Source organism: Euleptes europaea, chromosome 3 (genome assembly GCF_029931775.1).
Source record: "Euleptes europaea isolate rEulEur1 chromosome 3, rEulEur1.hap1, whole genome shotgun sequence".
Lineage (NCBI taxonomy): Eukaryota > Metazoa > Chordata > Lepidosauria > Squamata > Sphaerodactylidae > Euleptes > Euleptes europaea.
Genome location: NC_079314.1, coordinates 92,166,908 through 92,311,086, shown reverse-complemented (window position 1 = coordinate 92,311,086; position 144,179 = coordinate 92,166,908). Strand labels below are relative to the sequence as shown.

General features: G+C 45.9%; 2 protein-coding genes across 2 annotated transcripts; both read right to left on the bottom strand.

The window, feature by feature from the left end:
• Positions 1 to 30,373: 30,373 nt before the first annotated feature.
• Positions 30,374 to 50,719, bottom strand: MFNG (MFNG O-fucosylpeptide 3-beta-N-acetylglucosaminyltransferase). The gene is made up of 8 exons (XM_056846561.1): positions 50,333 to 50,719; positions 44,282 to 44,330; positions 40,865 to 40,967; positions 39,416 to 39,569; positions 37,692 to 37,777; positions 33,291 to 33,456; positions 30,919 to 31,004; positions 30,374 to 30,453 (listed from the first exon to the last, which is right to left on the bottom strand). The coding sequence occupies exons 1-8, from the start codon at positions 50,717 to 50,719 to the stop codon at positions 30,387 to 30,389; spliced, it is 1,098 nt and encodes a 365-aa protein (XP_056702539.1). The 3' UTR covers positions 30,374 to 30,386.
• Positions 50,720 to 67,612: 16,893 nt separating this feature from the next.
• On the bottom strand, positions 67,613 to 116,573 carry CARD10 (caspase recruitment domain family member 10). Its single transcript, XM_056846560.1, has 21 exons — positions 116,567 to 116,573; positions 110,813 to 111,031; positions 109,250 to 109,387; positions 106,803 to 107,128; positions 101,848 to 102,030; positions 94,800 to 94,955; positions 93,661 to 93,786; positions 91,780 to 91,977; positions 87,552 to 87,698; positions 85,627 to 85,742; positions 84,838 to 84,878; positions 83,581 to 83,701; positions 80,480 to 80,660; positions 78,895 to 79,018; positions 77,736 to 77,976; positions 75,913 to 75,982; positions 73,801 to 73,891; positions 72,753 to 72,905; positions 71,439 to 71,545; positions 70,000 to 70,115; positions 67,613 to 67,820 (listed from the first exon to the last, which is right to left on the bottom strand). Exons 1-21 carry the CDS (start codon positions 116,571 to 116,573, stop codon positions 67,613 to 67,615), a joined length of 3,069 nt encoding a protein of 1,022 aa, XP_056702538.1.
• Between the last annotated feature and the right edge of the window lie 27,606 nt (positions 116,574 to 144,179).

Genomic DNA, 144,179 nt, shown 5'->3' with positions numbered 1-144,179 from the left:
TGGAGCCTTTGGTTGTAATTCTGATTTCAGGGCAATTGAAGAATTATTTCTGTTTATATCTCATAAGACTTGGCAACACTAAAGTAGGGTGATGAAGCAAACGTAATGTCTAGGGCTCTGGGTATGGAACCAATAATCTCATGGCCCAAGGCTGGGATCTGGCCTAGTGATTTCCCTGGAACTGCAGCTGCTGACAGCCCTCTTTGACTAGACTTAAGGGTCTCCCACCTCAGCCCGGCAGTTGGGCAGGGTGTATGAAGCTTCTGGATTGGCCAGGCGGCCTAGGATAACTACCAGAAGCTCTGACATTTTGCCCTTGTTTGGTCAACATAACAGTTCCTTCTGCCGTGCCTCAGCACCAACAACTGACCTGTGTCAAGGGGTCATCTAGGGTTGCAAGCCAACAGGTGGTAGCTGGAGATCTCCTGCAATTACAACTGATCTCCAGCCGACAGAGATCAGTTCACCTGGAGAAAATGGCTGCTTTGGAAGGTGGACTCTATGGCATTGAAGTCCCTCCCCTCTCTCCCCTGCCCTCTTCAGGCTCCACCCCCAAAATCTCCAGGCATTTCCCAACCCAGAGCTGGCAACCCTGGGGTCATCCTACTCCCCAGTTATGGAATCAGACTTGGTACAAGGCTGGCCCTGGTAAGCAGTTGTGTTTCCCTTAATCTGTTCTGAGAAGATTGCCAAAAAGCTGGTCTGAAGCATCCAACCAGGGAGCTGATTAGTGCACCAGTACATGCTCAAAGAAAGGCATCAGTAAAAAGATGTTAGGGGCTATTGTTAGGGATGCCAACCTCCAGGTGGTGGCTGGAGATCTCCTATTATTACAACTGATCTCCAGCCAAGAGAGATCAGTTCACCTGGAGAAAATGGCTGCTTCGGCAACTGGACATTATGGCATTGACGTCCCCCCACCACTCCAAACCCTGCCCTCCTCAGGCTCCACCTCCAAAATCTCCAGGTATTTCCCAACCCGCCGTTGTAGGTCACTTTGAGTCCACAACATGGTGCCATGGCACAAACGGCCATTTCAGTTTTCGTTGTGTTACCAAAAGTGTCATTTTCAAGATTTAAGACACATCAGACCACTCTGTTAAGCCCTGCTAAGACTTCTTAATATTGTGTTTACTTTTTTTTAACATCACTGTGTTGCAGGAGGATATTGCCAAGCTGGAAATAATGTAGGATTCAGAAGACTGATTTATATAAGGAATGCAGGGAGGAATTGTTTTTAGTCTAGGGAAAAGAAGAGTGGAGGGGGTGGGGGGAAATAAGTTTGAAATGTTAAAAGAATGCCAGAAAAAGAGGGAAGAAGCTATTCATTCTGTCCAGCAAGAATAAAACCAGAAACATTGCCCTTGGCTACAGAAAGGTAGATGTAGGTGAATCATTTGAAACTATTTCATCATTATAAGATCATTTGAAGAGTGGAATAGTTTACCTTGGGAGACTATGGAATCTCCTTTGTTGGAGATTTTCAAGAGACTCTGGGACATCTGCCAGGGCTGTTTCAGATGGAGTATATCCTGTCTTAGAACAGGTGTTCGGTGCCTAGCGAGAGGGTGGCCTTCCTAGCTCCCAGACTGTTTTATTTCCAAAGCGGCTTATGTGATTGCAATGACGGTCTGAAGTTATCTGTTACAGCCGTGTAGCCCCAAATCCACATTTTCCTCATGGGCAACAGGCAGCTGCTGCAAGCAATTGGTCTGCACACGGCAAGTCACATTGCTTCTCAGCTGGCAGCTAGGGCTATAGCTTCTCCCTATAAGCCCCACAAAAGGACTGCAGTGAGAGAGAATCAAGCAAATCAGCGTGGGTCACAGAGCGGCGCTGTGCTTTGCAGCGTGTTGTTCAGCTGGCAACACACTATGCGCAAGCTATGCCTAAAGAGAGTTGTCAGTGTTGTTTGCATTTCTGTTGGTCACACTGTGATGTGCCGTGGCTCACATTTTACTGCCTCGTTGTGCTAAACACCTCCTTACTCCAGGAATAGCCATGTAAACATTAGTGGACTTATTCAACATTAGTTAGATCTTGAAAGAGCTTTGAATTTCCCTGTCCTTCAGATAATAAAAACAAAGAACACATACACAAGACCCCAGTATTTTACGCGTTTCTTAGATGAGCTGTGTTCTTGAACTTCCTTCCCGTTAGTCAGTCCTACCTGCCGCCTCCTTTCACTCACAAAGAAGCACACGAAGCTGCTTTAAACTGGACCGGACCATTGGTCTGCCAAGGCCAGTAAGAATATTGTCTATTCTAACTGGCACCGGCTCTGCAGCTTTTCAGACAGAGATCTTACGCATCCCCTGATCCTTTTAACTGGTGATTAAAGGGACTAGGGGAGGGGCTATAGCTCAGTGGGAGAGCGCCTGTTCAGCCTGCAGAAGGTCCCAGACTCAATCGCTGGCATCTCCAGTTGAAAAGGTAAGGTAGAACGTGGTGTGAAAGATCCTGGAAAGCCACTGTCAGTCTGAGTAGACAGTACTGACCTGGATAGGCCAAAGGTCTGACTCAATATGAGGCAATTTCATGTGTTCCTGTGAGATTCTAGGATTGAACCTGCAGCCTTCTGTGTGCAAAGCAAAGCGCTGTACCACTTCCCCTTTCCTGTTTGCCTTTTTTGTTTCTCTGGCACTGTTCTTCCATTAGATCTCACCCTCTTGCTGCCATTGGCTGATCCTCTGTGGTGTTACATTAATCCCGGGTGGGCAAAGGATGAATGGTCCCTGTAGACAGCATTGGCTCGGATGTTCTGATGTCACAGAAAAATTTGCCAGCCTAACTCAGGCAGCTTGGTGCTCCGAGGATAGTTTGGAATTAAGATTTGTGCCGCTATGATGTTACTGAATGGGACTTTGAATGATTCCATGTACATACAGGTCAACTATGCTGTCTTGGAGCCTTTTGCTAGAAAGCAACAGAAGCTTTTTATGGTGCAATAACACTGCTGTACCGTTACTACAGGATTAATTTAGAGCTAAAAGAGGCCGAGATGCCATAAAAACATGACACATTCCCTTCCCAGGGGTGCCAATGTTTTAACTAAGATGGATAGGGTAAAGGTGAAAGAACACAAAGTCTGATAAAGGAGTAGTCAAGCTGGCGCAATGAAAGGTAAGGAGGAAGAGGTGATATGAGAACCATCTTCTAGTACTTGAAGAGCTGTCATACAGACGAGGATGCCGAGTTGTTTTCTGTTGCCCCAGAAGGTCAGACCAGAACCAACGGATTGAAATTAAATCAAAAGAGTTTCCATCTAGACATTAGGAAGAATTTTCTAACAGTTAGAGCGGTTCCTCAGTGGAACAGGCTTCCTCAGGAGGTGGTAAGCTCTCCTTCCTTGGAGGTTTTTAAGCAGAGACCATCTGTCAGCAATGCTGATTCTATTGACTTAGGCAGATCATGAGAGGGAGGGCATCTTGGCCATCTTGTGGGCATGGAGTAGGGGTCCCTGGGGGTGTGGGGGGAGGTAGTTGTGAATTTCCCGCATTGTGCAGGGGGTTGGACTAGATGACCCTGGTGGTCTCTTCCAACTCTATGATTCTATTATTCCATTCTATGATTCTAAGCTGTAACATTATGGCGGTCCACTCTTATGGAAGAAATGGGCTTTAGGGTTTTGAAGAAGAAAGGAAAGTGGTTGATGAATAGAGAAGATAGGCTGATCCAGTGCCTTAGCAGAACACTTACAGATGGGAGCAGGAGAATTAAGATGGCCAACAGCATTGGAGCTTGCAAAGACTGAAGAAAGGAAAAGAAAACTAGAAAAAGAATAGATGGGATGACAGTGATTGCCTTTGACAGAATTAACTCATCATTTTGCCACCTTCCTTGTTGCTAGTGGGGACAAGATTCTCTTATCAACGCCTATGTTTGTATTGAAACAGTGGGAGAACTGTATCCATTTATCACTCTTTTAACCCCCAAAAGGTTGCTTAAGTGAGTGTTATGCCCATGAAAATTGATGTTGAGTTCGTGTTCTTAAAACAATTTCCAGGAGGGAGATACCTGGTATGTCAGCCCGGTAATGAAGGCCAATTGTGTATCTCATTCCACAATCCTCCTAAGCTATCCAAATCCCCATACTGGTGTTAGATTTGATCTTGTAGCTGAGTAGGAAAAAACTGTCTATTGTGTTCTTGGGATTCATATTTACTGTCTCTGTCATGAAAGCATGTTTAATATATATTTCTGAGTGTGAACCTGTGTGTGTGCATGTGAGAGAGAGATGAGACAGCTTGACTTTCCCTGCCAGCGAAGTACGGGTGAATATTTACAAGAAATCTGACAGGGTGTTGCTAAGTGTCTACTCCTCTTTGCTTATACATGTCTCACAATGAGCTCCTGTTAATTGTCACTTCATCTTACTGGAGTTTTGAACCAAACATCCATTCTTGTAGGGTTTCCAAGTTGAAATTTCAAACAGAAGGGGCACAGTACTTAATGTTATAAAGCATCGTATTCTTCACACAATGCATAGTTAAAGTGTGGGACTCCCTGCCCCAGGATGTGGTGATGGCTGCCAACTCGAAAGGCTTTAAGAGGAGAGTTGACATGTTCATGGAGACGAGGGCTATTCATGGCTACTAGTAAAAATGGATACTACTCATGATGCATACCTATTCTTTCCAGGATCAGAGGAGGCATGCCTATTATAGGTGCTGTGGAACCCAGGCAGGATGGTGCTGCTGCAGTCGTCTTGTTTGTGTGCTTCTTAGAGGCACCTGGTTGGCCACTGTGTGAAAAGACTGCTGGTCTTGATGGGCCTTGGTCTGATCTAGCATAGCTCTTCTTATGTTCTTATGAAACCAGAGATCCCCCTTCTGCCCCCACAACCATTATTGTGTTCAGGAAGGTCATAATATTTTGGGTCATAGTCAGTTCCTTATTTCAAGGTATAGACTTCTGTTTTTGAATTAAAATATTTGCTAGAAGCAATGCAAAACCTTTTTATTCAGACCAATCTTAGGAAGCCCATCTTGAACCCATATCTTTCTCTCTGTTTGGGGAAAATAATACACAAACATCCCATCCTCGAATGGTTCTAGTAGTCAGAATGATTAGCACCAACCTAGATATGATGCTGGAAGATACGTGAAAAAAAATCTTCCCAGTATTATTTAAATGCTAGGAAATGTTAAATAGGAGCTGTGTAGCAGTTGCCTTTGAACCAGGACTGCAATGGCAGGGTGAGAGGGGAAGCTTAAGGTTTTGACTTCAACCAATCAAAACCAACCACTTATGGGTATTCCTTCCCTTCCAGGCCCTCTAACAGTTTGGGGGAGGGGGTTGGTTTCAATCAGAAATTCTGTACTAAGAGGGAGAGTTAAACTCCCTCACCCCTCCCACTGTGGCCCCAATTTGCATTGGAGAGCTACACAGCTGCTTTTTCCCTTTTTTTAAAAAAAAGGAACACCAGGATAGGGTTGCCAGCCTCCAGGTAATAGCTGGAGATCTCCTGCTATTACAACTGATCTCCAGCCAATACAGATCAGTTCCCCTGGAGAAAAGGGCTGCTTTGGCAATTGGACTCTATGGCATTGAAGTCCCTCCCCTTCCTAAGCCCTGCCCTCCGCCCCAAAAACCTCCCACCGGTGGCGAAGAGGAATCTGGCAACCCTACACCAGGAAGATAAATTTCTGGATCTTCCAGCATCACAAGTATCCAACCTCAGATCTTAGCAGAACACACACGGAAGGATCCAAACCATTTTAACATCTCCATGAAGGGGCCCCTCATTCACTGATGTCCAACTGGCCTTTGATATATATATTTTACCTATGCTGCCCTGAGAATGTTTTGTGGTACGTGGGAGAACTTTAGCAGCAGGACATGTACATAAATAAATAAGTGCTGTAGTTCTTGTGAGCAATGCTAGTTCCTTCTCTAAAAGCAGGATAAACCAAGATAAATAAATGGTTTAAAAAATCACATATCCTTTAACCAACACCTATAGATGCCTCTCCCGAGAAATGCAAAGAAAACACGCCAAGTTGGCAAGGGAGGGGGGTATCTCCAGGGCTTCCAGCTGAGCCCGGGGGTGAGCAATGGTGTAGGACTGCCCCCTGCCGTTGCTGGAGCTCAGCTGCCATATCCTTTGCCTGCAAACTTTACATCCTCTCTCTCTTTCCTGCACAGTGAGTAACGTGATAGCTCTCACCCCCCTCAGCAGTTCTCTTGCAAAAGCGTCACTCCTCCTGAGCATCTTCTCCACTGAACCGGTTCAGGCTGCTGCCTGATTATTTATGCAAAGGGGCCCATCAGTGGCCTGGAAACCGGTCAGCGTAGTCATATAGAGGCTGACCCAGAGAAAATGCAATAGGGAATCCTTTGAGAGATGCAAATCAGTGAGCTAATCTACATGTGCCTCTGTGTGCATGAGAGAGAGAGAGGTCTAATTGCCCACCACTGAGGTGCCACAAGGCCTCCCTCCCTCCGGAAGGCTGTTTGCAGTCTTTTCCAGTCTTCCCTTCAGTTCCAAGAATTACTGAAACTGCCAGCGATTCAGGGCAGGGGAACTATGAAGACTCTCCTGACACAGCCCCTTAAATTCTGGTACGGTTAAGATCAGGAAATGACCTCAAACCATCATCTTGGACTCACGGTTTAAAAGATGGTAGAAAGGGACTAGGGTTGCCAAGTCTCTCTTTGCCACCAGCGGGAGGTTTTGGGGGCAGAGCCTGAGGAGGGTGGGGTTTGGGGAGGGACTTCAATGCCATAGAGTCCAATTGCTAGGGTTGCCAGGTGCCCGCTGGTGGTGGGCAAACTCCCGGTAAAGTGCCCCTGGTCAGCGGGCAATCGTGCATGCGCAGTCCCGCGCGCGCCAGCAGGAATCCTCCCCTCACCCTCCCCGGGGCGAGCGGGCTGCAACAGAAACCTCCCGCCAAAGGTAAGTGGGGACCTGGCAACCCTACCAATGGCCAAAGCGGCCATTTTCTCCAGGTGAACTGATCTCTATCGGCTGGAGATCAGTTGTAATAGCAGGAGATCTTCAGCTACTACCTGGAGGCTGGCAACCCTAAAAGCGACCCTTCTCCAACTTATTCCCATTCACACTTTACTTAAGCATGCGCTGGTGATTCTAATCAATGAGGGTAGTTTTGGGACAAAATGGGGGATGGGCTAATTTTTTAAAAAGAGAGCGAACACGTGGAATTCAAGTGTGTTATGAATGAACTTGTGTTTCCATGGCTTTGCATAAAATATCTCTTCAGACAACACTTTCGAAGTCCAGCCATTGAGGTATCAGCACAATGAATGGGCACCTTTTCAGTTTCGTCTCAGACAGCATGCTTTGCCCCTCCCCCCCCACAGTCTTGCTAATTAGAGGCTTTCATAGTGCCCCATAGAACTTAATGGGAACCAGTGCAAATCCGACTCTTTTTCTTCATAGCCCTCTTCCTCTGTCTGTACAGCACCACTCCAGGATCTGTTTCTTCGTCATGGTAGGGTGAAAACCCAAACATACAACCATTCCACCATCACAAATCCTACATACGTAAGTGTGGTCAAGTCACAACAGACATATAGCGACCCCAGCAAGGGGCTGTCAAGACAAGTGAGAAGCAGAGATGGGTTTCCATTGCTTTCCTCTGCAAAGATCTTGTTGGTCTCCCATCCGAGTGCTGACCCTGTTTAGCTTCTGAGATCTGATGAGACCAGGTTGTACCGTGCCACCTTCCTTCCCCCACACTGGTTTTATGACATAAGTGCATCTAATGTGCGGTGAAGCTCTACTTACCACCTAGCTGGATGATACAGAATGGTGAGTTACCCTGCAGTAGACAGTTTGGTCAATGGTGTGGGCTCTGTGATACAGAGTAAAGCAAAGCCCAGGAAATGACTTTTACATAGAATCATAGAGTTGGAAGGGACCACCAGGGTCATCAAGTCCAACCCCCTGCACAATGCAGGAAATTCACAACTACCTCCCCCCCACACCTAGCCGATATTGATCATCCACATGTCCTGATCGGGTTTGGCACTCCTGTATGCTAAGTATTATAGAAACCCACAGAGATATCTTCTGGCCGGAAGAGGGGATATTTAGAGAGGAATGGGCACATGGCAGGTAACCCAGAGATTGTCACTTATTTATGAATATATACACTGCCTGTCAACAAATGTAAGTTTGTGATCAGAAGTGTTCTGACTGCATTTCTAATTAGAAGATTGTTCTAAGAAACAGTCTTACCGGAACAGCTGGGAAAGCAAATCACCTAATTGGTGCTAAAACAGAGAGGCATTTGATGAGTTTTAATCTGATTCTTCTGCTGTAGTTTATGGAGGCTGATAATGAATTCCTTCTCCCCAAGTCATGTACCAGCACCATATGACATGGGGTGGGGGGAGGGAAAAGGATGGCATCAATATCTCACTGTGTTAAATGGGGTGATACTTAGGAAACTAGGAGGGGATGAAGATCAGCAGTGTTGCCATGTTCATAATAAGTGGATCTGGGTAGCAAATAAAAGATTAGGGGCCCATCCAACAGACATTAATTGTGGCTCAATCTGGGCCTTAGTATATGTGTGTGTGTTATGTGCCATCAAGTTGCCTCCGACTCATGGTGACCCTATGAATGAAAGTCCTCCAAAATGTCCTATCTTTGACAGCCTTGCTCAGATCTTGCAAATTGAAGGCTGTGGCTTCCTTTATTGAGTCAATCCATCTCCTGTTGGGTCTTCCTCTTTTCCTGCTGCCCTCAACTTTTCCTAGCATGACTGTCTTTTCCAGTGACTCTTGTCGTCTCATGACGTGACCAAAATACGATAGCCCTAGTATAGCCATGCCATATTTACTTCATTTATAGTCTGCCTTTCTCCCCAACGAGGACCCAAGGCTGCTTACATTGCTCTGCTGTGCTCCATTTTATCCTCAGAACAACCCTGTTAAGAAGTAGTCAAAAAGGACAAGAGTCCAGTAGCACCTTAAAGACTAACAAAAATATTTTCTGGTAGGGTATGAGCTTTCGTGAGCCATGAAAGCTCATACCCTACCAGAAAATATTTTTGTTAGTCTTTAAGGTGCTACTGGACTCTTGCCCTTTTTGACTACTGCAAACAGACTAACACGGCTACCCCCTGTTAAGAAGGTTAGACTGAGAATATGTGACTGGCCCAAGGTCACCCAGTGATAGGGTTGCCAACCTCCAGGCACTAGCTGGAGATCTCCTACTATTACAACTGATCTCCAGCCGATAGAGATCAGTTCACCTGGAGAAAATGGCCGCTTTGGCAATTGGATTCTATGGCATTGAAGTCCCTCCCCTCTCCAAACCCTGCCCTCCTCAGGCTTTGCCCCAAAAACCTCCCGCTGGTGGCAAAGAAGGACCTGGCAACCCTACCCAGTGAGTTCCATGGTAGAGTGGGCTCTACACCTGGCTCTCCCAGATTGTCGGCAGACACTCCGACCACTACACCACACTGGCTATGTACACACATGTGGCAGGACCCTATGCAAGTGTACTCAAAATGAAGTCCCACTGAGTTTCACTGGGAAGGGTGCATAGGGTTGCAACCTAATTTTAGGGGAAAGTTGAGGCTGCAGAAGCAGCCATTGTAAAGTAACTGTGGGTTTTTTTCAGGCAGGGACTTATTTCCTCACTTTAATTAGAGCAGCTAAATGTTCTGATTTAATCAGGGACTGAGCCCCAGCACTTCCCATTTTATAATTTGTGAATAAGGTTCTGGCCCCACTGCTTCCCCACCCCCCACACACACACACACAGAGGAACGAATGCATTGAAACAGAAAGGAGCAGCTGCTCGTTCTCCTGAGCTTCACACTGGGCGTTTCTCACCTTCAAAGTGTCTGGAAGGTACAGAGACTCAGAAATGGATCGTCTTATTTTATTTGTATTTACTTAGTCCATTCACAGCCTGCCTTTCTCCCCGGGGATTCAATGCAGATTATTAGGCTTCCAGTGGGATTGAAGTGGGGTGGAAAGACAGTCCCCCCTCAGGCAATTTTTTTTAATCATCAGGTTCATTTTAATCCCAGAACTTTGTAAGCAGAAGATAATCAGCAGGAATATTTTCAAGGCTTTAAAGTCAGTAAAGAAAACCTATCTTCCCAGAGAAAGGTTGTGGGGGGGGGGGGGGAGTACTTCCTAGCAACCTTTGGGGCAGCCATAACAAAACGGCTTTCTGCTAGTTCAGGTGAACCAGAAAATGACATTGACAAGCCGCTAACTGGAAAAAGGAGCGAAACTGACCCAGCTTTGTACCTTGCCCTCCACCTGCCCAGTAGAGAGAAAAAAAGAGAAAGCGAAATTGGATTCATTTTACTTTGAACAAGAGATAAGCCCGGCCAAAATCAAATATGGAGCACCCAAGAGTCTCTGGCTACATTTCGAACTTTCCTGTTGCCTCTGCTTTTATTGGCCTACGTTACAAACAACACGGGCTATAAAACATTTGGTAAAAAAGCAGGTGAGTGTTAACTTTACAGTGCCTCATAAAGGACATCTCTCGCCAGGGATACTCGGTTTCAACAAGATCCCACATGCTTTCCTCAAGTGTTGTTTGGGTCTTGCTAACAATGCGTTTTGACTCTTTGATACAGTGCCATTAAAAAAGTGTTTTAGCGCTAGGATATTCCTACCTTCCTTAATTTGAATAGAAACCCCTAATGCTGATCAACAATGCAGGAAGCATTTTTTTTTTTTAAGCTATCATCACAGACCTCACTGGGGAAGGAATTGCTAAAATAATGCTCTGGGTTAAGCACCGATGTCTGCCTTGCGCACTCTGGCCACGACGCGGCCAAAACTAAGCACATTCAATCCTAAACAGAGTTATCCCCTTTTCTACATCCACTGAAATCAATGATGCAACTCTACTGAGGATTGGACCATAAATCTATTGAAGTTAATGGGCTGCAGTCAAGGGCACAACTCTTGCTGGTTTAAATGAAAGGGAGCTAATTACACCCTGATCTCTTGCACTGGAATGAATGGGCCTTAAACATGCACAACTTCTGCTGTGTCATGCTTTTAATAGGTGGATGTCTTGCGCTCATTAAAAGTGTAGCATTATATTCCAAAATGTGGCTGAAAACTTGTGCGATATCTCTTGCATTGGACTCAGTGGGAATTAAATACACACTACTTCAGCTGCATTGTGTTTTTAATAGGCACATATTTTTGCACACATTAAAAATGTAACATTCTATTCTAAACTAAGCTGTTATTTAAAACATGCAAAGCATGGGTACAGATTGCAGGGAAGTCTCTGTTGGCCAAGGCTCCCTGCAGTGCAGTTTTGAAACGGTACACAGTTGCTTCACTAAAGTGAAATCAATGGACTTTGGAAGACCTCGTTCTGCATATTATCAAGCTGTAAGAGTACTGTTGAGAAACCAGCTAACAAGCCTGGTTATAAAACTGCACACAGGGGAGAGAATCAGGCTTCAAGGCTCAAACACTTAAAGTTAGAGCAAAACTCTGGGGGCTGGTTATCGAGGAAACTAGTCTTAGCTACAGAAAAATTGCCTTTGCCTCTGATGATACTACTGAGAAATCTGGGGGCATATGCTGCAGACTTGCAAAGCTCTCCAGCCTCTGGAGGGGAATGCTTGTACTGGAAGCAACCATCAACAGGTTATGGAGAGATTCCCCCTGGTGGGCACAAGATAATTTCTGTATCTGAGGCTAGAATTATATTGGAGAATGTTTACTAAATACTTGGCCAGTCCCCTTCCATACAGCATCTTTCTCCGTGACAAATGCTGTCTCTTTGTGCAAATGTCCTAAAGCTGCAGATTAGTGCAGAGTCCCATAAAATAAAGTCCGATGATCTGTCTGTGGATTTCCTATGGTGCCTTCCATTATGATATATTCAAAACCCTGCTGTCTAAGAATGATGAACCAGCATCCTTCTTTAAAGGTGACATTCAGCTGATAGAGGTGCAAGAGGCTGGCCTGGAAAAAATGGTTAATGCTTCTGCAAACTCTTCCAAGCTCCATCAGTTGTATAAATGTCATGGCAAATGAGAAGAGTCCCTACTGGGAATAATGTGCCTGATCTCCATGTGCAATATTCTAGGCCCTAGAGTCTAGGGCAAAGATGCAGTGCCCCCCCCCCTCTCTCTCTCTCTCTCTCTCTCTCTGTGGGTGTGGGTGTGGGTGTCTGTCTCATATAATTTCACATATCTTTAGAGATGGCCAAATGAGACGATTGGTGGATAGGGAAAAAATTAGGAGAAAGGAAAATTATTGGGGAGAGTGGGGAGCAGAGGGACTGTAGGAGGCATAGGTGTTGAGGAAATAAATATGGGTGAGTGAGCGATTGATAGACCAGCAAAATAGACTAGGGGAAACAGAGATGGAGGCGAAATCCGGGGAGAGGAAAACAGATGAGGGCAGAGGAAAAATAGCAAGAGGAGGAGGGAGATGAAAAAAATCCGAGACAGAAAAAGGGAAAGATACAAGACGAAGGAAAGGGGAGGGCTGTGGAGCATTTGTCTGGCGTCGAATCTAATAGAAAAAAGGATTTATCTGCAAAAAAAAAAAACCCAACAAATTTCAGCTGCAGCTTGAGAGCTGCTAGATTTAGGTTCATAAAGGGTGTGGAATGTTTGTTCTTAAGAAGAAAGGGGGGTCGGGAGGACCATAAAATAAAGCCTGATTTGAGGGGAAACAAACAGATCTGAAAACAGAAACTGAAAAGTGTGCGACTCTAGAATGATTTCATGCCAAGTTAAAGCAAAGACAAGGAGGTTGACAGAACCTGGAGATCTTATACATGGTGTTGAATGAAACGGGTCCTTACATAACTCCTGTGAAGTAAACTTGGAACATACCAAGATGCTAGTGTGGGATTCTAATCTTCATCCATTACTAGGGTTGCCAGCCTCCAGGTGGTGGCTGGAGATCTCCAGCTATTATAACTGATCTCCAGGCGACGGAGATCAGTTCATCTGGAGAAAATGGCCACTTTGGAAGATGAACTCTATGGCATTATGCCCCACTGAAGTCTCTCCACTCTCCAAACCCCACCCTCCTCAGGCTCCACCCCCAAAATCTCCAGGTATTTCCCAATCCAGAGCTGGCAACCCTATTCATTACCCCTGCATTCCTTAGGGGCAGACTTGCCAAGGGTTTGGTGCTTGGTGCCTGGTTCTTCTAGGGCAGGAGGGCTGGGTGAGGACAGTAGGGCTGGTTAGAAAGAGTCGGTATCTTGTGTCTTGTAGGTGTCTTGTATTCAGGCTGGCCAATGAGGTGGCTAACAAAACTAGAACTCTATTAATAAACAGCTTTAAAGGTAAACTGGCTTCCCAAACTTCATTTCCTTACTATAAAAGGAATTTGGGCAAGGTGGAGGAGTAAGAGATGGGGAAAATGCCAATGCGTCGACTTCCCGATATTTGGCACTGGCCTGTCTCCTGACAAACTCCTTCCTCAACAAGGTCGTGACTCTTACCAGCTCCTTGCAAGTAAGACTTTTTGAAATTCACTCTCACTCTCTCAGTCAATCAACACACAGTACCTTGCCCCTGTAGACACAAAACATAACAGTTTTATGAAGAGGCAACACAAGGGAAAAAATCATAATTCATCTGACCAACCCTGAACTCTGATGCTAGCATGAAGACAACACTGGCATTGGTACAGGCCATAGCTCAGAGAACAGAGCTATGAGAGCACTTTGAGTGCAGACGGGAATCCCTGTGAGGTTTGGATGTTGTTTTCATTTTGTTTTTAAAGGATTCGGGATGTCAGTTCTTGGAAAACAGCTGTTAGTTGGATGAGACTAGACTATATGGACTAATAAACGGACTCAATATAAGGCAGCTTCCAGTATATTGTCGAAGGCTTTCATGGTCAGAGTTCATTGGTTCGTGTAGGTTATCCGGACTGTGTGACCGTGGTCTTGGTATTTTCTTTCCTGACGTTTCGCCAGCAGCTGTGGCAGGCATCTTCAGAGGAGTAACACTGAAGGACAGTGTCTCTCAGTGTCAAGTGTGTAGGAAGAGTAATATATAGTCAGAAAGGGGTTGGGTTTGAGCTGAATCATTGTCCTACAAAAAGTATCAAAGGTAATGTGCTAATCATTGTCCTGTAAGTATCAAGATAATGTGCTAATGAGGGTGCTAATCTGCATGGCTATTGTGGACTGTAGTCTTTGTTCTGGAGGTCTTATTCCAAGACCCTGAAAGACTGGACAATTCTACCAACTATTTTGTCAGATTACACAGAGAAGCCATTGAAATTCATAAACATCAGCACAACTTTAACAGAAAAGAAGAGAGTTTAAGAATGAATAAGGCTTGGCTTCCTGTCTTGAAAACCTCCAGACTAACAAAGACTACAGTCCACAACAGCCATGCAGATTAGTTTTGGATTTCACACATTAACAGATCACTTCAGGATACAATGGTTCCATATTAACATACCACACCCTCATTAGCACATTATCTTGATACTTACAGGACAATGATTGGCACATTACCTTGGATACTTTTTGCAGGACAATGATTCAGCTCAAACCCAACCCCTTTCTGACTATATATTACTCTTCCTACACACTTGACACTGAGACACACTGTCCTTCAGTGTTACTCCTCTGAAGATGCTGGCCACAGCTCAAACCCAACCCCCTTCTGACTATATATATTACTCTTCCAACACACCTTGACACTGTCCTTCAGTGTTACTCCTCTGAAGATGCCTGAACGTCAGGAAAGAAAATACCAAGACCACGGTCACACAGCCAGGATAACCTAAGCAGCTTCCAGTGTTCCTATGAAAATATTATGGGGACTCCTACAAATCTGATTCTGGCAGCTAGAAATTTGACCAATATTGCCAGTCCTGAAGTACTGGTAATAACCTCAGGACACTACTTCTCCTAGTGGTAGGGTTGCCAACCTCCAGGTACTAGCTGGAGATCTGCTATTACAACTGATCTCCAGCTGCTAGAGATCAGTTCACCCGGAGAAAATGGCCGCTTTGGCAATTGGACTCTATGGCACTGAAGTCCCTCCTCTCCCCAAATCCTGCCCTCCTCAGGCTTCACCTGAGGGGACCTGGCAACCCTACCTAGTTGTGAATTTTCTACCTCAATATCACTTCCACACAATTATTGACATATCTGATAAACGTGCACCTTTCACCACAGGCTGATGTGGTAAAATAGACATGTGCAAGTATTTATGGTGAAGCCTGCATGAAGTTTCCCACCGGAACATTACATATGTGTAAGGAAATGCTTTGCATGTGAAACAGCCCTCAGCCTGCCCTAGGATGCAGAAAATTGACTTTCGGGGAGTGGATAGCAAGCAGTCATTTCTTAGTAGCTGGACTATGGAAATATCTCCTGAGCCACGTGAAAAATGATGGCTTTGGGACAATTTTAAAATTAGATCTGGAGACAAACACCACAGCTGTGAAAAACCCTGTATATTGACTCCCTGACCCAGAGGAGTGTTTTTTTCCCATCTCCACTCACTGTGATTCGCCTCTGATGGATAGCTGGCTGCAGAATGGACTCCCTGTCGCATTGGCAGCCGTTCCCCTCCAGTGAGTGAGGGGCACGTGGCTATTCTTGAAAGCTGTTTTTCTCCGCCTAAGAAATTGGATTAAGGGTCAGAGGATCCTGGCGGTTATTTACCGTTTGATTAAAACCGGCCGGCCTCCCCCTTGAGAAAGAGAGGACAGAGCTCCTTGTTATTGACTTGGCTGCCCAGCCTAGAGTTCGGTTCCTGGCCTGCACTATCCAGCGCCAGCCAGACACAGGGAGGCAGAGAGGGGAAGAGGGAGCAGGGGGCCTAGGCCAGTCTTTGTCCCCTGATTGTTTGCTTCCCAGTCAGGTTCCAACTTTAGTGATCTGGCCAACAATGCCTGCTTTGCAGGACATGGCCCTGAGGTTTTAGGCAGGCCCAGGAGATCATCTCTTCTTAAATACTGTTGGCATTGTGGGGGTCTCAGAATTATGTCCTCAAAATACATATTCAGACCTCTATTTAAGGGGTGATGCCCTGAAGGATAAATGATCACATGCCTGTAGGGGGAAGAGGCCCAGGGAAAGAGTTGGTTAAAACAAAAACTCTGCAAAGCCTTATTTCAAGCTTCTAACACAAGCCTCCATACCGTTGGATTCACCCAGCCGAATGCAGCCACCCAGCCAGATGAACACACACATGAACACATGCAGTATTGTCTACTCAGACTGGCAGTGGCTGTCCAGGATCGCAGGTAGATATCTTTCACATCACCTGCCATCTGATCCTTTTAGCTGGAGATGCTGGAGATTGTACCTGAGACTTTCTGCATGCAAAGCAGATGCTTGACCACTGACTCACAGCCCTTCCCAGATATGAAAGCTTATTAGGGTTGCCAGCCCTTAGTGCTTTGCGGGGCAGAGACACAGTAAACTGATGTCAGGCGATGCTGCAGGGTCACTTCCTAGTACATACCTAGGTATGTACTAGGGTTGCCAGGTCCCTCTTCACTATCGGCGGGAGGTTTTGGGGACAGAGCCTGAGGAGGGTTTGGGGAGGGGAATTGCCCAATTGCCAAAGCAGCCATTTTCTCCAGGTGAACTGATCTCTATCAGCTGGAGATCAGTTGTAATAGCAGGAGATCTCCAGCTGGTAACTGACATTATGTTCAGCTGATAACAACTTGTTGGTGGTCCACCCTGCCCTAGAAGTCCTCGATGGGTCCTTGAAGAGGGCCAGGGCCTTCTCAGCCCTGGATCCAGCCTGGTGGACCTCCCTCCCCAGTAAAATCAGGGCCCTGCAGAACCTTAAAGAGTTCCACTGGGCCTGTTAGACTGAGCTTTTCCACTAGGACTATAACTGAGGGCAGCTGCGGATGTCATCTGCTGGCCTCCCTACCCCCTTCTTTTGGCCCTGCCTGATTATGCATCTTGAGGGGAGGGATTCTGCATGACTGCCAAGCGCGCAGCAACTGGTATGTTCCTAACTGAGTGCCATCTATTGTTTTAATAATGCAAGTAAGATTGTTGAATCAAGTGTATTACGTTTATAGTTATAATTTTATTGTTGTTACCCACCCTGAGCCTGGCTTGGCTAGGGAGGGTGGTAGGGTTGCCAAGTGCCAGGTGGTGGTGGCAGGCAAACCCCAGCCAATCCACCTGGCTGCCGGTCGACCAGCTGAGGGTCGGCGGGCAATGCGTGCAAGCGCACCTGCCCACCGCGCCATGTCACTTCCAGTTTACACCCCAGTTTGAGTGGTAAAAGGCCCCTTAAGATGAGGCACTTCTGGGTGTAAATGCATCGCAAGGGGCCTTTTACCACTCAAACTCCCAGTTTGAGTGGTAAAAGGCCCCTTGTGATACGTAGGGTTGCCAACCTCCAGGTGGTGGCTGGAGATCTCCCACTATTACAATTGATCTCCAGGCAACAGAGATCAGTTCCCCTGGAGAAAATGGCCGCTTTGGCCATTGGTCTCTATGGCATTGAAGTCCCTCCCCTCCCCAAACCCCGCCCTCCTCAGGCTCCACCCCAAAAACCTCCCACCGATGGCGAAGAGGGACCTCGCAACCCTAGTGATGCGGCACTTCTGGGTGTAAACCGGAAGTGACGCAATTGCATTGGCGTTGCCATGCGCATGATATTTGCCTCACCTCCACCCAAAAAACCTCCCATAGGAGGAGAGGGGGGCAACCTGGCAACCCCAGAGAGTGGGATAGAAATTTAAATAATAAAATAAAAATAAAATAAGCCACAGTCCCATCCAAAAGAGTGACTGACAAGCATTTAGCAAGCCATCATACATCGTTGATAGTTTGCATTTTACTTGATGGGTTTACAAGATGTGTTGGCCTCCATAACTGTGTTATAAAATGCATTTTCTATCCATATGGTTTTAAATACACATTTGCAAGCTGTCTCGAATCATTTAAGAAAATTAGGAAGGGAAGAAATATTGCCAGGCAATCAATTAATCATCAGTAGTACTTAAAAACTCTCAGCTCCTTGATATATGACCTTGCATACACTGTTGGCCTTTCTGAGAATTATTTGGAGACTACTCACTTGAAAAACAGTTTGAGGAAGGCAAGGGTCAAGTTGGGGCTCACCTAAGACATTTTGGTGCCTGAGGAAGAAAATCCAAACTACACCCTTTTAATTAATTAGTGGGAGAATAACTCACTAAGGAGATCTTCTGCAAAAGCCCCACTGAATTAGTAAAAGCTATTACCCAACTCCTATCCATTTAAGCACCCTGACCTGGATGGCCTAGGCTAGTTTGATCTCGTCAGATCTCAGAAGCTAAGCAGGGTCTGCCCAGGTTAGTACGTGGATGGGAGATGACCAAGGAATACCAGGGTCACAATGCAGAGGAAGGCCATGGCAAACCACCTCTGAATGTCTCTCACTGAACTCTGAATGTCTCTCTGAACTTTTCTCTCACTACAGCCCATTACAAAGCAGCATTTCAAGGGGCAGGGATTCAGATCCTGATTTGAGCTTAGAGACTGTTGGAGCATAGACTCCCAACAGGAAAGTGTGGGTCCAACGAGCAACAAACCTCAGGTAAAACTCCCATGCACAAACAACCAAAGAAGACAATTAGATCAGGGGAAAGATCCCCCCCCCTCAATTGCAGCACTGTGGCCCTGATCTAATTTCCCCTGCTATAGTTGCCACTCACTTCTAACACATCCATGTGGAATCCAATCCCAGATCTTACAGATCTCTCAATGACTTCCCTACCACAGCCTTAGATACTGGATTTTCTCCTCCATGCTGATAGAACAGACAAGATCTCCAGCAGATACCCCACCACCACAAAATGCTCTGAGCTCGTTTTCTCCCCCCCCCCAATCTATTCCAAGCACTTTTAGTTCCTGCTTTCCTTTCCTTCTCATTTTGTCTGTCCCTCTTCTCGAACATCGTTCCTTATTCCTTTTTAATAAAATAGTTTCCCCCAATTTTTTTTGTTTCCTTTCCTCTATCGCTTCTCTTCTTCCTCCTTTCTCTCCTCCCCCCTCCTCTTTATGCACTCTCACTTCCTCGTTCCCCTCCTCCCCCAGCTGCTACTCCAGGACAATAGAGCAGATGGCGAGCGGCTTGTTTAATATGTCCCTCCAGAAAGTCAGTTCAGCTCTCGAATCTGCCACTGTTTCTAAAAACAGACACTATCTAATGCTAAACTGAGCATTAAGACCATCAGGAGATTTTAGCTCCCCTATCACCACCTGCACAGACCTGGAAGTTTTCTCCCCTTCCCTCTCTCTTTCCTGATCAATTCTCCCTTCCCACTTCTAAAGGCCCTGAAGACTGGGGGACGGTCCCAGTCACAGGCGAAACAAGTTGAGCCAGTCTCTGGTGCAATGGATGGGAGAATGAGTTCCCAGCAATCTCTCTCCCTTGATTACCAGATACCCAGGGGATCAGTGCTAAAACCAAATCAAACATAACAGATTAACTCCAAATGTAGTTGGTTTTTATACCCCACTTTTCTCTACCTTTAAGGAGTCTCAAAGTAGCTTACAATCACCTTCCCTTTCCCCCTCCCCAACAGCAGACACCTTGTGAGGTAGGTGGGGCTGAGAAGAGTTCGGAGAGAACTGTGACTAGTCCAAGGTCACCCAGCTGGCTTCATGTGAAGGAGTGGGGAAACCAACCCGGCTCACCAGATTAGAGTCTGGTGCTCATGGGGAGGAGTGGGGAATCAAACCCGTTTTCCACAGATTAGAGTCCCCCGCTCTTAACCACTACACCGCTCTTTGAATCACAGGTCAAATGTGGCGGGCTGTGTTTACTTTTGATGCAATGGTGTGTCATGTATGTCATCATTGCCCCCATGGCAAAACTGATTTGGTCACCAAAATCTAAGTAAGAACAAGGCAGAAAGAAATCCCAAACTTTTGAAACTGTTCACTTGATACTTCCAGGTTTGGGAATCTAAACTGCAGGGAATTCTCTTTCAGTTGTGCCAAGCACTAGGTTCTGCAGAAAGTCCATTTTGTGTTCCCTGCCCAAAGCATGCCAGGTGAAAAGGATGGTCCCACTCTGTTCTGGGGCTCAAACTGGACAGTCTAGAAGCAATAGGTAACTTTTGGTAACACGGGCTGTCCATTGATACACATGCCCTCAGAAAAAGAGGCTAGGCTTGAAGGAAGATGCTGACCTACGTCACAGGGATGCTGTACAGGTAGATCAGGACATTCAGTACACTTGACATGCTTTGAAATGGGATGGGGGTTAATTTTTGGTCAAGGAAATCAAGTGGAAAACAGATCATTTAAACGGGAGGAGGGATAGGATTGATGGACCTTCAAGGCATAATAGGTGATGGTTCCCAAGCGTCTTCGATGGCCTGATCCCCTAAATCCCTTCCTGGGATGGGGAGCTGAATCTTCAGGATTTAAGCTTTTTCTTTGCACAGCTTGCTGTGGGATTGGCCAATCCATCTTTGTGCATGGTGGTTATGGCTCTCCTCACGGGAGCTGCGGCAATAACTGAGCTAAGCTGATGGGTGTCGATACAGCGGCAAGGCGTACGTGCTTTATTGAGCACAGCCGTTCCTTCCCTGCTGTGAGATGCACAGCCATTGCTGAGAAAGGGAATGTAAATAACGACAGCTCCAGCACGGGCAATTGCTCCCCAGAGCTAGAGGAGCACCTCATAAATCAGGCAAAGCACAGGCACGTGTGAGGAACCCAATCCAAGAAACCAGGGATTCAAACTAGATGTGCCAAGTGAGGGTGGAACCATCTTCCCATTCCCTTCTGTGTCTGGCAGGGCCTCTGGCTTCTTGGCACCCTCTTTTCTTATGGAAGAAATAGACCTGCCTTTGCATGACAATGATGGGAGAAGCCATTGCTGGCGGAATTTTCCATTCAATGCTCACTGTGAAGGTGTCTGAGTCTTAAGAACATAAGAAAGGCCATGCTGGATCAGACCAAGGTCCATCAAGTCCAGCAGTCTGTTCACAAAGTGGCCAACCAGGTGCCTCTAGGAAGCCTACAAACAAGACAACTGCAGCAGCATTATCCTGCCTGTGTTCCACAGCACCTAATATAATAGGCATGCTTATCTGATCCTGGAGAGCATAGGGATGCATCATGACTAGTCTCCATTTGTACTAGTAGCCATGATGAATAGCCCTCTCCTCCATGAACATGTCCACTCCCCTCTTAAAGCTTTCCAAGTTGGCAGCCATCACCACCTCCTGGGGCAGGGAGTTCCACAATTTAACTGTGTGTTGTGTGAAGAATACTTCCTTTTATCAGTTTTGAAGTCTGAAGCTGGCAGCCTCGTCCTACTGAACCCTCACCTCTTCTGCTAGGTGCACGCAAGGCTGGTTTCACCACTTAGTGACCTGGAGGGATAGAAGAGGCAGCTCTTTGTAGAAAGCAGCACCTTGGCCTATGTGGCTGGCAGCAGTAGCTTACTGAGACCTGTGGTCCAAAGCCCAATTGCCAGTTGCATCAGGGGCTGGGCTAGTCAAGGGACTTCTGAAATAAAGCTAGTGGTGGAAGCTACATCAGGGCTTAACAAACTCCAGAGTTAAGCAAGACAGCTGGGGGGAAAGGCTGCCCAGCTCAGAAGCAGAAGCAGATATGAGGAGTATATAATCCTCATTCACACCATGGAAGCTTGCTGGGTGACCCTGGGCCAGTCACACACTCTCAGCCCTGACCCGGGCTAGTATTTGGATGGAATACCAAGGAATACCAGGGTCATGACATGAAGGCAGGCAATGGCAAACCACCTCCAAACCTATCTTGCCTTGAAAACCCTACGGGGTCACCGTAAGTCAGCTGCAACTTGACAGAAAGATAAAAGAAATGTGAAGATTGGATATATTTACAGGGTCTATGGCAGAAGTGTACACTATTTCCTCTTAGCCCACAGAGATGTCTTGGTGCCAGTAGAAATAGAGGCAACTTGGACGGAGTCATGAACAAGACTTTCAACATAATTTGTCCAGAGAGAGCGCTAAATAACAAGCATCTAGCTGAAGAGGCACAAAATTATGTTTTACCACATTCATTCTAAATATTTGACTAACTGGCTTGACCTTGTTAAATCCCGGAAAGCAATTTAAACATCAGAGATCAGCAAATCAACAGATCTCGGGTCAGTAATTAATAACACCGAATTTCAAACACTGAAATAAATTAGTTTTTTGGTGGAGGTCTCCCCTCCCCCTTTTATGTCAAGGTTCCACTGTATGGAGAGGGGAAGAGAGAGAGAGAGAAGGACTGTAACAAGAACTTTAAAGGACCCTGTCTATTTATAATGTTCTAGTCTTGATAATATAAATTTGACTTAAAGGGACTACAGCTAGAAGTACAGCATGCACAAATGAAGGAAGGTTGAGCTGAGAAAAGGCTGGTGCCAGACCCAAGGAAGGCTAGCTTGCAGCCCAGAACCTCCAACCCACACTCCAGATCAATAATTCTGGCATGACCCCTCACCCAGCCTGTCCATTAATCACCTACTCTTGTGGATAATAGACTGCCTGGAAGCAATGTTATACCCAGGGAAATGGCACCAGGTAGGGAAACTCCTGGAGATTTGGGGATAGAGCCTGGGGAGGACAGGGGCCTCAGTGAGGTACGATGCCATAGAGTCCACCTTCCAAAGCATCCATTTTCCCCAGAGGAACTGATCTCTGTAGTCTGAAGATGAGCTGTAATTCTGGGGGATCCCCGGGTCCCACCTGAAAACTGGAATCCCTATAAGAGACCTACACCTGAAACCTGCTGCCTGTCAAAGTAGATCATATAGACCTTAATAGACCAGGGGTCTGAATCATTAGAATAAGGCTTCATGTGTTCAAGTGAAAAGTCTAAGATTGTTCTTTTCTCCTGCTCTTCAGGTGGAGTTGAAGAGGGGGAGAGATTGTACTTGATTTCCATTGTACGACACTGCCTCAACAAGGAGACAGTGGTACAACCTGCCTTCCCCTTTCCATTCTGCACTGAAATCAACAAAGTTCTGTGTAATCTGGGTCAGGATCGGCACCACTATCCTTAGGTATGAACACAGTTGCACAGCACATGGCCATCTTGCTGAGTTAAACATTTGCAAAAGTGTTTGCAGGATCTTCTTTATTTTAGATAAAGAAGCCCTTAAGATCTTGCACAGTGGTTCCCAAACTGTGCTCCACAGAGCACGTGGTGCTCCGCGAAACATCTTCTAGTGCTCCGTGAAGAGATTGGAAAGAAAAATACTACTGTCATTCGGTTTAGTATATAGGTACTAGGTGAAAATTAGTGTTCCGTGACAAATTTCTCTCCCGAAAAATGCTCCATGACTCAAAAAGTTTGGGAACCGCTGATCTAAAACATGGAGCGACAGACATGTTCAGTCAGCCAGTGTCAGTGTCCCAGGCTTCTATGAATGGACCCTTGGCTTCATTCAGTTGTGTTGGGCTAATCCCATGATCAGGTTTGGGTTTTTTTTTTTTTAATAAATATTTTTATTGGTTTTTAATAGAAAATGGGATACAGAAGGAAAAAGGGGCCGGGGAATAAAATTTTAAAAAAGAAAAGATATATATATAGAAAGAAGATAAATACGTGTATTAATGTTATACAACGTTGGTATATCTAATACCGTCCCCTGATAGGTTGTAATAATACATTAACTTGTTGATAGGTTATATTCGATCTCCATTATGAATCTGCTGTGTCTTATAAGGTTTTGTTATCAAGGTTTGGTTTTGTTTTTAAATCATACTAATTGGAAGTAAGACACAGGAGGCAGAACCTGCAATTGCTGGTGAGGGGAAATTTAAATGAAAATATCTTTGTCAGCCAGTCCAACCCCAGAGGGCAAGACAGAGTCTTTGTAGACAGGGCAGAACTCCCTGGTGACAAATTGGAAGCAACAGGCAAGGCTGACTTGAAGCCAGTGATCCAAGCCCATGCTATATCCCAAGGATCCCCAACCTTTTTGAGCCTGAAGGAATTTTGACACTGCATGGTGGGCACAGCCACAAAATGGCTGCTGTAGGAAACGGAGCCAGCCACCCAATGGCTGCTGCAGCTTACCTTCAGATTATCATGCTGTGGTTGCAGCTGCTGCCAAAGCAACATTTTAAGCAGAAGCCTTGGTGGGCAAAAACTCCACCTGGCCCCACCCACTTCTAAAAACACCTGGCAGGCACCAAGGAAGGTGTTGGCAGGTGCCATGAGACCCACAGGCACAACATTGGGGACCCCTGATATATTCAGTGGACATCAGACAGGTAAAGCAGTCAGCAAGGCAGAGAGTCAGCCAGACACAAGAGATGTAGGACTGTGGACAGCTCCCAGGCTCTGAACAACCTCCAGAGCAAAACCGTGATACAATATACGATGGAGCAAGTCCCAAAGGTTGCCCCAAACTCCACCCGTTCAACATGAGGTGATCTCTTGTAAGAACCTGACCTGGAACCAGAGTTTCTTTTGCATTTATTCTCTCCTCTTGGAAAACTGTAGGTTCACACCCTAGGTGAGAAACATTATTTATTTGTTTGTTTAGGTTTTTAACCCGCCTTCAATCCCCGGCCGAGGCCAGGCTCAGGGTGGCTAACAGCAATTTAGTTTGAGCACTCATCAGTATGGCTCCTCAGAGGGCTCAGGCTGCCTGTTTGAGTGATCTACCCTTCCTCTCTCAGGGAAGCAAACATTTCCATGTTACCTTCTAAAAGACCCTGAGAATGACTGGCCCAAGTCACCGAGTGAGCTTCATGGCTAAATGAGGATTCAAACCCAGCTCTCTCCAGCCCAAGTCCAATATTGAAACCATTAAACCAGGGGTGGGGAACGTCAGGCCCAGGGGCCGTTTAAGGCCCACGAAATCATTTGGTCTGGCCCTTCTTGGGGCCTGACAGATCTCTAGCTCAGAAGGATCTAAGACTGGCCATCTGCCCCCTCGAGTGGACAGGAGTAGCCTCTATTCAAGGCAGATGTGAGTTTGTTTTGCCAAGAAAAGGAACCTTTTTTCCCCCTTGCAGAAGAGTCATTAGCTATGGAGCTGGTAGGACAGCCCAAGAAACTGTGTTAACCCTTTCCCACCCGGGCCATGGAGAAACTTATTGGTCGGCTAATTTTTAATTTGATAATTTTGTATGGCTCGCGAATTATGTTATAAATATCAAAATGGCCCTTGGGTGAAAAAAGGTTCCCCACCCCTGCATTAAACCTTTTATGAACAGGGTCACTGATACTTGGTTTTCCATCTGACAAGGAGGCTCATTCTACATGTTCCTCCTCCAAAGGGGCTTCAGATCTCCTGTGATCACATTTAGTTCTTTAGAATATTTTATATACCTGCCTTACTCCCAAGAATCTAAGGATCCAGGGCAATTCCTTGCTGTCTAGCATCACATCTTTCCAGCCAGTGTATGTTTTTAAAGCCCTTAACAGTCTGGTACCCTCATACCTATGGGACTGCCTCTCCTGTTACAACCCCCCACCCCAACGCTCCCTTCAGTCATCCTCTAGGGGCCTCTTGAAGGTACCTGGCCTCAGAATGGCTCGATTAGGTGTCACCAGGAGAAGGGCCTTCTCAGTTGTGGCCTCTACACTGTGGAATGCACTCTCAGGTGACAGCTGTGCATTGCCGAACTTGTTTAGTTTCCATAGGGCATGCAAGGCTGAATTGTTTGCATGCAAGGCCTTTGGAGTGTAATCCACAAGTCTGGAGTGTTTTATTAGAGGGATGGCGCAAGCTACATATTTTCATAGCTTAATATTTTAATGTTAATATTTTATATTTATTAGCTGTTTTTATGTTGTTTTCAATTCATTTATACTATTTTAATGTTGTAAGTCACCACAAGCGCCTTTGGGTGAGCGGCAACTAAAAAAAAAATCTAATCAATCAATCAATAAGTTATTTGCCAGGTCCAGAGACATAATCACACCTCCCTCTGAGCGTGGTATAGTGGTTAAGAGCGGTGATTTGGAGCGGTGGAGTCTGATCTGGAGACCGGGTTCGATTCCCCACTCCTCCACAGGAGCAGCGGAGGCTAATCTGGTGAACTGGATTTGTTTCCCCACTCCTACACACAAAGCCAGCTGGGTGATCATGGGCAAGTCACCGCTCTGTTAGAGCTCTCTCAGCTCCACCTACCTCACAGGGTGTCTGTTGTGGGGAGAGGAAGGTGATTGTAAGCCGGTTTGAGTCTTCCTTAAGTGGTAGAGAAAGTTGGCATATAAACACCAACTCCTCCTCCTCCTCCTCCTTCTTCTCCTTCCCTGGTCACTAGTTGGGCCAATGACAAACTATTTTGGCATATCTGTTTCAAACACATTCCCTGCCCCTTCCTCTTATGCACTGGCATATATTTCTGGTGCATCAACATTTAATTCCCTGTTTGGCTGGAGGATTATTTCAGCTCATATATTATATTAATGGAAAGGTTCTGAGCAGAGCGCCATAATGTGCTCAGGATTGTGTCGGCACGGAATCGGAGCTAAGAAGCCGTCTGGTCTATGGGACTGCGACTTAAAACTAATTTGATCTTATCCATCCAGTGTTCTACATCATCTTTATAGCAACGCTTTAAGAACCTGAAAAATGCTAGATCCCCATTTAATTTTCTTTCTTGCCAGCCAAGTAATTTTCTAGGCCCAGATTTTTCAGCTGCACTTCATACATTACTTGCATTTTCTACCCTCTTTGGAGGCCCTGCTGGAATCCAACAGAACCGTTTGTTACTGTTACTTCCTCTGTTTTGGATGTTCCGGTTCCTGTTAAATCATTCCGAAATGGCTTCGGTCTTTTCCCCTGCAACAATGCATTTTTAAATAGTATTCGGCTTATGATCTCCGTTATTCCTACATTCTTTCTGACAGAACTATGCTAAGCCATTTTCCTCCATTTCAGGTTTCTGAGTGGTTGATCACGTTGTGGTATACTTTGAGTCCTTCATTTTAAGGGGAAGATATATGATTCTATTTTCAGGGGGACTTTTTTTAGTAGCGTTTAGGATGTCTTGGACGACGTGTGTACCTTCTGCACTCCATCTTCTGACAAGAAATGGGCTTCTTAAAATTCAAGAGCTGCAGACCTTTGACGTACAAAAGACAAGAACACTATCCAAAGAGAAAGCCTCTCTCAGACTGTAAATTATTCTACGGAAGACCATGGTTCTGCTCTGCCCCCCCCCTCCAAAAAGGAAAGAAAGACAGAAAAACAAGGAGTTCCTCACAATCCATTGACTCCGAAATTTTCACTTTACACCAAGGACTTCAAGCATACATTGTTTCAGACTTCACTAGAGCAGGATATTTGTTTTCCAAGGCTTTGATCAACATACCAATTCACATATCTCTGCACTTAGAACAACACTTGGAGGGAAAGACAGCAGTAAGTCGCCAGGCCATGATCCTGATCAGAAAGACTTTGAGATGAAAGAATGGGTTTCCTAAGGATAGGATGTCAGTTTTAGGGCCGCTTAGGATGTCAGAGAAAGGGCAGCTGTAAAATCCCACTTCTTTAGAAACTGGAAGAAAATGCCAAGTTTCAGAGCTTTATAAAGCTGTTTTAGACAATCAGTATTTTTTTCCAGTTTGCAAAAAGGCAGCACTTGCCCAATTTAATGCCGCAAGCAGAAACCCCTCCCCAAATGGTACCCTCTTCCCAACAACGCCAATGGGATATAATCCACCAAGATGTTCTCTTGCATAAACTTAATCACTTAGTATGTTAAACCAAATGTCATATATTACCAGCTACTAAAAGGAATGAACAGGAGCTGTGCCAGAACATGACTTGGCCTGGGCCCAACTCTTATTCTTACCAATGCAACTAGCACACCAGAACTGAATGATAACCCAAAATTCATCACCTGCAATGGCTGCCTCACCTTGCCCTGTGGCAGGACCATTTCAGCAAGGAGGCAATGCTCTCATGGAAAAGATACCAGATGAGCACTTAGTTCATTTTGTTTGAATTTCTAGCCCCACTACATACTAAGGATATGGGGTAAGTTATGATACTCAGAACCAGAGGCAATGTTTTTATACTGCCTTCATTCTACTAAAACCTCCCAAATTAGCCTCACCTGACAAAATATGGCTTTAGTGCATCTCCAGGGCAAGGATGTTCCACAGCTGTGGGGTAACTACATGGATCCAACTTACAGTCAAATCCGGCACACTTAAGCTATTTTCAAGAACTATACCTGGCGGATCCTAGAAATTGTAAAGCAATTAGTGCTGCCACCCTCCACGTGGAACCTGGGGATCCCCTGGAATTACAGCACATCTCCAGAGATGAGACTACAGAAATCAGTTCCCCTGGAGAAAACAGATGTGTTGGAGGGTAGACTCTATGGCATGGTACCCCACTGAGGTCCCTGTCCTCCCCAGGCTCCATCCCACTATCTCCAGGACTTTCCCAGTCTGGATCTGGCAACCCAATCCCCTGCTGTTGGCCAGGGGGGGACCTGGCAACCCTAAATGCAATGCTGGGATGACAGATCCAAACCACAAAGCAAGTTGTAGGTCAAGGCTAGAACCTCAAATTGCGACATTCAGAAGGTTTGTAGAGTCCAGTGCTGTGAACGCTGCCTTGACTAGAAAAGATATGAAAATCCTTCTCACCATGATTCATTATTGTACGGATATTAACAGGTACAACTAAAAGCACTATTTCACTTTTGGGTCCCTGATCAGATCCTCCCCTCATTTTAAAAAATACACAAACACAGGCCACCATCCAGTTTCAAAGATTTAAACCAACTACCCTCTCAGAGGGAAAAAGACAGACAAAAGACAGTCCCGCCTTTCCCCCCCTCCCCACTGAGAGCTAAAAACAGAACAGGAAGAGTTTAGTTCACATGGGTAAAAATAACGACATGGAGGAGGAAGAGTTGCACCCTCTTCACCCATTCCAAATAGTGCTATTGCATGGATTCTGTTAGCATTTTTAAAAAAAAAATAATGAGAGAATCCACTCATGGCTCTCTCCACATCTTGTCTGTTTCCACCCATAATCACTCCTCATGCATAAGCCGGAAATATAGGTGCTCTTGAGGAATGATCACATGCTGCCTGAAGCCCTCTTTCTATGGCACCCTGAGGTAAAACGGTATTATCCAGATTTTTTTTCAAAGCGTTGTTTCCAAGAGTGACAGCTCTTCAGGGAAGATGAAAGAAAAACTTATTCCATATAACTCTTATCTGCAAAGCACCTCTCCCATTAGAGAAATGCTTTAGGTCGGTGTCATTTGAAATAGGGTGAAAACCCATACTGGGAGGGGCTCCATTGTACTTTGGGGGGTATATTTCAAGGCAAAGGCAAATGCTGAAAACTTAGGCTCATTCCCCAAGTTACTTTACAAGATATAGATGTGTACACCCCCACACAGACACCATTAACACGTGATTGTTACCCTGAGAAGCATAACCCACCTCCGTGACTAGTGGATCTAAGAGTTAGGCGCAGAATGTGATTTGAAGGGGATGCCTGATGCAGGAGAGAAGCTCATTTTCCTGCTGGAACACCACCCCCATCCCCAAGCTGCTTTTGGCCCTGCTTTCTCCAGGGAGGCAAATCAGCTGGAAGGTTTCAAATAGGGAAATGGGCAAAGATTTGTGTGAAGGACACCAGCAGCCAATGGCCAAACACTGTCTTTGCTTGTTAGAAACAGAATCAAAGACTCGAAAGAGTCTAATTTAGCTAAAACAGGCAGTGAGGAAGAGGGGAAACAACTGAAGGCCTTACCAACTGGAGAGTAAGGAAGGAAATGAAACGAGAACCCCTGCCACAAAAGACAGAACAACACCACCCCACTAACACATCTGGTTCTATTAATCTGCATCACAGCAACAGATAATCTATTTTCCTTCCATCCACAAATTGTGAAGTCGCCACTCTACTGGTTACAAAGAATGAGGTGACAGATTGAGGTGACAGAATCCTGGACTGTACTCCTTCAAGCAGCAAGTGATGAGTTGCAGTTTTTTAATGGGCTCCCACGTGACAAATCCCCACATGTAGAAAACTGCTCCACTTGGGAAGAAAAGTCTAATATAGCCCTCTCCCTGATGTGCTCTTCATGCAAAGAGGGTTTGTTTGTTTGTGTTTGTTTGTTTGTTTGTTTATCTGGGGGAGCACTCACAAATATGACTCCTCCACTCAGTCCTGCATTCTACCACCTTCTTTTACATCATCCTGAAGAGCTCTCCCTGAAACAGGCCAGATTTCTTGCAATCTCCCAGCCTGGATATGGGAAGCGAGACCACAGGTGGCATCCGAGTACCACAGAGGATCCATCCATCCTCTTGCCCCCAAACATGGCTACTCCTCTCTTGCTGTAGCCCTTTCCTAGTCATCAAGAAAGTCCTCAGTAGCACACAGCCGCCATGTTCTCTGTTGGACAGAGAGTTGGGCGAGTCCCGAGTTCCTCTGGCTATCCACCAAGTCACGGTGATGATTTCTGACCAGATGTCATTGGGCGACTGGTTGCGGGCACCAGGAAGTGTCAGGATAGAGGAGGCAGTGAAGCGATCGGAACCTGGAAGAGAGACAGCAAAGGCGATGGGAAAGAGAGCTCTTACTGCAGAGGGGAGGGAAAGGGCTGTGTAGGAGGACCGCATGCTCCCCGGTGCCCCATTGGACACCAGATGCTCTCTCACTCTGCACTGCAGTGGAATCGAGATAGATGCTTCTGGATCCTGAATCCTGTTTAGATTTAAATGCCAAAGTACACCCTGCCCAGCCCCCTGGGTGTGAACAACCTTGAATTGTTTGGCTGCGGTTCCACACTTTGCAACATCGGCTTAGCATAAAGGGATGGATAAAAGATAGCCAGCCCACAAGTAGGAGAAATGAAGCTAAACAGCGCTGGCCATTCAGGTTTCCTAACTGCAGGCCTCGACGCCTCATTTGCATTATACCCACATAAAACTCTGCCAGAGTTGCCATTCATCTTCCCTCTTCTCCCTGCCTTTCATCCCTGAATGATCTGCTAAGGACCCACCTGGAAGGGTCATCATGCTGGGAGAATGGGCCGGCTAGCTTGATAGCATTGAGCTTCTTCTCAAAAATGCCGTAGCTGAGTGTGACCTGCAAATGCAAGCAGAGAGAAAGGAGGAACAAATATGTTCTGGGATATGCTTCTTTATGCATCACAGTCAGAGGCATTGCTCCTTCTGAATAATATTTATCTTGTATCTACCCAAGACTTCTCATCATGGTTTAGCCTGAGGGAAACTCCTGTGTGCTTTGTGTTATCTCTCAAATTGAAACACAGGACAAGGGGACATACGTGGCCTAACCTCTATTATGTCCAAGTCTCTAGACCACTTGAGTTGCAAACAATTAAGTCGTATGCCACATCCCCAGGTCCTCCATGTTTCCTCTTCTTTCTCTAAATAATTGTCCTGCAAGACATGAGACTCAAAAACTGAGTTACACACAGCTAGCAGAATCACATGGTGCAGCATTTGGTGGAGGGTACCACTTCAGACTGCAGGTGGGATGAGTATTTGCATTCTTGCACTGTTCTCTATTTAACAAAAAAAAAAACCCTCCCCACTTAGCAATCTAGTATATCAAGGATAAACATTCATGCCCAGCATTCTCCCTCGCTGTTTTGTTTTTTTTAAGTGCAAGAAGATACTTCAGTGAGGGAACATTCCCAAATATGCATTCCACGACCCACATTCTGAAATGGGACAGTCTAAAAAGAGCCACACCACATGGTTTTGATGATTGTGTAGCTCTGCTCTTGGGAGACAGGTGGGCAATTTATGGGCAGTTGCATTTGTGTTACAGAGAGGAGGAAGAGGAGGAGGAAGGGGAGGAGGACCTCTCCTTGCGCTTTTGACTGGCAGGAATTTTATTGGCTAGTTAATTGCCTTTTCATCCCCTTGCCTGTTCTTGCAGAGAGAAGTGTCTGGGGAAGCATTTGTCAGGAAAGACTCGTCTAAATAATGCATGATTGATTCAATCAGTGTCACAATTACTGAGGAGATGATGTGAACGGCTGCCTGCTCCACTCTCCTTCTCCTGACCCTCCTTCTCTCTCTCTCTCTCTCTCTCATACATGCAGCCTCAGCCACATATTGAGAGTCCTGGAAGGGTAACAGGAAGATACTTGGTCACCCAAGGGATGAGGGGGGATGGAATGTTGCAAAAAAAATTGCAGAACTTGCAACCAGGGTAACTGGAACAGGCTGGTGTTGCTTTTTCTGTTGGTGCTGCGGTTTCTAATATAGCACAGTTGCAACTGGCCTTCCACACAGGTTTCCCTGGTAGTTTTTAAATCTGCAATTTTATAGTATTGTATCAATAGACCATTATAGCAAATGCATCAGGTTCTCTGAGTTCTCAGCTTTCTTTCTTTCTTTCTTTCTTTCTTTCTTTCTTTCTTTCTTTCTTTCTTTCTTTCTTTCTTTCTTTCTTTCTTTCAAACTTAAGTCTGTAGCCAGTTTTGTTGCAGAGATATGCTTTCTGCTGCATATTGCTGCAAGGGCTAGAGATTTACTTGTTTAAAAATGAAAATCTGGAAATCAGAGAACCAGATGCATATTTGGGTATAACAATATGTTAGTATTAGACCAGTGGTTCCCAACCTTTTTTTGACCAGGGACCACTAGGACTTTTTTGTTCGGTGCAGGGACCCCAAGGTTCAAAATAAAAATTCAGAGAATTAGAAAATAAACTTTAATCATAACTGTTAGTTAAACATTAACTTAGAATAATGTTTGAATATATTTTTAATAGAGAACTTTTAATTGAAAATATTAATTTATTATGGGTTTATAACTTTGTTTTGAGGACCTTAATTTAGTTCTTGCGGACCCCCGGTTGGGAACCAGTGTATTAGACTATTAAACAGCAGATTTAAAAAAGAGAAAATCCTTCTGTGGTAGGGAGAGGAAATGGCTTGGGGTGGGGGGGAATGGCTGTTATATGAGTGGGACCAGGAATATCTGAACTTTTCTACCCATACGGCAGCTACCAAGGCTTTTGCTGTGACCTTTCCCAAAACTTTGAAGCAAAGTAGGTTTGAGAGAGATTGGAGAAAAGATGGAGAAATCCCAGTTAGTGCATGAATGCCCTATGATGCTATGGGGAAACGGGGGGAAAACCATTTCCCAGGAGCAACCAACTTAAGGCAAATAAACCTGTGCAAAAATACCCAAACTCATCTGGAAAACTACTTCAGGGTACAAGACATAGCACATCCCAATTGCATTAGGAAGATGCTGCACCACTGTGAGAGAAGTACAGTCTTAAGGGAAGGTCACTGAAGTCTGAACCAGGAATTACTGAACGACTGTGCATTTCTTCTGACAAAACTCACATGTTTGGGGAAATTCCCCAATCACTCTAGCATTCTGGTACCTGCTTGGCTAGTTGGTCTCTCTGCATTAGCTGCAGATTCTCCAGGTGAGAATGGAAGAGGTTACTAGCAACCAGGCGGCCTCCTAACTTGCATTCAATGATGTATCCTACGGTGCAGTCGTCTGGAAGTCGGATGAGCTCTGACGTGATCAGGAAGTTGCTGCCACTGAAAAAAACAAAAACCAACAACCAACAACGTGTTGGGGAATACAAAGACTACTTTGTGGCCCAGAGAACAATGGGGCCACAGCGCAGTAGCAGAGCACATGCTTTCCTTGCAGAAGGTCTCAGTTTCAATCCTGGACGTCCCCGGTTAAAGATGTGGGGGTGGGGGAGAGGGAAACTTTACCTGTAATCCTAAAGAGCCAGTGCTGGACAGAAGAGGCTCTAGTGAGCAAAACAGACAAACGGCCTCAGCGCAAAGTAGCTTTGTTGCTTCACTGGGGTTCTCATTGACCAAAGGTGTTGTACGGGCACCCCCACCCACATACTGGGTTCTGCAATATTTATGTTTGGATGTCATAACAAAACAAAATTGTGCCTGCGTGGTTCTTCTGGTTGCTGAGATACCCTTAGAATATTGACCTAAGCTAAAAGCATGAAATAACCTGAATGAGCACGCATGCTTGCAGAATATCAAACAACAGTGCTAGGAGATACACTGGCCATTCCATTTTCAGGCCCCAGAGTCTTTGATGCCTGAAAAAGCAAAGGCCTTGGCAGCCTAGTGGGAAACTGCTGGATATCAAAATCACAGGAGGCAGGCGCACCTGTTTCTGAAAGATAAGCTGAATATGAACATCCTCTAGGTCCATCTTTGGTTGATAAGGTGGAGTTTGGAACAGTCTCTAAATATATAGCTTGTTACTGCCTGAACCTGAACCAACGAGATCAAGGGCCGCATTCAGTTGGGAACAGGTTTTTTTTTAAACTCTTCTGAAATCAATTAAACTAGCATGCCATGTAGCACCGGCCAAATGAATGTTCTCAACCCATTACTACATCAAATCCATGATGCTGCTTTTGGCTACAGTCTCTTTTACCTGGGTTTCTGGTGAAGTTGTCATTGCAGTCCCAAAAATATGGAGCTAATTTCCCCCAGGCAGCAGGAGAAGAGGAAGCAAAGCTTCTCCTGCAAATTCCCTTTCACATCCTGTACCATCCAGCTCCCACCTCTACCTCTTGGACAACGCACCTGGAGTCTGGCTCATGACAGCAAGCAGACAACAGGGCTAAGGGAAGAAAGGGAAGGAGCAGCCATAGTATACGTTTTGCTCAATTTAAAGCTACACCAACTTTCATGTATACTGTATTCATTTTTTATTCAGCCCACATTAAAAGAACCAGCATTGACTCGCTAGACTCAGAACCGTTGTCGTATAGGGGTTAGAATATCCTTAGGGTTGCCAACTTCCAGGTGGTGGCTGGAAATCTCCTGCTATTACAACTGATCTCCAGCTGATAGAGATCAGTTCCCCTGGAGAAAATAGCCGCTTTGGCAATTGGACTCTATGACCTTGAAGTCCCGCCCCTCCCCAAACCCCGCCCTCCTCAGGCTCCACCCCAAAAACCTCCCGCCCCTGGTGAAGAGGCACCTGGCAACACTAAGTATCATAGTGGGACCTGGGAGACCCTGGTTCGAATCTCCACTCTGCCATGGAAGCTCACTGGGTGATCTTGAATCAATCACTTCCTTTCAGCCTGACCAACCACACAGGGTTGTTATTGCTGAGAGGCTAAAATGGAGGAGAGGAAAATGACATTTTAAGCTGTTTTGGGTCCCCACTGGAGAAAAGAGTGTGGGTATAAGTAAATAATAACAGTAGGAAGTACATTGAAACAATTCCCAGTACCGCCTTGAAGCACCTGTTCTGCCTTCATGACAGCATCTGAATCGGTATTTTGTAAAGAGAAGACCAAGTGTGTTAAGCTCCTCAACAGACCACTTTGTGTTTCTGGCTCGCTTCATTTGCAATAAGAAAATTAATGAGATCATTCTTCAGCTGAAACATTGAAAGGAAGCTGCTGGGTTATTTTTATTTCTGCAAGAACAAGGTGTCTAGATACATTAAGTTGGGGAAAAAAATTCAGCTTATCAAACTTTTTTAAAAAGCAAAAGTGGTAACTATAACCGTTATGAAAATGATATTTGGCAAATTGATTTTAAAGATTCTCTTCTAGCATGAAAACAGACTGCTTTTTAAATAAAAGGGTTCTGTAGGTCGAACAAAACTTCACCTCGGAATGGCATTAAGGCTCTAATCATGTACAGATTTTTTTTCTTGGGATATTCCAGTTCCTGTATAAGCTGAGGTAAGGGAAAGGTGATTTTAGGAACAAAGTGGAGTGGAGTGATACAGCCTAATTTGAATAAACTACAAGGGGCACATTTTTGATTGCTGTGGATTTCTATTCATCAGAAGCTTTTAAAAACTTCCTGTTGTAAGAATATATTGTTTTCCATTGACCTGAGACTACACTTTCGATTCCTTTTCTGAATGACTCATTCACATATTGATGACTGTTGTTACAGAGGGAATTCTATCCCAAATAATGGAGGTAAAGACTCTGCCTTAAGTTTATGCATATCATACACCCGATAGTAATATAAAGGAGGGTTGGTCCTCCCACTCGGTTTCAATCCTGGAGATCAAATACTCCAAAATTACTGCATTAAGAATAATATATGGCTAGATTTCTTTTTTTGATAATAGACTAAACTTCACGCTGAGGATGGATCAAAGACATCTCGGATGCAGGGAAAGCACTGGTGACATGGCACTTTATTACACTTTCATCTTATTTAAATTTTAAAAAATCAGGAAGAAGAAGATATTTTGAAGAAACAAGAGACCTAGAAAAATTGCATAAACAGACAATTTAAGAAGGAAAGAAGAAACTCACCCCCTTGAGAACACAATATATCATTACAAATCTTCATAATGTGAGAAGGGCTTTGAATTTCTTGAAATGAAAGAGAATTTGAGAAAGCAAATAGGTGCCCAAATATTATTAAAAATTAGCAAAGGGAAAAAGGGGGGACATCAATCCAACCCCATTAAAGGCAGAGTGAGGTTTTGCATCAACCTTCTCCAAACCATTAAACTGGTTTGTTCATACTGGCACACATCTGTCAGGCTGTTATCTCGGTTTAGATGTTTCCTTTCGTTTCTTTGCTGAACCGTCCAGACTTCAAGGACGGCTTCACATACCAAAGCCTGGGAACGCCACTCCTGGGAAATAATGCTCTGTTTATGCTTTGTAATCTCCCGCCGTTTCTCTGCCTTATATTTCCAACTAACGGGCAAGACAACTCATAGCTGTCATAATGTGAGCTCTTGACCCATCAAACCAGAAATCACCACAGAGACAATCAGATTCCAAGCAGATGGCTTTACTCTATCAGCTGGAGATGATGCCATAATCATAAATCCATATAAAATATACTTAAAGCATAATATAGATTGGGCGGATACAATAAAATTCCATATAAACTAAGATATTATAAAATATACTAATTAAAAGCAGTTTTAATCTTAAGCACTTCTGCGAGATATTGGGCCACTGTCTTAGTTATTTCAGGGATCGAATCGGTATCTTTTTAATCTGTTAGCCACCTTGGTGACCCTGATGAGGGCAGAAAGGCATGGTTTACTTTTTGTAAATAAATATAAAAATAATTTATACTTCATCAACATAAACCAAACCCAGATATTTCACCGTTAGCATCTATTCAGTATTGTCTGGAGACCCTGCACACTCCTTTTGTGTCCTTTTGAATAATTTTAATAAGAGGTATTGTAGAACCTTTTCTTTTTGGTCTAGTACAAGTTGACTGCATGATTTGGTCCTTTGTCTTGCTAGTGAATGTTACAGGCTTTACCAAAAACTATTTTGCATCTGACTAGCATGTTGGGTCTCTGAAATATGACAGGCCCCCTCCGACAGTCACCATGTAATTTAATGCACCATGTATTACTCAGAAATACTGTGTCAACTGTGAAAATAAAGTCTCCATATATATTCATTTATAAAATTTATTAACTGCCTTTCTTTTGAAAAGAAACAAAATCACTCAAGGTAATTTACAGCTCCATAAAATTAAATACCTCTAACAATAAACCACAGTATCAATTAAAAAAACAGAATACAGAAATCTACTGCTGGATCCAACCCAATATCTGAACAAGCACCCAGGCTGTGGATGTGGTGCTTGACAAATGGAAAACAGATTCAGACTTAGCATATTAGCACAACTGCATGGAGCCCCAGCTGTATGGAAGTGATTCTGGGCTGCAAGCCCTGCACCTTACAAACATGCAAGATCATCCCTCAGATACACTCACGAATGGTCTCCTGCTGACCTGAGAAGGTCCGATATTCACCAACGTCAACACTCACCTTGCCCAAGGGGCCATCTTGGTGGCCAGCTTTCGGCTGATGCAGAATCCAGCACCCCCAGTGGCAAACCAAAAATTCACCGACTTCTGAAGGGGAGGGAGGAAAGGCATGGGCTAAGCACAAGGTACGTTGGCCATGAACTGCGCAAGAGAACAGCCCGTGTCACTATGCAAAGAACTCTAATTATTTAACTGACAGCCCAACTATGATGGTCAGATATAGAGTTCTTACACTTTTTAAAATCGCATAGAAGGGAGAATTCCAACAGGTACAGCTTCTCCTGTCACTGCAGCACAGTAATGGGAAACTGTTACACTTGGTAGAAGCTCCTCTTCTAGGTAACTGCCCTGTTAGGCCTTCTGAAGCACAAACTGCCTCAGCCCAATTGCCACAGGACTAATTTCTGCTCCCTTTTTACAATGGCTAATTTAAATATCAGAGATCTGATGGATGTAATGAATTAGAATATTTTTTTGGAAAATGACTTCATATTATAACAAGGCAATATAAAACATCACTATTCCTCTGATTCCATCATTCTGCATTTTAGTACACGTCTGCATTGTAGTAAAGTCCAAAAGTGGTTCTCAGAAGAGGGGGGGACGATCGTTTCAATTCTTCTTCAGCCCCTTTTCAGTTTGATTCAATAGTATTCACTTAGAAAAACATTTTCCTTTCTCCCGTCCGGGATACAAAGTGGGAACGGTTAGCAGCATCTGAGCAACCACGTACTCGGAAAAAAAATATACCCTTGTTGGGAATTTTGTAATTAAATTATACGTGGTAGCACTTTTATCCCGGACAGGAAAAAGGGAAATGTTTTTCTAAGTGAATACTATTGAATCAAACTGAAAAGAGGCTGAAGAAGAATTGAAACGATCGTCCCCCCTCACTATTCTTCTGTGAACCACTTTTGGACTTTACCCTTATGGGACTTTTGAAATCTGAATTTCAACCTACTATTGAGAAGACGACTCTAGATAGGATTGTGGAAATTATTACCTTGTAGGATCATAAGCATAGGATTGTAAATAGTATTATATGTTGTATTATATGTCTTTCACTGCACTAAGCACTGGTTTGCGATAAATTTTGCATACCCGAGACTGTATTGTAATTGTGATTGACTTCAATTGAATTAGCCGTATCCATACTTATTTCCTGACTATGAGTAGTGGTGTGGTGGTGTATATTTTGGTTGCTTAACCTCCAGGTACTAGCTGGAGATCTCCTGCTATTACAACTGATCTCCAGCCGATAGAGATCGGTTCACCTGGAGAAAATGGCTGCTTTGACAATTGGACTCTATGGCATTGAAGTCCCCCCCCCCCCAAACCCTGCACTTTTCAGGCTCTGCCCCAAAAACCTCCCGTCGGTGGCAAAGAGGGACCTGGCAACCCTACCAATAGGCCCAGTTTCCCAGGATAAGGTGTGTGTTACATTACATTGCAAAGCAGAAATGGAAGCAAGATCCAATCAACAAGATAAATGATCCATTTTCAACTCTTGATGAATTGGCAAAGTAAAATGAATCTGAATAGTGTACATAAAGCGGTAAGGAGGAACAATTAATTTTTGTAATGTGCTAATCATCCAAAGTCCCGATTTAGTCCAAGCCTACTCATATCAAATCAGTGATCAATCAGATATCCTAAACAACTGCCTTCTGAATTTTCAGCCAGCCAGCCTGCAGCTTGGTCTTAGGTACAGAGGTGAGGACTTACTGTCTGGTTGTTAGGCAAGGTTTCCGAGGCATGAATTGGCCTGTTCAAACTGGGCTTCCCAATATAAACATCTTGGTCTGGAGAGTAAGCGGACAAGAGTTTCAGCAGAGCTTGCGGGTTCAGGTAGTTGTCATCGTCAAGGTGGAGAAACCAACTAGAGGAGAAGAAAAGATACACAACAGGTTGATGCCTGAGGGGACGTCATTGTAGGTCGGCATTCTGAGATATGCTATCAGCTGTTGTTGAGAGGTCTGGTTGTCAGCTCACGAATGAGGCAGGGGTGTACAACTTAGGCAGGCCTAGGGATGCCAGCCTTTACGTGGGACCTGGGGATCATCCAGAATTACAGCTCATCTCCAGACTAAAGAAATCAGTTTCCCTGGAGAAAATGGATGCTTTGGAGGGTGGACTCTATGGCATTGTACCCCACAGAGGTCCCTGTCCTCCCCAGGCTCCACCCCCAAATCTCCAGGAATTTCCCAACCTGGATCTGGCAACCCTACCCCCCATCCTCCACTGGGGGCCAGGGTGACCTGGCCTTCCTAGGCAGGGCTCTGCACACAATGGGGGGGGAGAAGAAGAAGAAGAAGAAGAAGTAGTTTTTATATGCCGACTTTCTCTACCACTTAAGGAAGAATCAAACTGTCTTACAATCGCCTTCCCCTCCCCACAACAGACGCCCTGTGAGGTGGGGGGGGGGTGATAGCTGCTAGCTTAGATGGCTTGAAAGAGGAATTAGACAAATTCTGTCATTGATTCTGTCTTCCTTGAATTTGTCTAATTCCCCTTTCAAGCCATCTAGGCTATTAGCTAGAGTGACCAAATGGAACCTCTCTGCTCAGAAGCAGTATATCTCTAAATGCTGGTTGTTTGGAGGGGGCAGCAGCAAGTTGGAGGCTTGATCTCTGTGCCCATGCTGTGGGCCTTCTGGAGCATATCGTAAATCATGATGCAAAACAGGATGTCAGGACCTGGCAGGACTGTTCCTGTGACCCCAAAAACCACAGGTGTGAATGTTTGCATTTCTTGAGTGAAGGGGCGTGTAGCCCTATTTAGTGGCTCCCTCCTCTACCATTCAAATAATAGCTTGTAATGTGTCCATGGGAAGCTGATGGTAGAGCAGAATGCCTCACTAGGGTTGCCAGGTCCTTCTTCCCTACCAGCGGGAGGTTTGGGGGGGCGGAGCCTGAGGAGGGCAGGATTTGGGGGGAGGGACTTCAATGCCATAGAGTCCAATTGCCAAAGCAGCCATTTTCTCCAGGTGAACTGATCTGTTATCGGCTGGAGATCAGTTGTAATGGCAGGAGATCTCCTGCTAGTACCTGGAGGTTGGTGACCCTTTCCCTCACACCACATTCATGCTGTCGTAAATATTCTCCAATTCCATGTAAGCTTTGGTGAAAAATTCACCCCCTTGTCATATTTGCCATCTCCACTAATTTTGCTTACCTCAGGCCACTAGCCAAAAAGGCATCGAACTCAGCAGCCATTTTGCAAGAGAGCGCCAGGTGGCTGTGCTCAGCAGAGCAGTTGGTGAACACCATATGATCACCTATTGGAGAAAGAAGACAGCTCTGTATAAGCAACCCACATTGATCAAAGGGGTCTTTAACACAAAGTCAGTTTACTCTCTCAACCAAAGAAGGAAGAGGGAAGTTTAAGGGTCTCCTCAATGATTGACCAATTCAGATCCACAGCAAAATGTAATGCAATACAACCCCAGGGCCTCCACAAGAAGACACCATGGTTCAGAGATAGAATATACGCTTGGCACGCAGAAAGTCCCAGGGCACCCTCAGCTAAAGGATCTCTGGTAGTAGATCTTGGGAAAGTCTTTTCTTGGCCTAAAATCTTGGAGAACTATTGAACTAGATAGAACATGGTCCAGCTCCATAGACGGCAGCTGATGCATATGCCTAACATCTGGATTACACATTTGGTGGTGGTAGAAAGTACCGTCAAGTCACAGCTGACTTATGGCGACCCCGTAGGGTTTTTAAGGCAAGAGACGCTGGGGGGTGGGTTGCCATTGCCTGCCTCTGCGTGGGCTGGGAGAGTTCTGAGAGAACTGTGACTGGCCTAAGGTCACCCAGCAGGCTTCACGCAGAGGATTAGGGACTCAAACCCAGTTCTCCAGATTAGAGTCTGTTGCTCTTAACCACTACACCACTCTGGCTCTCATTTAGGGGAATGGGAAAAGTCTGGAACCATACTGCTATTTGTAGCTGTAAAACACTGTGGAGCTATGATCTATTCCCACCCCACCCCTACCCCCAATCGCACCGAAGGGTATGGGGAAGCCTCCAGGGTAGAGACACGGGAGCTAGGAAGACCTGATTTTCCAGATAGCAGAGGGCAGGTGACAGACACTCATAGACAGCTGGTAAATGGATCCTGCGGTCCGAGCCTTGACTGCCAAAAATACATTGTTCTGGGCCCCCATTTGAGGTCACAGACAGTGAGCTTCAGCTGGCAGGACAAAGATGAACTGCAAAAGTGCTTCCAGCAGAGGGTGACGTAGTTTCAGGGGATCGCTGTCACCAAGAAACTGCCTCTCTGATCTATTCTTTGGGACAATGAAGGAGACTGCAGAGTCGCTGGAGCAAGCAGAAGGAAACGTCAGCTGCCTCGATAGGGCAAATCTGCTAATTCTAAAGAGTTGCCGTGTTGATGTGGGTAGCTGAGAAAGCAGCTGTTTTAAGCAGTTTAGAGAGAGTCAATGTTCTATAGCAAAGTATCAGATTGGGATCTGGGTGGCCTCGGTTCAAATCCCTACCCTGTTATGGAATTTGCTGCATGATCTTGGGTTAATCACTGGCCGTTTATGCTTGGTAATTAGCAGCGCGTTCCAGGCTGAAGTGCCCCGTTTATTTATTTTTTATTTCTTCACGCTGAACCGCCATTCCAGATGTCACTGTGAAGCCAGCGCATACCTGCTTCACATTTCTTAAGAGCCCCTTTAACGCGACCTTTTGTATGTGCTCCGCCCCCGCATCGAAGCATTCACTGAAGGAAGCATGCAGAATCCCAGCCGCAGCTTAGCTATGCAAATGACTATTGCTAATGGCTATGTCAACGAAGGAACGAAAGAGCAGGCAAGTGGGGGGTGGAATTTGTTTGACTTTCTCCTCTTGCATCGGGACCGTGAACAGTCATTTTAAAGGTCGGATTTTAAAAAATCAGCATTGAGAGAGGAGCAGAATCGACCCTGCATAAATGGCCACTGCCTCTCAGCCTAACTTACCTCACAGAGTTGTTGTGGTGAGGATAACATGGAGGAAAGGAGAACCATGGTGTAAGCCACTTTGGGTGCCCATGGGTGAGAAAAGTGGGATATAACAAACAAACAGATACTGGAAGAACCAGGACTATAATAAGGGGAGGGGGGAAATCTGTTGTGGTCATTTTTCTTACTGCAGTATTCACAAACTGGGGAGAACTGAGAGTTCAGGCTTATATTCCAATGTTTACAATGTACAAACCTGCATTGATTTAAAAAAAACAACAACCAAAGAATGTTGGAAATTCAATAAAATTACTGATAACAAAAAGAGACAGGGGAGCGCTCACCCAGCAAAGAACTTTTAAAAAGAATAGTTCATATAATGGGATGCGTGGGTGGGAAGTCATGTCGCCGGCCATCCTTCACCTCCTGGAGCTACTCAGGGGCTGCTGGTGACACAGAGACAGTCACCTTGTGTACAGTAATCACATTAGCACCAGCTATGGAGGGGGGGGGGATCTCATTTTCTCATCAACAAGAGAGTGAGGCTCAGAGCACTGTAAAAAATGAGATATGGCCTCGACAGAAACACCACCAGGAAGGGAAAATTCCCACAACCAACGAGTAACAACCAGGGGGAGGGCTGGGAAGTTCTCACAAGGTTAGGTTCAATAATCGATCTTAAACCACTAACCTTACAATCAAGCACATGTGGGTAGATTTGCAAGTATGATTTATTCAGTCCTTGCTCGTAATTAGGAAACAGGAGGAGCCAGGCAGCCAATATAATGGTCAGAATGTCAGACTTGGATCTAGGAGACCCAGGTTCGAATCCCTACTCTGCCATGGAAGCTTGCTGGGTGACCTTGAGCCAGTCACACACTCTCAGCCTGACCTATCTCACAGGGCTGTTGTGAGGATAAAACAGAAGAGAGCAGAATGACGTCAACTTCTTTGGATCCCCTTTGGAGAGGATGCCATTTTTGCATGGTAATTAGCAGTGTGTTCCAGGCTCAATTGCCCCGCATATTTTTTTGAATTTTTCACACTGAACCGTCATTCCAGAAGTAACTGCGAAACCGGCACATACCTGCTTACTAAAGAGCCCATTTAACGTGACCTTTGGTGTTTGCCACGAAGAATCCCCCTGAAGGATCCACGCAAAATAACAGTGGCGGGTTAGCTATGCACATGCTAATAGCTATGCAAACAGGAACAAAGGAGCAGGCGAGTGGGGCGGTGAAATTTCTCCTTTTACATCGGGACCGTGAAGAGGCATGTTTAAAGTCATATTTTTAAAAAGTGCTTTGAGCGAGCATCAAAATTGACCCTGCATAAATGACCTTAGTGTCCCCTTCCCTGGCTCACCTGCGGAGTTTTCGCCAAGCATTGTTTGCCCACGTCCATCATGCTTCACAGCCTTAAGGGCCGGTTACTTGTTTTTTTAAAAAAGAGAACGAAATAATGAGTTCACTGCCCAGTATCGCTTGTACAGAAAGGCAGGCTTGGTCTCAAACCCACTCTGCCTGGCAGGTTAAAGAGGGTCCTTTGTCAAACACGTAAGGCTGTTGTCTGAGGATCCCTGACACACTAGCTACACAAGTCAGGTAGCAGATGCCGCAGAACACTAGAGGCTCGATTACCCAGTTTTCCTTGAAGTTCATCATCTTCTTCATCTGTGAAGACGTATGTCTGAGGGGGGGAAAAGAGAGGAGATTACTCCAAGGTCTACATTTGCCCTGCTGTGCACGTAATACTCGCAGCTATGAGTATGCATTATCTGAGTTTATTACTGAGGCGGTGGCTACGAAGTGGCTTGAACACTCCAAAAACGTTTTCATCCATACAAAATGGGATTCTAATGCTTATCTCCTCTATCTTTTCCTCAGCAGGGATAAGTGCAGCTTGGGGAAGGGCAATGTTCAATGAGATTCAATGTGAGATTCAATGTGAGCAAGTGTAAAGTGATGCATATTGGGGCAAAAAATCCCGACGTATACACTGATGGGATCTGTGCTGGCAGCGACAAAGAAAGGGATCTTGGGGTGGTAGCGGATAGCTTGATGAAGATGTCAACCCAGTATGCGGCTGCTGTGAATTATGATGGCCATAATCAGACAAGGAATAGAGAATAAAACTGCTGCTATCATACTGCTCTTGTACAAATCTATGGTGAGACCACACTTGGAATACTGTGTACAGTTCTGGTCACCACACCTAAAGATGGATATTGCAGAGCTTGAGAAGGTGCAGAAAAGAGCAACCAAAATGATCATGGGGCTAGAGCAACTGCCCTATGAGGAGTGGTTAAAACGCTTAGGGCTGTTTAGCTTGGAAAGAAGGCGGTTAAGGGGAGACATGATAGAGGTCTATAAAGTTATGCATGGTACGGAGAGAGTGGACAGGGACAAGCTTTTCTCCCTCTCTCATAATACTAGAATGCGGGGTCATCTACTGAAGCTGGAGAGTGAGAGATTCCAAACTGATAAAAGGAAGCATTTCTTCACACAACGCATAGTTAAATTGTGGAACTCCCTGCCCCAGTATGTGATGATAGTTGCCAACCTGGAAGGCTTTAAGAGGGGAGGGGATAGGTTCATGGAGGAGAGGGGTATACATGGCTACTAGTCAAAATGGCTACTAGTCATGATGCATACCTATTCTCTCCAGGATCAGAGGAGCATGCCTATTATATTAGGTGCTGTGGAACACAGGCAGGATGGTGCTGCTGCAGTCGTCTTGTTTGTAGGCTTCCTAGAGGCACCTGGTTGGCCACTGTGTGACTGTGTGACTGCTGGACTTGATGGACCTTGGTCTGATCCAGCATGGCCTTTCTTATGTTATGGTCTTATGTTCAGTGGGAAATTATAAAAGGGAAACTGAGCCCACTGGTCTTCCCCTTCGAATCACAGCCTCAGCCACTACTATACATGTTTTTAAAAGTCTCGTTAAAAGATGCTGTGAAATCATAGTTGCAGCAATTCTGGGATATTTGTATGTAAAGGCAATATAAATGATTATTGGTAACAAGTACCTGGTCCAGTTTGTTAGCAGTGAGATGAAGTCATTCATATTGATTCAGAGATTAGCCCATAATTTCTAAACCCTGGTCCTCCATTTCACATTAGTAACTGAGCCACTTTGCAAATTTACTCTGTTCTGAAACAGATGCACCGGTGTCATTTATTTATGTCATTTTCAGCCCGCATTTCTTGCCAAGATTCAAGATGGATTACAACCACAAACAATGCAATAACAACAGTATTATCAATAGAGTTGCCAGGTCCCTCTTCACTACCGGCAGGAGGTTTTGGGGGTGCAGCCTGAGGAGGGCGGGGTTTGGGGAGGGGGAGACTTCAATGTCATAGAGTACAATTGCCAAAGCAGCCATTTTTTTCCAGGGGAACTGATCTCTATTGGTTGGAGATCAGTTGTAATAGTGGGAGATCTCCAACTAGTACCTGGAGGTTGGCAACCCTAATAATCAAAATTAGAGAACGTTGCACTAAACACACACTACAGTACAGTCAAGCAAAGCAGGCATTACAAGATGAGTTTGCAGCAAGAAGGGCAATGATCCTTCTTGGCAACTGACACCTAGTGCCTTCATAAAGCCACAAGCCCTCAGGGCCTGTTTTTTGGGGGAGTCTCCACAATTAAATAGGTTTGAAACTGGTTTAAAACAGAAGTGTAGATATGGGTGACTTACAGAACAGACCCTTGATAAAACAATATAGCTCAAGGACCCATTCTGCTAATTTAATGCTGTTCTTTTCCAGCTCACGTTGATGTGCCTGAGGGCTGAAGAATTTGGTCTGATCCTCCTCCCCTAAATAACTTAGAGGCATGACTACTGAACAGAAAAGCTTGCCCCCAAGAGTTCTGCTTAGCCATTGGTAAGATATCAAACGGCAGAGGAAACAGAAGCTCTGCAAGTGAAAGGAAACTGGAGTTCAGAAAAGAACATCTGTTTGTGTGCAAAAGACCTATAAGCTGCCCGCTGCTTGCCATGCCAACCCTCCTCCTCTTCCCCCCCAGTCCCTCTCGACAACATTATGTGGCATGTTCTCCCATCCCAAGGGCAAAGTGGGGATCACGTCCAGCAAAGAATAGCTCCTCTCAAGCGGAAAATGGGCTTTCAAGACGCCAAAGGGACTGAAAGGGAGAGACACAAGCCTTAAACAATCTCCCCACCAGCTGCCTGCAGGCTGGTTAAACACTGTGCTTGCGTTCTGTACGGAAGGAAGGGCAAAGTCGTTCAGACAGTCGCCAAGGAGCATGGGCCGGCCCTAGGGCCATGGCCGAGGTGAGGCCTTCTCAGAAATCTAGCCTGGATATGATTGTACGCCCCTTACTTCCAGAAGAATGAAGGAATACAGGGCTGAAACCGGAGGCCAAAAAACCAACAAATGGAATGAAAGAGAAAGAAAACCCACATGGGCAGGGTATACAACAGGACTGAAAGAATATGGTGAATTAAATCAGTGACTGGAAAGGCACATAATCATATATTAGTCAGAACTGTCTCCCTCTGAAAGAGCATTCATTAGTGCCAGTGTCCTTGCAAACTTTGTGTGGGTAGTAGAAAAGAGCAAGAGTCCAGTAGCACCTTAAAGATGAACACAATTTCTGGTAGCATTGCTGACAGATGGCCATCTAACCTCTTCTTTAAAACCTCCAGGAAGGAGCGCTTACCACCTCCCGAGGAAGCCTGTTCCACTGAGGAACCGCTCTGTTAGAAAATCCTTCCTAATGACTGGACGGAAACTCTTTTGATTTAATTTCAACCCGTTGGTTCTGGTCCGACCTTCTGGGGCAACAGAAAACAACTCAGCACCTTCCTCTATATGACAGCCCTTCAAGTACTTGAAGATGGTTATCATATCCCCTCAGTCTTCTCCTCTTCAGGCTAAACATACCCAGCTTCTTCAACCTTTCCTCATAGGGCTTGGTCTCCAGACCCCTCACCATCTTTGCATCCGGATAAAATAATTTGTTTTAAATGAAAGGAATAGCAACAAGCACTTTGGTGCACATAGGTGCGCACTAGGGTTGCCAATTGCCCAGTGGTGGTGGTAAAATCCCGCCAAACTACCGGGCTGCCCACCAACCAGCTGAGGGCCGGTGGGCAACACGTGCGCGCATGTGCGCACGCTGCACACACGTCACTTCCGGGTAAATGCGGACGCTCTGGCAACCTCAGCTAAAACTCTATGGAAACCATAGCGTTTTGGCCGAGATCGCTAAAGTGTCTGCGTCGCTTCTGGGTAAACCTGGAAGCCATGTAGGCGCATTGCGTGGGGTGCATGCATGTGCCGCGCATCGTGTGCCGCAGCCACACCCCGGGAAAGCTCCCGCCGGTGGAGCTACGGGGCCTGGCAAGCCTAGTGTGCACACACAGAGACCGTATGGACAGAGTCTATCACACCTTTAGCCTGTCCTTTTGCCAAGGCACTCAGGGTGGCGCAAAAGATTCTCCTTCCCTCCACGTCATCCTCACCCCTCCCATGAGATAAGCTAGGCTGGGAAAGAATGGCTGGCCCAGGGTCACCCAGTGAGCTCCATGCCTGTAATGTCCTGGCCTCAAATAAAGGGATCGAAGATATTCACAAAAATAGTCAGGCGTCCCATAAAGAAAAGAACTTCCTTTATTGGCATCTCTGGAAGCCTCAACACAGAAGGCTACCAAAGGGAATCAGCCAGCAAAAGACGACAACAGCTGAGTGCCGAGAAAACATTGATAATAAATAGATGGCCTCTAATTAAAGAGACATATCACAATGGCTGAGCGGGAATTTGAACCCAGGTCTTCCCAGTTCTAGTCCAGCAATCTAACTGATACGCCCACACCCCCACCCCCGTATCCCTCATGTGTTTGTCATTTTGAGATGCACGGATTGAAAAACCTAACGTGAAGAGGGCCATAAAGGATAAGAGTCTTGGAAAGCCTCTTCTCCTTCCAAGAGCTCATAAACAGCCATCTGGGGCCTTTGCAGCTGACACTTGTTTTCAGGCCAGGTTCTGGCTCAGTCAAAGCAGATCCCAGTTGTCCATCCAAGCAGATCAGACTCCACTGCTCTTAACCACTACACCACGCTGGCTCAAAAAACAACAACATAAAAATAAATAAAATATTAAATATTAACTTTAAATTATGTGGCTAGCACCATTTAACTAACAGAACCCCCCAAACATGCAGATCACACTCCAAAGGCCAACCTAAACAATTCAACTATGCATGCCCTGCAGAAACTAAACAAGTCCGGCAGGGCATGGGTGTCATCTGAGAGCGCATTCCACAGGGCAGGGGCCACAACCAAGAAGGCTTCGTTCCTATTCCATAGACAATGGCAGCAAAAGTGATTTACCGCCCGCCAACAGTGGCCCACTTAGGGGTGATGAGGCTCTACCACAGTACTTCCTAGCAGTACTGCTTCTCAGTTCTGGAGCAGTATCAGATATTGCTAGGGCACTGTGTACAAAAAGTTAACATTACAGAGTGGAATTTGGAATTTCCTTAAAGAGGAAAACTCTTCAGGCAAACTTTTTAGCCACACCTTAATTGAAAACTGGGAAGGGAAGAGGCCAGGTAAAATTGTTTCAGCAGCAGATTCAGTCTTCCACCCATCTGTTAGCCACACCTGTTCCTTTCAAAGTGTATGTATATGAGAAGCAAACACACACATGTTCTTCATGGTCCTCTTGGTGGTTCTTTAGACTTGCACCGGTGGAATCTTCCCAGTTTCTCTTCCTGGAAGAGGAGTTAGTTGCAAGGCTTCACTCTAGAGCCTGTCAGAGCCTTCAAACATCTCCATTTGTGAGTTTCCAAAAGGACTGATTCTTAAAGCATAGGACACCAGGAAAAGAGACAGGGGGGTCAGGCAGTTCCCTTGCCTCTTTCCCTCGCTCCCCCCCAAAAGCATTCTCCCAAGGTGTACCTGCATGAAAACATGGGGAGGGGCTGTGGCTCAGTGGTAGTGCATCTGCTTGGCATGCAGAAGGTTCCAGGTTCAATCCCAGTATCTCCAGTTAAAGGGACTAGGCAAGAAGGTGATGTGAAAGACCTCTGCCTGAGACCCTGGAGAGCCACTGCTGGTCAGAGTAGACAGTACTGAGTTTGATGGACCAAGGGTGTGATTCAATAGAAGGCAGCTTCATGTGTGTTCATGTGTGTGTTCACATTCCTAGTTCACTGGTATAAAGTTTCTGATGCTGTCACTGAACACAGGAAACTGCCTTCTTCAGAGTTAGACCATCTTTCTATGAAGGTCAGTTCTCTGACCAGTGGTGGTTCTCCAGGGTCTCAGGCAGGATTGTTCACATCCCCACCTACTTCATCCTTTTAAATGGAGATGGCTGGAATTGAACCTGGGACCTTCGATATGATGTTCTACCACTGAGCCATAGCGCACCTTCCCATCTGAGGACTATGCCATCTGTGCCAAGCCAGGGCTCCCAATCAATGTCTGCCACATTGAACAGAACAGGATCATGATAGGCTGAATACAAATGCCATATATCTTGGGGATATCCTATTCATTTAACAGGAGCACCCACCCCTCCACACAAAAATGCCTTTAAGAAAAGGTGTTTTTCAGACTTTACTCCTCTACACAGAAATTACATTGCTCCAAACTTCCTTGGCCTCTTACATCCATGGTCCACGCAAACCTCACTGTCATCCTCGTACCAACCTGTTCCTTGACCTGAGATATCCAGGTAAGTAGCAGTAATCCCATTCTGGACTGGTGGAACTTCTTTGTTGTCTTTATAGCAATGAAAAGTTCTCCAAGCACCAGGCCCTTTCCAACTGTCGAAGGTGGTACGTGAGCCTCGAGATTTTCATCCCCGCTGATGCGGTCCATTACATCCACCGACATAGTTTCGGGCAGTTCCAAGACACCAGATGTCCCTTCTCCAGATCTTTGGCTGTTGACTGCCACTGGAATGCCACAACGCCGCACGGAAAGGAGCACCATGCTGACAAGAAGGAGAACAACTCCCCAAATGGTACGGATGAGACGCCTCTGCCGGCGCATGACTCCCTGCTTCCGATCCCACAGCAAGGAGACCAACAACATGATTTAAAAACCACGTCTTATTTGAACGCCCGCTGCGCAGATCTTGTTCTGTTGCGTGCCGCTTCCTCCAAAAGGGAACACGAGCGAGCAGGCGGGAAGAGGCCTGGTGAAAAAGTACTCATGGAATGCAAGAGGTGGGGACCCGAGTGGGACTTCAGGACTCGAAAACACAGATCTCCAAAGAGATCCCACCCTACCCCCACTCGCACCGAAGGGTATGGGGAAGCCTCCAGGGTAGAGACACGGGAGCTAGGAAGACCTGATTTTCCAGATAGCAGAGGGCAGGTGACAGACACTCATAGACAGCTGGTAAATGGATCCCGCGGTCCGAGCCTCGACTGCCAAAAATACATTGTTCTGGGCCCCCATTTGAGGTCACAGACAGTGAGCTTCAGCTGGCAGGACAAAGATGAACTGCAAAGGTGCTTCCAGCAGAGGGTGACGTGGTTTCAGGGGATCGCTGTCACCAAGAAACTGCCTCTCTGTCCCAGGTGGATCGCCTGACGCAAAATGCAAGGCCTGCCTTAAAGCGGCACCCCGGCTCGAGGCTATAGCAGACACAGGAGAGAGCCACGGCTGAAGAGAGACCCGCTTTTCCCCATTCCCACCAGCTGTCTGCTAGCCCCTTGCTTGGTCTGCTCTGGCTGCAGACGCCAGACTCCGCCCAGCCCTTTTTATGGGTAGGGGGCTGGGCCAGTCCTTTCGGCCTTCGGGGAAATTTCCCACCTAACAGGCCCCTCTCTGCCTGCAATCTCAGCTGCTGCCCTCCGGCCAGCCTTGATGCTTTTGTTAGTCAGCAGGAAGTACCCAGTTCAATTTCTCTCTAAAATCAAGTAGCAGGGATATAGCAAACATCGATTTCAAGGGAGGGTTGTTCATAAATAAGGGTGCCTAACTGAAAACCATCAAGAGCAAATTAGTTTTCCTGAACACCCGATTACCACAATTGTGTACAGGCAATTAAGAAAGCAAAGGGGTTAGGTTTCCCCACCTCTTTCAGTCGCACGCAGAGTTAAACTGAGCTGGAATCTGTGAAAACAGAGCCAGCATATGGCCGTTTATCGGGAATAATGTCTGCTTCACATACATGGCAGGAATCCTGGGTATGATGCGGCCATTCCCAGCTCTCAGAAGAGCAGACAACAACTGGCTCCATCTCATGCTGCCAGCAGATCCCAGGGAGGCAGTGGAAACTGTGAACAGGTTCCTGGAGGCATTTTTGGAATGGATGAGGGCCAACAAGCTGAAACTTTGGGGGTCACCGCATTATGTATTCCCAGCGATGTATTAAGAGTCTGAAACTGTTATAAGAAACATCGCTTTAAAAGGGTTTTTGGATGCCACGGCTAAAAAATGGTTGGAAGACGTCTTCACAGCTGAAGGGGCCAAACAAAGTGCGAACAGTGTTTTTTATAACAGTTTCAAACTCTTGATACATCGCTGGGAATACCTAGTGCGGTAATAGCCTTAATCCCAACAAAATTGAGGTGTTTTTTTTGGGGTGGGGAGGTCAACCCAGGAAATGGGTTATCTCCTGTTCTTAATGGGGTTGCTCTCCTCCTAAAGGAGCAGGTTAATAGCTTGGGGTGGCTCCTGGACCCACACCTCCTGTTGGGCAGAGGACAGCAGTGACCAGGGGTGCCTTTCGCCAGCTTTGGCTGGTAAGCTAGCTACAGCCCTTTCTGGGCAGGAAAGATCTTGCCACTGTGGAGCATGCCCTGATAACACCTTGATTAGATTACTGCAATGTGCTCTTTGTGGGGCTCCCCTTGAAGACTGTCCAGAAGCTTCAGTTGGTACAGAATGTGTCTCTGTGCTTTTACTAAGGTTTTAGAGACCTAGCAGAGGGATCTAAGAGAAGATTTGGGGATTCGAACCCAAGTCTCCCTGGAACTCTAGCAGATGTGCAACTTGGACAACAAAAGGCAATCCTAGTAGGTGAACAGAGGTGTAGCTTAATGGCTCGCAGACTGATCTAGCAGGAATTCCCTGGTTCCAGCTGTGCTTCTGCCAGGAACTGTCCAGGTGGCCTTTGGAAACCACTCACTTTCTCCCAACTTCATCCTGCCTTATTTGTAATATAATAATGATGACCTAACTCAAAGAGTCGTTGTAGGGTTACCAAGTCCCCATGGCTCCCAGCGGGGGATGGGGGTAGGAATGTCAGATCCAGGTTGATAAATACCTGGAGATTTGGGGGTGGAGCCTGGGGAGGACAGGGGCGTCCATGGGGTACAATGCCATAGAGTCCACCCTCCAGAGCATCCATTTTCTCCAGTGGAACTGGTCTCTGCAGTCTGGAGCTGAGCTGTAATTCCAGGGGATCCCAAGGTCCCACCTGGAGGCTGGCATCCCTCAACTGTTGTAAGAATTATCACAAACTGTTATACATGATGCCCTTGGCACATTTGGAAGTGCAATACAAATGCTAAGTCTTGTTCTTATCCGCTGCAAAGGCGGAACAGAAATAGCCCCCCCCCAAAAAAAAGAAAACCCTGAAAATGCCCCAGATAAAACAGGGGCTCCTGAAGCATCCAAGCATCCTGCAGTCCAAGCTCTGCTCATGACCTGAGTTCGATCCCAATGGAAGTCAGTTTCAGGTAGCAGGCTCAAGGTTGACTCAGCCTCCCGTCCTTCCTAGGTCGGTGAAATGAGTACCCAGCTTGCTGGGGGTAAAGGGAAGATGACTGGGGAAGGCACTGGCAAACCACCCAGCAAACAAAGTCTGCCTTGGAAACATTGGGATGTGACGTCACCCCATGGGTCAGGAATGACCCGGTGCTTGCACAGGGGACCTTTACCTTAAGCATCCAATTACCCCAAATGTCCTCTGTGATGATGCAAGAGATTGAGGGGTGCTCCTCTTGGACAGCACTCTGCTCCATGCATACCTCTAATTATATTTCCTCCACTGAAATCACTTGCATTGCTAATGCGCTTGGGATAGACCCACAACACACACAGCTTCGTTAACCCCTTCCAGTGTGACTGTGCACAGCGAAGAGGCAGAATGTTTAAGCGGGGGGCGCATTGGGAGGGATGCCAGATCGGACTCCGCCGCAAAACCAGACGGCTCTTTAGCTGTTACCGCACTAGGTATTCCCAGCGATGTATCAAGAGTTTGGAAATGTTATAAAAAATTCTGTTCGCGCTTTCAATGTATTCCTACCAATGTATCAAGAGTTTGAAAATGTTATAAAAAACTTTGCTTTAAAAGGGGCTATCGTATTGGTATTTCCACTGATGTATTAAGAGTTTGAAACTGTTATAAAAAATACTGTTCGCACTTTGTTTGGCCCCTTTAGCTGTGAAGACGTCTTCCAACCATTTTTTAGCCATGGTATCCAAAAACCCTTTTAAAGCGATGTTTTTAATAACATTTTCAAACTCTTAATACATCGTTGGGAATACAAAGTGCGGTAACCCCCAGGGTTTTTGGATGCCATGGCTAAAAAATGGTTGGAAAACGTCTTCGCAGCTAAAGGGGCCAAACAAAGTGCGAACAGTATTTTTTATAACAGTTTCAAACTCTTAATACATCGGTGGGAATACATTGAAAGTGCGAACAGAATTTTTTATAACATTTCCAAACTCTTGATACATCGCTGGGAATACCTAGTGCGGTAACAGCCGAGACGCCTTCCCGCTGGAGAGCTCCCCTCCACACCCCTCACAGGACCCCCAACCAGCAGCTGAAGAGGCTCCGGATTCTCTTTGCGGCAGGCTGCCAGGTCAGCGTTTCCAAAAGGAAGGGCCCTGAGATGCGCTCGAGGGAGTTGGGAGGGTTTTGAAAGAGCGCTGCGGGAGCATCCTCCCGCTTGTGTTTCCCAGCGCTGAGATGTTCTGCAATAAGGGGGCTGTCCTTTGAAAGACGAGACGTGGAGCGACCCGGGGTTGGTGAGCGAGGGAAGACCGTGCAAATACTAACTAGGCTATCCTTAGTAGTGCAGCACACTAAATCAGTGCTTTGGTTTTGTGATGGAGCTATAAGACAGGCCAAAAAACTGTTGAGTTTTTCTTCTTCTTAAGAACCTATCAACTTCCAGCTGTCTTGCCACAGAACATTTCCCATCTTCTGTCCAGAGTCTCCCAGGAAATTAGTGGCCAGATAAATAAGGGATTTCCCAGTTTTCCGTACCCAAATGGTATTTCTAACACAGTAGTAGTAGTAGAAGTAGAAGAAGAGTTGGTTTTTATATGCTAACTTTCTCTACCACTTAAGTAAGAATCAAACCGGCTTACAATCCCCTTCCCCTCCAATAGGCCCGCTCTTCCTCTTTCACATCAGCATCCCTCACGGACTGGTTGCCGCAAGCTGTTCTCCTCCCCTACTTCTGAGAAGTGAAACCAGCTCTCTCTTCCCCTTCTTCCCCTGTTCTTACAGACCTTCCCATAAGGAACAGTCCTTCCTTCCAAGTAGACTGCAGTGCTGTGAGCTTTATGTGCATTCCCCACACACACACACTTTCTTGCATGCTTTGATGAGCAGTGACCTAATTAAAAGCATTGCCTTGTAGAATATCACCAATAGCATCTGAAGGGGGGAAACATGCATTTTTGTCTTTTGACCCAGATTTTGAGACTCTTTTCAGTTTGAAATTCCCTTTCGGCTTCCCCTGCTGCGATAGTACCCAACCGTGCGGTCTTGCCCATCCATCAAATCTGGTCTGTAGCAGCTCCATGACTTATCACTTGTTGCTTCTCTGTCTGAGCTCACAGCCTCCAGGAATTTTGCTTTGGCTTTGTCCACAGGCCTGCCGACTGCTCCCTTCCTACTATGCCAAACCAAAAAGCAGCCTCTGGAAAGGAGAAGGAATGAACACCACCACTCCACTGCCCCTCATCCTGAAATTGCTACATGAAGGAAACCAACTTGGCAGGGGACCTCTGAGCCACATGGGGGCATATGGGCAGTTAACAAATAACTCTCATAAGTATTTATTTAGTCCCCCCCCCCCGCCCGCTTTTCTCCCAAACAGGGACTCAAAGCAGCTTACAACATGGTTCTTCTCCACTTTATTCTCACAACATCCACCCTGTGAGGATGAGAGATGAAGCGATCAGCCCAAGGCCACCGAGAGCGCTTCCAGGGATTCGAACCTGGGTCTTTCGATCCTAGTCTGACATTCTAACCACTACCTCACCTCAGAAGAAGAAAAAGAAGAAGAGATAGTTTTTATATCCCGATTTTCTCTATCTTTAAGGAGCCTCAAACTGGCTTACGATCACCTTCCCTTCCTCTCCCCACAGCAGACACCTTGTGGGGCTGAGAGAGTTCGGAGAAAACTGACTTGCCCAAGGTCACCCTGCAAGCTTCATGTATAGGAGTGAGGAAACCAACTCGGTTCACCAGATTAGAGTCTGCCGCTCATGTGGAAGAGTGGGGAATCAAACTTGGTTCTCCAGATTAGAGTCCACCGCTCCTGACCACTACACCACGCTGGCTTTCAGAGTGAGGGAGCCTTGTCCATGTGATAATATAAGCTGGGCAAACAATTTGCACCTTTTTGCAACCCTCTCTTTAATAATATAACCCTCTAACTTCACCATCTGTCAAAGGCGGGTATTTTAGTTCACCACTATTTACATTCCCCTGAGATTCACCTCCTGCCTGAGCTCAGCAGTCAACATCTGGCTAACCACGAGTACACCATGCCGCCACCCCCAAGCTTGATTATGCACCTGATTCTACTAGGATCCCCCTTCCAAATACCAGGAGAGTCAGTGTGTGTGTGTGTATGGGGGTGGCTTGGTCTGTGTGCTACAATTCCAAAGTGGTATTGGGGTGCATAATTCAAACTGTTGAAAAGCTTTTACAGAGCACATTTCTATTTCTTATTGCCTACAAATAGATATTGAAGAGCCTGAATATCTTCTGCTGATATCTCGGAAGCCAGAGGGGTGGCTGAATAAGAGTACCAGCAGCTGCAGAGGATGCTTCAGAGCCCTGTACATTTCCTTGCCCCACCACATAACTAGTTCCAGAAGAGAGAGATAAATTATGCAAAAGTGTAAAAGTGGCAGCATAAATTATGCAAAACGACAGCTATTATGCACATTTGCTCTATTTGCCTAACATATATAGGTTGCAGAAATAAGCGCTTCTTGGTGCAGAATTGGAGGTATCTTTAACACAAGATTCACACAGCTCTATCCCTATTCCCCCCCCCAATGTCTGCAATTTACCCAGCAAAAACCCTCGCAACCTTCCATTCTAGCCTTGTCTGAACCCTCTTCAGAAGGCAAGGCATTCTATCCGCCCCAGATCTTTCCAAAGTACTGAGAACTCCAGGCAGCTTCCTGTCTCTTCTCAAGCGTTCCCCTGATATTTATTTTTTTTATTTTTTTTATTTTTAGATTCCCTTTGAACAGTCGCATGTTCTTGCGTTGACTGATTGGGAGCACTGGTGCCAAATTTGCCCTATGCCCAGGGATGCTAACATGACAGGTACGTTAGCCCTCCCTTGGCCCTGATAAGCCCCCGAGCTGAAGCGCTGAATTAACGAAGCTAGCAACTGATCCTTAGGCATGCTCTGCAGGAGCAAAGGAGCTGGAAAGCGGGCAACAGCGGCTCTCTCTGCAGCTTCCCGGGGAGAAAGGGGACTCCCTGAATGACACGGAACCAAGCTGTGTTTAAATGACACCCTCTCAGCCTTGCCAGAAGTGTCCTGGGAAGCCAAGCACATGGCTGGGGTGTCCTTTCCTCCAGCAGTGTTTGCCACTGGGTGATGCTGAGGACCTGGCTCCAGGCCAGCAGTCTGCTCTAGACAGCTATCAGTGCTGCTAATTGAGCACTTCTGCCCTCCGTTTGATTTACAGACTGTAAAGCCTGTGGAGCTGGGCATTTGTTTTACGGCTCATTATTGATTGTACAACACCTGGCTGTTCGGGTGCTACGTGAATTATGTTTAGTACGCCCCGGTATCAAAATTAGCGGGACTCATCCTTCGCCCTGCCTCAGCTATCGGCCCAGCCTGCCTGCTACTTAGGGTTGCCAACCTCCAGGTACTAGCTGGAGATCTCCTGATATTACAACTGAAGCTGATAGAGATCACTTCTCCTGGAGAAAATGGCCACTTTGGCAATTGGACTCTATGGCATTGAAGTCCCTCCCCTCCCCAAACCCCACCTTCCTCAGGCTTCATCCCCAAAACCTCCAGCCGGTAGCAAAGAGGAACCTGCCAACCCTACGGCTGCTGTCACGTCTTTGCAAGCTTCTGCAAGGCTCACTCCATGGGGCAACCCTTAGAAGTGCCAACTGATACAGCCGGCTACCACTCACTTCGTTGCAGGGTGGAAGAAGAAGAATAGGTTTTTTAATAATGTGACTTGCTCTACCTTTTAAGGAGAATTAAATTGTCTTACAATCTCCTTCCCTTCCTCTCCCCACAACAGGCACCTTGTGAGGTAGGTGGGGCTGAGAGAGTTCGGAGAGAACAGTGACTGGCCCAAGGACCCCCAGCTGGCTTCATGTGTAGAAGTGGGGAAACTGACCCGGTTCACCAGATTAGAGTCCACCATCCCTAACCACACTGGAAAGATAAGGGGAGCATCTTCAGCTGGAGCTGAATCTGCTGCACAGGTTACTTATTAGTATCTGAGAACAATTCAAATGGCTGGGTTTTTTTGACCTACACTACCTCTCTCTACTGATCAACGTGAATTATTAAAATTTGTCTGTCCCACCTTCCACCTATTCTAGGCCTCCAAGACTGTAATACAGTTGTCTAAAGAGAGTATTCCAAGCCTAGGGTTGCCAGGTCCCTCTTCGCCACCGGCAAGAAGTTTTTGAGGCGGAGCCTGAGGAGGGTGGGGTTTGGGGAGGGACTTCAATGCCATGGAGTCCAATTGCCAAAGCGGCCATTTTCTCCAGGTGAACTGATCTCTTTCGGCTGGAGGTCATTTGTAATAGCAGGAGATCTCCAGCTAGTACCTGGAGGTTGGCAACCCTAGTCCCACCACAGAAAAGGCCCTGGTTCCAGTACCTATCCATCTAATTTCTGAATGCCTCTGCAAGAGGGCTTAAGACACAGTCAAGTTACTATGGAATACACGTTAATAGAGAAACCGCTGGTTTTTCAAGGTATATGAGCCTCCTAGCCTCCTAAATGCTGCTGAGTAGCTGCTTGGAATCCCATTGATGCAGGAGCTGGAAGGAGCCAGGCCTTTGCAGCCATATCCCTGCTCTCCTGGTGCCAGTCTGCTAGAGTCCACCCCTGCAAGCTTTTAAGAGAGACATGAAGTAATTCCTTTCTCACTAGGCTTTCAACAGGCTCATTTAGTGCTTCCCTTGATGGTGTGGTCTAGTCAACGCTGAGATATTTTGACTGCTTTGGGGGTTTCTACTACTATTTCTTAGCCATCTATGGTGACGGAGAAGGGAAGGGATACACATTTTTAAATAAATGAATAAAAATTAAGTGCTATTTCTGCTCTGCCAACTGAGGCGTTGAGAATAAAGCATTCAAGGACAGCCAAGGGCATCTGTAGCGAAGGCTAACACCAGGCACGCATGTGTCTGTCCTCGCCAAAAGCACTACTGCCTCCCAATTGGGAGCCCTGGCCAGAGGGAAATTGGCCACTCTGTGCCTCAGGACAGTGCAAGTTGTACTATAATCCAAGATAATAAACTCTTAAAGACAAAATTAAGTCTTCATTGGGAGGAATGCCTGTGCCTTTTTGTAGCCTGGTGTTAAATGTGGAATTCATAGAAATTGTAATCATTGGTAGGGTCATGACAAAGAATTACAATTCAGCTGTAAGGAAGGTTCAGCTAGAATTGCATCCTACTAAGATGTTGCCAGAGATTTAGGCATTTTCACACAGCCCAAATAATGCACTTTCAATAGGGTTGCCAACCTCTAGGTACTAGCTGGTGATCTCTCGCTATTACAACTGATCTCCAGCTGATAGAGATCACCTGGAGAAAATGGCGGCTTTGGCAATTGGACTCTATGGCATTGAAGTCCCTCCCCTCCCAAACCCCACCCTCCTCAGGCTCCGCCCCAAAAACCTCCGGCTGGTGGCGAAGAGAGACATGGCAAGTGCAACTTTTAGTGCACCTTAACGATCATTTGCAAGTGGATTTTGCCAGTTCACACAGTAAAATCCACCTTCAAATTGCATTGAAAGTGCATAATTGGGGCTGTGTGAAAGTGCCCTGAGAGAATAACATGTCACAAACAAATAGGGTTGCCAACCTCCAGGCAGTTGCTGGAGATCTCCTGCTAATACAACTGATGATCTCCAGCCAATAGCGATCAGTTCACCTGGAGAAGTGGTTGCTTTGGCAATTGGGCTCTATGGCATTGAAGTCCTTCCCCTCCCCAAACCCCGCCCTCCTCAAGCCCCACCCCAAAAACCTCCCACCCGTGGTGAAGAGGGACCTGGCTATCCTACAAACAAAAAATCCAGCCTCACAGTGCAAGGGCAGTCTTAGTGATTCTAGGGCTCTGGGCCAGAGTCCAGGAAGGGGCCTAGGGTTGCCAGCACAAGGCTAACAATCAGTGGGAGGCTCACCCGTACACTTCTGGTTGCTGTTGGAAATGATGGCAGTGCATCACCAGGGATGCTCTGGCATTAGCCAAAACTCTATGGTTTAACGTTAAGAGTTTTGCCTAATTGCTAGAATGTCACCAGCAACACATTGATGCTACTTCCTGTTGTCCTGGATGCTGGTGTCCACCCCATTTCCCCTTTATTTTCTCCTGCTGCCCAGCAGGAGGAAGGGCCTGCTGGAAGCAGGAGTTCTCCTGGCACACGGAAACCCTAATGGGGTGCCAGAATCACTGCCACCCCCCACCGGGACTAGGGTTGTCAGGTCCCTTTCACCATCTGTGATTTTGGGGGTGGAGCCTGAGGAGGGCGGGGTTTGGGGTTCAATGCCATAGAGTCCAATTGCCAAAGCAGCCATTTCCTCCAGGCGAGCTGACCTCTATTTGCTGGAGATCAGTTGTAAAAGCAGATCTTCTGCTATTACCTGGAGGTTAAAAAATGGATTTGTGTGCTGAATAACCACAGTTAAGACGATAAACAGCACCAGCTCTGAGAAATAATTCAAAACCAGCACTTTCACACTTTCAAGATAAGTAATGCACAGAACGCTCTCTAATAGATAGAACCCAAAAGGCAACAAAAATGAAAATACAGAGGTTACATCACCCAGTATCCCAACATCAAACTCAAAAGGGTACAAGCACCCAGGTCTAATGTGTGTGTGTAAACTGCCATCGCTTCAAAAACAAAAATCATCAAAGGTCCAAAGTCCAATGTTCCAATAGTTCAATAATCCAATAGGCCAATAGTCCACGTTGTAATGTCTGTTTCAGGAACTGTTCATTCAAGTGTTAAAATTCAACAAACTCAAAATTCAAAACACCACCTCCGGATTTGTGTACGTTTCGCCAACAATGCTTCTTCAGTTGATTCTCTTTGGGTCCATAGACCTCTGAAAAATAAATTTACACACCAAATACCTGAAACTTAATAATCATATAAATCACATAATTGATTCCATACCTACCGACGACCAGCTGACCAAACGGTTCTAACTCTCTGAGGGCTGGTGCCTGCTACAATATGTCCGGGGATAAAATATTTTGAATTTGTTGAATTTGAACACTTGAATGAAGAGTTCCTGAAACAGACATTACAACGTGGATTATTGGCCTATTGGATTATTGAACTATTGGCACATTGGACTTTGGACCTTTGATGATTTTTGTTTTTGAAGTGCAATTTTTGGGTCAGGATTAGACCTGGGTGCTTGTACCCTTTTGAGTTTGATGTTGGGATACTGGGTGATGTAACCTCTGTATTTTCATTTTTGTTGACTTTTGGGTTCTATCTATTATAGAGCGTTCTGTGCATTACTTATCTTGAAAGTGTGAAATTGCTGGTTTTGAATTATTTCTCAGAGCTGGTGCTGGTTATCGTATTACCTGGAGGTTGGCAACCCTAACCGGGACCAAGCAAGGTGTGGCTCTCATCCCCTGCGAGGCAGGCTGGAGCTGTCAGGGGAAGCTGGCTGCCCAAACCCCAAACAGGCAGGCACCAGCAGCCAAGCCAGATGCCCAAGCCCAGGATGGGGCCGATGCAAGTGGAGACATTGGAATCTTGCTCTTTTTGTCCCCCCCACCCCCTCTGTATCAACTGTGAGCAGTCAGAACCCCACTCAGCCTGGGGCCCAGGGCAGCCGCCCCATTGCCTATTGGCTAAGAACCCCCTGACACAGTGTTTGATGTTTGTGGAGAAGCATGTGCTACCATAGTGCAAACTTGCCCAGCAAACTGTTGGGGCGGGGGGACTATGTGTGCAATTTAAAAAAAAAATGGTTGACATTTTTACATATCAAGATCTTGTTCCAGGTGGCAGAAAACGCTTTATGCGCTCAGAACGGAAGTATGGGTTGCTGTTTTGAGATTGTGCCTTTTTACTCTGAGATTGGAAGAAGACTGGAGCTGCATCTGAGACTCCTTCCCCCTGACATGGTTTGGTAAGCGCTTCACGGGACAACTTGTATTCCAGGACAGAGACTGCATTTGTAGTGTGCATACACGTACTATGAAATGGGAACGTAAACAGGACTGTCACATGGAGATCTGCTCCTTTACAAGACACCCACGCAGAGAGGTGAGCGGTGGTGCCGTCCCACTGAATGAATTTCGCAAGAAATTGGGATATTGGCCTCCCAGACACTGCTATATTGACAAACCAAAATGCCCAGAGCAGAATTCAGGCCTCTTCCCTTGTCAGGCAGCTTCCCGCTATCTTGTTCCCCGACTTTTTCTTAGCCAGCATCTCACCCAGGGGGCTGCCTCTTAGGCAGGACATCAGATTCTATACCCAAGCATACAGCCTCTGCCCAGGTGAGGGAAGACGTACCCTGTGCAAATCTATTACATTTTTATCCCCACCCTTCCTCCAAGAAGGAAAAGAGGGTGTAGCCATGAATTCTCCTACCCCAACATCGTTCACCCCTCTTCCATTTTATCCTTAAAACAACCCTATGAGGTAGGTTGGGCACAGTGTGACTGGTCCATGTTCTGGGAGGATTCGAACCTGGGTCTTCCAGACCCTAGTCTGACACTTGAACCCCTATAACCATATTACAAACAGGTGCCAGAATTCTTATATACAACAGTTGCAGCTCTGTTCCCTAGCAAAGATATGGCTGGTGGAGGAGGTTGAAAATCCCCCTCCAGAAGCTGCACCCAGCCTTTACACTCCCTTTCTCCACGTGCACCCTGAGGGCAAGTCCTTTAAATTGTCCTTTACATGGCATGTACAAGGTATTTACTGCCAGTAATAGGTGCTTACAGATGTAAATAGCATTCTTCCTGCCAACCCACCTATGACTGCCCTTGCCCCCAGCAGGCTGAAGGGTCCAGAGGGTTAATATTTTACCCAAGCTTCCTTCCCCCTCCATTGCCACAGCTGACTCAACAGGAACTGGGCAACCAGGAAAGCAGAAGCAGCCATTGTGGCCCCTGAAAAACATTGCGGGCAGCCAAAATAGGTACTGAAACAGACTTTGGTGAGAATAGTAGCACAGACCCTTACAGTGAGAAACTGAAGACCAGCATTCCTGGGTTCCTTGTACCGAAATCTCCCCACACACACACACACACAGCCTTCTCTAAATGTATCACTGCCGTCTGCCTCAGTCATCCACCCACCCCAGCTGTAAAATGGACCTCAATCAGATTCCGATCAGGTCAAGCCTTTGCAGCAGGATGACTTTTTACACCTGACCCCTAGAACTTGTTTTTAGAAAATCTCAGTGCCAAGGCTCAACAACTGTATTATTCTTTAGAAAATGTGTATATGCCAACCCTCCAAGAGACCTGCTTGAGGCGACTCGCAATAAAATTGTAAGATCAACATAAAACCGTGATGCCTCAGCACAAATGGATACATGCAAATGAACCCAAATGGAATGCAAGCACAATTTCCAAGCCTGAAGGACTGAGCCCTTACATGAACACATGAAGCTGCCTTATACTGATTCAGACCCTTGGTCCATCGAAGTCACTATTTACTCAGACTGGCAGTGGCTCTCCAGGGCCTGAGGCTGAGGTCTTTCACATCACCTACTTGCCTAGTACCTTTAACTGAAGATGCCAGGGACTAAACCTGGGATCCTCTGCATGCAAAGCAGATGCTCTGCCACTGAGCCATGGGCCCCTCCCCAAGGAAGAGTAGGCCCTTCCAACAAGGAAGCATGCCAAGATTAATTTCCCAGTCTGGATCCAAAGTTCCAGCATGGCCACAAGCCCATCATCTCCACCATCCTCTCCAGTTCTGCCTGGCAAGCCATGCTCCCGAGCTGCTTGGATTTTCATGGGAGGGTTGCCCTGATCAACAACCCGGAAAACTGTTCTGGCCTGTCAACAGCCCCCCAGGGCCGCATTCTCCCACCCAAGTGCCCCCAGCTGTCTCATCCCCCTTCTCCCATCCCATTAAAGAGTTCCAAACTGGGCTGGTTTCCCACAGTACGCTGCGGGGGAGGGGGGAGGGGGGGAGGGGGGGAGGGGGGGAGGGGGGGAGGGGGGGAGGGGGGAAGGCTAAGTAATAAAAAGAGGTGTGGAACTGAATAACCTGCAGGGGCTTCATTTGGAGCGGCAGGGCTATTCAGAGAAACAGGCCATTTCTAAGGGCTGCAGCATTGTATTATTTTTCATGGAATCCCTTTGCGGCTGGAGCAGGGACACTGTGGCCGCTGGAGAAAAGGAATGCGAGAATTTTTTTTTTTAATCACTTTGTTTGAAAACCTCGCTAAAAGTGCAAAGCCAGTTTTCTCAAAAGCACAAGCTGCCTTCCCTCTCCAAGAAAAAAATAGAAATCTGGGGAAAGTCCCTGCAGGCTTGCAGAATCCCAGCAGAAATATTCCTTCTTACACAGGCCTTCAGCAATGGATAATATTTTAATGTCATGGCTTGTTTGTTCGTGATTCCTTTTGAGGAATGTTGGTAGAAAATGACACACTAAGGCCATGCCAGGAATTGCAGGGTGTGGGATGATTTGGAAATCTCATTCACTCACAATCTGCCCCTTTAGCATTCCATAAACTGTCAAGCACCTGAGTTTGCTAATCCCCACTTGGATGGACAGGGAGAATTCTGTACCTCTCAGTATTCCATGTCTCCTGGAACATAATCCAGTCCTAATCAGTCCATGGGTTCTTTTTTTGAGGGGGGGGCCGGGGGTTTCCAACATTTACAAAATTTATTTTGACATTCCCAGTGAGGCCCCCTGCTTAATTTGTGGGCGACATGTCTTTGCTGTTTTCATTATGATGAGAGCTAGCCACTTTACTACTTTATTGGAGGGGGGGTAAAGAATCACAGGAAGAAGTTTGCAAGTTTCCCCTCTCCTTACACTTTGATTAATCCCCTCCAGGATTCTATACTCACAAGGGTGTGAGCAGTCTAATTTCCCCCCTGCCCCTTCACCTTTAACTTACTCCCAAAGGCATTCAGTTCTCCATGCTTCCTGGATATCCTCTTTTTTGCTGCAAAGTCACAGCTGACTTATGGTGACCCCATGGGGAGAGACTGTGGCTCAGGGGTAGAGCATCTGCTTGGCACGCAGAAGGTCCCAGGTTCAATCCCCGGCATCTCCAGTTACAGGGACTAGGCAGGTAGGTGATGTGAAAGACCTCTGTCGGAGACCCTGGAGAGCCACTGCTGGCCTGAATGGAGAATACTGCCTTTGATAGACCAAGGGTCTGATTTAGTATAAGGCAGCTTGATGTGTTCATGTGTTTAGAGGTAGTTTGCCATTGCCTGCCTCTGCATCAGGACCCTGGTATTCCTTGGAGGTCTCCCATCCAAATACTTCCCAGGGTTGAGTCTGAGAGTGTTTGACTGGCCCAAGGTCACCCAGCAAGTTTCTATGGCAGAGTGGGGATTCGAACCTGGGTTTTCCCCAATCCCAGTTCGACACCTTAACCACAACACCACACTGGCTCTCATTCCTCCATTCTTAGCAGGCCAGTTTGAGGGTTTAGTTCTTTTGGTCAATTTAAAAAGTCCAGCTATTTTCCATACCTGGGAAGGCCCCTAATTAGAAACTCCTGACACATCTGTGGACTGAAGCGCCACCTCTTCCTGTTCCCCCACTTCCTGAAAAAGAGCGCCAAGAGGATGGGAGCAAAGTGTCTGGCTCCTATTCATTTGCTCCAAATCACACCCTGCGGGGCCTGAGCCTTGGACCACATCAAAAGCCGCCAAAAAAATTTCTAAGAGGGAGCAGCAGAAGAGCTCACACTTGTCAGCCGCTTAACCAACACACCATGGAGGCCTGGCATAGGACTCCTGTTTAAAGTGGTTTTCAGATACTGGCTCATTTTAGGGTCAACACCAACTTGGCTTACTACCACCACAGTTGGCAGGAAGGCTTGGGTGCCAAGGGAGAATGTATTCCAATTCCTATTGGCATATCCCACTTTTATGAAATGACATTAATATAAGTGAACTACCCATGGCTCTCAAGCCCATGACTGTTTCCTTTGCCAAGAGCATTCAGCAGCCGACGAGAGGCATCAGGCCCCTATAATCAACAGAAGGTGAACTTCATGAGCCAACTGCCTCTGAGGCTTATACCGGTTACAGAGGGCTACGCAGAAGGCAAGCCAAAACCCCAGCTGTGCCACAAACCAGCTTGGATGTTTGCTTTCCATGGGCCACTCCATCTCCTTCCCATGGTCCAAGAGGAAGAGGCAAGATACAGACTAAAAGACTGAATTCCTTCATCTGTAGAGGCTGCACAAAGAGTCGCTCTGTTGAGTGGAAAACCTGATAGCTAGCTTTCAGGCGGCTGTTCCAGGTGCAGCCTCTCTTACGGTTTCTTAGAGAACAGCACAGCTGATCACCTGTCTTACAGCCAGGGAAGGCAGCAGGAACAAGCAGCTCTTACTAGGAAAGGAATGCTAGCCACGTACAGGAAGGGGTTGTGGCTCAGTGGAAGAGCCTCTGCTTGGCATACAGAAGGTGCCAGGTTCAATCCCTGGCAGCTCCAGTTAAAGGGACTAGGCAAGTAGGTGATGTGGAAGACCACTGTCTGAGACCCTGGAGAGCCGCTGCTGGTCAGAGTAGAGAATACTGACTTTGATGGACCAATGGTCTGATTCAGTACAAGGCAGCTTCATGTGTTCTCACAATGGTTCCCAACATGGTTTACACTTCGGCAGCCTATGCTTTTGCTAGGATAAGACACAGAAAGGGGCATCAGAGAGGTGTAAAGCTAGGCAGGAGACTGGACTGGAAGATACTCCCTGCCCCCCTCCAATGCTAGAAGCAGCAGCCTGTCGTTGTTCCTTTCCATTATAAATGCTATTTAATTCTCTTTTATATGCAGGCCTTCTATTGGGAAAAAAACCCATTCATTAATAATTTACACACACAATAAAGCTCGGGACAAGGATGTCTCCCAAGCCCACTTAAAGTATCTTTGGCTGAAGGGACTGTGCATGTCCACGTGTGTGTATGCATGTGAACACATCTGTCCCCTCTGCCACCGGGACATGAATGGAGGTAGAGACAAGAGACCAGGGAGAGTGAGGGGGAGGAAGGCAGTCCTAGGAGCCTAGGATGGAGGCTGAGGAATTAATCAATTGGCTGAGAAAGACAAGGAGACAACAACACAGAGGGCTTTACAGGGGTTTCTCCTGTTGTTCAAGCTGAGGGAAGGAACAACTAGACCATGTAGACACCCCACAAGTTGAGAGCACAGGATGTGTGGGATGAATCGTAGGCGTGGAAGAACTCCAGTGGGCCACAGAGTCCAAGCCCCTGCCCCAGAGTCCAAACCCCTGCCCTGTAGAGGCGGTATGCAAATCTCCTGGTTGAGGATGCCTCAAAGAGGACACTGGTTTCTCCACAGTAGCGCCAGTCACATTTCATGGTCTTCAGCCCATACGATCCTGGTCTGTTCCTGGAAAATGCGGGCCTTTACCACCTTTACCAACTCCCCTGCACTACTCCAGGACTGAGAATCCACCCAGGCCCACAAGCAAGGTAAGGTGTGGAGGTTCTGCTCGGCTCTCCCACATTGCTTCAGCACCTCAGAATCACGCAGCCCTGTCTTCCCCAGCAAGCTCCTGGAGAGAAGCAAAGAAGAAAAAGGCACCATAAGTATATCCTTCTTGGTTCTATGAATAATGCATCGGCAGAGATGGGCTAAGTCAAGCATGTTAGTTTAAACATGTCAAAGTCTAATGGTCTGGTCCCGAAAACTGAGGTGCTGCCAAACAGACGTTCAACCTAGAACATGAACCAACCGCTGCATTCGTGGAACGTTACAAATTGCAGCATTACACCCATGCTGCCAGGAAAAAAAAAATTAGTTCGGAGTTTCAGCTGAAGTGCCTTAAATGCTTAACAGCTGAGGGCGGACAGTATAAAAGCCAGTTGACCTCTGGGCAAAGCCTGAGGGTCTGTGGCATACATTTCCGAATACAGCGGTTTTAAAACGCGTTCCATATCATCCTGCCTACAAAGGAATCTTCATACATCTACCATGGAATCTCTGGGCACGGCAGGTAATTCTGGGGCTATATAGTTCATCTGGGCAGAATGGGCCTATTGGTTAACACTGTCCGCTGCATGAAATACAGGACTGCTCCCTAAAAACACACCCAACACTCCACCGAGGACCAAACCACATGTTCAGGATTTTAACGGGAACCCAACTTGGGTTCCCTGCTGCCTCACAGCAGTTGCCGGGAATGGCTTTTACAAAGCAAAGGAGAGCCCAAATGGGTTTGGAATGCTGCTAAAGGGGGAGGAAAGGCTCCTGCCTTCCCACGAAGAAGAGTTAGTTTTTATACCCCGCTTTTCTCTACCTTAAGGAGTCTCAAAGCAGCTTACAATCACCTCCCCCCCTCCTCCCCAAACAGGCACGTTGTGAGGAAGGTGGGGATGAGAGAGTTCTGAGAGAACTGTGACTAGCCCAAAGTCACCCAGCAGGCTGCATGTGGAGGAGTGGGGAAACCAACCCGGTTCACCAGATTAGAGTTCGACGCTCATGTGGAGGAGCGGAGAATCAAACCCAGTTCTCCAGATTAGAGTCCACCGCTCCTAACCACTACACCAGGCTGGCTCTTCAAGCTGTTTCCCAGTACAATAACAGTGCTGCGTTTCCCCGCCATTTTTGCTGCTCCACGTGCACAGAATACTCCACGTGCAGCAGCAAAAACACTGCTATAACACTACCCCCAGTATTGTTTCCACACAGGAAAAGGGCTTGGGGGGGGGGAGGCAAGAGCCCTTCCTCCCCCCGCGGTGGTTTTCCCAGCCCATTGGGGCTCTCCTTCACTTTTCAAAACCCATTCCTCGCAGCTAATGCATGGCTGAGGGGAACACGATTTGGGTCCAGGGAAGCCAGGCCAAATGGGTTGAAATCCTGAATGTGTAGTTTGGCCCTGATGTCATGTGTCACAGGGGAAGAAAGTAGGGATAGGTCACATGCTAATCAGGAAAGCTTCCCCCCCCACACCATTACTGATCTTATTGAGAAACCCTGGGTTTGAAAACCACAATTCTAACACAGGGAGGCATCCTTTACGCCTTGTATCTGGCATCTTCTCACCTAGAAACAGTGGCATGTATTTAACAATCCTTGGACTCTGCTGAGTGTGATTTTCCATTTTCCCCTCCTCTTGCAGCCACTTAGCCCCCCAAAATTTTATTCTAGAAGGACAGCGGACCCTCAGATACAGCACGAGGAGCAGCATGAGGATTTGCAGTTGGGAAACAGCAATAGTGGAAATCGCCACCCCCACAAACAGAAATGCCATTAATCAACTTAATTAATTTATACCCCGCCTTTCACCCAATGGCAACCCAAAGCGGCTTACATCATTCTCTTCTCTTCCATATTATCCTCACAACAACCCTGTGAGTTAGGTTAGGCTGAGTGAGTGTGACTGGGCCAAGGTCACCATCTTGTTTGTCTTTTTGGTGGTCCTTGGGTTCCATTTTGGAAGAAAGGCTGGCTACAGTTGCAATGAAATAATAACTACTTGGACTTCACTGGCTTCCATCTGCATTATGACACCCTGATTTTTAGGGGGCTGTCCTCCCCTACCAGTAGCACCAATGCAATGTCATCAAAGAGAAGCAGAGCCTCACCCACAAACCCTGAAAGCGAACACACATTACCCTGTAAAGGCAAAACCTCCCCTTTCAGCCAATGCTCCTGCCTTATTCTCATGAAGCAATTAGCTTCCCCCATCCGCTTAATAGCTTCTGTTGATCCTGGGAAGGGGCTTTTCGTACCTGACTCCCCTGATATTCTTCGCAGTGACCTCGACGTGGATAACAATGGGATATATTTCACTTTTAATTAGATCCGTCACCACCTGGACTTCCAGCTCTAGCAGGCAATGTTTATTCTGCAAGGAAATCCAACAGATTTACTGATTTAAATGGAAAAGAAATAACCCGTCCCTGACAAGTTACATTAAATCAAACACCATACTGTGAAATATCATTGCTTTTCCAATAGTAATTCCATTAAAGGATGGGATTTACTACCAAACTTAGGACGAAAACAGAATTGAAGGGCAGGGTCATCTGATATATAACAGAGTGGGAGTCCAATATGTCCAGGAGAAGGAGATCCGCCAGGATACTCTTGTCTTTTGGGTGGACAATAGTAACCTCACCGCAAAGACCTGCATTACTCACTCTAATTTTGTCCTGGGAAAGTTCTTTCTTCGTGGGAAAATGAAAAAGGTGTGGTGGTGGTTTGTGTAGACACTGCACAGAGTGTGCTGTTCCACAACCACAACCGAAGGACTTAATCGGGTCTCTGCAAATGCATGGAGGACAGCCACTGATGCACCTATTAACCATGATGGCTAAATGGAACCTCTCTGTTAAGAGGCAGTGTACCTCTCAATAACAGTTGATGGGGGAAACAGGGAGACTTTTTGGCACATGTGCCCTACTTGTACATCTTACACGGTGCATCTGGCTGCCCGCTGTGGTAAACACAATGCTAGAGTAGACAACTAGTCTGATCCAGACAGGCTCGTGTTTTTATGTGCCCAATCACCCTACAGCATCCCATTTTCTCAGTTTTCTTTCGGAAGTGCTCTTTCCTTTCTTTTTGCAGCTATACCACAGCAGGAAATTCAGCAAATTGAAGTTTTCTCCATCATATGCTGGGGGGGAGTCTTCACCAGCTGAATTTCTATGTGCCAGGCAGCTGCTAGAGGCACAAGAGACTTGCTACAGAAAGTTGGCAACCTGATTTTTCACCCACTGGTAGCCGTCATTTCTATTTCTCTCCCCTGATCCACCAGAGCTTGATTAAAAGAGATCCAAAACCAGGTCCCATTCGGTTCCATTTCTCTTCATGTCACATGACAAAATCAACTTTGCTTTCCCACACCTGATAAATTCATTACTTCTTTCCCCCTTGCCTTGTTAATCTAAGATTTGAAATCTATCAAGGAAGAGAAAGTGTGAAACCTAACAAGGATTAGCAAGTGTGACATTTCCCACATCTGGAAGTGTGGCTGTTACACTCCATACTCTACACTCTGGGGAGCTGGAACAGCACAGATGTTCTCTTCACAAAGAGTCACCTGGGTAGCATTTACAACAGAAGGAGGATTTACATTGACTGGGACCCTACTCAAAAATGTACTTACAGTAACACCTACTGCTTACTCTGCCTCCCCACCTTCCAGCTGTGCTCCACTTCTTACCTTTCCAATAGCCTCCTGGATGGCTTGGATCCTCCCAAAATCTCTCTGGCTTTGAGAAATCCCATTACCATTATGTTTGGCGGTGGAAGAGAAGAGTCGTTCTTCAGCTACGGTGTTTGTGAAGAGAAATTTTTTTAAATGAATCTTCAGATATGTGGAGAATACCAGCCAATAAGGCTGTCTTGAATACAATAACATCTTCCTAATCATTAAACAGACACAGAATTGGGTTTGTGTGTCTAAGAATTCCATTAGGACCTAATGGTATGCTTAGACACACAAACCCAATCCTATGCCTGTATAAATCAGAATTAAGTCCCAATGTATTCAGTGGGACATTTCAAACATTCATGGGTTTGCCCCCTAAATTATGCAACTTATTAATGAACATCCTTCTCAATTTTTTTTACAGTATTTCTTCTTTTTGGAAGAGCAGGAAAGGCAGAGGCCTGTATCCAAGCAAGCAACTCTGAAGGCTTAAGGACAGTTTCTTCATAGGGGAAAACGACATCCGCACATCCCCCCTTCCTGCTGCAGCCCCCTAAGACTACTCCAAAATGTAGTTCCTGGGATTCAGAGGATCCCTCAGGAACAGCATATGGGGCTAAGTAAGGAGGCAGGAATCCCTGCCTCTTTTAAGGAAACTTAAGTCTTCAGAAAGTGCCTGGATATAGGCTAATAGCTCCTGGACCTCCTTTGGTTTCTAAGATTTCAGCATTGCCGTTCCTACTATTTTAGCTAAGGGATCTACTGACAGAACACCATGGCTGACCAGGGGTCCCAGCAGTTCACCATGAAGAACAGGAAACATCCTGCGCCTTCATTGGCTGTGACCCACAATGCATCATGACCACCTAAATCCAAGGTTGCATGACGGGGCACAAAATAGTATAAAGGAAATTTTTGCATTAGCAGATAGCAGCTCTTTTCCTTGCAACCCTGCGGGCTATTAAACCTGGGTTGGTTTTTCCCCTTTACATGAATATAGATTTGCAGGATTCTTTCTGCACCAGACCAAGGATCCTCCATTACTTTAGACATGTGCAGACACACAAAATGCACCAACCCCTGTCATTCTTCTTTCCCAGATGCAGAAGAGGCTTGTTTACAAAAGAGAAAAGGCAGAGAGAATTGGTTACACTCCCTGTTAAAAGAGGTCAATGATGATTGCGTGGAGCAAGAAAGGAGAGCCGATTTCAAGGGCTGCCTTGAACTCAAAGGCCAGGTCTGGCACATGGGAAGAAGCCTTGTTTCCAGTTCGGATGCCAACACAACAAATGGCCTCAGTCACATCACTCAGCCTCTCGGGCTTACCTGCTGTGTACACACAGAAGTCCTGATGAGAGGAAGGGAGGTCCAGCAAGTTCCTAATGAGCCGGGGTGCTAAGAAATTGGGCGAAAATACCACAGGACGACGCGTCTGAATCACCAGAGGGAGTACCGGACTGTAGGGTTTTGCAATTCCATCTGCATATTAAAGGCAATACAAGACGCTTGTAGGTGAGTGAGAGAGGTGAAAGGGGAGCTGCCAGATTGAGTATGTGGAAGGGGATCTCATGGACAAGAAGAAGAGTTGGTTTTGATATGCCAACTTTCTCCACTACTTAAGGAAAAATAAAACCAACTTATAATCACCTTCCCCACCCCACAGCAGACACCCCGCCCTGTGAGATAGGTGGGGCTGAGAGAGCTCTAAGAGCTGTGACTAGCCCAAGGTCACCCAGCTGGCTTCATGTGTAGGAGAGGGGAAACTAATCCAGTTCACCAGATTAGCATCTGCCACTCATGTGGAGGAGTAGGGAATTAAACCCAGTTCTCCAGATAAGAGTCCACTGCTCCAAACCACCGCTCTTAACCATGCAGACTTGATGACTGCATTAACTATAGTAACTACAGGGGAGGGGCAAGATGCTGTGTGGGGCACTCCACTGGAAGCTTTACTCTAACCTCTTCTGGCTCCTAGTTGTTTGCAAATGATAAAGAGTCCTGAGATGCTTTAAGGATTAACTCTAATGCACTACATTATGAGCTTTTCTAGGCAAGTTCCCTTTAGCGCAGGCAAATTGCCATATACGTTTTTAAGCTTTCCTTGACAGCCATGCAGGTGTGTGTGGGGGGGTCATCTTTCTCTCGCTCTATCTCAAGATGCCAAATTCTTCATCTAGACCCAATTTCCAACATCATGTTATCAATATGCAGAATATCCACGGCCAGGAGCAGAGGACATGCCATGGGAGACAGACCTGTAATGGATTTCAAGGATTCCCTAGGAGTTATTTATATGGGATGACAGGGCTTGTTTATGTGGAAGGGCAAACTCATTTTCCTTTCCCGTCAGGGTGCAGCAGGGGCCACAATTCACCTGAGCCAGGATCCTGCAAGGAGGCTTCCTCCTGATCCCCCTGCTGTCTGTACTTCACCAGGCGGAGTTGGTCCAGGGCCCGTTTTTTCAGCTGAAAGGAACAAAAATGGGAGGGGGAGGGGGGAGAAAGAAAGAGAGCACGAACAAAGAACGCATCACTCAGTGGCTCACAAAATGACAGATACATGTTTATTATGGGAAGTTAACTAGACTCTGCCTTGGGACACAACTCCCAAAGCCAGGAGGAACATATCGGCAATTAAACCTCTTCCTTTCTCCGTCTCTGAATTCCTTTGAGCAACACCTCCAGATAACACTGTGAGGCACTTCTTTGCATCCCCAATAAGGGAATGTTCCTGGGAGAATGCCACACCAGCGAGAGGCAACATCTGCCGCTCCACTGGTGCTGAAGGACAGTGGCCCGGCCCAGCCACATCCTTGGAGGGAGGGGCCAAGCAGCCACCCAGCTTTTTCCGCTCCCTAAATCTCACCAACTGAAAGTGAAGGCAGCCAATCAGCACAGTCAGGAAGAAAAACCTTCTGGCTCCTCCACACTTTAAAGAGAGATCAAGCAAGGAAGCCCAAGCCAGAGTGTTTATTTTTCAGATGGTGCCACATTAAACCTCTCTCTAAGCTACGAACAGCGCTTATGCCCTAAAACAAGACTCACCATCTAAATCTCAGACCTCAAACTCATCTCAAATATTTATATTCTGCAAATGGTGTAAGACGGCTTACAAATATTAAACTACTTTCCATTATTCCAGACATGGGACCCTTGTATCTTCGGGATTGCCTCTTCTGGTACATCCCCACCCCCCAAAGAACATTACATTCTGCAGATAAGAACCTACTGGTGGTCCCCGGCCCTAAGAATGTGCGGCTGTCCTCGACAGCCTTTTCGGCCCTATGTGGAACTCCCTTCCCTAGCAACATCAGAGCCCTGCGGGATCTTAAAAGTTCCCCAGGGCTTGTAAAAGAGAGCCTGTTCCACCAGGCCCACAACGGAGGGCAGCCAGGGATGTCATCGCTGCTGGCCTCTCCACCTTCCCCCAACCCCAATTTTTAGATGAGTTAAGTTATGATCTATGGAGAAATGTCTGGCTGCAAGATTCCTCAGCAGAAACTATGTTTATTGCACCATCTGTTGTTTTAGCATGATTTATGATTGTTTTAATTGTTTTAATGGAATGAATCATTATTATGCCTGTAGGCTGGTTTTAAATGTATTACCCGCCCTGAGCCTGGTTTCGGCTGGGGAGGACGGGATATATAAATCTAACAAATAAACAAACAAAAATGGGAGACTCAGTGACTCAGCAGAGAAAAAACACTTTCTTTGCCCATGTTCAGAGGGACTCTTCTTTTTACTCCTTTACATGTTCCAGGGAGAAGCATTAGTATTGAAACCAGGTCCCAAGGCTCAGCCCAGGTGAAAATTTTTATGAGCTTCATTACACCCACCTTGGAGGAGGAGGAGGAGAAGAAGAAGAGTTGGTTTTTACATGCTGATTTTCTCTCCCACTTAAGGAAGAATCAAACCAGCTTTCAATCACCTTCCCTTCCCCTCCCTACAAAAGATACCCTGTGAAGTAGGTGGGGCTGAGAGAGTGTGATTAGCCCAAGGTCACCCAGCTGGCTTCATGTGGAGGAGTGGGGAAACAAATCCAGATCACCAAATTAGCCTCCGCCGCTCACGTGGAGGAGTGGGGAATCAAACCTGGTTCTCCAGATCCGAGTCCACCACTCCAAACCACCACTTTTAACCACTACACCACGCTGACATTTTCTTGACCATGGTCTTCAAAAACAAGGCCTGATGAATAGCCTCACATGAGGATGATCCACCAGTCTATGCACAACCTGACCTAGATGGGCCAGGCTGGCCCGACCTCGTCCAATCTCGGTTGCTAAGCAGGATTGGCCCTGGTTAGTACTAAGGATGCCTAGGATCGTTATGCAGAGGCAGGGAATAGTAAACCATCTCTTGACAGCACTTCAAACCACCACCATACAGAAAAAAAACTCAGCACAGGAGCAGCTGCTTCACTGAAACCACACACAGCAACCACGGGCTCTCCTTTTCCAATCTGCACGCCCCCTTCAGCTTACCTTCGTCCTGCAGCCTTTCTGCTGGGCCCCCGCCAGACCTTTCTCCTGTAGCTTCAGAAGCTGCAGAGCCCTGGAAGGAGGACAGAGATTGTAAGCATCTCACAGGGAAATCAAAGCAAAATAGATGCAGCATAGTGTGGCAAACTGTTCTTGAGAAGCACAATGGTGCACTTGGACAATGCCTTTTTTTTTTAAAATCACACAGCCCTTTCAGTGAGCAAAGCCCACTGCATTTTCTCTGCCATTCCTCCTCACAACAGCTAGGCAGCTGTAGAAGGATATTATTCTTCCTCTCAGTTCCTGACCTCCGTAAAGAAACACAGCTGCCCACAGATCCGTGTTTTCATGAGGAGGAGCAACCTTATACTGAGTCAGCCCATTGGTTCGTCAAGGTGAGGACTGTCTGCTCAGACAGGGCAGCGGCTCTCCAGGGCCTTTCACATAAACAACAACTGGATCGTTTTAACTGTAGGTGCTGGGGACTGAAACTGGGGCCAGGGAGTGAGGGCAGGACAGAAATAGAAATAAATAAATAAAAGCATGCCAGCTTTCATTTGGCAATCCCAGTTTGATCAAGGAGAGATGGTTTTGCTCTTTTGCTAACTATCTAGCCAAGTTGACAGCTGTTGTTGTTTCTTGTCGGTCTGCAGAAGAACAGCTGGATTCAAGTACAGTGGCACCTCAGAGACCAACACGTTTTTCGGGGTATAAACTTTCCAGAGTCAAAGCTCCCTTCATCAGATATCTGACAAAGAGAGCTTTGAGTCTCAAAAGCTTATACCCCCAAAATCTTGTTGACCTCTCAGGTGGTACCAGACTCGAATCTAGCTAATCTTGCCAAATAAAGCCCATTGGTTCAATAGAACTTAATGTGAGCTTTTCAGAATCGAGTCTGCCCATCTGCAGACGCACCTGGGGATGCATTTCTCGATCAAACTGATTATCTATTTCCACTTTGTAAGTCGTGCTTTATACAAGTCTCCTCTCAGTTATCCCCAGGTAGACTCTGTAGAAAAATTCTGACTAGGCCAAAAGCAACCAAGGATATTTCTGGATGAGCAAGAATTTAAACCCTGGCCTCCTGAATCTCAATTTCCTTCTGCCTGCGCGTGATAGCAACTCCCTACAATTCCCAGCAGCCCCTGCAGTAGCACCACAGTGTTTTCATCCCACTGCCCCAAACTTCCACCTCCACGCTTCACCCAGCATTGTTTACCATCCATGCTTATTTATTTAGAAACGTACACCCAACATTCTCTCTAAAAAAAACCAACGCAGCCAACATTTCAATAGTAATGCAGTAAAAGCACAGCACCAAATAAAATTCAATTAGCACTCTGAAACCCGACTCTAAAATTAATCCAATAAAATTACATAAATATTACAAAACACAATTTTTTTAAAAAAAAACCCTGCTTAAATAAGACTCAGTTGGTTCTACAGAAACATCTCCTGCAGACTAGACCTCGGCAATACTCAGTGGGCAGATTGCTTGATAAGGACCCCGCTGCGTCCAACTGTTTCAATTTCTCAAATAGAAAGAACCGAGCAGGGCAGATATTAATTGGGAGAGGGGGGGTTGCAATCTCACACAACCAAAATCTGATCCATTCCCGATACCTTCTTCTACAGAATCCAGATGCCACGTCAATGCTCATCCTTAAGATATCAACGCACCTCAACATATTAACCTTTGCTTTTCACTTGAAAAAACAAACAAACAAACAAACCAGGATGAGAGAGAGAAGACGGTAAGTTGTTTTCTCCTTTCTAGAAGAAAAAGGAATCGATACACCAGAAGCATGTCCCTTACATTCCATTACCTGTTGTAATTAGGCACGGTGCCCCTGTCCAAGTCTCGAAGGGTGAAGGGGTCCACTCGGGCACAGTACCACTCCAGCCGCCCCTTGTGCAAGGTGTCTGTGACGTGAAGGATCTCCCGACACTTCACACACAGGGCATAAGAATCCACAAGGTCCAGGAGGGTCAGGTTGGCCCGCACATAGAATGAGTCCCCAGGAACCTTCTTCCCAGCATCCAGAGCCTCTTTGAGAGGCTGGTATCCTGACCGAGGGAAGAAGGTGTACAGTGTGAGGGAAGAGGCCCTGTGGAGAGCAGCGCCAGGTACAGCTATTCAACATCTGCATAAATTACAGTGCTCTACACAGAAGTCAAACTCTATGGAGGCTCAGGAATACAAAGATCCAGAGATACTGCGGAAACTATTCAAAGGCTGCACGGATCTTCCTCCCACACTAGGCAAGCAAGCGGGACTTAACAAATGACTATTGTCATGCCACCATTGCTGCCTCTCTTTCTTAGCAACACACAGCTTGCAAATGCAAAAAGCAGCCTCTCTCCATCCATGAGAACATGCCAATACCACCTGCTCTAAAAAAAAAAAAAAAAAAAAGGAAGAGGAGGAGCCCATGCTATGGCTTCCCATTTTACGACTCCAAGTTTCCAAGGTTATGACAGCGTCAATAAAGACTGTGATGGGCTCCCTAGTTCCACGGCTGGGATAGGACCATCATCCCATGAGGCAGATTTAAAAGTGAGTTATGTTTTAGGCAACAACAGGAAGCAATTTTCCTCCTGGCCATAATTGACCAGAGATCCTGGAGGATTTTTTCTGGCCATCTTCTGGGCATGGAGCAGGAGTCACTAGGGGGTGGGGGAGCAGTTGTGAATTTCCTGCATTGTGCAGGGGTATGGACCAGATGACCCTGGAGGTCCCTTCCAACTCTGTGTTTCTATGATTCTGTCAAAGTACTTTATTCTGAAACAGATTCATCTCACCCAATATTACCTGTTCTGTCTGGCTGGGATTCTCTGGGCAGATGTCTTTTCCAGCCCACCTACCCAAGATATTTTTGACTGGGGGGGGTGCCAGGGACTGAACCCTGGACCTTCTGAAACCGAAGTACATGCTCTGGCACTGAGCTGCCCCCCCCTCCACGTTATATGGTTACAGCAACTTACCTTTCATATCAGGCAGAAAGTTGAGAGCAGATGGGTCATCCCAGTGTAACAGGCTCAGATAAGCGACCTCACGGGTACAATTCTCCAGGGAGAGAACCTGCCCATTTAGCTGCGTCCCCCTAAGCTGCCGCAGAAAGACACACAGAAAGGAGACACATGGATCAGTAAACATTTGGTCCATAGTATTTCATTTCCAATTCATGCCATTTCAGGTTGACAAAGATCTACTTCCACCTCTCTATAGGCTATACAAGATGAGGCTGATTCACGTGAGCAGGTTTCCGTGGGACAAGAGATCTTATACAGGCTGCTGCTGGGATCTTTGATCTCTCTGAAGGAGGGGGCCTCTGTGAGCACCTCAATCCAGGCAAATCTCCTGGAGGTGCCAAAATTGGCTTCAGACCTCTCTACTCAGTGGCTGACCCCAGGAACTATGCACAATCAACTACATACCCATATTTAACCACCTGCAAGGGCTCCAGTTGGGCTCAGAAACTGGTTCATAGAAGAAGACACGTGACATCAGGGCCAAACTACACATATAGGATTTTAATGCATTTGGTTTGGGTTCCCAGGACCCAAGTCATGTTCCCCTCAGCCGAGGAATGGGTTTTGAAAAGTGAAGGAGAGCCCCAATGGGCTGGGAATACCACCACAGAGGGAGGAAGGGCTCTTGCCCCCCTCCCAAGCCCTTTTCCTGTGCGGAAACAGTTTTGGGGGTGGTGTTATATCAGTGTTTTTGCTGCTTCACATGGAGTATTCTGTGTATGTGAAGCAACAAAAATGGCAGGAAAACCCAGTGCTTTTTCTGCATAGGGAAAGAAGAAGAAGAGTTGGTTTTTATATGCCAACTTTTTCTACCTTTTAAGGAGAATCAAACCAGCTTACAATCTCCTTCCCTCCCTCTCCCCACAACAGACACCTGGCGAGGTAGATGGAGCTGAGTTTAGAGAACTGTAACTAGCCCAAGGTCACCAAGCTGGCTACATGTGTAGGAAGTGCGTTGAGAGCTCATATAGCATAGTAGCCCAGGGTCTGAGCTACAATTCAGGAAGCCTCTAGTTCAAACCTTGCCTTTGCCTTGAACTCATTAAGTAGCAAGCTCCTATGCCTCACCCCCCCCCCCACCACCACCACCACGGCTGTCTACAATATGGGGACTATAATACTTGAACTAATTTACCGGAAGGTTGAACAGATGACGAAGGTAACACAACTGAAGAGCTATAGGAAATGTTAAGTAGTGTTATTACAATTTTTTTAAATCTCATACAGTTTAACTATTGGAAGGGACAAAAAAAAAAAAAGGCATGAGGATAATTCCCTTTCAAACCCCCAGCCTGCCCTAGGACAGGATTTCTACTTAAGATACTCATCTTAGAAATGATAGGATTCGCAATGTATCACTCAGCCACTAGGTGTCATTCTGCATTATAGATCAGAATTCTCAAGCAGGGTATGCTCCTAGCAAACCACAGGAGATAAAACGGGGCCACCCTTTTGCTTACGATGACATGGTCGTCTCCTCCCCGGGCCAAGTCTCCCTGCACAGGTGTTAATTGCAACCCCACACATTTATTCATACCTCTAGGAGCCGGTATCCCTCTCGAAGTCCCACACTCTCTGCTTCAGAACCTGGCCTCACCCACTGAACAAAAATCCCAGTCCTGTTTCCTCCAAGGATGGAGATATCCCCGGCAAGTCCCCTGTTTTGAGGCGCCGGAGTGCTCAGCTGACCTGCGCTGGGCAACTGCACCACCACAGATCTGAACAGGAACAAAAAGAAAAAGAAACAGCAACCATTGTAATTCTGACTCCAGCATCTTGGCTACCATATAATAAGGAGCTCCGAAAACAGCAGGGAATGGCAGCGGGGCTACTGCCCATTTGGTCTGCGCTACAGGAAGCGTGTTGCCGTTCTGAGTAAGTAGCCAACATTCCCACTTTGCAGAGGGCCAAGCTCAAGTGGGTCATGTGATGCCGGCTCTTCCACTGCTACCCCAGGGACTCAAGTCCAGAGGAGGTGCTTCCTTCAGCATACCTTCACCACCAGCCCTATCGCCTTGTTTGCAAGGTTATACCATTGCAATGGGTCGAATCCTACAAACCCTGGATGGGAAAAAAAAGTCTGGAATGAACCTGTTCCCATGCAGAATCTGAAAAATGCTCCCAGGGGAGGTTCTCAGGAATAGAGTGGCATACTCCTCCTTGAACCACGAGATAAGGCAGAATAGAAATTATTTTTTAATAAAGAACTTCAATATGAATACAGCACAGGGGGCTGCAGCTTGTAGGGGAACTGGCTGAAACCCCGCCACTCCCCTTGGGTGAGCTCTTGCTCTACTTTTGGAACATAAGAAAAGCCCTGCTGGATCAGTACAGCAGTCTGTTCACACTGTGGCCAACCAGGTGCCTCTAGGAAGCCCACAAACAAGACAACTGCAGCAGCACCATCCTGCCTGTGTTCCACAGCACCTAAGATAATAGGCATGCTCCTCTGATATTATAGAGAATAGGTATACATCATGACTAGTATTCATTTTGACTAGTAGCCATGAATACCCCTCTCCTCCATGAACATGTCCACTCCTCTCTTAAAGCTTTTCCAGTTGGCAGCCATCACCACATCCTCAGGCAAGGAGTTACACAATTTAACTACGTGCTGTGTGAAGAAGAAGGAGGAGGGTTTGTTTTTATATGCCCACTTTCTCTACCACTTAAGGGAGACTCAAACCAGCTTACAATCACCTTCCCTTCCCCACAACAGACACCCTATGAGGTAAGCAGGGCTGAGAGAGCTCTAACAGAGCTGTAACTTGCCCAAGGTCACCCAGCTGGCTTCGTATGTAGGAGTGGGGAAATAAATCCAGTTCACCAGATTAGCGTCCGCCCTTCATGTGGAGGAGAGAGGAATCAAGCCCAGTTCTCCAGATTAGAGTCCACCACTCCAAACCACTGCTCTTAACCACTACACCACACTGGCTCTCAAAGAAATACTTCCTTTTATCAGAAAAAGCATGCACAGGGATGGCAGGGGCAGTTTCTGCCAATTTCTCCTTGCTTTGTTCCTGAGCATCCCCCCAGCCCTCTGAAGCCACTTTTTAGGGGAGCATAAGAGGCTACCGGGGGAAGGGAGAATCTGTTCTGTGGGTTCTTTCTATTCACGCTTCAGTAGACCTAAATCCTGGGGGAAGGAGGAGCTTGCCTGTGGGACAAAAACTATGTGTGAGAAGATTATATAGGCAATTTATTTACCCTTATAACAACAGGGCTAGTTTCCCACATTGGGACAGAGATGAAAGAATACAGAGGTCGTGTTCCCATGCTGCCCAAAGAAGGAAAGGGTGTCTAATGGTCAGGTCAGTTTCTTCTGCACTGTTTGCCCAGGCTCCTTCTGCAAGGAGCCTGTCCTTCCACAAGGGCCCACTTCTTCTGCACAGGCTCCCAGAACCACACCAGCTATGCCGCGTTAACACTTCTGTTTCCACACAGCTCTTCTCTCTCTCTTTTCCTATTATTCATTTGCCGATCCCTGATCCCCACCTCCATCCCTGCCTTCTCCCATCGAAGCCTTCCAAGCTGGACAGAAGCCACGTCACTTTTAGGCTCTGCAGAGCAACAGACTCAACGTTGACACTAAGATACTGCAACAGAGAAGCCTCACTGATCTGGTCTTCTCTTTAGCATATAGGACCTGCACATAACCCAGCAGACTCTGTCTCGAGTTCTGGCCTTAGAAAGGGCATTACACAACCATCTAGAATCATAGAGTAGGAAGGGACCACTAGGGTCATCTAATCCACCCCCCTGCACAATGCAGGAAATTCACACCTTACCTCCCCCACACATCTTCAGTGACCCCTACTCCATGCCCAGAAGATGGCCAAGATGCCCTCCCTCTCATCAACTGCCTAAGGTCATAGAATCAGCATTGCTGACAGATGGCCATCTAGCCTCTTCTTAAAAACCTCCAGGGAAGGAGAGCTTACCACCTCCCGAGGAAGCCTGTTCCACTAAGGAACTACTCTAACTGTTAGAAAATGTCTAGACGGAAACTCTTTTAATTTCAACCTGTTGGTTCTGGTCCGACCTTCTGGGGCAACAGAAAACAACTTGGCACCCTCCTCTATATGACAACCCTTCAAGTACTTGAAGATGGTTATATCCCCTCTCAATAATTTCTTCTTCAGGCTAAACATACCCAGCTCCTTCAACAAGGAGTAGTCTGGGTAGTCCTTTCCCCCCCCCCAATTGCCACTGCTTTGGTGCCATCAATTATGATGGGTGTATCACTGGCAGGGGGTAATGAAAGTGGAGGGGAAGAGGGGGTAGGAGCTTAGCAGCAGCAGCTTGCAACACTGGGGGAGAGGAATCTTGGTGGCTGACGATACACAGGGTGGCGCATCATTGGAGCCCCACCAAGGATGCTTGAATTCAAAGAGTTACCCACCCACCCAGAAAATACTGACAGCCAGTGTAGGGGTTAGTGTTGGACTAGGATCTGGAAGACCCAGGTTCAAATCCTCATTCTGCCATGGAAGTTTGCTGGGTAACCTTGGGCCAGTTGCACACGCTCAGCCCTATGCCACCCGAGAAGCTTGTTGTGAGGATAAACCGAGGAAAGGAGAATCATTATTAATTCAACATCATTAATTCAAGGGTGGGGAAAATAAGAGGCAAGCATACCTCCTGGCAAACTCCTGCCGGTCAGAAGTGCGGGACAAGTAAATTTCTGACTTGGCCCTGGTGTGCGCACTGATGGAAGAAGAGGGTGATTTGGCAGACGAGACAGTAGTCGTAACACTTCCTAAATGGACAGAAGGATGCAGATCATCACTGCTGCAGAAAACATCTCAGAGTTTGGGATTGCTCAGCACCCCTCTGACCCAAAGAGCGTTTGTTAGTTTCAGACTGCATCTCTGACAAAGAAAGGATAGGAAGCACGCATGCTTGGGCCCCGAAAATGATACTCCATGTGGATCTCTCCCACTCTCCCAGGGGAGAGGCTCTGGCTCAGTGGTAGAGCATCTGCTTGGCATGCAGAGGGTCCTAGGTTCAATCCCTGGGTATCTCCAGTTAAAGAGACTAGGCGAGTAGGTGATGTGAAAGACCTCTGCCTGAGACCCTGGAGAGCTACTGCTGGTCTGAGTAGACAATACTGACTTGGATGGACAAAGGGTCTGATTCAGCATAAGGCAGCTTCACGTGTTCATGTGAGACTCCCATAATTGCACTGTTTAAGATTACCCCAGCTGTGCTCAATGGAAGAGCATCATCCAGGAGGATGGAGTCATGTTTAAAGAACTCCTCAGTTCCTGAGGATAGAGCATTAAGCACAGGCCGAATCCTGAACTGGACTCCAACGATCCCTGAAGGCTCAGAAACGCCCAGAGGCCATCAAGAAAAACCTGAACTAGCTTATGGTGTCTGGGGCAAATCTTCTCCTTGGAATAAACACAGTGCTCCCATAGCTGACTGCAGAAGCCAGACAGACTTTGCACACGTGCCAGTTCTCCCAAGGAGGGTGCGCTGGTAGAATATGCTACAAATCTAGCTGAGTCCGAGATATACAGTGGGACATGCTCTAGAGATTTACAGCCTGTCACCAAGAGCCGATAACGGCCTGAAGCAAAGACATTTATCTCTTCCGGTTCCTACTCCTCTGAAGCTGAATCGAATCCATTGTCAAATAAAACCCTCTCTAAATTAAACACACCGGACTGGAATGGCCTAAAAACTAAGCACACATGCACGCAGGCTGTGGGTGAACCCCTGGGGAGGTGCTACCTGAGCTGGCAGAGGTAGTACGGGGCAAGAGCGCCCCCTCATGTGCAGATGGTCTTGTAGTTAGTTTGGCAGAAGGAAGCCCCTCCTTTCCCCAATTCTCTCACACAATCATCAAGGAATTCCACAGGAGAAGGGGGGAAAAACAGCGGACAATACCTGTTAAGTCTTCCATGCTGCCAAAGGACCCATAAGACTGACTGAGGGCACAAAAGAAACACAGAAAGGAAGGTCATACAAGATTCAAATACTCAATTGTTCTTACCTAATTATGTATCCCACCCTTTCTCCACACATGTCTCCATACTAGACAGTAGCCTATGTGAATAACAATCAGGGTGGGATCTGCTCAGTTTCAAAGACTGCATGAGCACCACTTCCTGGATTCATCACTGCCTTGTTCCTTAAATGCAGCCGCTTCAGCTGGCCAGCTTGTTCCCAGGCATCTCTTTCCAGCCACCCACTCGTTCTCCTCCTCACAGCCAACATTTGGCCTTCAACCCTAGCAAAAGGACACCCTGCAAACAGTACACTCTGCAAAGAGTACACTGTTCATCTCCTATTTGCATTCCTGTGGGCGGTACTTCCAGTCCTTCCTCCCCCATTCATGCACCCGTAGGCTTCTCCTAAGGACATGGCATCCTCCCGACCTGTAATGATACCCTTTCTTTGACTGACAACCTTCCATTCCACAGCTTGGAGTTCTCATTCGATGTCTCTAAACCCAATACACCAAAATGAAAAGTGCTTAAGCATACAGCCCCAAGTAACATCGCAACCTCCATCTTGGTAAATTCCTGGAGACTCTGGGACTGAGCATGGGGAGGGGAGTGAGCTCAGCACAGGTTAATGCCATAGAGTTTCCCCTCCAAAGCAGCCACTTCATCCAGGGGGACTGATCTCTATAGCCTGGAGATCAGCTGTAATTCCATGAGAACTCGACATTACCTCTTGGAGTGCATCCATCCATTTTCACGTTGCCTTCGAAGTATGGAGCCAGCACAAGGTGGGAAGGGAAAGATGGAAAGGCGGTTAATTTCCTTTTCTCTGTCTGGAGTCACTTCCTACGGAGAAAGAAAAAGATGTCTCAAAACCCGATCCAGACTTCTACCATCTCATTCTCTTCATGTTCCTTCTCATGCTATGGCTATAATTGTGTGTTTTTTTAATCTGTCGATTATATCAATCAGATCTACATGACATGATGGTACATCATATGATGGTAGAAGATGCACGCAGCTAACAGAAGAGGCATTCCATTTCCTTGCATGTGTGTGTGAGAAAGCGGAATACCTCATATATAAAAGATGGCCCCAGATACTTTTTCACTCTTTTTTTTTTTTTTTGGCAATAACTTGTATTAAGCCTTTTAAGACTGGCTGCCTGATTAAGTCAAGGGCACCTTCTGAAATTGATCTCTGTAACATACTGAACTGCAAACATGAAAGGAGAAGTTCATGTGGATCAATTATTTATATTAAATCACATTAATGCTATAATAATTTATCGTACATTTCAAAGAGAGAAGGCAAATGCATAAAAGTACCTTATGGTCCTAACCAAATTGTGTTACACCTAATTAAAAAAAAGAAAAAAAACCCAGCAGCTCAATATAAATCATGAGTTGTGAAATAAAACCAGATTGTAAAACAAAAAATATTGCAACAGTATATTCACGGTCCACCTTATATTTCCTTCTAATTTATTTCCTTCTAATTTATTGCAATTCTGCAACTGCGGAATATTATACAATCTGGAGAGATTAAGTTCTGTCCTCCCTGAACCCTCAATAGGGTTAATATTTGTTGTGATATTATTGGGGGTTAGAAAAAGCAAGACGTCTTCTTTTGCTACATCCTATTCCTTCTCAGGCTCAGCACCATTTCAGCTAGAAGTGCAGAGCTAAAAAAAGGAGCAGCTTGCTTGCTTATTTCTCTCCAAAAGATACAGCCGCAGATACTTAACATACAAGCTAGAAATGTAGACTTGCTTGCAAGGATTGAGTAGTCAGCAACTCGCCTGATGGCTGCCTAGCCAATTCAGAGCAAAACACAGGGCAAGGAGCCAAGCCCCACTGCCCTTCTGCCTCCTTATTCTGCCGCCGTCACCAGCACATTCACGGCCAAGTGAAAAGCTCCAGACCACCATACGGGCTGTTCTGGGAAGGGGAAACTCCAAGAAGCCGGTTGGATTGTAACCAAATCCGTTTCTGGAAAATTTCCCTCCATCTGAGAGCCAGCTGTGATGAGAACGTTGGCGGCAGCTCTTGGGCACCTTATAGAAAAGCTCAGGAAAAAATGGTAGGCCAACGGATAGTTGGGCTGTTCGCCCAACATTTGGAAATAAGGCTAAATTTTGCAAATTAAATGTATATGCTTTATTCTACTTGCCAATTCTCTCCCCTCATAAAGGACTGAAATGGGAGCAGGGGGAGAAAGTCTGTATATAAGGATTCTGTGCCTAGGAAATCTCGAGAACCAGGTTCAATCCCCACTCCTCCACATGAAGCCTGCTGAGTGACCTTGGGCTAGTCACAGTTCTCTCATAACTCTCTCAGCCCATGCAGAGGCAGGCAATGGCAAACCACCTCCGAATGTCTCTTGCCTTGAAAATCCTATGAGGTCACCATAAGTCAGCTGTGACTTGACGGTGTACACGCACACACGTCCTAGGAAATGGGTGAACCCTACAACTCTGATTCCCATACCTTCCATCTCCAAGTTTTTACAATATTTTTTTTCAAAACCATAAAGGCTTTACATTACAATGACTCTTACAAAGGTCCTACCTGAGTTTACATCTTGTTTGATCTTGGAACAGACCAGCTCAGATACACAAATGCAAAACAGCATTATGAGTTGCTAAAGCCTCACCATTTTCTGGTTGATGCAGTCCTCAGGAAAGACAATGTCCAGGACACCAAGTGTATCTACATCTCTGTCCTCCAGGATGGAAGGTTTCTCAGTAATGCTCCAGGTGCTGCTTAGGATGGAACAGAGTGAATGGGAAGAGGAACACATCTAGGGGGCAAAAAGATAAAAACAAGCCTCAAAACGCTGGATGGTTCCCAGAAAGATACATGATGAGGCTTTTATTTGCCTGGAAGCCACACCTTCCTGCATGAAATCCCCCCTCATCAAAAATAATGCACTGATTTCTTATGCTAAGATTCTGGGGAGCAGAAAAGGAGAGCTCATGCAGTAGACTTCCACATCACCTCTGGTCTCTACACATACACAGCAGCTTCAAAGGAAAGCTGCACAATGAGCATCACAGCCAGAATGCATTCACGAGCTTAACTGGGCTTTGAACAGGAATTAGGGGTGGTTCTCGTGCCACCACCGTTTATATATGATTAGTGCCTCATGAGAATTCTTGCATTTCTTCCAGGAAGGTGTAGATAAACAGGTTAATTGTTGGCTGTGCTCGTCCATCTGTATAACTTATGGACATTTTCTTAAAACTTTCTTGGTCCATTTCTGCAACGGGTGAAGAAGGCTATTGCCTATTAAAGCACACTCTACAGCAGGGGTGTCCAATCTTTTGGCTTCCCTGGGCCACATTGGAAAAAGAAGAACTGTCTAGGGCCATACATAAAATACACTAACGATAGCTGATTCATAATGCTTTAAGTCAGGGGTGGGGAACCTTTTTTCCGCCAAGGGCCATTTGGATATTTATAACATCATTCGCGGGCCATACAAAATTATTAACTTAAAAATTAGTTTCTTGGGCAGTCCTAGCAGCTCCATAGCTAACGACTCTTCTGCAAGGGGTGGAAAGGTTCCTTTTCTCAGCAAAACAAACTCACATCTGCCTTGAAAAGAGGCTATTCCTGTCCGCGGGAGAGGGTGGATCACCAGTCTTAGATCCTTCTGAGCTTGAGATCTGCCAGGACCCACGAAGGGCCAGACCAAATGATTTCGCAGGCCTTAAATGGCCCCCGGGCCTGACATTCCCCACCCCTGCTTTAAGTTTACGATTTTGTGTTGGGCCGCATTCATAGCCGTCCTGGGCCGCATGTGGCCTGGGGGCTGCAGTTTGGACAAGCCTGCTCTACAGTAAGCCACAGGCAGTTTCCTGTAGCCAATAAGCATTTGGAGCACAGCCAGGTGGTGCTCTGAAAGGAGTAAGGTTGGACATCTTGTGAACATCTGTCGTTCAAAGCCTGATGTCCCAGTGGCATAATCCTACATTGGTCCCCTTATCTGTTCACACTTCAAGCAGGGGCAAATATGGAACCAGTGTGATCCATGCTGCCTGAGGCTGGGAGCAGTGGATAGTTTGTTTGCTTCCTTCCCCAGAGGGCTGAAGGGTGCCTGACTGAGACGTTATTGTCAATATACTGCCCGCAGTCTTGCAAGTTTCCATTGTGCTTAAAAACATGCAAAATCTGTTCGGCTGGAGGTGATAGCGTGACAGAAATGTGCACCTATCACAGATAATCTGCTCCTGTCACATAAGAAGATCCCTGCCGGATCACACCATCGGTCCATCTAGTCCAACATCCTCTCCGGAAGGCCAGCAACAGGGCATAGAGGCTGAGGCTTTCCCCTGATGTTGCCTCCTGGCAGTGGGATTCAGAAGCTAACTGCCTCTGAACATGAAGGTTCCCTTTAGCCACCATGGCTAGTAGCAGCTGATAGTCCTATCCTCCATGAATCTATCTTATCCCCTTTTCAAGCCATCCATGCCTGGGGCCATCACTACATCCTATGGCAGCAAATTCCATATTCTAATCCCTCACTGTGTACAGAAGTATTTCCTTCTGCTCATCCTGAATCTACTGCCCATCAGCTGATGTTGCCAACCTCCAGGTAGGTAGAGAGAAATACAGCACCTAAGCTCAAAGCAAAACCTTCTAGGATTTATGCCTCTTTTGAATTCAACCATCTGACTTATGAATTACAGAAAATTATTCGCCGGCATTGACATGTTTTGTACAATGCCCAGGGGTGCTCTGAGCCCCCGATGTTTGGCCTTAGGAAAACTAAATCCTTGCGGAATTATCTGGTGAAAACTGATAGGATACCTAGTAGGGAAGGAGTTAACATCCGTGGACACCATAAATGTGGCGCATGCGCATTCTGTCATTTTAGTTTGCCCATTAAGGAGGTCAGCTCGTCCAGCTCTAATTTCAAATTTACAACAATTCACTAATTGCTCTTCTAAAAACGTTATTTACACCATTATCTGTCCCTGTTTTTTAATGTATATTGGGTCGACATGCCGCCAATTACAATTACGCATTGGTGAACATCGAGCGAGAATACGCTCTAGGACTCTGGAGGCGCCACTCACTAGTCATTATTTACAGAAGGGGCATTCCAATACCGATTTACTATTCTTTGCACTTTGGCAGTATAAACCTCGCAGGTACCATCATGAAGACGTGGTTAAGATTCTACATAGACATGAAATGAAATTTGTGTATCTTTTTAAAACATTGTCCCCTGCCGGTCTTAATAGCGAGTTTGATCTTGCAAGTTTTCTTTAAATTTCTGTAAGGTACTTTGGTTTATTTCACCTCCTGATGCAAGCCAGCTGGGTAGCTTGAGATTAATCATGAGACTAGTAGGTTGTACCAGCGCTCAGAGTTAGATAAGAGCCCTTAAGGGTCGGCTGGTCAACGTTGGTAAGTATGGGCGGTTTAAGGTTCACTGCATGTTTTTGGAAACTTTTGTTCTTGTTTATGGTGTAAATCTTGTTGATAATGTAAATCTTGATAGGTCCATACGCTATTATGTTTTTTCACAGAGGTCTGTACCCTTTTGAACGCTGTAAACTTTACACATTAAAAGATTAAAAGATAAAATCAACTGAAGAAGCAACTGCACTGCGAAACGCACACGAATCCGGAAGTGTCGTTTTGAATTTTGGATTGGACTTTGAACTTGGACTTTGAACTTCTGTGGAAACGGTACCTTGTGGTTTGCCTTTGAATTTCGTGCCGATTGGTGGAGTAACCGGGCACTTGGACTTTCATTTATGGACTGATTATGCTTTACTGACTGATGAAGCGATCGGGCTATTTATTGTGGGAATTTTTTTGTGGGAATTTTTCTCTGGAAAGTTGAGTACTTACCTTAGTCTGTTTTATACTGTTATTATATTGTTTTGCTAATTGCTTGAAAAAATATATTGTTTTGCTTTGAGCTTAGGTGTTGTATTTCTCTCTAACTAGTGTTTACTCAGCACACTTATCAAATTATTCAGGTTTAACCTCCAGGTAGGGGCTGGAAATCTCCTGGGATTAAAACTGATTTCCAGACAACAGAGATTAGTTCATCTGGAGAATACTGCTGCTTTGGAAGGTGGATGTACGGCATTATACCCCATAGAAGTCCCTCCCCTACCCAAATCCCGCCCTCCTCAGGCTCCACCTCCAAAATCTTCAGGTATTTCCCAACCTGGAGCTGGCAACCCTACCATCAGCTTCATTGGATGCCCCCAAGTTCTAGTGCTTTGAGAGAAGGAGAAAAAGTTTTCTTTGTCAACTCTCTCTACCCAGTGCATAATTTTATAAACCTCTATCATGTCTCCCTGTAGTTGTCGTTTTTTTAAACTGAGAAATCCCAGACTCTTCGGCCTTTCCTCATAAGGAAGGTGTTCAAACCCCCTAATCATCTTGGTTGCCTTCTTCTGTACTTTCTCCAGCTCGGCAATGTCCTTTATAAGATAGGGTGACCAGAACTGCACTCAGTATTCCAAATGAGGCCACACCATTATAACAGTAGTCATTTTATTTTCAATTCCTTTCCTAATAATCCCTAACACACAGTTTGCCTTTTACACCGCTGCCAGCATACTGGGTTGATACTTTCATTGAGCTACCTACTACAAGATCTTTTTCCTCTCAGTAAGTTCAGACCCCATTCAGACCCGAAGTTGGGATTTTTTTTTGTTCCACACTACCTTCAACCCTATTAAACTACTGTCTTTCTCCAGCTACGCTCATTCCACCGTGGCCATGCAAAAACCTGCTGTCGTCACCTCTTGCAATCCCAACTTCAATCCACTGAGCCCCGGTCTGTCTTCCTTTTTCTCCCTTTGAAAGGCCCACCCTTCTGTTGAACAAGAACTTTCCACTGTTAAACTTGCCTTCTTGCCCAAGGCCCTGGCACAATGGCATCGCTGCAGCTGGGCCTCTAGTGTGCTGATCTTGCCTTCGGCCTGGGTCAGTTTGCTCAGCAACTCATCCCTCTCCTCTTCCAAGGCACGAACACGCTTGCGGTACAGGTCCTTCTCAATGAGGCTTTGGGAGTACTGCAGCTGAATGCCATCTCGGCTCCGGATTGCCTAAAGGAAAGACCATGCTATAGCGGTGGAAGTAGTGGGGATATACTTTGGACAGATGGGATTATGGACAGAAATGTAGACTGTAAAATTCCTGAATTCTGCAGTCTGAATTGTGCAAATTAAGCCGCTCTGAGCCCGACCTTTGGGTTGGGGAGAGCGGGGTAGAAATGTAATAAATAAACAACTTTGCATACTTCTGTTTTTTTCTTGCATAGCTGCTTTTGGAGCAGAGGAAGGGTTATTTAAAATAGTAAAGCATATACTTAACTACTGGAAGGCCCCATCAGACCCTTTGGGGCAAGCATTGGATGCTGTCTGTATGCTTTCTTGCTTGTAGTCATGAGGACTTATTGCTTTGAAGGAAACCTTAAAGCCTACAGATGCTTAACTTGGAGATCAGTATTAAGTTCGACTCCTGTGTGCTGTGATCATAGACGTGCTCCACAGGGCTTTAAGTCAGAGCCCTGCATGTTTAGGAACCAATTATGTACTCCTTACACCACTGGAACTACTAATCAGAGGAAGAAGCTGCAGGCAATTCAAAACCAGGATGCAAACACAATGATCTCAGGCATCAGTTGATTTCGAAGAACTAGTCTCTACTACTACCCTGCCATACACAGCCTAAATCTGCTGTATTGTCTAGGAAGCCTGCCACAGAAGCAAGTCACCACAGCTGCCCTTCTATACTTCAGATTACATCCCAGTTACCTGCCTGGGAGCTGCCTTCCATCTCAGCCTCATGGTCAGTTGTCTGGCCTGTCCTCCAACTGCAGGAAATCTGGTGCTAGCTTGGCCTCTTTAATAGACTCCAGATTCCAAACCTGGCTCATGTGCTCCTCTTCCAAGTACATGCATCTTATCTAGCCATTGAAGCCTCAGTCCCCCTGAGAGGGATGGGATCACAAAGAGGAAGAAATATTCAACATTGGAGGCTGATCTAGGGGGGGCATTGGCACTGTTCTTCACACATAACCCCAACAATTCCCCACGATTTCCATATTACTTTATTGAAACATTTACACCTCCTTTCCCTTGAAGCTCAAGGCAGCTTTACAGTTCCAAGATCGATGACGTACAAACCCCATTAATTCCTCTCCCCCAAGACAATGCCTACAGCTTAAAACCCAATTAAAAGCCCTTGCAAGTAAAATGGCCCTACAAACACCTCCTAAATGTTTCTAAAGGTGGTGTGTCCCTCACCTCCTCAGGAAGCCCCTGTTCCACAAGGAGGGAGCCACTACAGAGAAGGAACAGGCCTTAATACATGCCCAGCGAGCCACAGTAAGTAGGGAACAGAAGGTGCCAACCAGAAAACCAGATACATGGGAAGAAATCAGATTTGCCAATAGGACCAGAGTGGGATGGGGGAATAACCTGCCCCTTTAATAGAGGCTTAGGGTGTGGAAATGGGCAGCTGAAGCTTTTCATGGCATGGAGGTAAAGAATATCCCATTATGCTACTATTAAAGAGACAGGCCTTTCCCACCCCCCTCCAGGTAGCTGGGAGAAATAGCCTTTCAGATGCATCTTTGGTTACCTGGAGCACTGGGGGATGGAGTTATAGGGGCCACTACCATAATGTAAAGACCTGCCCTGAACTTTCCTATTGGATGATTCAGCCATCTAGCTGGGGCTCCAATTCCACCAAAAAGGAACAGACTCCTGAAAGGGGTAATTCACCTGATCTCTTTCTTTTTCGATCTCCTCCAACTGAGACAGCACAGTATTCATTCTGTGCTTGTACAGATCACAGTTCTTCTGAAGAGTCTGGTACTTCAGTTGGAGGATCTCCACCTCCTGCAGGTACTGAAAAAGGAGAAATGCAGAGGATGACATCTTCCAGAGATATATTAGGGCTTAAAGTAACCCAACACTTCGCTCTACAACTTATTTGGGGGGCAGCGCCAGACCTGGAATACAACAAGTAATAAAAAAGTGCAGATCATTCCCCCCTTGTTTGTGACTGACCGACTGTCCTAAGATGGGGGTGTCAGTTTGTTAAGCCACTTTGCTGTAAAAAGATGGGGCATACATTTTCTAAATAAAGGAACTGTGAACACAGAAGGGAGCCTGCAACTCCTCTGCCCTTGTACAAATCTTTGGTGAGACCACACTTGGAATACTGTGTACAGTTCTGGTCACCACACCTAAAAAAGGATATTACAGAGCTTGAGAAGGTGCAGAAAAGAGCAACCAAAATGATTAGGGGACTAGAGCAACTGTCCTATGGGAAGCAGTTAGGACGCTTAGGGCTGTTTAGCTTGGAAAGAAGGCGGCTAAGGGGAGACATGATAGAGGCCTATAACATTATGCATGGTTTGGAGAGTGGACAGGGAGAAGTTTTTCTCCCTCCCATAATACTAGAACACGAGGTCATCTGCTAAAGCTGGAGGGTGAGAGATTCAAAACAGATAAAAGGAAGTATTTTTTCACACAATGCATAGTTAAATTGTGGAACTCCCTGCCCCAGGATGTGGTGATGGCTGCCAGCTTGGAGGGCTTTAAGAGGGGAGTGGACATGTTCATGGAGGAAAGAGGTATTCATGGCTATTAGTTGGAATGGATGCTGGTCATGCTGCATACCTGTTCTCTTTAGTATCAGAGGAGCATGCCTATTATTTTGGGTGTGGTGGAACACGGGCAGGATGGTGCTCCTTCAGTTGTCTTGTTTGTGGCTTCCTAGAGGCACCTGGTTGGCCACTGTGTGAACAGACAGCTGGACTTGATGGGCCTTGGTCTGATCCAGCAGGGCCATTCTTATGTTCTTATGTTCTGATGCTGTGCCACCAGGAACACCTGCGGAGTGGGAGGCATCTTACCTTGTCTCTCAATTCCTCTGCCCACTGCAGCTCATTTTGCACAGAGTCTAGTTTCTGGCAAAGTTCCTGGCGGTCAGCTTGTGCTTCCTTCCAGTCATGCTCCAGAATATCCAGAAGGATCCGCTCAGAGCCTGGCACCCGGCCTTCACCTGCCATCTGAACAACAAGATTGTGGAGTCACTTGTCTGCCCGGACAATTAAACAAAGGGAAGCAAAATGGGTGACCTTGCGGGACAGCACAGTCACAGTGCTGCAAATTCCCTTTCAGGGTGACCATTTCCAACTTTTCTAGCAGGGTGCCAACCAGAAAACCAAGAGGGGAGTGGACATGTTCATGGAGGAAAGGGGTATTCATGGTTATTAGTTGGAATGGATGCTGGTCATGCTGCATACCTGTTCTCTCTAGTATCAGAGGAGCATGCCTATTATTTTGGGTGCGGTGGAACACAGGCAGGATGGTGCTGCTGCAGTCGTCTTGTTTGGGGGCTTCCTAGAGGCACCTGGTTGGCCACTGTGTGAACAGACTGCTGGACTTGGTGGGCCTTGGTCTGATCCAGCAGGGCCTTTTTTATATTCTTAGGGACACCAGAGTAAAAACCGTTATCTATTCACACTTCTCCTGTACAGCTCTCCACAAGAATGTAAAGGCATATCATTATTGCAGACCTGCTTCAGATGTCGGAGTGTCCCATAAAAAAATCTTAGGAACTATCGTCTGGTGAAAGTGCTGGATATTCATTGTTAGCCTTACAATTTCCAGGAGAGAAAAAAACAAATTGTTCAACCAGCTGAAGTCTCACTTCTCCCTACAGGGGACTCAGGGTGGCTTCCGTATCAATATTCCCTAGTCCAGGGCTTCCCAACCTTTCTGAGCTTGTGGACACCTTTAGGATTCTGACACAGGTTGGTGGGTACAGCCACAAAATGGCTGAAGCCAACCACAAAATTTCAGAGAGCAAGGTTATGCATAGGGTTGCTAGGTCCCTCTTCGCCAACGGCGGGAGATTTTTGGGGTGGAGCCTGAGGAGGACGGGGTTTGGGGAGGGGCTTCAATGCCATTGAGTTAAATTGCCAAAGCGGCCATTTTTCTCCAGGTGATCTGCTCTATCTGCTGGAGATCAGTTGAATTAGCAGGAGATCTCCTGCTACTACCTGGCAGTTGGCAACCCTAGTTATGCATAACTCTAATAGTAACACTTCAACTTTTCAGGCAGAAGCTCTGCTTAACAAGACACCCTTTTTACTGCCTGTACTGTTTTAAAATATTGTCTTGCTTACATACTGCCTATCTCCAGTTGCACAGTGAAGATCCTTGTGCTGTGGTGGCAGCTGCCACCAAACCAATGGTTTGTGGGGGTTTTAAAGTCTGCACAGCCAGTTAGATCTCCAATGGCCAATCAGAAGCCCTGCTGGGCATAAGCCCCACTAGGCCTCACCCACTTCCTAAAAACACCTGGCGGTCTCTATGGCACCAATGGGCACCAAATTGGGGACTTCTACTCTAGTCTTTACATTATAAAAAGCCATGTGCTAAGCCACTTCTCTCTGGTTATTTGGCAATCCACTAAAACAAACCTTTCTACCTGTACCATGGAATTCCCCAAGACCAAAGAGAGCTGCCACATTAGCCATAGCCACCCCAGGAACACTCAGTGCCCACGGAATCTAGAACTGGCATGAAAACTCTCCATATCACTGGGAGTTTGCAACATAAGTACTGACAAAAGATTCATGCAAGTGTCACACAATGTTAGGATCGGAAGGGACCTTGGAGGTAATCTAATCCAGCCTCTTGCTCACAGCAGGAACACTCTGCTGAAAGATCATTACAAGAAAACGACTAACCACAGATCAGGAAACATATAGACCAGACCAGAGTTGACAAAAATACAAATGTCCAAAATGAGGGCACTGAGAGATGAAAAGCATGAACTAAAGATACACATTGAGTCACCTTAACACTGTAGAATCAAAATGCCATAACTAAGCAACCCTTTATGGTTCATTAGGGACAGGGAGAGACAGGCTTCTTCTTTCAAGACAAGAACCTTGCATTATCATGCTTTGGGGGATCAGTTTCTTTAAAAGCTCTAAGTGAAAATTATACAGGTTAACAGCAAAAGTCAACATTTTATGGAGTATATGATCAATTTATGTAACTGACTGTATCCAGATTTGTCCTCATTACTCTTTTTCTTAAAAAATGAAGTCTGTTTTTCATATTAACAGGAAAAGAATAGGTGGTAGGACAAAGGGGATTGAACAGGAGAAAGGAAAAAGAGGGCAAAAGACAGGAAAAAGAACTGGGGGAACGGAGATGACAATATGTAATTCTAAGTTTCATTCCAGGCGTAACAGGAAGCACATCTAGGGCTCATATTATTCCAGAAAAACAGACTGTATGCAGGCAAACGGTGCCTCCCCCCGCCCAAGTTAAATTATATATTTTGCCACTTAATCCTTGTTGTGGGTGGGAACCCCACATAGAGAACATCTTTACGCGGTTTTCTCTAGGCTTTGACACACAGCAAGTTATTAAGATAAAGCTGTATAAACAGCATTAGAAACAACTGAGGATATAACAGACCATTAGAGCTCTTATCGCATAGGATGCCTTTTGACAGAAAGAAAATACTAAAATGACATCTTCACATATCAGCCAATGGTAAGACGGAGGAGGGGGCAGAGAAGGGGAGCACGTATAGCCCATTATCACCAGCCGCCAGCATGCTGCTCCCAGACAACAGCTGAGAGACAAGGCGATTCAAAGCCCCAATTGATATTCCAGCACTGCCTAAGCACCAAGAGACTTTTCTTTTAAAACAGCTTTTATTTTTAGTGTTTTCGTAACACCAGCCCTGACCCAGCGCCAAAGGCACTATATCCTACCGTCCTGCAATGCACGCAGGTGGTTTTGTTTCCGTCTTGTCACAAGAGGTTAACCTGTTAAGCCCATTTTCTCTTTTCAAATAAATCCTGGGAAGTGTGCACTCCCAGCAGGCAGAGGTGGAACAAGCAGCCTTAGAGGAGTGATACTGGGGTGGGGGGGCAAGAGGAAGAGAAACAAATGACGGACAACCCTTCAAGAAGTGAGAGCGCTATGAAGAAAGAGGGTAGGTCTTTCGTTTAAGGGGTATGCATAAACTCCCACCTGTTGGCTAGGCAATGTGGGACATGGATGCTACCCAGCTGGGGCGGTGGGGAGAGCACCAAGCAGCAAAGCGGTGAAGTCCACAGTCATCAGCTGCTTATTGAGTGGCCCTTAAACCAGGGTCTCATGGTCACAAGCCAGGACCCAGCCTAGAGAGCAGCCAGGCACTGCAAGCACAGAGGCCTCAAAATCCTCTTCAGGCCCAGAAGAGAATAGGAATAAAGGTAAGCCGCATCAGCTCTTGCCACTGGCAGGCTACACAACGCCTTTGCCAAGTCCGGTGAACAAAGCAGTAGTTGAGAGCTGGCATGGCATAGTGGTTAGAGAGTCAGGCTAGAATCTGGGAAAAACCAGGTTCAACTCCCATTCTCCCATGGAAGCTTACCGGGTGACCTTGGGCCAGTCACCCATTCTCAGCCTAACCTACCTTGCAGGGTTGGTGTGGTGATGACAGGTTGAAGAGGAGAACGATGTGATAAGCAGTTTTGGTGTGATAAGCAGCCATAACAATGGCTTGGGGGGGTTCCTAAGAACATAAGAAAAGCCATGCTGGATCAGACCAAGGTCCAAGAAGTCCAGCAGTCTGTTCACACAGTGGCCAACCAGGTGCCTCTAGAAAGGTAACAGAATAATCTCCTAAGGCATTAAGAGGTTGCAAGGACAGGAGGACTTCCTTTTGAAAGCTGGAGGTTCAAAATAACACCTCAGGATGCCTGGTATGCAACAAACTGGCAACAGTGCCAAAGACTCCAGCTACCTGCACAGATCTTCCCCTACAACAGCACTATTAAAAGTAAGCTTAATTTATAGAGCTGCAGTGGTGGCAAAAAAGATTAATAATGAATGGCTGGAAATCTCAAGGCACACTTTTAAGCCTGCTGCGGCTAGCTCAGCTGGCTAGTAATGAAAGGGAAAAAATCCTTCAAAAAGAAGCAGAAGCGATACACATTCTGAAACACATTCTTTGATTGGGGAGGGGGATAAAGCATACTTCCCTTTCCTCGCTTCACCTTTCCTGCCTCTTTTTTGCATATTATATTTTATTACTATTCTACTGATATTCAATGCACTAGATCACCTACTTCTTCCAGTCTAACCATTTTATTCTTAAACGCTGCTATAACATTTACCCCTGTAAGGCTAAGCTGCCACATACTTACTTGCAGAATATTGGGCATCACTGAAGGAGCCAGAAAGGAAAGGCACGGAAAGTTAAGCAAGAACATACGAAGCTACCTTACGTATGAATGTGCCACCAAGTCACAACCGACCAATGGCGACCCCAGCAAGGGGCAAGCCAAGCAAGCAAGCAGAAGTGGTCGGCCACTATCTTCATCTGCAGAGTCTTCCTGGGTGGTCCCCCATGCAAGTTCTGACCCTGCTTAGCCTCCAAAATCCAGAGACATTGGGCTGTACCAGGGGTGTCAAACTCATTTGTTATGAGGGCCAGATATGACATAAATGTCACTTGGTAGGGCCAGGCCATGTCTTGCCAGAACACATCGAGAGTGAGGGGGGATAGCTGCCTTGGCTGGCTCGCAGGCTGGAAAACAACTCTCAAGGGACAGGATTCAGCCCGCGGGCCATATGTTTGGAACCCCTGTGCTATACTGTACCATTCCACATCTTCGAAGCTGCCTTATACAGAGTCAAACCACTGGCCCGTCAAACTCAGCATTATCTATAGTTACTGGCAAGAGATGTCCAGGGTCTCAGGCACAGAAAGGTCTTTCCCCCAGCACTTATTACCCAAAATGATTTCACTGACCATACCTGAGGCTGAACCTGGGAACCTCTGCTTGCAAAGCAAGCACCCTGTCCCAGAGCCAGAGCCCTCCCCTTTATAAAGAAGAGTGGGGGAACAGTCAGTCAATCTGGAAAAGAAAAGGAAAAGCAGAATATCTGAAATATTCTTATGATGGGATAAGAGAAGTTGGTAGACTGAGAAGAACTTCCAGCATACAGTAAGTGGCTCTTCTTATCCAGGTGTGATAGCTCAAGAAGCATCCCCGTCTTTGCCAAAGCCTCCAGATACAAGGACAGAGTTTATGACAAAGAAGACAGATAAGCTGAACAGGAGGGGAGCCACATGAAAAACAGCTGTATTGAGGAAAAGCTAACGGTAGGGCTTTGGCCTTTAGCCTGGAACCCACAATAATCAGCTTAGTGGACCTGGACGAGCTAATTAGTTTTCTTTGGTTTGGTTATTAAGCTTTTTTTTACAAAATTAAGAACCTTTTCCTTTTCTTAAGCCGTTTGGGGTCCGTTGGGGAGAAAAGCAGCCTAAAAATGCTTGCTTAAAAGAAACTGTGCATAAGAGCCTAGTAATAAGCAAGACAATAGAAACAGGAAGCAGGCACAGCTGGGAAGTCAGGGTTGCCAGTTCCGGGTTGGGAAATACCTGGATATTTTGGGGGTGGGGCCAGAGGAGGGTGGGGTTTGGGGAGGGGAGGGGCATCCATGGGGTATAATGCAGTCCAAAGCAGCCATTTTCTCCAGGTGAACTGACCTCTGTTGCCTGGAGATCAGTTGTAATCCCAGGTGATCTCCAACTACCACTTGGATGTTGGCAATTCTATGGGAAGCACACATCCCAAGGAAGATGCAGGTGCTCTACTGCTCTCCCTGGTGAGACGCAGGATGCATACACACGGTGCTACTAGCCCCCTTTTCACCAGACGAGGCCACATGGGCCCGTCTTGCCCCAGCCCACCCCTTCCTCACTACAAGAGAAGCCAAAGTTTCAAGGAAGCAGCAATAACTGCAGTTTGGCGTAACGCTTTCCTGGGCCGGCATTAAACCCAAACAGCTTTCATTACTTATTTATGTGTTTTTGTTATTTCAGGTTTTCTGTTTCTAGATATTAATCAATTGTTTTGTTCCCAACTGTTCCATTCACGTTACATAAAATCACCGCTTAAAGGTTGCCTGCAGCCCAGACAGCAATTGCTCCTCTGCCTCTCAGTTCCCTGCAACTCAGAGCCCCTGTCCTTACCATACCTTCAGGGGCCCATGGGACATTCATGATTAACGCTAGTTTAAGACCATTTCTCTGAACTATGTATGCATTATAGGTGCGTAAGAGCCCAATGAATGTAGTGCGTTCTGTGTGAAAATGAAAAACCCCAATAAAATGCTAATTAAGAAAAGTACATGGGCCCTGAAGTGACATAGAGAATTAAAAGTTGAGCTAATATTATACAAACTGTTGTTATAATTTATTTTAGAGTGTACACACATTCAAAACACTAGGCCCAAAACATACAGGCTTCAAATTAAAATTACTAAATATCTAACCGTGTTGATATTTAGTTTAGGTTGAGTTTTTTTCCCTTTTTAATTTTTGTATTGCCCTGAAGTGGCATCCCTGTTTGTGAGGTAACTCACTAGGTACTGGGATAACAGTCGCCACAATGAAAATCATGTTTGGTTGTTTGTTCAAACATAAATTTTAAATACTTAAAAAAAAAAACCTTCAACCTCCAACTACCCCCCCCCCAAACACACTGCTCCTCATTTCTGTCTGCCCAACCTCTGGCACTGGTTTGATTATAGTTGGCTAAAATGGTGATTATGACACTAACAGAGGCTTCGGACATCGCTGGCTTTCCTTTGGGCCAGCTTTTCCTTTCAGCAGAGAAGGAAAGGGGAACATAGTTCACTAACAGAACATATGTGCTGCCCACCTGAGAGCCCAAGAACAACCAACCAGCATCTTCTGCTCAGGTAGCTGGCCTAAAAAGACCTCTGGAAAAACTGCTGCCTCTGCCAGAAAAGGGAGAAGATAAGCCAATAATCCTTTTACCTTGGGTAATGACTCATTGTAAGGTAAGTAATTCCTCTCATTTTCCTTTCGGGGGACTATTAGGAATATTCCCTTGCTGCGCCAGCCAATACCTGCACCACGTTCTGCAGCTCCTGAAGCGAAGCTATGAGCCTCTGGTTCTCTGCTTGCATCTCTGATAGGGTGTCTGTGAGGCCATGCTCTTCCACCTCCCGTTGGGGAGCCTCCGACGCCTGTTTCTTGAGCACGGAGCACTCTTCCTCCAGGCTGCTCACCTTGCACTTCAATTGATCAACCTGGAATGCAGGTGGCAAAGATTAACAGCCCTCTGCTGCTGAATAAGTCTGAATTGAGGCAAAAGCTGCAAAAGAGATTTACATAAGACTCAACCTGAACTAGGCTGATCAAACAATTTTGGCCTGAACGCCAGGACAGTTTACCCCACATTTCTAGGGTTAGGGTCAAAAAGGTCAAAAAGGGTTAGGTCAAAAAGCAGGCATAAGGGTTTTCCCAAACAACCCTCCCTTTATAAAAGAGATTACTTAATGCAAAGTAATTCCTGGATTTGGGCTCAGAGCCTGGGAAGGGGACGGGCCTTGGAAGACTATAATGTCATAGAGTCCGCCCTGCAAAGCAGCCATGTTCTCCAGATCTCTGTAGTCTAGAGATCTGTTGTAAATCCAGGAGATTGCCAGGCCCCATCTGGAGGGTGGCAACCATATCTTTAACAGTAACCGTTGTCTCCGTAATAATATCAGTCATATTACAATAGAACATTGATTTGGTTGCTAATATGACTTCAGTTTGATCTAACCAGAGAGCCAGCCTGGTGTAGTGGTTAAGAGCACTGGACTCTAATCTGGAGAACCAGGTTTGATTCCCCACTCCTCCATATGAGCAGCGGACTCTAATCTGGTGAACTGGGTTGGTTGCCCCACTCCTGCACATACAGCCTGCTGGGTGACCTTGGGCTAGTCACAGCTCTCTCAGAACTCTCTCAGCCTCATCTACCTCACAAGGTGTCTGTTGTGGGAAGAGGAAGAGAAGGAGATTGTAAACTGGTTTGAGACTCCGTAAAAGGTAGAGAAAATCAGCATATAAAAAGCCAACTCTTCTTCTTCTAACGATAGCTGATTTAGGTTAGGGGCGAGCTGACAAGACTCCTGCGTTACAGAACTCACAATCAGGGCCATCTGCACGTGGCCACCATGATAAGTCAATATTAACACAGATCCATGTGTGACTATCTTCCTTTGCAGAGTGGTTGTTGACATTACTGAGATAACACATGTAATAAAAACTGGACACAGAATGGTGCTGTCTGAATCCAATTACAACTGTACGTAATGGTAATTTTTAACAAACTCTCTCACACTAAGCCTTCAGAGGCAGAATGTAATAATTTCAAAATAATCAGAATAATTTAGAACAAGAACATAATGCTCGTTCCAAAACAGACATGCAGGCATGGGTGCGCACACGCTTACTTACCCAAATACTACATTCTTAGAACTGGATTCATAATAAATTAGCAATGTCTACCTATGGCCCCTTCCCACTGCAGACCCCCTCCCACCCCCTCGTGTCATTCCTCAGGTTCCCCTGTCCCCCCAGAGTAGCATTTTGTGGAGACCACTGAGCTGCAGTGGGAGGGGGGAGGCAGGAAAATTCTGTTCCACTGATAGAAGATTTAGTCTGGAACCAACCCTTAGCTTCTCAGACAGGAACCCTAAGCAAAAAGGCAACCACCTCTCAATCATATGAGAACACAGCCTACTCCCCTAGAGTACTGTGTTCAGTTTTGGGCACTGCAATTTAAGAAAGATGTAGACAAGCTGGAAGGTGTCCAGAGGAGGGCAACTAAGATGGTGAGGGGTCTGGAAACCAAGTCCTATGAGGAAAGGTTGAAGGAGCTGGGTATGTTTAGCCTGAAGAGCAGAAGACAGAGGGGATATGATAACCATCTTCAAGTACCTGAAGGGCTGTCATATAGAGGAGGGTGCCAAGTTGTTTTCTGTTGCCCCAGAAGGTCGGACCAGAACCAATAGGGTGAAATTAAATCAAAAGAGTTTCCGTCTAGGAAGAATTCTCTAACAGTTAGAGCGGTTCCTCAGTGGAACAGGTGGTTCCTCAGTGGAACAGGTGGTAAGCTCTCCTTCCCTGGAGGTTTTTAATAAGAGGTTAGATGGCCATCTGTCAGCAATGCTGATTCTATGACCTTAAGCAGATGATGAGAGGGAGGGCATCTTGGCCATCTTCTGGGCATTGAGTGTGGGTCACTGGGGCTTTGGGGGGGGAGGTAGTTGTGAATTTCCTGCGTTGTGCAGGGGGCTGGACTAGATGACCCTGGTGGTCCCTTCCAACTCCATGATTCTATGAAAAGGAAAATAGAGAAGTGGGTTTGCCATGTGCTACGTAGCAGTGCCTTCCCACAGCAAAGAATGGAAGCTGCTACCAAGCCTCAGATCCAACCTGCAAAGGCCAGGACTGCTGCTATCTATCATTTTTACAGCATCATCAATATGCATAGAGTTACAGAGCCAAAGAGCAGGCGGTTGCTTACACCACAGTGAGTGCGATATACTGTGAGTCAAGGGGAAAGAGATAATCATAAAAAGGGGAAGGAGAAAGACGTACACACAGGGGACACCATAGTATAGAAGAAAAAGCAGTTTCATGTATGCTTAGACACAGGCTTAAAGATGGGGAAAGATTATGGAAAACCGGAGGAGGAATTTGGAGAAGGAAAGCTGCAACGTATATCTGAGACAACAGGAAATGGTATAAGTGGTGACAAGAGCCCTATACACATGGCAGAGTGAATGCATGTACATCCTGCCTGTATGTGCATACATTTGTTTTTAAGAAACAACCAACATGGGTTCACTTTACGAATGGAACCAGGGACCAGTAGCTGGATAAATGTGGGGTTTGTATCACATGTTCAGGTGTACCTGCATTGACTTTAACATGAGAATTTTTCAACCAGCAAAGAACAATCAAACATACATTTGAACGTGTGCTCATTGTTAACTTGTGAACTGGGCTAAGGTGTTAGGGGAATGCAAATTTGTGCCCCAACAGAACTTTCTCCTGGAGAAACACTCTGAAGGTTTTGCCGCACACTCAGACACTAACTTGCAGAACATGAACAGGATGTGCTAGTCTCCCTAGGTTCAACATCAAACATCTCACAGACAGAGATGATGAAACAGCTGTATTTCAGATGCTACAGTAAGGAAGCCACGGCCTTCAGTTTGCAAGACAGGAACAATGCTGTTAACGATAGGCCGTTTTGGAGGTCAATAATTCACAGGGTCACCATTAGTCAGAATCGACTTGAAGGCACATAACACACACACACACACACACACACACACACAGTAGCTGGATTTTGGCACTCCAACCATGCGTAACAGAAGCTACTTCATGATCCTCACAGTATGTGGGGTCACCATGGTGTGTGTGTGTGTGTGTGTGTGTGTGTGTAAAGTGTCATCAAGTCGCACCCGACTTATGGCGACCACTTATGGGGTTTTCAAGGCAAGAGACTAACAGAGGTGGTTTGCCAGTGCCTTCCTCTGTATAGCAACCCTGGTATTCTTTGGTGGTCCCCCATCCAAATACTAACCAGGGCTGACCCTGCTTAGCTTCTGAGATCTGACAAGATCAGGCTAGCCTGGGCCATCCAGGTCAGGGCTATGTGTGTGTAGGGCAACACAATTCCATGCTTGTTCAGCTCTGGAATGTGCAGAACATCAAACAATTTGGAGGACTGTATTTAATGCAGGCAAGGAGACAACACAAAGCAGGATCCTTAATATCAGGTTTTATTTTTCTGTCCCTCTTTATAGTCTCTCCTCTACTTTCTCCATTTTTCTTCCTTTTTTCCACTCTGCTTTCTCCTCCTGTATAGAGGCCTAACAACAGACTACAGTCTCCTTAATGGGACACACTTCTAACATGAACAATAAAATAAGCTGCAAAACAGCTATTATTATTAAAACACAACACTGTGTTCAGGCACACCAGAGCTGTACATGTATGAAAAATACATGAATTGCTCCTGTCACAGGATTTCTTTTTACCCCTCCCAGCAAAATGTGCCTTGGCTCGCTCACTGGGGTCATCTGGAACTTATTCACCCTGCAGGCATTTGGGTGTGTGTTATGCATTGTTCATGCCCATTCTCTCTTTATCACATTCTAGTTAGGATTATGGGTATGGTTAGGCAGCCTGAGAAGGATGCTGCGAAGAAATCTGTGCAGCAAAGTGGGAACATTTCAGGTGTGAAGTAAGAAAAACTGCAAGGAAGGTTAGAGATGGCCTCATGCAAGAACTTAGCCAGGAAAAAGAAATCTAAGTCACCCAACTGAATGGCTGGAAAAACTCATATTAGGAAAGGGGAAAAAAAGAAGAAGTCTAATACTTTGCCAGAGGACACTGTGGCTTCTCCATATTTTGGAGCCATTTGTTGATGCCTAGGTTTCCTCCTTAAAATATGCACTGCTTAGGTTCATGAAGAAATAGCCTAGATGCATTCTCATGGCTCCAGACCATCCACTGCATTTCTGCCACTCCCTAGGCCATTTTTACCCCTCTGAATATCTGTCAGTTTCTTCCCAACAGAAATAAAAATGGGCGAGTGGGGGTTATGACATCGGTCAGCCAAAACATGGCAGAAGGTTAACCTCTCCGTGGAAAATGCAGCTCTAGTAGTGGCATTTGGAAAATAAAAGGTCTTTTCAAATAATCTAACTGTAATGTGTAAAGCTTTGCCCTAAGGAACGAAAACAGGCAAGGCGATGTGTGCAAAACTGAGGATGAGACACAAACAAGAAACTCCAGGAAAGAACAGATGACAAGTCTTTCAACACCTTTTTTCTTATTTCTTCTGAACTAGCTGCCAAGAGGCTGGGACTAATGAAATCTGAGCAACTAGATCTGTGCAGACAGCACTAAATTTATGGCTGGCTTCTGACGCAGGGAAGTAGGCTTAGCTTGACTTCAACATACACATCTCTTCACAGCACCCCATTCAAGCTTTACTGCGTGCATTCATACATACCCCCAGTTGCAAGTCCCTGCTCCGAAGGACGGCGGCACTCTTCTCCTCGCACAGCTGCGCATAGCGCATGGCCAGCATGTAGTTTTCATCCTTCAGCCTCAGCAGCTCCATGCTGTTGGAATCCCACTCCTCCTGGAACCTCTGGCAACGCTCTTGCACCTTCTGCAGTTCCTGGAGCTGCTGCTTCAGCTGGGTGACCTCCTCCTGCAAGGCCTGGTTCTTCACCTGGAGCTGGTGCTCTTTGGCCAGATGCCCTTTCCTTTGGGCCCTCGCCTTCTTCACTTCCATCATCAGGAACTGCGTCAGGCCTTCAGGCCCCTCCTCATCTGCAAAGAGGCAGAGATGGCCAGGTCCTTGGGTGCTAGGGCTAGAAAAAGCACTTACCAACGTGGCAACTAATTTAAATGCCGCATCGCCAAGGACATTTGCAGCGGTAAACAGTGCAATGTGTGAAACGGAGACAGGCATTGTTAAATCAACAATGGAAGGAAAGGCAAGAAAAGGCAGCCAATCACTAGCGCAAGGTTTCCACCGCTTGCTCCCACGTGCTTATAAACATGCATGTCTGCAGGGGACAGCACCTGACAATGTGAAGGAAACACATGGCCAAAAAGCTTACCATACGGTATTGAACTGGCTCTTTGTGCCACTATTGCTATATCAGACAAATGCTCCCCCCTCCCCAATTTCTTAATTCCACAGAGGCTTGTTTTCACCAGAAATGTCCACAGATGGAGAGCATTTTCATCTACAAAGCAAAACCTGCTTGCTGTTACTTGCTGCATGACTAAAAATGCCTCCTCCACCTGTTATGTTACTTCTGAGGTACAGGGGTCCCCCAGGAACAGCACAGGGCAGAAGTCATAGGTCTGCTACAGGAAGAGAAAAACAATGCAAATCACACTTCCTTTTGCTCACAAAAATCCTTAATGAGATCCAAACCAGAGTTTTCTACTGTGCAGAGCTATCCACACATCTCTCTTTTTCCTATATGTACGATCCAACCAAGGATTATATTCCATTGTTCTTACTCTCAGAAAGCTCATATTTTTGTGTTCAAGAGAATTTTCATTGACTTGCAAAATGGATTATTTGAAGGGTTGCCAGCTCTAACTTGGGAAATACCTGGAGATTTGGGGGTGAAGCCTGAGGAGGGTGGGATTTGGGGAGGGAAGGGACTTCAATGGGGTATAATGCCATATCCACCTTCCAAAGCAGCCATTTGCTCCAGGTGAACTGATCTGTCACCTGGAGATCAGATGTAATAGTGAGAGATCTCCCGCCACAACCTGGAGGTTGACAACCCTACACATTGGGGACCTCTGATCTATTCAAATGTGCAAGGGGAAGCTTTTCGTGAGATGAACAGAAGCATTCTCATCTGCTAATGCCTGCCTCTGAAGTTGCCATTAACAGCACAGGAGCAGAGGCTAGGGTTGCCAGGTCCCTCTTCGCCACCGGCGGGAGGTTTTTGGGGTGGAGCCTGAGGAGGGCAGGGTTTGGGGAGGGGGGACTTCAAAGCCATAGAGTCCAATTGCCAAAGTGGCCATTTTCTCCAGGTGAACCGATCTCTATCAGCTGGAGATCAGTTGTAATAGCAGGAGATCTCCAGCTAGTACCTGGAGGTTGGCAACCCTAGCAGTAATAGATCTCCAGCTACCACCTAGGTGTTGGCAACCCTAATTATTTGGCAAAAAAATCTTATTATGCATGCTTTATTTTGGGAGGATGGTGGTTTAAATAAAAACAAACAGTCTGGGTTCACAGATACTGGTAAAACAAGGAATGTGTAAGTGCACCATTGTGCTCTACATGGAAAGGCATATGGGTAGAAGTGGGAAGTAGTCATAGAAGGCACAGAAACACAGTCCCTACATTATGAAGTATTTTGTAGACTGGCTCTGAATCAGCAAGCCACACTGCATGAGAGTATGTGCAAAGCCAGGTTGCTCGCTTCTTTTCTGGCAAAGTACCTTTCCATCAAAGTAAGCCTAAAGGCTCAGCTAAGCATATAGATCAAGCATATATAATAATCTAGACCGCAGGCACTGTCTAGCTCTCCTTAGTCATGAGGGCTAGGAACCTTTCTGTTTACAAACAAAACACCCCAAGATCATAAGAACATAAGCCCTGCTGGATCAGACCATCAAGTCCAGCAGTCTGTTCACACAGCGGCCAACCAGGTGCCTCTAGGAATCCCCCAAACAAGACAACTGCAGCAGCACCAGCCTGCCACAGCACCTAATATATTCGGCATACTCCTCTGATCCTGGAGATCCTCAGGAATTCTGATTAAACACAGGATTACAGATTCCACATAAAATTCTACACCTCAACAGAACATCCAGGGACACAAACAAAAAGCCAAGGGCTCTGGATACTAGGATTCCTCAAGTCTCTCTGCATCTAACTAGTCATATAAGAGGAAGATGTCTGTAACTCCTTACCCAGGATCATAGAAAAGCGCTGCACTGGCTGCTTCCCTGTCAATTGGGTGAAATGTTCAGGATAATAGAACTCCAAGGACTCTAGGAATGCTTCATAGCCCCGCTTCCCTCGGCTTCGAAGGATATCCATGAGGAGTCCTGCAGGCAAAGACACAGTCAAAAGACACTTTCCTCTGAACTAGATGTAATTGCAGGGTCTTAAAGTCATGGAACTGGAAGGATCTAACACAGCTGTCTAATCCCACCCTCCATCACTGCTGAGAACTAGCATGGGGCTGTGGATTGTTCACACTGGGAGGCTCAAATTCAAGTTCTGTTTCTGCTCTAAACCCACTGGGAGAGCTTTCAAGAAATCATTTTCGACTTTAGTTCCTCATAAGTAAAATGAGAATAATGGAAGCAGAGGTTGTTGTGAGACAAAGTCAAGAGAATGACTGTAAGCCTACCTTGTGTACTGAGATGCTAAGTAATAATAACAGACGGAGATAAGGCAGGATTTCAGATATTCATATGGATGAATTCACACAACCCAGATTGCACCGTGAAACAACTTCACTGCGAGTTCAACCTCACAACTCCACGTGCAGATTTCTAGCGAGTGTCGGCATGGGGTAAAGAGACCTGTGTGTTTGAGTTCCTGCTTGCCATAAAGTCCGCTTGGGATCTTGGGCTGGTCACCTTCTCTCAGCCTAACCTACCTCAGAGGGCTGTTGTGAAGATAAAGATGGGGTAATCCCCCTGAGCTGTTTGAAGGAAGAGAAATAAGTAAATAAATGCCAGGATCTTTGTCTAGCTACTCAATCGAGATGCCTGAACCTTTATCCACAGGAGCCCCCGCTTAGATTCCCCAGTTTTCGAGCCTTTCGTGTGTTATGTAGGTGTCTTTCCTAAATGTGAAGCATTGCATATACTCTGAACAAGAAAAAAAACAGCAGGGAATACATTTTAAGCCACAAGATTCATAATTTACTTATAAAAGCAATCCAAGATACGTTCACTGAGTGTATCAATGCTGAGAGAGACCATAATGGAACTTTCATGTTTTGAGGCATTATACCTCCAGTTGTCAGGTAATAGAGTCAAGGGGGCTTAATTTGACACAAAGCTTTCCAAGAGCAAATGGTTGGCTGCTACTGGAGACTGAATGAAGGACCTTTAGTTTGAACCGGCAAGGCAATCCTTAATTATCTCCCAGCGGTATCCGTTTCAAGAGAGGCATGAATGCTTCAGGAATAGGTAGCCTGCCTATTGTCGACCTGGGGACAAGAGAATTTCAGCAGCTTAAATGCACACTAAAAGCTGCTTCAGACTTCACAAGGCAGCCTAAATCTAAAAAAATTCCATGAGCATTTGCAGCAACAATCAGATTAAGAGCAAAGTACACACGTGCGCGCATCTCTACATGCTCAACATATGTGAGGGAGCCATTATCAGCCAAGGCATAGCACATATACAACATCTTTTGTAATGTGCTCCTCTGCCTCAGACTTTATGGAAAGGTTTTATGGAAAAAGCACCTCCCCCCCCCCCCCGTATGCTCTGTGAGAGAAGAACTCTTCTCACCTGTGCGGTTGCTCTTACATGGAAACCGGTAGGCACTCAGCACCTCCTCTTCATCCTGCTCATCTATCACACGACATTGGCGCAGGTACGGCGTCAGCTTTGCCGGGTTCAGAGAGCGGGTGAGCTGATGCCGCACACTTTCGATCTTCTCCCACAAGAGAGTTTCCTCCTCTTCCACTTCTGAGAGGCTTGAGGTCTGGTTGGCCATATCCACAGGTCCTAGGGGGCACAATCAAGGTCATTAAATGTGGGTTCATTTCAATTTAAACTCTGTATTTACTATCAGGATGCATATTCCCCCTCCCTTTCAATATATGCTCCGGGCCAAAGTGGGAAAGCTCATCTTCATGGAGAACACAGAAACTCATGAAGCAGCCTTACGCTAATTCTTCAGACCGTTAATCTATGCAAGTCGGTATCATCTAACTTCACTGGCAATCAGTTTCCGGGATCTCAAGCTAAAGATCTCTTACATCACCTATTACCTGACCTTTTTAATAGAAAGTGCCAGGAACTGATCCTGGGACCTTATCAATGCAAAGCGTATGCTCTATCCCTGAGCCACAGCCCCTCCCCTATGAAACTGAACTGCTGTGTGTGTTTTCTGTATTAATTTATGTGGAATATAAGGGTGATCTCACACATACATTGTAGGAAAGTTAAGGGACAAACTTCAGGGTTAATGAAGTTACCTTGACAGAACTGACTGAAGACAGAGCAGTTCTAACATGGGTAGAGTAGATACAGAGTGAGTAGATGGAAATTTCTAGAACACCTGCGTGGGGAGTCACCCCTCTCTCTTCTTGCAAATCTCACCTCCAAAAACTTCTCTTCTGTAAAGCCACTGTCTCGGCCCCTTAGTTCTTCCTCTCTATGAAATAAAGCTTAGGTACATATAACAGCATTTGTTAATCCTTATCCTTGGTTACCTGGCCTCTCCCCTCCCCTCCTTTCTTCACCCATTGCAGAAATGTAGACTGCTCCATGGAGCAGGGGGGGGTCATCCTTTTTTGCTCATTAATTGTAGAGCATCATGTACTTATGGGCACTGTATAAATAATGACAGGATGCTGAAATTCCCTTAACAAGTCTGCAATTGTAAGGTACAAGATTCCATAATTGAAATCTACCACCACCCTCATAGGTTGGGGAATTTTTTTTTGGGGGGGGAGACCTCCTATGTTATGCTTGCCTTTTTCTCTAATGGGGCGCAAAGCAGCTAGGGGAGAGGAAGAAACTATTTTTAATTGGGGAAATGGTATGGGAGAGGACGGTTGATCTCCCTCCTGTTCCTCAACCCCAATCATAAGAACATAAGAAAAGCCATGCTGGATGAGTCCAAGGCCCATCAAGTCCAGCAGTCTGTTCCATGCAGTGGCCAACCAGGGACCTCTAGGAAGCCCACAAGCAAGACAACTACAGCAGCATCCTGCCTGTGTTCCACAGCACCTAATATAATAGGCATGCTTCTCTGAAATTCTAGAGAATAGGTATGCATCACAACTAGTATTCATTTTGACTAACAGCCATGGATAGCCCTGTCTTCTATGAACATGTCCACTCCCCTCTTAGAGCCTTCCAAGTCGGCAGCCATCACCACATCCTGGGGCAGGGAGGACCACAATTTAACTATCCATATGGTACACAGTAGTCTTTAAAGACTGAACACTGCCCAGAGTTCCAGCTATGGAAATCACATTAGGTGCCGTTTGGCCTTTATATCCTGCCTTTCTTTCACAGAACAATATGCATAAGATTCCCAAGTGGTCTCCCATCCAGGTACTGACCAGGCCCAGACCTGTCTAGCTTCAGCATGTATATTATTATAGTATGTGCCTTCAGACCATACACAGGGACCTACTGTGTCGTGGCACTGCAGGCAGACAAGGGCAGGGTAACTCTGTCCCCATCAGCATTATGCCAAACCAGCAGGAATGCAAAGAATTTAAAGTCTCTGACTTATACAACTACACGCACATTTAAAAGCTCCGTGGATAAAAGAAATCTCCAACTGCTCTGCAAATGTGGACAAAAAGCTTTCCATTAACCCCCCCCCCCAAAAAAAATCTTCTTCCACAAAGGAAAAGGGTCACCCTGCCTCCACTCATTCCCTCCGAGGCCTGTCTTCACATGGCAGAGAGCCCAGGGAACAAAACTGCTGAATACCCAGCCCTAGCTCCACTGAACAGGAGAAAATCTTCTCAGCGCCTCCACAGAAAATACAATATTGGATATGGCTCGCCGCCTTATACCTGAACTTGATGCAAGGCTCACTGGAGCTTCGGTTCCCACTTGAGAGGATTCCCCCAGACTTTCCTCCGAGCTCATGTAGGCGACCCAGATATAAATGTTTGCTTTCCCTCAGAAGTCTCTTTCAGCCCTCTCTGGCGCTGCCTGCAGGAACGTGCCCCTGCTCAACAGACCAGCCTCTGTAAGCCACAAGTCAAGCTGAACTAATTGGAACAGCAAAAAGAACAGTTGCTTTAACAAGGATCCCAAACCAATCCCAGTGACTAAGAGGGCCTTGGTCTGCAAGCTTATATTTATTTTAGACCACTTTAATTGTTACCACTTCCTTCCTAGATGCTGCAGTTTGGTGAGCTACTATGTAAGAAATCCCTATTCCACCCTCCTACCACCCATACTCAGGGTTCCCCAGAAACAGAGAATGACTACTGAGCCAATTTAAGCCAGCAGTGCAGTGACACTGGGAGGGGCTGTGGCTCAGTGGTAGAGCATGTGCTTGGCATGCAGAAGGTCCCAGGTTCAATCCCCGGCATCTCCAGTTAAAGGGACTAGGCAAGTAGGTGATGTGAAAGTCCTCCGCCTGAGACCCTGGAGAGCCGTTGCCGGTCTGAGTAGACAATATTGACTTTGATGGACCAAGGGTCTGATTCAGCATAAAGCAGATTCATGCGTTTATGTGACATCCACACAATTTTCACATGGTTACAATAGCCGGAAAAGCTTGGGATTGTGGAAATGTCAGGGGGCTAGCAGCAGGTGGAGGAGACAGGTAGGGAGAGGAAGGCCCATACATGATGCTGTAGGGTCAGCCACGTGTATTTACTAATGCGTCTGCCCCTTTCACATGGTGTTTTCCCCCCCCCCCAAAAGCAGTCAGTGAAGGGACCTCCGGACCAATATAATGTGGTCCCAACAGGCAGAGCCTGATACTGAACAGGCCGCCACCTTTTGCTCCAGCTGAACTTTCCAAATTGCCCGCAAGAGCAGCCCTGTGCAGAGTCCATTACGGTAATCTAGCCTCAAGCTTACCACAGCATGGATCAGCGCAGCCAGATCAAACGTCTGGGAGTTGACCTAATTTCTGCAAACTAAATGCAACTGGGACAAAAAAAATCATATATATATATTTTGCTACTGCTTTAACCTGCTTTTCTAACATGATGCCTGGATCTAATAGAACTCCCAGACTACTCTATTAACAGCGAGGAGAACTCTCCTATTCAGTGTGGGCAGCTTACCAATCAGCAACACTTCCATCTCATCTGGATTCGGTTGATTCTCCCTCAGCCACCTGACCACTGCATTCAGGCACCAGCTCAGCAAAGAGATGGCAGCTCTTGGTGATTTAGTCAAGGTGATAACACAGCTTGATGCCATTCACATATTGATGACGCCTCATGCCAAACTTGTGTACGACCTTGCAAACTATGCCAAGATGAATTACTCAGGAGGGCTTTTTTACACAGGTAATAGAGCTGGATTGTAACAAAATGCTTCAGAGAGATGCTCTGGTAAAGAGATGGGACTATGGACTGTACTACTGTGTAGTGTCTGTTGCTGTAAGTATGCCCCTACTCTGTAATTTTTGCATCGTTTTAACGTGTCACGTTTAAACGTTTGTGCTTCGTTTCAGCTCTTTCAAATTTCTGTTTCAAAACTTTATCGCGTTTTTATTGGACGACCCATCTTCTTGATGGTATTGACTTACGCTGTGTAATCTGCCTTGAGAGAGGCAAACGATAAATAACGTAAATAAATAAGTATGGACAGTGTGGAGGAGAAAAACCTGGCCTTGTGGGACCCTCCTCATGCAGATCTGATTCTGCATCTCCCGCTACCACTTTTTGAGTATGGTTGGTTATAAAGGATCTAAACGTTTTAAGACTGTTCCCCTTAGACCGGGGGTGTCGAACTCATTTGTTACGAGGACCGGATATGACATAAATGTCACTTGGTCAGGCCATGTGTACCATAAAATTTAATGCCAGGTACTGGAGATACAAACTTTATAGAAGATGCAGGCAAAGCCAATGATATTTTTTATTTTTTACTTAATATACAAACATGCTTAAAACAATAACACTCCTACAGTATTTCCTTTTATATAACAGTCTGTGATAACTGACACCTCAGGAGCAGGGAGGGGGCTTCCTTGGCTGGCTTCTGGGCCGGATAAGAGGTCTCAAGGGGACAGCTCTGGCCCCTGGGCCTTATGTTTGACACCCCTGCCTTAGACCTTCCTCCTCTTTTAGGCATTTCAGTAAAGTGATATGATTCACACTATCTATTTGGCCAAAAGATCTAGCAACACTAGCAAAGATGCACTCCCCTTAAATCCATTTGAACCAGTGCCACTAGAACAGTCTCTCCCCCCAAAAACCAGGCCTACAGCCTGACTGAAAAGGGCCAAGGGCAGATGTGTCATTCTACAGACACATGGTTTCGGAGCACATCGCTGCTTCTTTCCCCTCCAGGACTGTGATGGTGAATGAAATCATCTGGGGATGTACCAATGCTATTCTTAGCTGCCCTTTTTAAAGTGCATATAACCATACCCTTGGTAGTAAACAAACCCCCTGGGAGAGCAAGAGGGCATTTCTGTAACATTCTGTAACTCCTGTTAAAAAGTCTCCAGGCAGCATGACTGGGAAATACCACTGCCTGAAAACTCTGGGGAGTTGCTGCCAGCTGCAACAGAAATGATATCTAAGGCTGAACAGCCAGAAATGGTAGAACCCATCAAGGGTTTACTACCTCAGTTTTCTGTGACTTTAAAAACCAGTAAGAAAGAGCTAGCCATCAGATCTCAGAAGCTTAGCAGGGTCAGCCCTGGTTAGTATTGGATGGGAGACCACCAAGGAATACCAGGGTTGCTGTGCAGAGGAAGGCACTGGCAAACCACCTCTGTTAGTCTCTTGCCATGGAAACCCCAAAAAGGGGTCGCCATAAGTCGGCTGCGACTTGAAGGCACTTTGCACACACACACACACACACATGAAAAGCGGAGAGAAGTTTAAGAACAGGAGATTTTCCTATCTCTAAACCATCACGCTGGAAACGATGGTCATCCTGTCACATAAGTTAAGGGCACAGAGGTTCTGCAAGAGACAAGGGCAGCAATCTTATCCCCCCTCAACTAAACGTGGAAACGAAACGTGAAAAAGTATTGCTCTATTTCTCTCAGCCCTATGGTGTGCTAAAGTGAGGTCAGAGCCAGAGAAAGGGCATTCCAAGGAAGCGCCTGAGTCACCCATAGTAGACAATCAACTGTCTTGCTAAGTCATCAAACATCAGTCTCGCCAACTCCAGACTACCCGAGGGCAGGTGCTTTCTGCAGCAGTTTGTCATCAGTCTTAAGTGATTTATGGAGTTCTATTCATGACTGGAGGGAAAAGGAGTGCCCAGATGCAAACATACACGCATACTCTCATGTACAGCCACTTCAGTTTTAGTACACGTAAGTAAGATCTCCAGCCCACAACACTTGCACTGCTCATACTAGCTTACCCGTCATGCTCAGAAGTCACAGGTAGCACCAGTCCAGAATAAGTAATTCGGTTTCTGGGGGCTGCTTTTGGCGTTTCGCCCTCAACACAATAAGAGTCTCTGGGCCAGCTGCTTTTCGGGAAGCTTGGATTATCCTCAATCCATCTGGCAACGGAGCAGAAACGGACTTTTACTGTAACAGCACTGTCCCTTCTCTTAGTATCGTAACTGTTAGCTACATGGCCGGCTTTCCCTTTTTATCTCTAGGCATGCAGTCTTTCCCGCCCCCCTTTGGTTTTTCTCTTGCTCTGCCTCTGTGCAGCTGTCGCACACAACCCAAATGCACACTGCAGACATACCTTACAACAACATCAGAAGTCATGAAAAGGACACGTTTTACAAAGATGGCCACTTTACTCCATCACCATCCTGGCCCTTAACTGAGCTACCCACTGTAGCCCAAGTCAGACACAGGTTGGTGTGAAAAACGCTGGATGTTTACAGGATATTGAGCCGCTCCCTAGCCCAGATTTAAACCAAGGGTGAGCAGGTATTACTTTATTTGCAACATTTATATTCAGCCTTTCTGCCCTTACTATTTACCCTTAGAATCTAGATCTAATAACAGGCCTCAGCCCCTTAACTTGTGAAGAATAAGAAAGCCTTTTTGACCACTTGCAGACAGCCTTTTCTTCAACACTGATTAACTAACCACAGCTAACTCTACCATTCCACACGCATATCATCAACTTGGGCTTACCGCCCACTTTGGGTTCCAATGCCTTCTTGGAGCCCAAACACAGTTTCTCTGCATCCCATACCAATCACAGGCCATGACCCTACTCCAACGCTCAGTCTCATGAAAGAATAATGTTGCATTATATTTTATTTCTTCAGAGACAAAGTCACAGTAATCTAGCCAGCCCACTCCCCGCTTCCAGGCTCCTGGGCCCGGGAAATGCTTTCACGGTTAGCCATCTTCCCCACCACCCCCACATACACTCGGGCCGTGCTTTTCATTTCTGACATTCATAGAACCATAGAGTTGGAAGGGACCACCAGAGTCATCTAGTCCAGCCCCCTGCACAATGCAGGAAATTCACAACTACCTCCCCCCACACCCCACAGTGACCCCTACTCCATGCTCAGATGGCCAAGATGCCCTCCCTCTCAATTAGCACATCTTTATACAGACACACACGTGGCCAGCATAAAGATGATCAGAAAAGCACTCGCCCCTGCCAGAAAAATGCGCGCACAACCCATTTTCTCACATCCTTGGGCCATTTACGCACAGGAGGCTTCGCCTTGGATTTGCTGCTCTCCAGATGTACATTTTCCCTCGCTCAAACCTCGACAATAAGCCCCCACGCAGAGTTCCGAGAATCTGAATGGGGAAAACGTGCGTCTAGAGCAGTGGTTCCCAACCAGGGGTCCATGGACCCCCAGGGGTCCGCGAGAACTAAATTAAGGTCCGCGAAACAAAGTTATAACCCCATAATAAATTAATATTTTCAATTAAAAGTTCTCTATTACAAATATATATATTCAAATATTATTCTAAGCTTAATGTTTAACTAACAGCTATGATTAAAGTTTATTTTCAAATAGTCAGAATTTTTATTTTGAACCTTGGGGTCCCTGCACTGAACAAGAAAGTCCTAGTGGTCCCTGGTCAAAAAAAGGTTGGGAACCACTGATCTAGAGAGTGGCAACCCCAAGGCAAAACCTCCCAGGCACAAACGGCCTTGCAGCCCTGAGTACTGTTACCTTCAGCCTCTGGGGTGACCAGCGACTTCCAGCGGGGCTGCAAAACCGCTCAGCAACGCGGGGCGAGCCAGAAGTCTGCCAACTTTCCCCCCGTCTCTCTTCCCTGCCCTGTGCCTGGACAAGCCTTCCCTCTCCACCTCCCTCCAGCCCCCTTCCCTCGCTCATTCCTGCGCCTGCTCATCTCTGGTCGCTCACACACCTGCGGCGGGGGGGGGGGGAGCCACCGCAGCCCGGGCAAGAAAGGGTGGGCGCGGCCGTGTCCCTGTTGAATGAAGCAGGCGGCGAGGCGGCTCCTGCCAAAACAAGCCCCAGCAGCTCGCCCGCCCAGGAATGCTCGCGGCATGGATTCCATGCGGAGGAGAGCAGGCACCCTGCTGGGTGGGTGGATGGGCGGGGAGGGACGGGCCAAAGGAAACACAGCAGAAAAGATCCAGCTGCCGACAAGCCAAGCTCAATAGAAGGAAGCACCTACACTAACTAGTCACGTTGTGCAAAGGAACAGGCGCAAGCTCTTGCGATATATGCAAAATAGGGATGCTATTCAAAAAGTGCGAAAACATGCAAAGTTGCAATGATGTGACCAACTCACACTTATATACATAAGTCTTCCAAAGGGAAGTCAACCTTGATAGGCACAAGCTTTACAAGGTAAGTGCAAAAAACTTCTTTCTCTTAACCTTTGTTCTTTTTGCAGGTAGAAATGTTCACAGCACTGCAACCTTTCGACCTGCAAAAAGAACAAAGGTTAAGAGAAAGAAGTTTTTTGTACTTACCTTGTAAAGCTTGTGGATTTCATCCGGGAGGACGCTCCCGATCCGTTTCAGCCTCCACAGCACTTCAACGTTTCTACCTGCAAAAAGAACAAAGGTTAAGAGAAATAAGTTTTTGTACTTACCTTGTGGCGCAGAGTGGTAAGCTGCAGTACTGCAGTCAAAAGCTCTGCTCACGACCTGAGTTCAGTCCCGACAGAAGTCGGTTTCAGGTAGCTGGCTCAAGGTTGACTCAGCCTTCCATCCTTCCGAGGTCGGTAAAAAGAGTATCCAGCTTGCTGGGGGTAAAGGGAAGATGACTGGGGAAGGCACTGGCAAACCACCCCGCAAACAAAGTCTGCCTTGGAAACGTCGGGATGTGACGTCACCCCATGGGTCAGGAATGACCCGGTGCTTGCACAGGGGACCTTTACCTACTTACCTTGTAAAGCTTGTGCCTATCAAGATTGACTTCCTTTTGGAAGACTTATGTATATAAGTTCGTCATATCATTGTAACTTTGCATATTTTTGCACTTTTTGAATAGCATCACTATTTTGCATATATTGCAAGAGCTTGTTACTATTCCTTTGCACAACGACAAGCCAAGCTAAGCTGCCTTTTGTGCCCTACGCACGCACACCTGTTCCCCTCTATAGAACGAGCTGGCGAAGCAGCGGCACATGGTTTTGAAAAGAATTGCCAATGTAGGCACATGCCGTCTCAGCGGTGTCTCCCTGGACTGTTGCTGTGTCATACATAAAATAGAGTTGTACCGCCCTAGCCTCTTTTGATACTGCAAGGGGTGGTAAGAAGCACAGCTGTTGAACTGTGTGCTGCAGCAACCGGCCTTGGTTCTCTGCGGTGGCTTTTTTTTTCTTTCTATTTCTGGCTTCTGATTGCTTTAGTAGAAGAAAAAAAAGAAGAAGAGTTGGTTTTTATATGCCAGCTTTCTCTACCACTGAAGGAAGAATCAAACCGGCTTACAAGCACCTTCCCTTCCCCGCAACAGACACCCGGTGAGGTAGGTGGGGCTGAGAGAATATGACTAGCCCAAGGTCACCCAGCTGGCTTCATGTGTAGGAGTGGAGAAACAAATCCAGTTTACCAGATTAGCCTCCGCCACTCATGTGTAGAAGTGGGGAATCAAACCCAGTTCTCCAGATCAGAGTCCACTGCTCTTAACCACTACACCATGCTGGCTCCCTAGATGGCCCACCATCACCAGAGATTTATGAGTTGTTGCAGACATATTGGTAAAAAGGTAAAGGTCCCCTGTGCAAGCACCGGGTCATTCCCGACCCATGGGGTGACAACATATCACGATGTTTTCTAGGCAGACTTTGATTACGGGGTGGTTTGCCAGTGCCTTCCCCAGTCATCTTCCCCTTACCCCCAGCAAGCTGGGTCCTCATTTGACCGACCTGGGAAAGATGGAAGGCTGAGTCAACCTTGAGCCGGCTACCTGAAACCAACTTCTGTCAGGATCGAACTCAGGTCATGAGCAGAGCTTGGACTGCAGTACTGCAGCTTACCACTCTGCGCCATGGGGCTCCTTACATCAGATTCTACACCCAAGCATATAGCCTCTGCCCAGGTGAGGGAAGAAGTACCCTGTGCAAATCTATTACATTTTTATCCCCACCCTTCCTCCAAGAAGGAAAAGAGGGTGTAGCCATGAATTCTCCTATCCCAACATTGTTCACCCCTCTTCCATTTTATCCTTAAAACAACCTTATGAGGTAGGTTGGGCACAGTGTGACTGGTCCATGTTCTGGGAGGATTTGAACCTGGGTCTCCAAGCACCGGGTCATTCCTGACCCATGGGGTGACGTCACATCTTGACATTTACTAGGCAGACTTTGTTTACGGGGTGGTTTGCTAGGGCCTTCCCCAGTCATCTTCCCTTTACCCCCAGCAAGCTGGGTACTCATATTGGTAGATAATCAAAATAAGTAAATCTGGACACAGACTGAGCAGTATGGAAAAATCTAGCCATTGGGTGTCAAAAGGGAAAGGGGGTATCTTGGTGCTCATCTATTCTGCCTCCCTTACAAATGTTCTTCTTTCTGAAATAATTCGTGTTGCCTCTTGACAGGTAAGCAGGACAACACACAAGACCAGTTTGCAATATTAAATTTGTGCACAATAAGCAACAGCAGCACAGGTTAAGTTCCTGAAGTGATTGTGCAAATGGGCCCTTTATCTTATGCCCCCCCCCCATCCACTGCTAGAAATTAAAGTGCCAAGACTCAAGCAGGCCTGTAAGTAATGCTTTCTGAGCTGGAAGTCTCTCCCCCCACCATTCCAGAAGTATAGGGGTTGTGTGTTAAGTGCCATCAAGTCGCCTTCGACTCATGCTGACCCTATGAATCAATGTCCTCCAAAATGTCCTATCTTTAACAGCCTTGCTCAGAACTTGCAAATTGAGGGCTGTGGCTTCCTTTATAGAGTCAATCCATCTCTTGTTGGGTCTTCCTCTTTTCCTGCTGCCCTCAACTTTTCCTAGCATGACTGTCTTTCCCAGTGACTCTTGTCTTCTCATAATGTGACCACAATACGATAGCCTCAGTTTAGTCATTTTAGCTTCTAGGGTCAGTTCAGGCTTGATTTGATCTATAACCCACTTATTTGTTTTGGGTTTTTTGGCAGTCCACGGTATCCGTACACTCTCCTCCAACACCACATTTCAAAGGAATCTACTTTCTTCCTATCAGCTTTCTTCATTGTCCAGCTTTCACACCCATACATAGTAACAGGGAATACGATGGCATGCATTAACCTAATCTTGGTGGCCAGTGACACATCCTTACACTTCCGAATCTTTTCTAACTCCTTCTTGGCTGCCCTTCCCAGTCTCAATCTCCTTCTGATTTCTTGGCTGCAGTCTCCCTTTTTGGTTGATGATGGAGCCAAGGAATAGAAAGTCAGTCTTACAACTGCTAATTGCCACATTCCTGCCCCCTTTCCTATACTTTTAAATGCTGCACAAATTCAACAGGGGCAGCTTTCCTTGGCATGAGGACGCAACGGCCAGGGACACTTCACTTTCTGCCAGCTACACAGCTGCTAAGTGCGTAACAATACATAGCATCTATAGACTGTTTTCAAAGTTACTCCGCGAGCGGGGAAGAGCACTCTGTGTGTGTGGCATTCTGCACATGCTCAAAAACAATCTCAATCCTCAGCTGAATCCAAGAATGAAAAATAGGTCTGGGGACTAAGCTCAAGGAGTCTTGGCTCAGTCAGTTTGTTCTGCATTGTCATGCAGGAGGATCGGAGAGGTCTGCCCAAATAACAGAACTGTGGGGCCCAGGTTCTTTGACACAGTGATGGGTGGGATAATGAGAGGTTAAGAACTGCTGCCATAGACCACTAGGCCATCCTGCCACATGGTAATATAGTATACACGAAAGATTTTTTTCTCAGTTTGAAGCTAAAGAAGTCCGGATGAGGGGGTTAATGAGAGGATAAACACTAATTAATAGCCCCCAAGATATTCTTTACATTTTGAAATGGCCTTACCTAACCCAACAAAATATTGTCGCCTGTATCATGGTGTAGTAAAATTGAGGTTTGGGGGATATATGCTCTGAGGTGTGTTTTCCCTGGCCTGAATTCCACCCCTCCCCTCCATAGCTTGGGGTGACGGTAAAAGAAAAAACTCCCGGGTTGTATGGCTCACGCTCAGAACTATGTGAGGCATGCCTTGACCCTCCCCCCCCCCCAAGCCTCAGCTGCAGCTTTTGCCATGACCTTTCAGCCTCCGTTTTGTTGGTATTAGTCTCTATCCCATCGCCTATAACTAGACAACCTGTTCTACCAAATTCATGACGTTCCGACCAGCAGTTGCCCGGAAGTTGTTTCAGATTATATTTGCAAAACAAAAGAGGTGAGCAGGGCAGAAGCAGGCTGTTTTAGCCTTGCAGGAACTGCTTATCCTAGGTGGACAATTCCAGAAAAGGTGAAGTTTCTCTCAGCAAAAAAAAAACAAACCCAGAGAGAAATTGACCTAGCCAGGGGCAGTCCGGTCTGCAACTACTGGTCTAGGGCTATAATCCGAAACACGCTTACTAGACAGTAAACCCCACTGAACTCAGTTGGATTCACTTCTGAGTATACATGCTTAGAGTTGCGCAGTAAGTATTTCTATCCAGTCAAGGTGCTTGGGCATAATGTTCTGTTGATTTGCTGACCAAAAGGAGAAAAAGACACACACCTATGATATCTCCCAGCCTGTCCCTCCTCCCCTAAGTAATCCAGAAGCTGGTCCGTTACTTCATCTGTAATCTCGCTGCATCCCTCAAAGCCCAGGAAATCCATATATATGTATGTCTATATATATAATCACTAGCTCTTATATTGAGAGCGCCTATTATTATTCCAATCCATGCCTGACTTTGAGTTGTGTTCTCTGGGTACTGACTTGCCTGCCAAACCCAGTCCTGTTCCATGTACTTTGCCCTCCGGATGTCTTTGAATAACTGCCTGAAATCTCTGTCCAGTAAGATTGCCAGCTGCCTGGGGGGGGAATGACCTGTCCCTTTAATAGAGGCTTAATGGGATGTTTTTACCATGTGATGTTATTTACTTCCATTCTATAAAAAGTGTCCATTACCTATTTTGACAGGTTAAGCCTCTATTGAAGAGACAGGAGACTTTTCACTAGGCCCATTGGCAACCCTACATTGCCTCCCCTGACTGACTCCCTTCCTTGAATTCTAAGATCCCTGCTTGCATAGGGCTGAAGTCCATTTGGATTTTTTAATAGAGATCAGTTCACCTGGAGAAAATCGCTGCTTTGGCAATTGGACTCCATGGCATTGAAGTCTCTCCCCTCCCCAAACCCTCCCCTCCTCAGGCTCCACCCCAAAACCTTCCAAACAGGGACCTGGCAACCCGAAGAGGGACCTGGCAACCCTGGAGTAAGAGGATGCCCCCCACCCACCCCCACACACTGCCAATCCATGAGCCAGGCAGATAGAGGCAAAAGCATTGCAAATGAGCAAGTGAATGGGCAGAGGAGGAGAGAGCAGGAGCTACCGCTGACGGGGAGAAAGGATGACATCCCTCTGCCTATGGTTCACCAACCGTTATGGCTGTGGTCCTCACTGGGTGTTAGGTTGCATCACAGCAAAGGCAGGGCCACTTTCTTGGGTGGTGGAGCTACCAGAGGGAAGTCATATCTGGCGACATCATCCCCTAGGGAGGTTGTGCTGTACAGAAAAACTCCAGTCAGATGATCCACCAGTAGAGATGGAGGTACCAGTCTGTGTGGAGCCACTACAATGCCTGCTTGAGTTGACAAAGGACACTGAAAGGTCAACGGTTCTTACATCTTTGTTTTCCACAAACACAGGTACACATTCTGCTGAGTTGCCTTCAGAATCTAGAACTCCTAAAATAGCAGGTGCTGCCCCAAGTACATCAGCAATTCCATTTCACAATTCAGACGGAACACCTAAGCTTAGAGGAACACTAGATTTATAGGCATGAGGGTTTGGGTTGGATAAACAAGCATATTCTTGATGGTTCTTTCTAATAGCACGTTGTACCATGATTTTTTTAACACATTCTTTTCTGATCTCTTTTTTCTTTTTCTATTACAGTACATGTTATAAAACATAAATTAAAGGGGGAAACGTGTAATATATATTCCTGTTAGTTACCACCTAGTGGCCAAGTACCAGATACTTCTTGTTGTCAAACTAGTAGAGTTGCCAGCTCCAGTTTGGGAAATAGCTGGAGATTTTGGAAGTGGAGCCAGAAGAGAGTGGGATTTGGAGAGGGGAAGGGCTTCAATGCTATAGAGTCCAATTGCCAATGCTGCCATTTTCTCCAGAGGAACTGATCTCTCACCTGGAGATCAGTTGTAATAGCGGGAGATCTCCAGCCACCAAGGTGAGGTTGGCAACCCTACAAACTAGACACTTTTGTTGAATGCAGGAGTTGAATGCAGGCATTTTCTAAGGTAGATGCCCTGCTTAGGCTTCATGCACTACAGCTCAAACAAAGGAGATTTAAATCGTTGACTTGTCGGTCAAACTTTGTGTGTGTGTTAAGTGCCATCAAGTCGCTTCCGACTCATGGCGACCCTATGAATGAAAGTCCTCCAAAATGTCCTATCTTTGGCAGCCTTGCTCAGATCCTGCAAATTGAAGGCTGTGGCTTCCTTTATTGAGTCAATCCATCTCTTGTTGGGTCTTCCTCTTTTCCTGCTGCCCTCAACTTTTCCTAGCATGACTGTCTTTACAGGCTAGGTTTTCATGCCAAGGGCACAAATCCCTTGGTTGAGAAAGATCCATGTTTACATGGATTAGTTATGTGGTTCCAGTGCTTAACCTCTACTGTAGCTAGTTAAGGAAGTATCTTAAAGCATGGGAAAGCACTGATTGAGAAAACGTTCTTTTTCATTCATATCTTAGTTAATACACTCGCTTTCCCTACTTCTGCAATTTCACACTGCGATCTTCTTTTACATTTCCTTTGTTGAAGAAAGGTAACTTTCAAGTCAGCAGCACAGTGCCCTTCTAGGAGCAGGCTGTGTGGCAGTGCATTCCGGTTACAAGTTGAACAAAAAATGTTTTCTCCCTGGTTTCTGAATGTTGTCGTTTTTGATGTCAAATCCGTGCTGCTTTCTTTTGTGTAGATACTGATATCCTACCTTCAGAGCAGAATACAGTGACAGAATGTTGCTTGTTTTCCCTTACAGCTCCCAGCTAAACCCTCTGCACCAAATAATCAATGATGACCTACAGTCCATCCCTGGGCAATGATCATTCTCTAGCAGACAGGCCTTAGGTGGTAGACCCTTCCTCCCTTACAGACAGCCCCTTAATCTAAAACAGCTACTCACCAGCAATAACAGACCACTTAACACAGCCCAGGGATGAGGACTTGCAATAAACCTAGATGCTATAGCAACTCAGGCCATGGTATTACAAACTTAATAACATCAGCGATACCATTAGGGGCTCATCCATCAACAGTGTCCTTCTGTTGTCTACATAGGACAAACAGGTTCTCGGCGTTATACATTCGTCCACCTCAAGGCCTTTACAGACCTTTACAAAAGGGCAGCATCACACTTGTAGGGGTTAATTAAAATGTCACGGACAAACCACAGTTAATTGACCCAGTTGCAAGCTCCCTCCTTCCCTTTTCTTTCCCAGTAACTAGGGTACTTAACCATGGTTTAATTCTGGTTATGAATCCTGGTGTGGTTAGAGCATTACATGAAGACACGGGGAATCCCAGGGCTGAATCCCTACTCTGCAATGGAAAATCACTGGGTAACCCTCAACCAGTCACACAATCTCGGCCCTACCTTACTGGGTTATTGTTGGAGTTGTTAGGATCAAATAGAGAAGGAGAGACCTATGTTGTAAGCTGCTTTGGGTTTCCATTTGGGAGAAAAGCACGGTATAAATAAACTAACTTCAATTTTATAAGGGGCCCATATTCAGGCATCACTGATCGGAGTTAGTTGAAGACTCCGACCTTCAGTCACAGCACACCAAAGAGAGAATGTACATTTATTGGCTCATAGCTCAGTTGCTTAACCACTACCATATCTCTGTGGGGGTTTTTTTAGGGAAATACCTTGACACAACATTGCTTCTATGATTTGAAATGCAATTATGTTCTTCCAGGATGGAGAGTGGTTTGGTTACATTGTTGAAGTAATGAGTGTTCCAGGATTCTTCTATCATAAAGCTCCATAAAACAAACTTAAAGGGGAAAGTATGTTTCAAGCGAATGATAATTCACAGGTGGTTTCTAGAAACATAGTCATTGATGGTTGTGCTACATGATAAAATACAAATTGTAATAGCAATAGAGAACAAGTAAAAATAAACAGCAAAGATAACTAGATTAAAGAAACCCATAAATAGTGTGGGTACTCATAAAAGTCATCATAAAACATTTACAGCAAAACCAAATATATATAATGTTGGCTTTATAACATAATTGCTTCCATCTACTAGATCAGGTCAGTACAAACTGGTCCTCCACGTTGCTTCCACCAAACCTGAATTCTACCAAGCAGCATTAGAGAAGATAATAGCTTCCATCTACTAAGGTCATTATGCGTCTTAAACTTGATTATTTTTAACTTTGAAAGCTCTTTTCCCTCTGGAATGAAACAATGTGTACATTTGATTTTACTGGCCAGCAACTCTTCACGGGGCACCTCCTACCCTTTGAGGATTACTCAAATCTAAGAAGCAAATTTCCAGTTTAGTGCATCTCAGTTTGTATTCTCTCTAAGGAAATGCCTGTTGTTATTACAGGTGGGTCTGAGAGAGAGTCAGATATTGTGAAGACCATGGGGAGTGTAATATGCACAGAAGCACTTCCCTCCCCACCTTTGGAGACTGACCATCCAACGCTGCTGGGGTGTGTGTGTAGCACAAAGAACAATGATGCCCAGAATGTCTTCATCACTAGTAGCCATTGTGACAGAGTGGTCAGAAGATTACACCTGGAAGAAGAATAACATCAAGTTGCAACTGACTCATGGTGACGTCTTCCACAGGGTAGATCAGGCATGAGATGAGCAGATAAACTTTGCTGTTGCCTTGCTCCATGTAGCAACCCCAGTCTTCCTTGGAGGTCTCCCATCCAAATACTGGCCATGACTAGTGTTGGCAACCTCCTGGTGGTGGCTGGAGATCTCCTGCTATTAGTTCACCTGGAGAAAATGGTCGCTTTGGCAACTGGACTCTATGGCATTGCAGTCCCTCCCCAAACCCCCCTCCCACAGGCTTCACCCCAAAAATCTCCAGGTATTTCCCAACCCAGAGCTGGCAACCCTAGCCATTACCAATCTTACTTAGCTCCCAGGGCCTGCCAAACTTGGTCCAAACTGGGTTAATTGGGCTGCTGGGAAACATGGGTTTAAATACACTGTTTGCCATGAAACTCACTGGCAATGCCATCCTAAGCAAAGTGCCACCACACTGTTGGCTTCCACTGGATTCCCCTATCAGAGTTCCCAGTCCAACAAAGCCACCAAATTCAGGTAGCAGCTAAGGCTACCCATCACAATTTATTTCAATTGGCAAAATATTAGTATGCTCAGGCAATTGCCCTATTACTTGATGAATGATGACTATCTTGATGAATGCTTGAGAGCTGGACATTTACAGATGATATGCAGAGTCGACCATCATACTTGTATGGTGACTTGCTTTTCATATGAGAAGAAGAGGAGTTGGTTTTTATATGCCGACTTTCTCTGCCACTTAAGGGAGAATCAAACCAGTTTACAATCACCTTCCTTTCCCCTCCCCACAACGGACACCCTGTGAGGTAGGTGAGGCTGAGAGAATGTGACTAGCCCAAGGTCACCCAGCTGGCTTTGTGTGTCGGAGTGGGGAAACAAATCCAGTTCACCAGATTAGCCTCCGCCGCTCATGTGGAGGAGTGGGGAATCAAACCTGCTCCAAACCACCGCTCTTAACCACTACACTACGCTGGTAGAAACTCCCAACATTTTGTGATTGCCTTCCCCAACACAGCCATTTTGTAGGGGCGCCCACTACACTTTCTCAAAATTCCAAAAGGGTCGTAGGGACAACAAAGTCAGGAACCCCTCTAGGACAGGCTTCCTCCGTTCTGAACTATATACTTATCAACATGACTTATTTATTTTTAAACTAAATGTGCGCAGCAATAGAAGTGCACTTCTCAAACACCAATAACTTTGGTTTGCTAATAAAAGGAGGGAGAAGATTTTGAGATGTCCCAGGAGACTGTAAAATGTCCAGTTTTGTGCAAAGTCAGAGAGAAATGTTTGCTATGGAACATTAACATAGGGAATTATAGAGGTGTTTACTGTAAATGACAGCCTAGCAAATAAATCCACAGTAGTCAATAGCCTGCAAATGTTTTCCCGAGCCTGTTGACAGATATGAGCTATTGTAATTACCTGCAACACTGGGAAGGGGGGCAGATAGGGCAGGGTGATTCTCAGCAAAAGGTGCCTTCCCTATCACCTAGGGATAATTTTTATTCACTACAGGTGAACAAAGGAGGGACTACAAATCAATGGAAATCTGTCATACTCATTCCAAGTAGCCTCTCAGATATTCTCTTTTTCTTCTCTTCCTGCTCTAATTTTGCAGGACATTGGGGCTTAACGCACGGCCAATTTGTCTCGCTTTTGTGCCTTAATAGTAGCGAATCTCCATGGTCCACACGCACGACCGTCCAAGGGCTGCACATCGGACCCACCTTAGTCGCGAATTAAGGCAAAAAACCCCGGGTTAATCAATCCCTGGTTTATAGCGATCTTTTCGGTTCTAATCCGCTACTTTTTTTTAATTCCGCTACATTACCGGAACGCCGACGTGCGTGTAATTACTCGGCTAGCTCACTACTAATGCTCCTTACCGGTCTCCTCTGTCCCGCCCCCTTCCCTGCGCGAGCAATTGCCGCTTCCCGTCCCCCGTCCCGCCCCCTTTCCTGTGCGAGCAATTGCTGCTTCCGGTCTCCCGTCCCGCCTTTTTTTAATTGACAGGTTGAGACGATGGTATACCGGAACGCTGGCGTTCAAAGAAAAAAAAAAGGGGGAGAATCGCCCTTTGATTGGATAACTCCTCAGCCAATCCTTGGGCGATGTCACTCCCCTGCTATCCCGTATTGCGAACTATCCCACATTATATGGTTGGTTCAAACGCACGGGGAGCCTCCAGCAGCTACTTGTTTCAGACTTAATGTGGGATAGGCTGGCGTCATGCGTTTGATTATCCAGACTTAAATATTGTGGGATTAAAATATTGTGGGATAACAGAGGAGCGAACCAGGAACATTCTGCCCATGCGTTAATGCCCTTGGTTACAGGATCAAGATAACACAGCATCCCCCCTCTCCATAGTGGGGGAGGGATCATCTAATAAGAAGAGATTGTCTGCTTTCTCAGTATACTTTAATTTTTTCTCTCCTTCAAAGTACTTCTATTTCTGGCAGTAGAAACATGTGTGAGAAAACACAGTCTTTGCTGAATCTCTGTAAATTTAAATTAAGTTCCTATAACTAATGGGCATTCATTAGACTTTCCGAGAACTGCCACTTCCAGTATCCCAATGTAAATTTAACAGATTGATCAAAAATAGGGTTGCCAGCTCCGAGTTGGGAAATACCTGGAGATGTTGGGGGCAGAGCTGAGGAGGGCAGGGTTTGGAGAGGGGAGGCGCTTCAATGCCATGGAGTCCATTTGCCAAAGTGGCCATTTTCTCCAGGCGAACTGATCTCTGTCGGCTGGAGATCAGTTGTAATAGCAGGAGATCTCCAGCCACCACCTGGAGGTTGGCAACCTCAATCAAGGAATCTGTCTCAGGGTCCACTTTAGGGTCATAGCCTAACAGTGCACATTTATGCAAACATGGCTAGTGCAAAAGAGCATTTCAAACATGGAAATCAGTCGTGGTCCTGGTGCTGAACAAGTTGCCCACCTTGCATTAGAACATTTCTTCTTATTTCAAAAGCTCAAAAATGGGCTGCGTTCAAAAATGCATAACATTAATTTTTGAAAACCTGGGGGCATGTATGTGAAGAAACATTGCTAAGACTGACCCCAATATAGGTTATTACAAAAGGGAACATCTCTGAGACGTCTGCTGTAGTCCCTTCTCTTCAATTTAATTATAGCAACATTAGTGCAGCCAATTAGGGGCAAAAAAGAAAGGAAGGGAATAGATAGAGGACGACAAGAAAGCGAACTCGAAAGCTCTTCTTTATGCTTTTCATACAAAACCTGGGGGTATGTCTAAATTAGCTGGTGTTCGTGCAATTTGTACTGGAAATATTGTTGAATGGCTTGTGCAGCCAGTGGTTCATTATGCAGTCTGTTCGGTGTTCTACTTCCAAGTTTCTTAGCATGAAAGTTAGTTCATCATCAGAGGGGCCGGTCCCGGCCTTCCTGCAGCGACCATCGTTTCATGTTTGGAAATAAATATTGAGACGACCCTTTCATCCAGCCCGCTGCCCTGCCTCTTCATCATCATCAGAGCAATTTCCTTACTAATCACCAGTCAATTTTATACACGGATGGTCCTTTACCTCTGTTTTCTAGGTTAATATTGGATCTTTCTTCTCTTGGGACTGGATCTTGCTTTCATTTGGGCTACGCCTGCTAATTTTGCTTTGCTGGGCTTCTGGCTTCACTTTGCAATAATGTCCCACCTCTCATGTTGAAACCACCATACTTCAGCTGTTTGTGTATGTATGTCCACATCTATCTGCTGTCTCAGGATTACCAATTCCTACATCTGACAAATGAGGGTTCTAGCCCACAAAGCTGATGCCGCAATAAATGCTCCAGTATTACAGTGCTACCCAACTCTTCCTTGTTTGCAACAAATGCAGGTGCTCTCCTGGGATTGCTAGAGCTAGCAAATGGTTTCCCATCCTCTTTTGTTGCTGGGTCCTTTTCAAGGTCATGTTTGAGATCAAAAGACATGAGCCCAAAAGACCCATTTTTCATATCTTTGCCAGTATTTTAGGTCCATTTCACATCTAGTGCTGTCAGGTCTCAGCTGAAAGATAATGCCATTCAAATGAATACAAATACGAAAGCCTTTATTGGCATTAAAAGGGAAATTGTACAGAGACGTTTACAGTAAAATCGTGATATAAAGGCATGCAGATATCATACAATATACTAGATCATTTTTGTAGGAACATACAAATCCCACTAAATTGGTTATTCAGTCCTGACTTAACCGTTATATGGTGCACAGTAACAATTGTGTTCTTTAATTACAAGCTGAAAAAACCTGGCCACCGAGTCAATAACTATTGGATCCTGCGTGGTCATAAGGTGGGACACCTTTGATTTGGTAGGTAACCATTCCCTATCAGCAAGTAACGGGTCTATGAGATTGGAGCGGCCCCTATCATAGAGCGGACACTTAAGGAGGATATGTGAAACTGTTTCTGTGCCGCCCTTCCCACATGGGCAGTCCCTATCCAGATATGGAACTTTATTAAATCTTCCATATAGTAATGCAGATGTTAATACATTTAATCTAGCGAGCATATATGCTCTTTGCTGTTGGGGTACAGTCAGGCACATCAAATATCGCACCACAGATTGTTTATATGGCCAAGGCTCCCAGCACAGGGGCGAACATCTACTACTTGCCAGTCTTCTAAGCTTCTGCAGTGATAATGCCATCCCCTTTAGAAGTTCAAATATAGCGGGAAAGGATGCTCACTTTGTAAGCTTGATGGGGTGGGGTTTTTTTTAAAGGGGGAGCTGTTCCTGTGCCTTTAACAACCCAAAATGCAATAAATAAATAAATAAATAAATAGCAAGTGATGCTTTTTTCTGGTACAGAGATATGTGATTGTAGCAAGCATTTAACCCATTAAAGTTCTGTGCAGTAGGGTGCTACCACGGGCTCAGGAGTCAGATCCAGTGAGGAAAAAGTTGGCTGTCTTACTGCTGTACAGTAGTTGTTGCTTTTGTTGCATGGTGCCATCAACATAGATGGTGTTCCACAGTGTCAAAAAAGCAAAAGAAATGTCCTTATCCTGAAGGGCTAACAGTCTAAAATTAAACTATACTTGGGTACAATCAAAGGGAAGGAAGGGTGTAGAAGAGGAGTAACAGAGGATGCAAATGGAGTTAGACCTGTTTTTAATTATGAAAGGGCTAACCAGTTATGGCTAATCCTTCACAGAAAAGGTGGACTTGGAGTAGGGTCTCTGTTTAGCCCTTATTTTAGCAAATGGAGGGCGAAGGGACCAGTGGAGGAGGCACTAGGGTTGCCAGCTCCAGATTGGGAAACACCTGGAGATTTTGAGGGTGGAGCCTGAGGAGGGTGGGGCTTGGGGAGGGGAGGGACTTCAGTGTGATATAATGCCATAGAGTCCACCTTCCAAAGCAGCCATTTGCTCCAGGTGAACTGATCTCTGTCACCTGGAGATCGGATGTAATAGTGGGAGATCTCCAGCCACAACCCGGAGGTTGACAACCCTACACATTGGGGACCTCTGATCTGTTCAAATGTGCAAGGGGAAGCTTTTCATGAGATGAACAGAAGCATTCTCATCTGCTAATGCCTGCCTCTGAAGTTGCCATTAACAGCACAGGAGCAGAGGCTAGGGTTGCCAGGTCCCTCTTTGCCACCTGTGGGAGGTTTTTGGGGCAGAGCCTGAGGAGGGCGGGGTTTGGGGAGGGGAGGGACTTCAATGCCATGGAGTCCAATTGCCAAAGTGGCCATTTTCTCCTGTTGAACCGATCTCTATCGGCTGGATATCAGTTGTAATAGCAGGAGATCTACAGCTAATACCTGGAGGTTAAACACAAACAAAAACCAATGCTGCAACAGCCAAGCTAAAAAGAAGGTGAAGCAGCACGGAGGCTCAAATTGTAACAAAATATATAATACAATTCAACATACAAAGACGAACCCTGTATCCTTACATAATGTCAATGGGAATCCACAAGTAAGAAATCAGGCACAATAAAGTGTACAATGCAGCTATATATATACACACACACAAATGTCACAAATGACACAAATCCAACAATGGAAAACATTAGATCAGGAAGAGCAAGACCGAACCCTCAGAGGTCTATTTGCAGATTTATCCATCCATTTCATGATTGGAGGTTTGATATTTCGAATGAATTAACAACGGACAAGCAGAAGAAAGTTCTTTGAAACGCGCTTAATTATCTAGAATTCGCATTCCAACTCCGTTGGATCCTATGCTTCATACGGACTGTGTGCTTCTACTCAGCGATGCACACTTGTTGTGGATTGGACTTCTTGTTTTCCATTGTTAGATTTGTGTCATTTGTGTGTGTGTGTGTGTGTGTGTATAGCTGCATTGTACATTGTATTGTGCCTGATTTCTTACTTGTGGATTCCAATTGACATTATGTAAGGATACAGGGTTCGTCTTTGTATGCTGAATTGTATTATATATTTTGTTACAATTTGAGCCTCACATTCTTAATACCTGGAGGTTGGCAACCATAGCAGAGGCTAGAAAATAAGTTGCCAACCTTAGCCCACCCTGCCATACTGTGGACTCTACAGAGTCCCGTGGTCTTCAGCTCCTATCCCTGGAAAGAAACAACTGGGGAAGAGAACAAGTAAGTCTAAGTGAATGGCACAATGCAACATTTGCCTTTAGTCTGCCCCATTAAGCTCCAGTTAACAGAGTCGGTGTGGCTGACTCATCCTCCAAAAAGGGAGGAGGAAGGGGTCCGGCCAGCTCCTGTCTTCCCCGAGCCAGTCACTGTTTGCACTCCAGCTACAACTGTAAAAGGGAGAACTCAACCCACGGCCTTTAGTCAGCGTTCGATTCCCGTCTCGCTCCTTTGCCTCCAGTCAGAGGAATCAATTCGCCAGTTCCAAATGAATGATCAGAAGCCAGTACAAGCTGTACTGTCTTCAGTGAGCTGAGACCAAATGAAGTTTTGACAATGCTCGCTGCTAGTTATTCTGTGGCAGCCAACCAGAATCTCCCTCTTTTTCTTCTTCATCCCTTTTTTTTTTTTAATGAGAAGATTTCCTGGGCAAGTATGATGAGCTGAAAACATAGTAAGATAAGCAAAGGAAGTGTTATCCAAAATAATGAAATGGTTCACAGTGTTTTATGATGGAGCTACAGACTGCTTTTGTATCCAGACCTCTGATTATTTTTTCCCCTGTCTAAAGTTTTAATTATTTATTTATTGGCGTAAAGCCATTTCTAACCTTGCTTTTTGGTTGGAAGCCCCCCCCCCCGCCAAAGCTTACAAAATAGTGAAAACAAAGTGGGCCCCAAATAATACAAGATCAACAGTGTTTAGGGTTATGCCAATTCATCAGGACTCCTCGTTTGGTTTGTGTACAGTGTACAAATTCAGGTTGCCATCTGAAGCAAATGTCACCAATAAGACCCACTGATTTCAATCCAAACAGCCATTAAGCCTCCACCAACAACATGAGCATTTGTATTTCTCGTATCTATGATTCAATTGTCAATCTCACATTGGTTAGAACAGAACAGCAGTGGCAATTGGGCTGGGGGTGGGGGAAAATGTATCACAAGGCAAGTCCTAAATATTTGATAACATTGCTTCATTAAGCACTGCAGCACATGTTCAGTGCCTCTGCGGGTGTCCCTGACCCATAGAGCAGGGAGCAGCACAGCACAAGAAAAGCATGTGGACGTATAGGCCTGACTTTGAGTCAGCAGCCTGGGCCCATCATGCTCCATTGGTGTAGCCAACCCCCAGGTGGGGCCTGGAGATCGCACGGAATTGAAACTGATCTCCAGATTACTAAAATAGCTTATTTATTTATTAATTTAAAGCATTTAATCCACTTCTCCTGGAGAAAATGGCTGCTTTGGAAGGTGGACATCATGGCATTACATCCTACTGAGGTCCCTCCCTTCCCCAAACCCCATTCTCTCAGGCTCCACCCTCAGATCTCTGAGTATTTCTGAACCCAGAATTGGCAACCCTACTGCTCCTCTCCAGAAATGCCATAGACCCTCACTGTAGGGTTGCCAGGTCCCTCTTTGCTACCGACGGGAGGTTTTGGGGGTGGAGCCTGAAAAGAGCAGGGTTTGGGAAGGGGAGGGACTTCAATTCCACAGAGTCCAATTACCAAAGCAACCATTTTCTCCAGGTGAACTGATCTCTATCGGCTGGAGATCAGTTGTAATAGCAGGAGATCCCCAGCTAGTACCTGGAGGTTGGCAACCCTACCTCACTGCCAATGCCTCTATAGCATTCATGGACACAAGGTGCTCTCGTTTATGCTTTCTCTCATGTGTTTACAACATTAACAAGAGGCACATCCTCAACTAAAAGGCCTTCTTAGTATCACTTTTGAAAATGCACAAAGATCTAGAAATGAGAAAACTATCCTGTTCAAGTCTGAGCCTGCAGTTCTATGCAATTGTACCTAGGAATCAGCCCTTCGGAACAAAATAGGACTTATTTCTGAGTAAATATGCATAGGATTGTACTGTAATTAGTGCAGTTGACTTTCCCTAGCCATTGACAGGACTTGTAATAGTAGGTGATGCCCATTTAAGGCATTCCAAGCAACCTCATGAATCACAGGATGTGCTTCTTATTATTTCAATTAAGCAGGCTTGCCCTGGGGCAGGTAATTCCTCTAACCACCTTTTAAAAAGTCAGGGGGACTGCCCTTTTCCCATTCTCACCCACCTGTAGCTAGGGCTCCAGCATTCTTGGAAGCCAGACTCCTTTGATCTCGCTCACTGATACCCCTCTATGTATGGGAAAGGCAATCTGCATACCATCTAGGGTTGACAACTTTTAAATTAGCCCCTCTAGCTATCATCAAGGGATGTTATTTAGCTCTATGTCATCAAACGCTTCAACTGCCCATTTCCCCATAATAAACCTGTATTAAAGCCCCATATCTGATGACACAGGAGGTGAACAAATCTAGAAGGGCTTTCACATTAGCCAGATGTGGAGCTTTGCCATCGGCCGTCCTAGAAGGCAGATATAAAAAAATTCCTCTTTCCGAGAGAGTCTGCCCATGCAATGGTGAAGAAATTGAGACCTGTGAACACGTTTTTTTATACTGCCCTCTCCATCATGAGTTAAGATCTTGGATAGTCTATTCAAGAAACTCTAAGAAATAATACAGGGCTACCTGATAAAATCTGTATCCAACGACCAATGGAAGATAGTAACACACAAACTTCGAGATGTGTGGCCAAATTTTGTGCTGCTATATATAAGGCCCAAAAGGATGTAATGTACAAATAGGTACAATTTGATAGATAAACATTTTAGAAGCTAGCTTGCTTACCTTTTTAGATATGGGATTTTATTGATATATTTTATTTTGTGGACTTTTCGATTGACTGATACTGTTTTATTACAAATTTAATAGATGTGTTCTATTTTTGGTCAAATGACCATAATATAAAGATTGATTGAACCTGTATTAAAGGAGCAAGATCCTGGCCAGTTGAGAACAAGATCAGATGGCTTATTTTCTTTATTATTCTTTAATGGAGTGTGGGGAGGGGCCAGGGAAGGCAGGAGGTTGACAGGGATGTACTAGTGGAGCAATTTCTGGTGGGCTTTCAAGTTTCCACTGGTTGTTGCGATTCTCGCAAAGAAGCCTGGTGTAAGCGGACAGTCATCTGACCCAGGAACACTTTTCTAACGTCCTTAGTGCATATTCAGAATTAAACAAGAGTTCTGTGGTACTTTAAAGGTTTATTTTTAAAAAGTATTCCAGACTAAACCTCTATGGACTATAGCCTTAATTGGTGCACGTTCCTGGTCTGTAAATGCAAATACATGGGCACACTATGGGGATTCTAGGGGAAAACACAGGTGACCCAGAAGGCTGAAATTAGCTCAGCCCTTTTTTAGGCCCTTACATTGAAAACAGTTTCCGCGGTGAGCTCAGCTCACATCAAGACTTTTTTTCATAAACAAGTGGCTAGGGAAGTGTGATACCCATGTTCCAGAAGCAACCCCCTGTAGGGTCGCCAGCTCCGGGTTGGGAAAAACCTGGAGATTTGGGGAGTGGAGCCTGAGGAGGGTGGGGTTTGGAGAGGGAAGGGACTTCAATGCCATTGAGTCCAATTGCCAGAACTGCCATTTTCTCCAGGGGAACTGGTTTCTATCGCCTGGAGATAGGGTTGCCAGCTCTGGATTGGGAAATACCTGGAGATTTTGGGGGCGGAGTCTGAGGAGGGTGGGGTTTGGAAAGGGGAGGGATTTCACTGCCACAGATTCCAATTGCCAAAACAGCCATTTTCTCCAGGGGAACTGATTTCTATCGCCTGGAGATCAGTTGTAATAGCGGGAGATCTCCAGCCACCCCCTGGAGGTTGGCAACCCTAACCCCCTGCCAAAAGGCATCTAGATCCCTTTTAATAAATAAGTAACAACAGCATACATATTGCATGAAGAAAGCACTGTCTGCAGACCACAACGGCTGGCATGCCCCGAACCGACACCTAATTTTAGGCCATGCAATCCAGTTTTACCTATTTGATTGTTGGAATGCCAGTTTGGTAATCTGGTAACCAGAACTAATAAATTTCATTGTGTAAACCCAGCTTTCAAATTTTGAAATCTGACTCATCATTTCTTAGGGCGATGGATGGATGATAAAAGAAAGTCCTCAGGAAAAGCAGCTACAAATGGCATGTTTGGGTCTGTGCAATGACTACACATATTGAGGGCTCAGCCCTGGTACTGAAGAAACATTCTGGGGCTGAGGACTGTTGAAAAGAGGCTCAAATTATCCCTTAATCAGAGTTTGTGGAAGCAACCTGGATATGCAGCTTGTTTTCCACATAGCTGTTTGCTGAGCTGTTTCAGCTTCCTTTGACAAACACTGGAGGGTCCACAGATTGACTTTTATTTAGAGAATGTTTCAAATAAAACCAACGGTAAGAAAAAATAGAGCCGTTACAAACCAGTCCTGGAAAACGTGGGTGCATGCATTTCACGCAAGGGTAATTACAAAAGGAGCAATTACAAAAGAAGATATTTCCACATACACGGACTGTCTTAGGAAATTGTTCCGAGTCCATAGGGAAATAGTCCATGGCAGGGGAGCAGGGCAGAGCCCTGGTCTCCCCACCCCCCCATAGTGGCGGCCATTGGTGCCTGGCCAGTCTTCCTCACTGCTCACAGCCTTTGGGCGTGGATCCTGGACGTCGCAGCTCTCTTCCCAGTCCTATTATTGAGTCCTGCTAAAGGCTAACACTAACCACAGACTGTTTCTTCAGGCATCTCCAGTCTCTGCTTCTTTCTGTGTCAACAGTTTCCAAAACATGCTTGTGCAGCCAGAAATTAATAAATTAACACACAGTTCCTGGCAGTCCAAAGGACTTGTACACAGAAGAGGCTGCCCCCCTGCATGATTTTACTTTGGAAGGCAGTTTTGCCTCCTTCCCAATAAACTTTGTAAAGGATGTACAATTCTGCTGCATCTCTGCATTGCATAGAATTAGATCTTTCAATTATTCCTAATATAAAGGCTCAAAAACATTACCCATGGTCAGAGGAGACTGCCCAGTACATTTCTGCTTGAGCAGCCGACTGCATATCTCCTCCTTGGAAGAGGGCCTGCTAAAAATTAATGACTTTCTGTAGAAACCCGGGACAGTCACGCTAAGGGTAATTTTTTTACTCAGCAAGTCAAAAGGTAAGACTTTAGGCTCTAGGTGTGAAGTGTGTCTCCTCTTTTTTAATTCAGAAAAAAATGGCACTTCAGGTATCACTAGTTTGGGAGATGCTGTTCTATTTAATAGATTTCCGCACCCTTCAGTAATGCAAGGGTCCCTTAACTAACACAAGGTGTTTTTTTTAATCTGACTATATTTTTGGAATACATCACACCTGCTTCTGTGCAGGGAGTTCAATTACGTGACCTCCAGGTCCTTTGCAAGCCTACACTTTTATGATTCTGCCTTCTCCAAGGACAAAAGAACTGGTAAAGAAGCCCTTCCTAAAATATGGTCAGTGCATCCCTGCTTTCATTAGAACTGCGGGCCATGTACAGGAGCACAAGAAGCGGGACCTGAGCGCCTGCAGCAAAATCAAATCTTGGATACGGCCTTTTAAATGGAATCCATTTTTCATAATGGAATGGTTTCTCAGCGCAACACAAGACCCATCCCTACAGCCACTGATGAATAAGCCTGAATCAGAATTAAACTATAAATCTCCATCTTCAGATACGTATACTCCCGGCTCTGCTTCTGAATTGTCTTCTTATTAAAATATTGTTATGCTTGCAAAGAGGGGGGAAGTGGTATGTCTCTCACACACCTTGCATATGCCAGCTGATTTTTAAACAAGGGTTTCGGTCCTGTTCCTAAAGCGGACAGCAGCATAACTTAATCAAAGCCGATGACGAGACACAAAAGTGTAATGAAGAAAGCTTCCAGGTTTACATAGGAGCCATAGGGCTTTCTCATGCCCCCCCTTCTGCCACATACAGTGTAGTGTAGTGGTTAGAATGCAATACTACATTTGAGGGGACTCAGGTCTGAATCCCCACACATGCCATGGAAGCTAGCTAGGTGACTAGGGTTGCCAGGTCCCTCTTCGCCACCGGCGGGATATTTTGGGGGGGAACCCGAGGAGGGCAGGGTTTTGGGGAGGGAGGGACTTCAATGCCATAGAGTCCAATTGTCAAAGCGGCATACAAATTACTTAAATTAATTAAATAAATAATCCCTGTCTGCCTTCTAGCCCTTAAAGTAGCCACCCAACCAGAATACTATCCTTTTACAATTCAGTCCTAAATTAAGTCCACAGACTTCAGTGAACTTAAAAGGGTGTCACTCTGCTTGTTGAGGATTGCTCTGTTGGTCTGTTGCTAGAACTGGAGGATGCCGGGGGTGGGGGGAGGAATTCATGGTATGATAACCCACAGAACTGGATTGTCATAGCACAAACCCTGTACACAAAGGCATCAGATGGAGCCAGTAGCTACAGTTCTCATAGTGTGTGCCTGTACGTGCTGTGAAGGCTATGTGTTATACAAATACAAACAGACAAGCACACTGTGCAAACAATATTGGAGTTGTTTAATAAGAGACTCCTGGAAGTGGCTCTCACCGTTTTGCAAGGTGCATTTGATGCATACTGTTTGTTTCTGAGGCGCTGTGCAGGAAAAACAGCCACCCCAGAGTCAAGTTTAAGCCTATACCACTCAGTTGAGTGGTTGGCTGCTATCTGATTCCAGGATCTGTAGGATCATGGCCATCCTTGGCAGGCACACCAGGTGTGAAAAGCAGGATACCAGAATCCACATCATGGCAGTCTCTGTCCTTTTTGCAAAGGAGAAGAGCCAGCAAATGATGTGGGCAAGGAGAAGGAACTCTGTGCATGTTCAGAGGCATTCTATCCTGGAAATTAGACATAGTGTTCTCTAGTTAGTAAATTATGCAGGAACCTTTATTAAATAACTGTGTGTGTAAAGTGTTGTCAAGTCGCAGCTGACTTATGGTGACCCCTACATTATTAACAATATTAACCAGAGGGTTGTCAGGTCCCTCTTTTCCACCAGCCTGAGGAGGGTGGGGTTTGGGGAGGGGAGGGACTTCAATGCCATAGAGTCCAATTGCCAAAGCAGCCATTTTCTTCAGGTGAACCGATCTCTATCAGCTGGAGATCAGTTGTAATAGCAGGAACTCCCCAGCTATTACCTGAAGATTACAACAAAATAAGGCTGGTACTGTAATGGGAAACCGCGAGAAAAACAGCACCAAAATCACAATATTATGAAATATACTACTGTATTAAATCACATAACAATTGAACAATAGAACCAACAAGAGTAACCCAACACCTACAAGAAAGATATATACAAAATATATACAACACTGGGAACAGAAGTCCCCTTTGTTCTGAACCTGATGGGATCAGTCCGTGATATATAGCACGATGTCCTCAATAAACATCCAAAAGCCGAACAATTGATGCCATTGATGCGCTATTGTGCTATTCCATTCCACTGTTCTTCCAGAGTTTGTCCCCCAGGTTCGGAAACAAGAAAAAGATCGGCACGTGTCGTCTAGATCGTTTTTAAACACGTTTCGCTGTAGGCTTCATCAGCCGCAATGCGACAAGTTAAATGACCCATAATAGGTAAGTACAGGACTTCGCAAGTTCTCCAACAAGAATCTCAAAGATAGCTCAACCTGTTTCCAAACCTGGGGGGACAAACTCTGGAAGAACAGTGGAATGGAATTGCACAATAGCACATCAATGGCACAGCGATATTGTTCAGCTTTTGGATGTTTATTGAGGACATCGCGCTATATATCACAGACTGATCCCATCAGGTTCAGAACAAAGGGGACCTCCGTTCCCAGTCTTGTATATATTTTGTATATATCTTTCTTGTAGGTGTTGGGTTACTCTTGTTGGTGCTGTTTTTCTCGCTATTACCTGGAGATTGGCAACCCTATTATAGAGAGCCTTTCTGCTTGTTCTCTTGAAGCTGGCCTTCCTGATAATCACTCCTCCCTTAGTCTCTGTTTGGTTCTTCCTTTCCACCGGTCTCTTGAAGGAATCTTAATCTCACAGTTAACCTCTACTACCAGTTCTGTTCTTGTTGACACATTTCAACTCGTGGAAACGCAAATATTGAGTCCCATGATTTCCCCAGCAGCTTGTTCTGTTCCTTAACTCTTCTTACAGCCTGGAAATATTTTCTGTTCTCCAGCCCAGATCTATTTTGCTACAATTTGAAGCCGCTGTTCTTCTGGTGCTCCAGTAAATAGCTGCCTTCCAAACTATTTACAACAGCCTTTTAGATATTTGAAAACTGCTCTTGCATTCTCCCCCAGTCGCTGTTACAAAAAACTAAACATGCCCTGGATGTTTTTCATCCTTCCTTCATGTTTTCTGCTCCATACTCTCTGTCATCTTTATTGCTTCCTTCTGAGTTCTTTCCGGATTGCTGTGGCTTTGAAGCCTAGCTGGTGAAGACAGCAACACTATTGCCGATTGACACAACCCATGTATTGCATCCATTGCAAACTTCAAATCGCATTTGCTTAATGCTATCTAAAATGGCATTTGTCATTTTTTTTCCTTTTGCAACAGCATGACAGTGCTAACTTGTATTTATATTAGGACATATTCCCTGGTATCTCCTTCTTCCAAGCAGAAGGAACGGGGGGAGGGGGCAGCTACATTAGGAAGCAAATCTTCATGAAAGGAGCAAGGAGATGCAAAGGATACACTGGAGAAAAGTGAACTTCTGACAGGCATCCTTTCTGCTTCCTCTTGTGTTGTGAGTAAAGCACACCACAAAACACTATAAACTAGTGGTCTTCACAGGGTTGCCAGGTCCCTCTTCACCACCAGCAGGAGGTTTTATGGGTGAAGCCTGAGGAGGGCAGGGTTTGGGGAGGAGAAGTGAAGGGAAAACACACACACAAGTGTATTTTGATCCGTGAGAGAACCAGCTCTACCCCCTGAGTGGAGCTCCCAGGTTTTATTAAGGAAGACACATAATGAATAGTGAGGTTGATCATTACTTTAGACAATGGAATTTTAGGCAATGCATACCACGATTAATAATCAACAAGATCAAGGAATGGAAAAGATAATGCACATTCTATCTTGGAGTCAGCATCTTTACAGTAAACATTGGCTGTCTGTTACATAGGATAAGTGGATTACTCGAAGCTAAATCCCTTTAACGTTGCTCCACTGAGGTCATTAGGTCACTATACAGTCAGTAGACTTTGGACAGTATATATCCAGAGATGAGACCCAGAAATCGTTATGATAATATTATATGCAATGAGGGTGTGCCCAGCCAAAGCAATAAAACCATAAGAACTGCTACAGGGAAGGACTTCAGTGACATAGAGTCCAATTGCCAAAGCGGCCTTTTTTCCAGGTGAACTGATTTCTACCGGCTAGAGATCAGTTGTAATAGCAGGAGATCTCCAGCTAGTACCTGGAGGTTAGCAACCCTAGGTCTTCATCATTTCTAGGCCTGGGACCTGCTAAGCTGCAAGCACATGACAGGAAGAGTGATGTAATAGGAAGAGGGCATACAGGGTTATGACCTCACTGGAATTAAGACAAAGACTTGAGCGGCATACTCAGGGTCAGAAAACCTGGCACCAGGAACTGTCCCATAGTGAAGAAAAGTTGAGGGTCGTGGTATGGAGGAATCCCCTCCATTACTGGGTGACCTTACCGCACCATCCAATTGTTCCTCTGTGCATGCATGCAAAGAAAGGCAGGGAGTGTAGCATCAGGACTGCCACTCTCTACGCATGTTCATCAACAGGATGGACCTTTAAAAAGCAGTTTTAAAAAGCACTCTCCGTAGAGGATTGCGACCAACCAGTTGTATCTCCACTGAACGTCTAAGGCAGGGGTGTCAAACTGGCGTCCCTCAGGCCATATACGGCCCCCGGAGGGCTGCTAAGCGGCCTGTGAGGTAGGTGGGGTTGAGACAGTGTGACTAGCCCAAGATGGCTTCATGTGTAGGAGTGGGGAAACAAATCCAGTTCACCAGATTAGCCTCTGCCACTCATGTGGAGGAGTGGGGAATCAAACCCGGTTCTCCAGATCAGAGTCCACCGCTCCAAACCACCACTCTTAACCA

What these genes read in the sequence shown, in the direction of transcription:
- CARD10 (XM_056846560.1), bottom strand. An exon ending in CCAGGGCCTTGGGCAAGAAG is followed by an intron (nt 87,699 to 91,779) that starts GCAAGTTTAACA and finishes TTTGCCCCCTAG; the next exon opens with ATGTGTTCCTCTTCCCATTC. An exon ending in CTTTCTGCCTGATATGAAAG is followed by an intron (nt 77,977 to 78,894) that starts GTAAGTTGCTGT and finishes TCCCTCGGTCAG; the next exon opens with GATACCAGCCTCTCAAAGAG.
- MFNG (XM_056846561.1), bottom strand. Translation starts at nt 50,719, where the DNA reads ATGTTGTTGGTCTCCTTGCTGTGGGATCGGAAGCAGGGAGTCATGCGC. An exon ending in TTTTTGGCTAGTGGCCTGAG is followed by an intron (nt 39,570 to 40,864) that starts GTAAGCAAAATT and finishes CTTCTCCTCTAG; the next exon opens with TTGGTTTCTCCACCTTGACG. An exon ending in CAGCATGATGACCCTTCCAG is followed by an intron (nt 30,454 to 30,918) that starts GTGGGTCCTTAG and finishes TCTCTCTTCCAG; the next exon opens with GTTCCGATCGCTTCACTGCC.